The 144,179-nt window shown below is 37.5% G+C and overlaps 4 protein-coding genes across 4 annotated transcripts; 1 reads left to right on the top strand and 3 right to left on the bottom strand.

The window, feature by feature from the left end:
• Nucleotides 1-25,665: 25,665 nt before the first annotated feature.
• LOC139146115 (tripartite motif-containing protein 3-like) lies at nucleotides 25,666-38,703 on the bottom strand. The gene is made up of 2 exons (XM_070717550.1): nucleotides 38,369-38,703; nucleotides 25,666-26,474 (listed from the first exon to the last, which is right to left on the bottom strand). The coding sequence occupies exons 1-2, from the start codon at nucleotides 38,679-38,681 to the stop codon at nucleotides 25,666-25,668; spliced, it is 1,122 nt and encodes a 373-aa protein (XP_070573651.1). The 5' UTR covers nucleotides 38,682-38,703.
• A 15,531-nt stretch (nucleotides 38,704-54,234) lies between these two features.
• Nucleotides 54,235-54,855, top strand: LOC139146103 (uncharacterized protein KIAA1958-like). The gene has a single exon (XM_070717542.1). The coding sequence runs from the start codon at nucleotides 54,235-54,237 to the stop codon at nucleotides 54,853-54,855; it is 621 nt and encodes a 206-aa protein (XP_070573643.1).
• A 25,994-nt stretch (nucleotides 54,856-80,849) lies between these two features.
• On the bottom strand, nucleotides 80,850-88,238 carry LOC139141983 (mediator of DNA damage checkpoint protein 1-like). The gene is made up of 3 exons (XM_070711770.1): nucleotides 84,727-88,238; nucleotides 83,680-83,844; nucleotides 80,850-82,994 (listed from the first exon to the last, which is right to left on the bottom strand). The coding sequence occupies exon 1, from the start codon at nucleotides 88,058-88,060 to the stop codon at nucleotides 85,094-85,096; it is 2,967 nt and encodes a 988-aa protein (XP_070567871.1). The 5' UTR covers nucleotides 88,061-88,238; the 3' UTR covers nucleotides 80,850-82,994; nucleotides 83,680-83,844; nucleotides 84,727-85,093.
• Nucleotides 88,239-88,279: 41 nt separating this feature from the next.
• LOC139141993 (chromatin remodeling regulator CECR2-like) lies at nucleotides 88,280-127,966 on the bottom strand. Its single transcript, XM_070711778.1, has 11 exons — nucleotides 127,681-127,966; nucleotides 127,115-127,221; nucleotides 103,151-103,334; nucleotides 102,288-102,430; nucleotides 98,074-98,223; nucleotides 94,369-95,770; nucleotides 92,890-92,982; nucleotides 91,627-91,765; nucleotides 91,009-91,188; nucleotides 89,851-90,008; nucleotides 88,280-88,545 (listed from the first exon to the last, which is right to left on the bottom strand). The coding sequence occupies exons 1-11, from the start codon at nucleotides 127,807-127,809 to the stop codon at nucleotides 88,417-88,419; spliced, it is 2,814 nt and encodes a 937-aa protein (XP_070567879.1). The 5' UTR covers nucleotides 127,810-127,966; the 3' UTR covers nucleotides 88,280-88,416.
• Nucleotides 127,967-144,179: the final 16,213 nt, after the last annotated feature.

The raw sequence follows: 144,179 nt of genomic DNA, 5'->3' as shown, positions 1-144,179 counted from the left end.
TGGAAGCCTGATGCATCCATGATGCAATCACATGCATCTACAGATTGAATTCCTCCTCGCTAGCCAATAGCCAACAAGATAGAGTAAGGAAGCCATTTTATTTAACCAATTAGATTAAAATAGCTTCCTTCTACACAGGTGCATTATACCACTCTAGCCCTTATTCAAATGCAGATTTGCAGTCGACCAGAGCCCTTGTCCTAGTTGTCTGGATAGGTCATTCTCCCAAACTAGATGCCAGGTGCATAATGACCTCTGTGAACCTTTCGACGTACAATGGGTCACTCCATTCCATTGTGGGTATTCAAATCAAAAGTAGACGATTTATTGACAGTAATTTTCAAATTTTAGAGAAGATTGGCCTGTTTTTCGTGATATAAGTCGTTAATCGCACCTCGTAGGTGAGCTGTTACAGTTGTAATCACCACACTTATGGTCAGGAACTTGTAAACATCACGAGGCCTTCGGCCTCGTGATGTTTACAAGTTCCTGACCATAAGTGTGGTGATTACAACTGTAACAGCACACCTACTCGTGCAATTAACTATACATACATTGGTTGATATTGTCCATCATTGTCTGGCTTCTAGTAGACTTTGTCAACTTGGCACTAAACTGCTTCTCTAAAATGTTTTGTTTTGGTCTACCAGTTACTCATGATGATTGTATTTAGAGTAGTTTAAATGGTGAGAAAAATTGCATTTGGCAATTTTGTGGACAAATTTTCATATTTTAAGTCAAACCGCTTCTCTTATATTGCATGTTTGACAGCTTTCAAATTCAACATGTATCTTTGCAGGAATGGCCCTATTATAATATTTATTTAGTTTTATGCAAGTTATTACCATTACTTTGTAGACATAGATTTTTGACTTTTTTCTCAAATTATCTCTTCTCTCTGCACAGATGAAATGTGCTTTTGAAATTGTCTTGATATATCATCTCTTACTTTTGATCAAATAATGATTAAAATTTCATTTTCAAATTTTGGAGCTGATTTTTAGTATGTATCTGAGAAATAACTTTTCTGTCACGGTCTTATAGCTTTCAAATTTGATATTTAGCTTCTAAGGATTGTTGTTCTTAAGTATCTTAAATTATCTTTAGATTGCATATGTAAAGTTTGGAGAAATTCTGTCTTGGCTTTTTTGTGTAATTTTCTTCATATATTTTTCTCGCACTGTCCTTTTGCAATTTTAATATTTGGTGGATATTTGCTAGGGATAACCTTATTTATTGTCTTCGAATTGCAATCATAAAATTCATTGTCTCAGGTTTTATGTACAGTTACGTCTCTGTTTACACTGCTTCAACAAGTCTAACTTAAAATTGGCAATGTACAGAAAGTGATCAGTGTAATCCAAGACATCCCATAGTACTCCAGGTCTGATGGTAGATACATTTACAACAGATGTCAACTCATGCTGACTGTAACTAGTATAATTAATTGTAATCATGGCCTAAATGTCATATCAATTGTGATTGCCATTCTTATTCTGTATTTTTAGCTACAAAATTGCATCATGATAAAAGTTGTCAAGTCAGACTTCACTGAAGTCATATAGTAAGGTTTTATGAATCAAAAACGTAACTTTGTGTGGTAATTTTCATGAAACATAATCTGAACTCTGTCAGTTCACAATATTACTGATTGAAAAATAAAGTTTTATTTAAAAGATTCCATTGATCCAGGCATTGGACAAAACTTATTTAGGTCAGTGATATCATCTGCAGGTATTTAAAGACAATGCACTCATCAAAAGTGTATATTAAATACAAGTAAATACATGAATTATAATTATCATGCGGAAATAAAATGAAAAAAAATATATGCGACAATAGTGCATATTAAACATAGTTCTGTATAAAACAGAACTGTACACAAATAACTGACGCTAACATTCCATTCAGAACTGTACACATATGTCACTGTTATACTAAGCTGTCAAAACTGTGATTTGCTGCACTGAAAGCCAAACCACGGAACTGTTGCTTTACAAAAATACTAAAGCAACATTGCTGTGCATTTATTCCCACGTCCATTCCTATGTTGTTTTCATGTTTTTTGCAAGTTCTTCCTAGTTGAAGAAGAAAAAAAAATTGAGGAAAAGAAAACATTTCACCGCATCATTTTTGCAATTTGTCTAGGATGAGAAACAAACTTTTTATTTTGCTTGGCCTCACTGAAAATGTTGATTTACCATCCATTACAGCGTAGATATATGGTACATTTAAACTATCAAAGCTGCTATTGGAAAAATACTCTCAATGATACAGGCTCCATTGTTCATTACAACGAATGGATGTTGATACAAAGTATATCTCTGTCTCATACTGGTCAGCATTTTTTATAGAACGTTGAGTTCCACAAGGAGTTTGGCTATGAATATCTGTTTTTGGACGTAATCAATCTAACTGGTCAAAATTTAGAACATGCAAAATTTAAACACCCTAGCTTAACCAACATTTGAAAGCCACAAAAAATTATTTCTGAAAAGAAATTTGCCAATTTTTCAGCAGTAACTGGTAAAGTTTGCCAGCCAAACAAAAGTGATAGTTTAAACTTAACTGTATTCATAAAATTAGTTCAAAAATTTTTCATGCAAATGTTATTGGTACATAGGAGTTCTAAAGCAGTGCAGTGTAGATCTTGGCAAGACATTGACAAATTTACCAGTTATTCACTATTCTGAAAACTAAAATTAACTATAATTGTCAGCGTCTCAAAATTGAGTATTAAACACCTTAAATTATGCACCTGCACATGCAATTTCAATGCAATTAGGTAATTAGGTGACAGGTTTAGGAGAAGGAAATATTTGACTCAAAAGGCTGAACGAGAAAAATCGCTAAACTAGAATGTTCAAGGTTTTGCTGTAAACTTGATGAATCTACAGATATAATTCTGTAAAAGAAATCTCAATTTTATCTAAACTTCAACAATCCCTTTTATATGTAACAGTCAATATTTTTCCACTAGCTAGCTCACAAAAAAACTTCAATAGCCAATGTGTGAGAACTTCAACACTACTTGAGGTCAGAATACTTCAGTATCCAAAGTAACAAAATGACAAGTGCAGATGTAGTGAACTTTGGTCAATTAGTTGTCCAGAAGAGTTACAGTTGTGTCAAATTAACATAGCATGTTGGCATTGTTGCATAGATTGTTTTTACATACCGGATGCCTGGAAATCTTACATTGATGGAACTCATTGCCTTCACAATTTCTGACTTTATTTTGAAGCAGTGATCCAGCCACACAAATCTGGTGTACTAGCTAGTACCATGGTTTGTTACTTGACAATAGGTCAAAGGTCATTGAAATTACTGTACATCTCAAAATGAAGGTTCCTGAATTTATGAAAGTTTACTCAAAAATCACATTAATATCAATCATATTAGAAATCTAGATATTTTAATCAATGTTACACTAGAGTTAATATTAATGTTGTTCATAACCATCAAGTAGAAATACAAGTACTAGTAACTTCTGAGAGCAAGCAGAATTCTTTACTGTAGACATGTGTATAGGTGGTACGTAAGATAAGATAGATTTATTGAAACACTTACGTTTTGTTGAATACTTGTTCAAGGATTGTGACACACCAAAATGAGCCCTTAAGTGATTCAAAGTTGTACACGGTCTGCAAGACTAGCTTCACATTTAGGAGAACTTACAGTGCAATTAATTTAGGTCTTTTTCCGGGGTCAAAAGAATGTCACATGATTGACCTCTGTACCACATCCAAGTCACATGGTGCAAGCAGCCATTATCACAGTTCACTTGAGGACAATGAATATTCACAATGTAGGTTGTGACTGGAATTGTTAATGAGGTTTACCAACAGATGTAAAGTTGTAACGTTAATACATACTCAACTATATCACTCTTAAAGTAATTCACAGAGAATTAATTTGGAGCTTATAATGTTTTTTGAGTGTCAAAAAAGGGGCTTTAAAAGTGAAACACTGAAGAGATCTAACATTTCTTTGATAAAGTTTAAACATTGCTACAATCTCTTTTTAATTGTGACCTGTGCAACAGACTGATTGCAATTCAATGAAGTTTTCTAATCAGCTCAAAGGGTGGATAAAGACATAATAAATTTTTAGAAAAAAAATTGCTTCTTGAAATTTCTCCTAATGTGTTTGATTTTTGCAATTTGTATCATACGCTGGAACACAAAGAAGTATGTGAAGCGGAGAGGTCTACAGCACTTATAACCTCTTCAGAATTTTGCCACAGACTAATAATGAAATCAAACAGATGATATTTATCTTGTTTGTATCAAAACGTACATAGCCATAACATATTTTCATGTTGGTACTGTCTTTGTGTGCTTTGTATTGTGAGATTGATTTAGTTAAACATTGAAACAAGAATAATTAGAAGGTATTTTTAAAACCACTAGAAAATATAATGAAAGAACAGATATCACATTTTTACTGCATCACAGAATGTCATCTGTGTAGCATAAGAAGCAAACTGAGGCAGAAGTGGATGTTATAGGGATGATCCAAAATCCCCTAATAGTTACAAATCAAACATGATAGAATTTTCAAATAACAAAGGAAAGTGATGTCTACAAAGGCAAATTGGGATGGTCGGTTTGCTCAGGAAGTTCAATGTTTAAGGTGGAATGTGCTCAGGAGATATTTGAACTCTTAGACTTTTATGATACTTTTTTATCCTGTCCTTTTGGGCATTGTGAAGCTCAGGATTAAAGAGAATGTTTGATGGATTATCGGTAATTAATTGCCTCAATAGGGTGAACACAGGGTCGGCGGCCAATTTGAAATTCAAATGTCAGTAAAAATTTGTTGTTAATTCAATTTTGCACTGACAGTTGATTTTTTATTTGCAATTTCAGAAAGGAAAAATTTAAAAGCAGAAGTTTAAGTCTTTCAATTGAGATACCTTAAGACACACACTGATGTAAGAAAATAGTGTAGAATGTTATTCATTCATTTTTAGAAAAGTTGAACTGTACTGATATTTTGTTAATTTTCAAATGAAAGGCTTGAACTGCTTGCTAGACTTACCAGCAGTTGATTAAACAGACTTTGAAAGGGATAGAGGATTTGCATTGTTGAAATTCCAAATATTTCACTTATTTTAAACTTTCAGAACAAGAGCAGTGAACACTTTTAGAAATATTTACAAAGTTATTAGAATCTGGATTTAATTTACTGATAAATAATCCAGTACATGAGAGCACAATAACATTGTAGAAATTACTTATGGACAAGGAAATGCATACAATCAATGATTGCTTTTAATTTCAAGAATTTTCTCAATACAATACTTTGTTTATAATTTGTAATTCCAGGAATTAGAGCTGGCCATTCTACTAATGATATGAGAGCAGCCATCGTAGATTGCGGTCACAACCAATCATGCATCAACAAATTGTAAACCAACAAAATCACCGTGTCTTTATAACATCAAGAATGATCAGTATGAATAATATAAAATTATTGATAATTATTCTGGTAAGTCACTCACCAAACTTTGAGTATAACCTCACTGTAGATCATTTCAGCTTTCTATCATTACTAAAGACTATTTCACTTTCTCAAATGTCAGAGTCAAGAGATCCCTGGAGTAATGCCTTCATAAATATTTTGATGATCATGTTATTTGTGATGTAAAGCCTAAATGATGTTTACCAGAATGAAAGACAATGCTTTTACAGACTCTGGTAAAAAAATGATCAGTGTCAAAAGGTCGGGACACATTAAAAATCTATACATAAATTTTTCAATATTTGTTCAATTATTGTCTTGAAAACAAGAACTTTTTTTTCTTCTGCCACTTAAAGTGTACCAAAATGTTGTAAAACTTGACATCACATTGTATCGTGTACAAGATGAAACTTTTGTTTTGACAAATGAATTTCTAATCATACAATGAATTGAATGTTCAGCATCAACACATGGGGCATAGCACACATACAAGCTGTGTTGACAATTTCAACACAGTATTTCAATGTGATTTCAAATTGGGAGTAGAACGATGAAACTGTGGTTTAGAGATGTAATGAACATACCTTTTGTCTTTATTAATTGATGGGGAATCAGTACAATTAACAGTCTGACTAAAATCAAGAAATTGATCCATTGGTAATTACCATCATCTCTGTATTAATAATGTATATGATAGTTTATGTGAAATTTATGAAAAAACATGGCTGAGAAACATTTATAATGATACAAGAAGTTGAATTTGAAAGTTACTTGCTAGATATAAGATCTTTTACCTATAGGAGGTGGCTAACAAAACTAAGAATTTCAGATCACAACCTACAAATAGAACTGGGTAGAGGGTCAATTCCAAAAGTTCCTGCAAATGAAAGATTCTGCAAGTTTTGTAAGTCTTTAGTTGAGGATGAATTTCACTTTGGTATAGAATGTTCAAAATACAGAACTTATCGAGATAACGGTAGTCTATTTTCATCCACTAGTTTGTATAATCCAGGCTTTCTTGATTTGAATGACAGAGAAAAGTTCATGTATATCTTTACTCACAAAGATAAACTACTACCACTTGCCAAATTTATTTCTTGTACTTTAGTTCCTCCCCCAGCAGCAGCTTCATCCAGTGTTTGCTGAGTTTTGTAATTTTTGCCTTACCGCACTCCTTGAGTGTGTTGTTGAGCAATAAAGTAAAGTAAAGTGTATTCATCTTAATGTTCAGAAACAGAGTCCTTTGTTTTCATCTATTCTCTTTTTCCAGACATTTTGAAAACATTCCATAAAGACTTGATGAACACCAAGGTCCAGCTGTGTTGCTATGGTTTCCACCTGATGATCCCAGAACAGACCCAAAACTACATGGTTGAGCCTGGTCACCCTGTCACACAGTCAGGTCACTGGTCAATCTTACAACATTGTAACTAGAGCTATCACAGATGTCAGAGTCAGTGATGTACACCATTCATGCACTGTAAAACTGCATGTGGGACGGCTGTACGGACAGCGCGTTAGCAAGTTGGCAATGTTTTTGGAGCAATTACAGTGATTTATACACAGATTTGAGCGGAGATATGTAGTAATAAAGAAATCAGTCAGACGGTTTGGAGTTGAAATCTTTATTTGAAATACCACAGTCAAAATAACTAAAATAACTTGTAGTAATAAAGAAAGCAGTCAGACGGTTTGGAGTTGAACTCTTTATTTGAAATATCACAGTCAAAATTAATAAAATCAAATAAAGTAAACCAAGGCACAAAAATCCCTTCCCTCCCCACCCCAGGGGACTGATTTCTTTCCCCTGTACCGTAGTCTGTCCATCAGTTCAACATTTTTAGATTCAGTCAAGGATTTATTCAAGTGCTTATCTTTGAAGATAACTACTTTTTTCTATAATCATATATCATTATATTTTTCCTTTATTTTTAACATAAAAATTTAATATTAGAGTATTTCTATAAAATTTCTTATTGTTGTCATTGAATAACTACAACTCATTTACACATTAAAATTTTTGCTATATTTGTAGCATTATTTGTGCAATCAAGTATATTGTTATTGAATTATCATGTGAACATATTATTGTTTGCATACATAGTCTTTAGAACACTACTGAGTCATGTTTGTGCTTGAACAGTCATATCTCCTGGAACCAAATACTCAACAAATACTCATCAATGTAGATGCAAACTTAAATCTGATAACATCTTGATTATGTAATAGACATTCTTGATCATAAAATTTTCACTGTCAAATATTAGTTCTGCAGAGAATCAGAAAAACTAGTTTTGTGGCTGAAGGTGTATGCTAATAAACTATCATTAGTGAACTCATTGAGTCAAATCTTACAGACTGATCACCCTTACAGAGCGGTCACCCTTACAGAGCTGTCACTCTTTAGAGTGGGTTACCTTGCACACAGCAGTAGTATTTACATGTGAAAGGCCTACAGAACAGCCTCTGTTATGTGGTCATTTGTCACCTGGAATTGCTCCAATTTGGATCAAAACTAGTGTATAAATATTCAGCATATCTGACTTTGAATAACATCCACCAAAAATGATTAGAATGGAAAGCAAGAAATATGAACTGATTTTATGGGTGCAAAATGACTCTTTCCAAATTACATCCATATATTATTAGATTTATGGTTTTGAACTTTGTTTCTGCTGTTATCTGTTCTTAAATGTATCAGTCAACACACCACCTACAGTCATGCCACACACCTTCTATAGAAAGTGGTCACCTTTCCTTGATCCCTTGCGTGACCACTATACACAGGTTTGACTGTATGTGATTTTGTGTGAATAACATTGCTTCAACTTTAGCCAATTTGGAAATATATTTGAAATTATAGCACATAAGTAATTCTGTATTGCAACTTATATGGAATAATGTCATGTATATTTTTACAGTGTTTTTGTTTTAATGTTGGACCATGTGGAAATGTTCAGAATTTATTATGTCAATACTGCCTGTATATGTAATGCCTCTATGAACAGTTTGTAAAATCTAGACTCCAAGTCATGGGTTACAATGTCACTAGTCAAAAGGAAATAAATAAAAAATTTTGCTCACAGCCTCTTTAGCTTTTCAAAAGCAAATCCTGAGGAACAATGATTTTCTCAGGTCTAACCGGGATGTCAAAGTTTCTTTATTTGTCGGTTTGGTTTCTCTTTCCTCTAATTAATATTATAAATGAAGCATTAATTTCTGAAAAAGGGTCAACCTCAGTACCAAAAAGCAACATTAAAAGTAACAAATATTTTTGTACTTTGTTAAAAGGAATTTATGGTAATTTTGATATGACAATGTACAATTCACTTTGTGAAAAATACTTCTCCAAAAAGTAGTTGGAATAAAAGTATATTAGTCTTTACAAACACTGTACTTGTGAATATGCAATGTTATTGTTGTTGACAAATGAATTCCAGTCTGGAATAAAATTCAGTTACCCTCACTGGTATTTGGCATTGCAGTACCCTGTTGAATACTGGGCATTTTGATATGATTTTGGGAGTAGAACAAAAAACTCTGCTTTACAGACATTTACAAAATACCGGAAAAAAAAATCACAATTATAGCTATTGGAGCTTGAAAGGTTCCAGTTCCAGAGAAAATGCTTGAGTCTTGTCAGTCTTTTGTATGTATTGTTTGGGATTTTATTTTATCTGATTGTGTACAAAATAAATATCAGGCCCCAGAGTTTATAATTTGTCAGGTAAGCCACCATTCTAGACTCTACAATTTCCGTTGCATGATTCATATGACTGCTCTTATAGAGTTTTGTTTGGCAAAGTACTCGCTCAAAATTTTGTTGACACTTTTGTGAAGGTCAAACAAACAAACCAACAAAGGCTGTTAACAGTTCATTTTCTGACATTGTTTTGGGGCTCGGGTTTCTCCATCAAAAGTTGACGATTGGAACATTTTTTCATTGCTTGATTCAGGTCTCATCCAGAAATGTTTGGAAAAAAAACCAGCCTGAATATATTGTTCCTTTTCTAAGTTGTCACTGACATTGTCTTAGTGTAACATCAACATCAATGATATTTGCACTCCTACCACTGTCCAGACCATCTTCAATCATAGCAAAGCAAGACATTGACAATTTGCCAAATTTATCACTTTATTGGAAAATAAACGTTAAACATGTTACATGAGTCACCATCAATTCTGGTCAAAGAGGATGTTTTTTCTATTTCTCTGTACAACCCTGATGATATATAAATGTCCACTGCTGTACATGTACTTGCGTATTGATTCAAATGTAATGCTGGACATAAGAATTAAATTTACAGAACATAACAATTTTTATACTTTATAAAAGCTGATACAATTTTATACCAGATCATGAGTGTTCAATCAATATGTGCCTGAATGAGAAAATGTGGACGCTTAAAAATAGAATGCTGATGATCAGAATTTTCAAAGCATATTGATAATTAATGACAAAGTTCTGGATGATAGCGTTGTTAAATCATTATTAGAATTTCCCATTTATGTGTTTTCATATTCTGTACCACTCCATTTTTCATTTGTGCTAAAAAATATCGTATCTTAGTGTCATGGCTTAAAACTGAATCAGAAACTCGAGCTATACATACGATTTAATGTATCAACGAAAGCATTTTAAATTCAACATTGAGGGCGCTATACACCAAAGCCCGGACGCTCCTCCAGTGTAAATATACCATCACATTTATATTTCGCTGCCTTGACAGGGATTCGTAATTTAATAAGTGAAACCATTGTCGCTGTTTCTGCCACAAAACAGTGAGGAAAATCTTTATTGGACTTTTGTACAACTATTCACAAGTTAGATAAAAAACCTGTTCGAACTAAATAAATGTTAGGGCACCGGAATATCTGCAAGCTGTCGGTCAACAAGAAATACGGAAGAAAAGTTGCACGATAGATTTCTATGCTAATTTAATTAATCATCTTTTTATCATCAGTACAAAGCAAACTTAAAGAAAATTTACTATCATTAACTCCCCAGCTACGGGGCGTTTTGCTGCAATCACAGTGGAGGGACCGTGCGAGCTGTAGCATGCTGTGTTAGCACTCTCAAGACGTAGATGTGGGTCCATTGCTGTGAAGTTTTCAGACGGGATTCCTGCCTTAACGGGCTGATTTTGACTTTTACGGCTTTTATCGCAAAACCAGGCCGTAAAAGGCAGGAATCCCGTCTGAAAACACCACAGCTATGGACCCACAGGTATCTCCGAGATGTGCCTAAACGCGGAAAGTTACTCAGGCATACAATGAAGATACCGACGTGCTTACAAAGACGTGAGCTTTGGATAAAAATGAAATACGAATGATCTTGGTTTATTTGTCTCGAATGAAAATCGTATACCTTCGATACTGACCTCCGTTATCAAATGTTAGGCCTATTTTCATGAACTTTCACCTGGAAAATTAAATTATGAGCACTCTGAACAACCCTACCCGGCGACACTGAACATTTTGTCACGGTTTCAGAAATACCAAGTGCATTTACCAAATTTTACTTTCCTTCTTTTAACACACTACTATTAAACCTGTCATTGTCATGCCACAGAAACTAATTTTCCTGTTTTTTCTATTGAAATTCAAATAATTAAACTCGAAGTTCAAGATGTAATTCAAGCATGTTATTGACCTTTTCTCAACATACAGGCGCCCAGCAGGTCAATATTGAGTATAAAGCCTCCAGAAGCAGGTAGACTCTGAGGTAGTTTGCGCCTCAATGAAAAACTTGACCTTATGCTCGATTTCCTCCAGCAATATTTTAACCATACTCTGTCCACATCAAAAGTCAAAATTTTTGTACAACAGATATATAAGTTACCCATAATTTACTGATATTTTCAATTCAAACTGCTGCTCCAGAGGCAGGTAAATTTTAATGTTGTGTGCGCCTCAATCAAAGACTTGTACTTTTGATCTACTTTTCCTCAAGCAAATATTTCACCCACACTCTTTCAAAATAAGAATAAAATTGGAGTTTAATTCGTAAATGTTCATTGGTACTAGAGAAAACAAAGTATAGGCTACCTCCATTGTTTAAACATTATGGTACTCTCTAACTGACAACCACGTATAGGGTACCTCCATTGTTTATGTTGGCTTCAGAAAATGTTGTCCCTTCAAGGAAACAGAGTCGTGTACTCGGCCGTGTGGGGGCGTTCGGGCATCTCAACCGAAAAAAAACAAGGTCCGTCGGAGGGCTCAAAGCCCGGCGGTGGCAGTCCCCGGGTTGGTGGGTACCCATGCTTGTTACCCAAGTTTGAAAAGTACCCCCTTTCCTAGAATATTTCTGAGAAAAACACCCCCTATTTGTGGCAAATCTGGGAGAAATTAGCTGTAACAAACATACCCTTATTTTCGGAATCTAAGAGGTTTAGTATGTTGACTTCCAGGGTTGACCCTGGAGGTTGACTTTGTATACATGTACATACATCACAAATGTTTGTCCTCACCTGATTTTAGTCACATTGTGAGTGAGACTAGACCAGATTTAGTGTCCTAGGGAGATTATGAAAGGACTACCCCTAATCTCGGAGGTTACTCTGAAAAAGTACCCCTTTTTCTCGATTTCACGGACCTAGAATCTCCGAGATGACTGAAGAAAAACACCCCCTTTTCCGTGAATTTGGTAACGCGCATGGGTACCCACCAACCCGGGACTGCCACCACCGGGGCGCAAAGTTGCCGAAATCGACCGAATTTCCTTCTTTTTTCTCTTGAAATTCAAATGAATAAACTCGGTTTGAAGTTCAAGCTTTATTTCAAGCATGTAATTCACCTGTTCTCTACATATAACCACCAAGCAGATCAATTATCGGGTAAAGAACCTCCAGGGGCGATAAACTTTAAGGTAGTATGCGTCTCAAAGAAAGACTCAAACTTGAGCTCAAGCTTTCCTCTAGAAATATTTCAACCATACACTGTCAAAATCAAAATAAAAATCGGGGGTCACTGTTCAAATTTTTGTACTGCCGAAATTACAATTCTACAAGATTTACAGATATTTTCAATTCAAACTGTAGCTACGGAGACAGGTAAACTTTAAGGTAGTATACTCCTTAAAATTCGGCTCAGGCTTTCCTCAAGCAATATTTCAACCATACTCTGTCAAAATACAAAATAAAAAAATTGGTGTAACCGTGCAAATGTTTTTACCAGAGAAAACCACATGTAGGGTACCTCCATTATTTAAACACTTAAGTACTCTATACCTGACAACTATATATATCACGGTTTCTCCTTTGTTTAAACACTCCGGTACGCTATACCTGAAAACCAAGTACAGAGTACCTCCGTTGTTTTGGCTAGCTACAGATTGGTTAGCTTCAGAAAATTCTGTCCATTCAAGGAAGCATAGTCGACCATCGGCCGTGTGGGGCATTTATGGACATCAACACCAAAAAAAGTCCGCCTGAGCAGTCAAAGTTGCCAAATTTTCTATTTTTTTCTCTTGAAATTCAAATAAATAAACTCGCTTTGAAGATCAAGCTGTAATTCAAGCATGTAACTTACCATTTCTCAACATACAGCCGCCAAACCGGTCAATTATTGGGCAATGGGCCTCCAGAAGCAGGTAAGCTGTAAGGTTGTATGCACCTCAATGAAATACTTAAAGCTTTCCTCAAGCAATATTTCAACAATAGTCTGTCAAAAACAAAGAGAAAAATTAGGGGTCACCGTGCAAATTTTTGTACAACACACATTTCGAATTACCCAAGATTTACCGATATTTTAATCGAAACAACAGCTCCAGAGCAGGTAAACTTTACCTGAAAACCAAGTATAGGATACCGCCATTGTTTCGTTAGCTTCAGAAAATGCTGTCCTTTAAAGGAGGTAGATTCGAGTACTCGGCCGTGTTGGGGGCGATTTTTTACAATCAACACCAAAAACAGTCCTCCGGAGCAGTCAAAGTTGCAAAAATTGGCAGAACTTTCCAGGTTTTTTCTCTTAAATTGGAATAAGTAAACTCTCTTTCAAGACCAATCTGTAATTAAAGCATGTAATTGATCATTTCTCAAGATAGCGCCGCCTGGTAAATCAATTATCGGGTACGAAACCTCCCGAGGCAGGTAAACTTAAAGTACGTTGTATGCGCCTCATTGAAAGACTTAAGCTTTAGCTCAAGCTTTCCTCAAGCAATAATTTCAACCATACTCTGTCCAAATCAAACATCAAAATTTGAGGCCACCGGTCAAACGTTTTTACTACAGAAAATATAAATTACCAAAGATTTACCGATATTTTCATATCAAATTGTAGCTTCAGAGGCAGGGAAACTTATATAAGGTAATATGCGCCTTCATGAAAGACATAAACCTTTAGCTCAAGCTTTCCTTAAGGAATATTTCAGCCATACTCTGTCGAAATAAAAATACAAATTGGCGGTCACCGTCCACACTTTGTACTAGAGAAATTAAAAATTACCCAAGATTTACCGGTATTTTCAATTCAAACTGTAAATCCAGAGGCAGGTAGACTTTAAGGTAGTATTCGCCTCAATGAAAGACTTCAACTTTTGATCTCGCTTTCCTCAAGCAATATTTCATCCACACTCTTTCAAAACTAACAATAAAATTAGGGGTTACCGTACAAAAATTTGTACTAGAGAAAACAACCTATAGGGTACCTCCATTGTTTAAATACTACAGTATTCTATACCTGAAAATGCTGTCCCTTTAAGGAAGGTGTCGAGTACTCGGCCATGTGGGGGCATTTTTGGACAACCAGACCTCAAAAAAAGGTCCGCCGGAGCGGTCAAAGTTGCCAACACCTGACGAATTTTCACGTTTTTAATTTTGAAATTCAAATAAATAAACTCGCTTGGAAGTTCAAGATAAATTTGTCAACCTTCATGAGGTAACCGATGATAATCTAGCAGGGTACGCGAGAATTTGAAAGATAAAATACTATTGCTGTATTTTATGTAAATTTTACAAATACATGTATCGGTATTGAACTTTTTTAAGTGGAGGGGGGGAGGGGGTCAGTCAAATTTCTGAGTTAGAGAGGGTGGTTACTCAAATTCATCATGGTTAGTAAGGGGTTACTCAAAATTCCTAAGACTGTCCCTGGCTGCAGTACTGTAGCTCGAGTTTTGCCCTGGTATGTAGGGTTAACGGCAAAACTGTTATTTTAAAACAAAAACAAAATTTATTGGAAATTGCAGATAGATAGAGGTAAAATAATCAAAAAGTGTGGAGATCTGTTTTGGGAAGGCCCACATGATGTACTCACACACTGAACACCAACCCTGTTCATTTCAAAAGTTAGCAATACATATCATAGTATGCCGTGATAGATTGAAGGAAAATACAAGGAAAGGGTTGCCAGCATTGTTAAGACCAGTCATCCCCTGATGCATTTTCTAAAGCCATGTGCTATACATCTAGCAGGGACATTGACTTAACTAAATTTATCTCTGAATTCATCTCTGAAGGTTGTGTAACTTTGAAGTACAGTCAGTGATGTGCATATGCAAAGATATACTTATTTTCACAAAACTCAATGTTAAAGGCAAGCAACTGTAACGTTTGCTGATTTTTTCACTATTTTTTATTTAATATCACTACAGTTGGACAAAACAAATTTTTCAGGGTAATCGCTATAATAAATATTTCTCCCGGAATGGGTGGAAAAAATTGTTGCCAAACCCATTTCCTTCGGTCTTCCCCAGAAATCAATTCAATCACTTGGCAAACCTTTAAAGGGGCCTTGTGATTTCAAAACAAGGTTTCCTTTTTTATAAGTGTTTCCCTTTCTCGTATGTAAATACGTAGTTTTCTGCTTTGGTCCCTGTGACAATTTTTTATTGAAAAATTCTCCCCGTCCCAGATGATGACTCCATACATTTGGTGTCAGTGCTGACAAATAGCGTACCTGAACTGCTTATAAACCTGTAAGTTATCAACAAGCAATCTCTCGTTAACTGACTGTTTATTTTATTCATTCTGTCTGTCAGGTAAAGTTCTGTTCCAAAAAGACAACTGTAAATCTGATGTGAAGGATTCCAACGTTTCAGAACGATTGGAAAATTGGCTGATCCAAGAGAAGACTAGACGAGAGGAATTGCAGCTTAGAAAACACCAACTGAAGGAACACGTTGTAGACCTTGAAATTTTACAACTTTACCAAAATGATGGCATACTTAGTCGCTATATACTATCCGCAATGGCAGATATCTTTGAAACTGAAATACTTGACAAATCTGGTCGTTTGGAATTGGTTTGTTTCATCAATAGAACCGTTGCTATTGACTGTTACTTAAAGCTGTTGGATTCGGTGCATGTCAACGTAGACAGCGACGCTGAGAAGTGGTCACTCTATCGTGAAGTGTGTCGCAGTATTCGAATTCCTTGCTGTGACTCGGAAGATTTTGCCAGAAAAATTTACAAATCTGGAATCGTCATGAAAATTGTGAATATCTTGAGTGAGAAAAAATTGAAGATAAGATATGAAGAAGACCAGGTAAAACGACATTTTTGAAAACATTTTGAAATAGCCTAATTATTGCTAAGTTGCGACAACATCATTTGGAATAATTAATCAACAATTTTTGCTAAAACTGTGTGGCATAGTATAAAATCCATTAATTAGCAGGTTTTATGCTTCTAAGGAAAATTAATTGGAGAACATTTCGTGTTGCAAACAAGATAAACCTTCATTACGCAGCAATAAAACTTTATAATTTTCGAAATTTTAATCGGTAATCAGGAAATGGTGAAAACACAAATATTGGCACGCAGAGAAAAGTACTTCATTTGATAGTCTTCTGACTATATAAACTCATACAAAACATAATATTAATCTTAATTTTTTGATATTGGGCTACATGATCTGACTTTGATTCTAAATTACACAATAATCGAACGAATTTCATACCCACTCTCCCCTCACTGTCGTACATGTCGTACAATCTTCCTGCCATTAGTTCCTATGTTGAGTCATACTCCTGATGAATAAGTCGAAATGATGATAAATCTGTACATGTATTCTGATCAAAATAAAGCTTATCAGTTACAGTATTCCCGTGCCATGTCCTATGTTTTGTCGTAGTCCATCCTGAAACATTTACTCTTTAAAAATTTAGAAATGCAAACAACGCACATCATTAATGAAGTTTGAATATTTCCAGTTTTGTACAACATTTACTGTTGATGATCCAGTGGAGTTGCAGAATGCGAACTGTATGAATACCACGAGATTGTCGGAAATTTTATTTTATTGCAAATAACATCATTGAAACATTTTAGGATGATTGCATTGCGAAAAAAAACTTTGTTTATTCTATCAATAGTTCCATTCAGGAATAAAAGACACGATGTGTTCTGCAGACTCGGTACGCCCAAGAGATCACGTGATACAGGTACAAACAAACCCACGTGTACAAACGCGTAAAGAACTGCACATATTTCGGTGTGTTTTGTGGACGTTGCTTTTGTTTGTACCGTGGTCGAATTCTGAGTTTACCATTTCGATGACGATGGGGTTTAGATGTCGATCATAACTTTTTCTGTGCCACAGGGAGTTTACAAACACTAAAATACTTGTTTACAATAATAATTGTGTACGTGGTGCAGACGTCGACAGTGGTGAACTCATCACCAAAGATTTCAAATCAAGTGAATCAATAATGCTCACATCTTTACACAGGGAAATTAATATTGATTCTTTTCACAGGTACGGTTGGATCTTGTAAGCATTGGTCTGTTGATAAGTGCTGTGTGTTGTAGCAATGTTCTGACGCCGACATCGAGTACGGACATTGATAAGATGAAACATGTCGCCCGTCATTATGAATCATCAACTATTGATAGCGTGAAAACAGCAGCAGATTTGTTAAACAAAGTTGTCGGCTGTGTGCCAGTTCTCGTCAAGGAAGAAGTTATTTCCGATGAAACAAAAGACACAGAGCAGAACGATGTCAATGCTAATGAAGTTCCGCGTCTTCAAATCAAACACACATTGAAACATCCAACTATTGATGCTAAAAGTAGTGATGAAGAGCGCCATCACACGACGGACGTCCATGGAACACCCACAGGATCAAACCGAACGTCATCATTCCTGAGAAATTCACAGTCTCTAAAACAACATTGAACTCATAAAGATTTAGTCCTTGGATACTGTGACTTCATATGTAATTGTTTCCATCTTTTTAAGTCTGTCACCTCAAAGTCTAAGTAAAGAGGTCCAACTTATCCAGAAGAAACCGCAGAATTTTACAAAATCATGTTTGAACGTAGTGCGATAGTTTGACCATGGGTTGTTCACTATTGACATTATATTTCTCTCATTAATATGCAAAAATAAACATTTTTCCGCATTTTTAGATTATGCTTTTACATGTAAAACTTACTCATGCAAGAATGAGGAAAATACACCTTAGTAGGCGACTGCAAGTGTAACGAAGTTTACTTGAAGACATATTCACGACTCAGAGTACTCAGAGTGCTACAACAGCCATGCATGCAACGTTGATAAAATTTGTCCGCATTTCAAGTAGCAGTGTCCGATGTCGCACTCATGCAGGTATATTTAGGAATAAACCTGTAACCGTGAACAGCGCTAAGGTAAACCAGTAACGCTATTATCGGTGCGCCATCAGAGAACAACTTAATACCCATTTCACTGCCTTTGAAAGTTTTCTTCCTGATGCAAGAACATTTACAAAATACACATTCTGTAACATGGCTAACGTAAAGAAAATTGCCGCAAAGAATTGATGAGATTAATAAGGCAAAATGAATATGTATCATTTACACTAAGGCGTGGATTTGATGTCGCGTTCGGCAAGATTTAGAAAAATAATAGTGACGCCCTTCTTATAGTGAAGTCTGAACTCTGAATACACTCTATGGGCCGAACCAGAAAAGGGTTCTTGAAGTTGAGGTTTTGAAGGATGATGTTGGCCATGTTGATGTGTGCTGAGAATGATACCTTACAACATACTTGTATAGAAATTGCAATATTGGGATTTTTGAACACAAAAAGTCTAAATTTTCATATTTTAATTGAAATGAAGAAACCAAAGTTGCAATTATTGAATTTTTTACCAAGTAAAATCATATTCTATCTAAAAGATAACAGTTGTATTTCATTGCATTACTATAATGCATGTTCACTTTCTTTTATGAACAGAAAAGTAGAAAACAAGTACCGTACCGGTTTTGAGGCACAACGCGCATTTTTATCTTTTATAGCCCCTGCCACTATTTCTGTATAAATTTTCAATGGTAATAAAGGGGGTGAGATCAAATCTTACTATTTCGTAATTTATAGTAGTATAGGGTACAGTACCAGTTATCCTGAGAAATTTCAGAGATTTGGTCAAACTTACAAGATATATAGTTGGTCACACTCAAGAGAGTTGGTCATGCTCACGAGCGTGACAAACTCTATTGAACGTGACCAACTCTCTTAAACACTCAACAGAAGAACTAGTAATGTACAACCCACCCTAGCTAATTGGGTTTAAAAAGGTAAAATGGGGTTATGAGTATGCGTTGTGCGCCAGAACCGGTACTGTACGCTATCGTTACTCTTTCTCATCTCATATTTACTAACATGCAATAACAAAGGTTTTTTTAAACGTTAATCACACCTTTACATGACCAAAATCGCATTTTATTCTACTTTTTCACTACGACTTAAGGAAACACCTCAAAAAGTGCATTACAGACGATTTCTTCGAAACGAACTATTAGGTATTACATTTGACACTGTGACAGAATAGTTTTCACTCGATCCCGAGTAAACCATACCGCCATGAATTCTCTTTGACTATGTCTTAAAGTTTTCTGTTGTATATTCAAGAAATAAAGTTTTGATTATTTCTAAAGAGAAATGACTACACTCATAAATCTATCTAATAGTTTTCAGTTTCCATATCAAGGAAAATTTAAAAACAACAAATAAACAAAAATACATTTCTAATGCATTCCAACTTTGACATTCTCCTTCTTCTGTACATTTGAAAGACAGAGATGTCACGTTTCTTCTCTCTTATTACTGTCTTACATACATCTTATTACTGTCTTACATACATCTTATTATCATTATGATTACACATAGGATTTTGTATCATAGACAATTACTTCGGCGTAGTTGTCAATGTCTTGAGAGCTTTCATTCTCTCCCTCTCTTACTTCGCTGTCATCATGATTAGATTTACAGGAAATTCTGATCTGTATAAAGCAATTGCGTTTCTCTACTTCTCGAGTAATCTTTATGAGGACCCAATCCCTTGCATTTACGGCTTACGAATTGAAGACAGAATCATATGCATCAAGAAAAGTCATCCACTGGGTTGATAACTATGCACCCGCGCGTGTCTACTATGATCCATCTATTTCCATATGGGAATTGATAATGTACATCCACTTTGGCCCACAAACACCGCCTTTAGATTTTCAGTTTCATAGTTTGCACACTATGTATGTAATTTCATATTGCGTCTCTCTATTTGGACGGAGGGCACCATCATTTTGCAGGCCAAGACGATATCAATTATATCTTGCTACATCACTACACCCACTTTGTCCATACAAATCACAGAAAAGGGATTCTATTTGTGTCATCAGTATATCGGGCAATGTCCATGGCACTCCTAAGTCATGGAATGTACCAGAGGAAGGTATCACTTCCCAGCAGCATTTTTATCATCTTCTTCTTGCCTTTGCCTCTGAAAGCACTGACGCTATCACAGCCAGAGGTCACGTGGTGGCCAAGCAAATTAAGCCAGGGCAGTTCTGTCTCCAAGCTATTTTGTTTACATGTAGCATTCGACCATTTTTGCTGGTTTGATGTAGGAACAGCTGGCCCTGTAATTGATGAACAAACTCACAGCTAACATCAAGACATATATATGAGGACTGTGAACGACAAATCTGTCCGTATGCCTTCCAAACACAGGATACATGTTAAGCACAAAATATCTTCTGTTACATCCATGACACTATCTGCAGACTGCAACCTGTAGCAGAATTCACTCTCGATGATATAAATACATGATGATGCCAAGCAGGCACTCTGAGTAATATTCTTTCCATGATTCAAATAGAAAGAGTATTAGAGAGATTCCGCATTCTTACCAGAGGCAGAATATTTTAATTGCCCCAGCATATTTAGACTAGGTCTTGTGATCCGGATTTCTGTAAAGGTACCTGCAGTTACCTTCTTTTGCCTTCTTTTTCTCTGCATCTCTTATAGACATGTCTCTGCACTGATTGATTGCTCTTAGCTTGTAAAATATGCTTAATGCGAATTCTGCGAAGGCGGCTTGGACTTTATTATGCGTCCGTATCAACGCAATGGCTTCTACAATAATGGCAGTCTTTCCGTGGTATGGTATGGTGTGGTATGGTATGGTATATATATATATATATATATATATATATATATATATTATATATATATATATATATATATATATATATATATATACACACACACACAACACACTTTATTTCCCTGATATGAAAAATAATACACTTCATACCATGAAAAGCAGAACAGTAATATATATAATATATATATATATATATATATATATATATATATATATATATATATTATATATAATTATAATATATATATATATATATATATATATATATATATATACAACACACACACACACACTTTATTTCCCTGATATGAAAAATAATACACTTCATACCAGAAATATTGGTTTTACGCTAGTCCAGCCTGGTACATTTACGAAATTAACATTACACATGCGCTGCTATACAAAAAGTTCGGCAAGCAATCTTCGTATGTATATGAGAGAAAGTTTGATACCAGAGTAAGGCATTCCTGTAAAGCATGTTTTACATTCTGAGGTATCACAAATGTATCGCGCACCTCGCGCTATTCAACCGAATTCGTTAACAACTTTGCAGCGATTTATGTAAAAAATGCTTGAAACATCATTTCCTTAGGTCTTGAAATCCGTAACAATTAAACAGTAACAAAGCAGCAGGTCCCGATAAAATTACAGGAAGGGTTTTGAAAAATTGTGCCAGACAACTCGGTCCCATTTTTTTCCTACATTTTCCAGATGTTATTAAATCTTCATGTTGTCCCCCGTACATGAAAGACATCATCAGTTCCAAAGAAGCCCAACCCAAAGCAGCTGAATGACTATCGTCCCATTGCCTCAACATCAATTCTGAGCAGTGTATGGAAGGTATTGTGCGGAAGCATTTGCTTTGTAATGTGACTGATAATTGATCCGTTTCAGTTTGCGTACAAGCTCATAGAGGGGTTAAAGACGCATCTATCACTCTTTTTAATTTACTTTCTCAACATTTAGAATTCGCAAATGCGTATATTCGTATTCTCTTTATAGACTTTTCATAGCGCTTTCAACACCATCGAACCATATGTTCTCCTTAGACGTCTTATCAATATGAATGTCGATGCCAACATAATTCTCTGGATCAGTGATTTTCTTAGAGAAAGACCATAACGGGTATGTGTAAATGGCTACATGTCAGAGGAAATTGTACTGAATGTTGGTGCTCCACAAGGTTGCATGTTATCACCTACTCTATTTTCTATTTACACAGATCACATGAGGTGCAATACTGCAATATCTTGTTCAAATTTGCTGATGACATGGCTCTTGTTGGGCTACTTAAAAGGAAGATTGTCTTTCTGAATATTTCCATTAATGTTGAAATTTTAAAGAACTGGTGCATAGATAGCTATTTAGATATGAATATTAGTAAAACAAAAGAGCTTGTAATGGGTTGTTAAGTTTGCCCGGATTTTACTCCTGTCACAATCAACAATGAATCTGTTGAAGTCGTTTCATGTTTCAAATACTTTGGTTCATTTCTAGATGAAAAACTCACATTTGATGAAAATACTGACTATATAGCGAAAAAGTCCCAACAAAGATTATACCTTCTCAGGAAACTCCAATCGTTCAATGTGAGTCAAAATATCTTACAAATAGTGTACAGATCCCTCATTGAGAGTGTTTTAACCTATAATATCATTTTGTGGTATGCAAATTTGACTGTCAGAAACAGAAGTAAGCATTCTCGTATTGTGAGGATGCATGGCAGAAAAAATTATTGGCTGTCGTCAAAATTCCCTTGTAAACCTTTACCAGCTGGCAGTGAAAATACGGCTAGTTTTCAATCGGGTTCGAACCCACAACATACGGCATCAGTCGCCTAGCGGAGAGGCCACAGAGGAAAGCGAAAGGAAAGTGCAAAATATTGTCAATGATTCTGATCACCCTCTCCATGATTACTTCCAGAAACTCCCGTCAGGGAGACGTTTTCGGGTTCCTCGTGCAAAGAAAAATCTCTTCAAAAAGTCATTGCTTCCATCAGCTGTTTTCAATTTTAAACTCAAACTCGATGTAGTTGTTTTAAACCTCCTGTTGGTCCTTTGTTGTATCCGTCTGTGTTTCAATTTTTGTATCTATGTCGCTACCTTGTGTGTGTTTTTAAGCATTTCAATGTGTAATAGCGTTCCTTTTTACAGAATGCTCTTGCTAGTTGTACTATTTCAATTTGTATATGATGAGCCTGAAGGCAAATTTCTACACTTATTGTGGATAATGAAGTAATTGAATTGAACTGAATTGAACAAAATGCAATTTAGACATAATTTATCATGTCTTTCTGTGATTTCCACATCGAAATATGGTTGGCCTAAAAGTGCCACGGATTTTATATTCTGTACCACTTCATTTTTCGTTTGTGCTGAAAAATATGTCTCCATATCTTAGTGTCATGGCTTTAAACTGAATCAGAAACTCAAGCTCTGAAGTTTAAAATAGGATTTAATATACGAACGAAAGCAGTTGAAAGAATTCAACATTGAGGGCGTTATACACCAAAGCCCGGTCGCTCCTCCAGTAATGTCAACTGTTGTGTAAATGTACTGTCATTTCACTCTCTTCAAAGGCGAATTGATATATGAAACCCAGTGTCGCAATGTTTCTGCCACAAAACTAATGAGGAAATCTTAATTGGACTTTAATGGAATGCTTTAAAATTGGAAAAAAACTATTCGAACTAAATAAATATTAGGGCACCGGAAGATCTGCAAGCTGTCGGTCAACAAGAATAGCGAAGGAAAGTTAAACATTGCACGACTGATTTCTATGCTACTTTAATCGTCTTTTTGGTCATCAGTACAAACACATAATTAAAACGAAATGTTAAGAAAATTTAGTATCATCAATTCCCTAGCTGCGGGGTATTTGTCTCCAATCACAGTCACTGTGTCTCATAGAGCGAGCTCCATAGCGTTCTCTGTACTTGCGGTCGTCACTCTCGACATGAATCTAACGCGGAAAGTTACTCAGGTATACTAAGGAGGTAATAGACGCCGACATGAGTACAAAGACGTGAGCTTTGTATAAAAATTAGAATACGAATGATATTGGTTTATTTGTCTCGAATGAAAATTGCATACCTTCGATACGACCTCAGGTTCTCAAAATGTTATTTTCACTTTCACCTCTGAATGAACAGCCCTACCCGGCGACACTGAACATTTTGTCACCGTTTCAGAAATACCGTCTGCATTTACCAAATTTTACCTTCCTCCTCTTAAACACAAAAAGGGAAGTCGGGGAAACTATAAAGTGTAGACGGACCCTTTCGGTGTTTACATGCCATAGAAAACAAGTGTAAATTTGTACTTTGAGTTGACCTATTATGGGACCCTCCATGCCACCGAGTTTATTTGTCATGATGAAAACGGAAAACACTAAATGGATAAATAATGCTGAAAAAAGTCGTCTTGTGACGAAAACGAATGTCAATATAGCAATAAAACAACCGTCGAAAGCTGACATTAAATCATCCTTTCTGCGCATTGCCAATTGGTCACTTTTGAAGAGTTCACCGATTATTGTCCTGTACGTATACTCGTCTCAGCTGCATGTACGTCTTTTTTTTGAAAAAGATAAATGTATTTCCACATAGTCACAAATAAAACAAATCTACATAACTGTGAATGCATTAAAATTACAATGCGTCTTGTCTGAAAAAACAAACAAACAAATAATTAGCTGCTTAATTCAAAAGATCATCATATGAATGCATTCAGGATGCATTCTTCTCCTTCAAGTCTTACAAGGCTTGAAATCTTTGTGATAAAATCCTCAGTTTTGCTCATCATCTTATACATGTTTTAAGTGAAATACAATGTATTCATCCATGAGGAGAGATGACATTTCAATTGCATGACATAGGATTGAAGGGAAACTTTAATTCCATCAAGAGTAACCGAATTTCGAATATTCCAAACTGTATATTTTACAAAGGAAGTAATACAGTAAATAATGTCAGATGTTGCATCAATATCATTTTCGATTCCTGCAATTGCTAATCTTTTGCATGTACGTCAGGTTTGGTAGGTTTGTATGTGCGATAGCGCCCTCTATACAAACTCTGTCATCGTTCATCGTAATGGCGTCTTATCAACATCGTGCCTGCAGGGACGTTGGATATAATGACTTATGTCGGCGTGATTTAAGTTCATCGATAGGAAATCTTAAAACCATACATAACAGAGATAACAGAGGATATGCAGGTAACTTTTTAAAACATTATTTTGCACACACAACTGTTGATTCGCCATTCTCTACGAGTTGAGATGTGATGGGATCAGTTCTGTAAGCAGTAAGCTTGCATTGCAGAACACACCTTTTGACAAAATGACTCAAATATTTCGGTACGAATTCTCCAAACAACTCACTTTTGGTATATTTGTATCGAAGACATGAAGCGACAGCCATGTTAAATATTTCAGTTCAAAATTCTGTTTGGAAATGCAGAAAATAACCCCCATATTGATTTGTTGACATGACTCATGTGTTGTGATGTTGACAAATCACCGTCGATTGTCATACACTTCTTGTCAAAGTTCCTCGATTTTTTCACTGAAAATGTGTCTGAAATTATTAAATTTCATCATGTTCAAACTCTAGAGAAGTAGCGACAACAACTTTGAATATTTTGTCCCCAGAATATCGGTTCTAAATGCGAGAAATAACCGATTATTAGTTTGGAAGGTGATGTAAACAGTGCAGGCCGATCGTTTCGTCACGCTTGAGTGACGATTAAAATTAGCGCGTCAAAACTTTTGAACAATTTCAATATTTTGATGAAATTTAGACATTACACATCATCTTGGTGTTTCTGTCTACTTAGAAAATACATAGATTTCATCGCCGTGATATCTACCAACAGCAATTCTATCACCGTCGGCGGTCACTGCCATGTAGTAGGGGTTGATCACTTGAGGATGGAAAAGATGACCCATACAAGTTCTATCTCGACTCCAAATCGAAATCCTAGTATTGTTAAGATCACAAACATAAACATGATCAGCGCCATCAACGGCAATGCTGTATGGGAACCTCAGCTGACTATCGCCTCTACCGTGGTGACCGTATTGGTACAGGAAATTGAACTGAGCATCAAAACACTTGATGCAGTCATTCTCACTGTCAGACACCATGATGACATCCTTACTGTTGACAGCAACAAAGTAGGGGTAGATGAATTGTGTATGGCCACTACCCAGACCACCAATTTGTCCAATATATGGTCCATCCTGGCTGTACTTCAGGACACGGTGACCGTTGACATCTGTGACAATAACAAACCCCTTCACAAGAGCTATGCACCAGGGATCTGAGTCTGTAGGTAGGGTAATTATTCTGATAACTTTATTATTTTGATCACAAACAACTATTTGCACATTACTGACATCAAGGATGAAGTAGAGGTTGTCCTGAGAGACAGCTATGGACTGTGGCTTGAATGGCTTGGCAAACTGACCACTGAAACTGCCCAACTCCTTTTCACATGTGTAATCTTTGTTCAGTATGTGTACAATATTGTTGTCTCTGTCACACACCAAAAGTTTATCATTGTGGAATGCCAGACCTCTTACAACTTTGAACTTGTGTCCTTGATGACCCTTCAGAGTTCTTCTTGACCAACGTTCTGAAAGGTCAAAGGTCAAAACAGGATCATTAGAACATGAAATAGAAATACACTGACAACAGGCTGTACTGGAGCTCGTATATCTTGGAAGTTAAAACAGATATAGACACAAATGAAAGTAAAGTACAAAGTCAATTATTCAACCAAACTTTCTACTTTTTTTTTCATCATCCTATCTTACATTTTAGTACATTATTACCATGGCAACACAAGTGTTAATTTTATCTGAAGGTCATTTCCAAATGTTGTTCACATATCTGAGCTTCTTTATATGCTTTGTTGATCAAATTTGACTCAGACATATTAGTGCAATAAGGGAACTTTGTCCAATGTAGCTGATTGAGGGAAAGTCATGTTGCCATGGCAATATTTTGTAGATTTTAGTTCAAAAATTGTTATTTTGGTATATCTTCTGAGTTTCTTTTGTCAAAATGAAAATTCTTTACAAAACCTTTTTTGATTATAGTAAACATTGAATTGTCAGTACATTGTGAATTCAAGAATCAATATAATGGCAAAATACTGGTTTTTGCGTAAAAATGATGTTTCTGCAATTTTGCTGAATGAAACAAAGTTGGAACTTTCCACCTATGATAAATTCTGTCATTTTACAAAGTTCATAACATCAGCGTGTGCTTAAATGTTTCACTCATTTTGTGAATGATTGCTGTTGTGCAACTTATCATTTGATGAATTTATTGATATGTTGTCATAGCAACACTTGTGGACCAAATGTTAAAATTCATAACTCAGTTATAATGTACTCTCTTTATTGGTAATGTTTATTTAAAATTCTCTAACAATAATCTACAAAAATTACACAAAGCACATTGGTACTATAATTAAATAATAATGAGGACAATACTCTTTTTACACATGTTATTTATTTATTGAATGATAATTTTTATTTTTTTCAAAGTTTTCATACAGCCTCAACTCATCATTAGACAGTTTTAAAAATATTGCTGTTATCATTAATCTATGATATCAAAATTTAAATGATGAAGTTTATTGATATATCAAGGCTTACAGGTACTGTATAATCTTGCACTGTGTCAAATTGAAATGACCGACCAAGTTGGTCACTCTTTTGAAGGAGAATGAATGTAAATTTCCTTTGTTTCATCCATTCAAAAAGTTACCATACTTTGTATTGGCCATACAGATGAAACTGGTTTCTCTGTTTCCGTGTATTAGCTTTATCATAAATCTGTCAGACTGAAAGTCTGTAAGAACATTTTAATCTTTCTGGAAATTACTAACTCCTCCACAAAAGGTCATCATTAATTTTCCTGTTTATTCAAATTAACAATAAGAATAAATAGAAAATAAAAAGTTCATTCTCTGAAAATTGTCTCTGAATTTCTGAATTTCTGTACGACTGATTGCTAGAGTTTTGATTTCATTGTGCAAATCATGTTGAATTATGGGTAATTTGCATCATACCATTGAAAAATTACTTAAAGTAATTTCAGAGGATATTTTTTGCCGACAACTTGATGACTGTCGGTACAAATGTTTTTTTATTTCTCTATTGTAGGTCAGTTTACATACCGTACAATGGAGTCATCATGTATGTACAGTATTAGTGTGGGCCTTCTGGAACCTATTCAGCATTTTATGTAAGTTGATTTCAATTACTGGTAATATTTATTCTTACAACATGAACAATAATACCATTACATTGCTTCTGCTTTCTGCCTTTTCTACAGATTTATGCTGAATGTTAAACTATTTCCTTTCAAACTGGTATCTGTAGTGTCCATATGCTGACCTAATCAAAATACTGCTATGAGTTATGGGTAATTTGCATCATACCTTTGAAAAATTACTTAGAGTAATTTCAGAGGATATGTTTTGCTGACAACTTGATGACTTTTGGTACAAATGTTTTATTTCTCTGTTGTAGGTCACTTTACAAATAATGGAGTCACCATGCATGTACAGTATCAGAGTGGGCCTTCTGGAACCTATTCAGCATTTTATGTAAGTATATTTTAATTCATATTTTATTTTCTCAACATAAACAGTACTTGTAGCACCATTACATTAATAAGTTATTTGCCCATTCATCCTGTAAAATACTTGATATACGCATTCTTGTATAGTTACCGAATGTATATGAACGTATATTGTACACAACATTAGATATACACTATGTATACCACTATATATAAGTGGCGTTCCATATATGCTCATATACATTATTATATCATACCAGTATATTGACAGTTCAAATACAGCGATGTCATAGGTCAAGACGTGAACAGACCCGTGGTATATTCATGATATACCACGGCTGGCACACACGCGACCTTTCGGCTTGAGCAAAAATCCTGTTTGATGTTCCACGCCAGAATTTCAATATACTGTTATGATACAATATTAGCAATAAGTCATACCCAGCAATGGTATACCACAAGATGTTGATCTGTTCACGACATATATGCACTTGCTATTGCTCTTAAAGCATATATGTCATGAACTGATCAACATCTTGTGGTATACCATGGCTTGGTGTGTTTATTGCTTAAATATACAGGAATATATCAAGTATTTTACCTGGTGATTGTTAGTGTTACATGTAAAGTAGTTTGTGCCTTGAAACTGAAAGACTTCAACTTTTGCTCAAAACCTTCCTCAAGCAAACTTTCAAGCGTATCTTTCAAAATCAAGAATAAAATCCGGGGCCACTAAGCAAATTTGGTACTAGGGAAACAAATTGCCCAATATTCAACAAGAATTGAAATTCAAAATGACCACCATCCCAGTGTTATCTCTATGGAAAAATTGAATTATCCTGATTTTTCTCAAAAGACAGCTGGTGGAAACTATACTCACTCCAAAAGCTTCAAAATAAGCCCCCACAAGTGGTAGGCCACAATAGAATAGTGAAATTTTGATACATCAAATATTTTTCCCAAAGGCGCATTCTACATGATTAAACTATTTCCTTTCAAACTGGTATCTTTCAGTGTTAAAACCCCTATGTGCTGGCCTTATTACAGTAATGGTATGTGTCTACAAGTTGTGTTGATATCACTTCCTAGAATTAGGAAAGCTATTAGTGCAAGATGCGAGGTATAATGATATTCAAATATGCAGATTACACTAATGAGCATTGTTTCGGTATTGATATGCTAATGACCCTTAATCAATGTGGAATATTCATGTACCTCGAATCTTGCATTGTATATAAGAAAGTGATGATATTTTATGGTTATTCAGATATTTCATGGTTAGTGCCTACCGGTACATGCTAGCATTCATCATGGTTAGCACAGGTTTCATCTGTATTCAAACTCAGCACCACAACATTACTGTATATCATTCTATAGTCAATGCAAATGGTAACTTAATACCCAAAGTAAATTTTAAATGTCAGACAAAGTCAGGCAGTACTGGATCAAGCTGGTTTTCAATTTCATGTGAAACTTTGTCTCTAGTATGATTCACATGTCACGCCATGTCTGTTTTTAGCCAAATTGTCATTTGGAGAATATATTTCATGGAAAGATACAACTCTTTGCTTGATTACTTAAAGTGTATATCTCACTCAGTTTTTGGTATGTCTGAACTTAATTGATTTGTATAAACAATACCCATTATTTCAAAAATCAATAATGTTGTAGTGGCAACTATTTCTATAGTAGTGTATTTCACTGTTAAAGTTGTGAAAAATTCACGCTCTCAGGAAACATCCAAGTTCATATTTGCCGCGTATTGGTCACATGCCATGACGTCAGAAGTGGCTATAACCTCTCAGTCTGAGAGCAATCCTCTGAGAGCAATAGTCAAAGCATTGGGTACCAACTTTGAGAAAATCTTAGGTAGTTTGCTGTGATGAAAAGATGCACAGTATTGGGCTGCAACAACACAACCTGGATAGTTTTAGTCAACATTTGTGCTGTTAATTTCTTGTGGACCTAGAAATATTTCCATGGGAGCATAGTAGAGTTGTGTGTTGAGTGACAGTATGATAATACCAACAGCCGACCCCACGCCAAGCTAGCTCAACCGCTGGCCAACCCATCCAGGATATCATGTGAATGAGACTCAAGCCTTTCATAATTAGTTGCTCCCTAAACTGTACTGATTGATAAATTGATTTATTGACAGAAATTTAAAAAAAAAAGTTTTGTAGGTGAGATATACCCTTTAAGGTGACACAGACCTGGGATATATCCAGCCAAATTTTATGGCTAGCTGATCCATTGATATATCAAGGCTTACAGCTACTGTGAAATCTTGCATTGTGTATCAACTTATATGACAACCGAGTTGGTCATAGTCTTTAAGGAAATCAATTTAAATTTCCTTTGTTACATTCATTCAAAATAGTAACCATACATTGTATTGGCCATACAACTGAAACTGGTTTCTCAATTTTCAGGTATTACCTTTATCACAAAGCTGTCTACAAGAACACTTTAATCTTTCTGAAAACTGCCATCTGCTCCCCAAATAATCATCATTACTTTCAGATTTTATTCAAATTATACAATGAGACTAAATAGGAACCCAAAACTACGTCCTCCAAAATCACTGAAATTTGTCTCTGAATTTCTGTACACTAGATAAGTAGATTGCTAGAGTTTTCAAAGTTGTTGTACATATCATGTTGAATCATGGGTAAAATAAATTACTCTGCAACAGAACCTTTGAATTATTACCTACAGTAATTTTGGAGGATATTTTTGTTACACATGTTCTTTTTCATCTATTGTAGGTCAGTTCACATACAATGGAGTCAGCGTGTATGTACACAGTACAGTATTAGTGTGGATTTATTGGTAGCTGCTCAGAATTTATTAATGTAAGTAAATTTATATTAAATTTTGTAGTTTATTCTTTCAACACATGAACAATAGTACCATTACATTACTTGAAAAGTGGCTGCCTTTTACAGATTTATGCAGAATGTTAAACTATTTCCTTTCAAACAGGTGTCTGCCATTGTTAGAAACTTCTAGCCATTGTATTAATCATGTTGAATTATGGGTAATATCAATTACTTTGCACTGGAACCTTGGAAAAATTTCCTACAGTAATTTAGGAATATATGTTTTTTTTACAAATTTATACTTTTTGTTACAAATGTTCTTTTTAGTCCCCACGGACACCGTCCGGGGGGACTTATAGGTTTGGTCATGTCCCGTGCGTGTGTGCGTGCGTGCGTCCGTGCGTGCGTCCGTCCGTGCGTGCGTCCGTCCGTCCGTTCATGCAGATATCTCAGAGATGTCCTAAGCGATTTCATTCAAACTTGGTACAAGGATTACTTCATATGTCATACAGATGCACGTCGATTTGTTTTGTGATACGATCCAATATGGCTGCCAGGCGGCCATTTTATTACGATTTTTTCATGTACAGAGCCATAATTCAGGCATGTTTCAATCAGCGTGCGAAATTTAACGCTGGTCCGCTGGTCCGAGACCAACAGAATCCCCGACGGACCAGCAGTTTTTCCAGACCACTGGTCCTTGGGACCAGTGCAAAATTCACATTATAATTTTGAAAATCGAATTTGTTTGGCTATGTATCCAACTATGAGTCGGTCCGATCCCCGCTTGCATGAGTGTTTTTCCTAGTTTTTCCTAGAACAGAGAACGACAGCCGCGACAGCTAAAACTTTTAAAATAACGCACGCAATTGGCCAATTTCACGGGCAGGCTATTATTTTGACTTATCACAATTCTTGATACTAACAAAGTTTGTTAGAAAGGTCATAGGTCTTGCAAGTCTGCTGTCACACTCGCGCGACTTGACTACGCTGTTTCGGATCACCCTTCCAATATGTGGCGTGTTTTTGAAGGGTGTGAGCCCCCCCCCCCCCCCCCAAAAAAAAAAAAAAATACAAAACAAACGACAAAGAGAAGCAACAGGCACGAAGGAAATATGAGGCCAAAGAAAAAAATTGTGCTGTTCCGATAACCCGACCTACCCTATTTTTTGCCTGCTGACCCCACACTTTTTAGAGCTACGTAAACACACGTAAGTGAAAAAGAAAGAAAAAAAAACCCCGTAAAATCAAGTGTTCATAATACTTGGCATTTGATTTTTACTTGAACAAGCATATCTTTTATGTTTATTCCTTTTATATGTATAATAATTTTTTCTGGAAATGTTTTGGCCAGTGTTTGACCGCCCTGAACCCCTGAAAAATACATATTTGAAAATAAAAATATTGAATTGGAAAAAAATCCCTGCAGACCAACCTACCTTATTTTTGAAAACCATGTTATCGGAACAGCACAATTTATTTATTTATTTATTTTTTGCCTGATCGAGAAAGACGAAAACCGCGATCTTTTCAGCATGCATGGCAGAATGAGTTCCGCGACTGGTTGTTATTTGATAAGTCGAAGATGTATGTACTGCATGCCATGCCGACGAGCATACGGCGATCTCTCTGCCCGTAAGGTAGCCGCATATCTTGTAAGTCTGTTTTCTCAACTTATTCTAAGGGTCCGTTTGTGGTTGGCACTAACAACTTTAGACACTCAAATTTAGCCTCACACAGTCAGTCAGAGTTTCCTAAAATCGCCGTGGAACACGCTAAGAACCGTAATGCGCCAAAGCTGAGGCAACACTGTAAAAATGAACAGTGCGGTCTTCACAAAACTCTGCTATCTCAGTATCTGTCCCGTAATGCCCATGCCATATGTATGAATAACCGTCCATCAAAAGACTTTGTCTGGATGGCTTCACTCGACGTAAAAAGGAGTTGCTGACAGATGCTGTGACAGTCACTGCATCTGCATCTACTCAAGAACAGGAAACTCTGCAAGAGGAGGCAGATGCTGCAAATGCAGTTGCTACTGAGTGTGCAGATCGGGACACTGATGTAGAATCAGACGATGGATCTGACTTTGAGTTTGGAGACTCTAGCTGCTCTGAGGATGATATTGCCCATGATCTCTTTGAAATGGCTGATGGTGTAAATGAAACTGACTGGAGACTTGTTCCAATGTAGTAGAGATTTGAGATGAAAGCTGAAAGACTTTTCCCCATGTTTATTTGAAATGAAAAATGAGACTATTTCCCCTGTTAATTTGAAATGAGCACTGAAAGAATTTTTCTCATATTAATTTGGAATGAAAACTGAAAGACTTTTCCCCCATGTTTATTTGAAATGAAAACTGAGACTCTTTCCCATGTTAATTGGAAATGAGGACTGAAAGAATTTTTCTCATATTAATTTGGAATGAAAACTGAAAGACTTTTCCCCCATGTTATTTTGGAATGAACTATAAAAACTTTTCCCATAAGGATCTGGTTCTTGGTGATACCTACCTCTAGTCATGGCATATATTATTGAGCAAAAAAACTAAATTTTAAAAATACATATTTGTTCATTTATTTGTATCAATATTGTATAACAACACCAGAGTAGGAGAGGCTGATAATGTACCATGTTATCAGCTATTTTCAATTGAAAGTACATTTTTTGAAGAGGTTTTTGTTAGTTTTTTTGTTGGACCAAGAAGGACCAGCAGATTCTCTTGCTACTGGTCCTTCGGACCAGCATGCATTTCAAGTTAATTTCACACACTGGTTTCAATTGATTTTATTCAAAGTTGGTACAAGGACATTGACCAATGTCATAGATATGCACGTCAATTCTTTTTGTGATACGATCCAATATGGCCGCCGTGCGGCCATTTTGTTACGATTTTTTCATGTACATGTACAGAGCCATAACTCAGGCATATCTCAACCGATTATATTCAAACTTGGTACAAGGACATTGACCTATGTCATACATATGCACATGGATTTGTTTTGTGATACGATCCAATATGGCCGCCAGGCGGCCATTTTATTACGATTTTTTCATGTACAGAGCCATAACTCAGGCATGTTTCTACAGATTTTATTCAAAGTTGGTACAAGGACATTGACCAATGTCATAGCTATGCACATCAATTTTTTTTGTGATACGATCCAATATGGCCGCCGTGCGGCCATTTTGTTACGATTTTTTCATGTACAGAGCCATAACTCAGGCATATCTCAACCAATTTTATTCAAAGTTGGTACAAGGACATCAACCTATGTCATACACATGCACATTGACTTGTTTTGTGATACAGATCCAATATGGCCGCCGTGTGGCCATTTTATTACGTTTTTTCATGTCCAGAACCATAACTCAGACATGTATCAAGCAAATTTATTCAAAGTTGGTACAAGGAGATTGACCAATATCATACATATGCATGTAAATTTGTTTTGTGATACGATCCAATATGGCTGCTGTGCGGCCATTTTGTTATGATTTTTTTCATGTACAAAGCCATAACTCAGGCATATTTCAACCGAATTTAATCAAAGTTGGTACAAGGACATTGACCTCCCGTATGTCATACATATGCACATTGATTTGTTTTGTGATTCGATCCATTATGGCCACCATGTGGCCATTTTATTACGATTTTTTCATGTCCTGAACTACAACTCAGACATGTATCAAGCGAATTTATTCAAAAGTATTTTTATCACAGACCTAATGAAGAGGACTCTATCCTCTCTGAGGACCTGTAATCAAAGCACCCATTAACAAGTGGGGACTGTGTCATCAACGATGACTTGTTCACTATAGTAGTGTCAATTTACATACAATGTGGTCAGCATGTTTGTACAGCTTTAGTGTGGATTTACTGATAGCTACTCCCGGTAGCTACTCAGCATTTTATGCAAGTAAATTTATATTCGTAGTTTATTCTTGCAACAAATGAACAATAATACCATTACTTACATTAATTAAAAAGTTTCTACCTTTTCTACAGATTTATGCAAATGTTAGACTATATCTTTTCAAACTGGAATCTGTGGTGTCTATGTGCTGACCTAATCAAAATACTGCTATGAATTAGGGTAATTTAAATCACACCCTTGAAAAGTTACCTGGAGTGATTTCAGAGGATATTTATTCCTTACAACTTGATGTTTGTTGGTACACATGTTCATTTTTCTCTATTGTAGGTCAATTTACATCTACATTGAAATGGAGTCATCATGCATGTAGAGAATTAGTGTGGGCCTTCTTGAACCTCTAAGTTGATTTCAATTCATATTTCATTCTTTCAACATGAACAATACTAAAAATGTTTTTGTCTTTTGTTAGTGTTACACATATTGTAGTTTATGCCTCTTAAATGAAAGACTTAAATTATTCTTTATAGCAAACGAAAATGAACAACTTAAACTTATGCTTAAATTTTCCTCAAGCGAATTTTTAACCATAATCTTTCAAACCATGAACAAAATCCGGGGTAACTGTGTAAATTTTGGTAATAGGGAAACAAATTGCCAATATTCATCCAGAATTGAATTCAAAATGGCCGCCATCCCTATTTTATCTCTACGGGAAAACATTAAATTCCTGATTTTCTCAACACACAGCGGATGAAAACTTTACTCACTTCAAGAGCTTCAATAAGCCCCATCAAGTGGTAGGATAGGGCAAAACAGAATAGTAAAATTTGAGAGATCGAATAGATGCATTCTACCTGAACATCAAACTATTTCCCTTCAAACTGGTGTGTGTCTACGACGTTGTGTTAATATAGTCACTACCCAAAATATGGAAAAAGTGATGATACAGTGAATATTTGATGGTTGTGCTGGTATACCAACATTCATCATGGTTAGGCCAAAAAAGATAGATTGTGATGCTCCGATAACATGGTTTTCAAAAATAGGGTAGGTAGGTCGGCAGGGATTTTTTTTTCAAAATAAATTTTTATTTTTAAGAATCCATTTTTCAAGGGTTCAGGGTGATCAAAAATGGACCACAGCATTTCCAGAAGAAAATATCATGCATATAAAAAGGAATTAAACCATAAAAGACATCCTCATTCAAGCAAAGATCAAATGCCAGGTAATGAACGCATGATTTTAGTTTTTTAGCTCCCATAGCCAAATGCCAGTAATAGTAATTGAATTCTCAAACCAATATTCTGGATGTCAGAGAAATTCAGGCAGTACTTCAACCAGCTAGCTTCTTATGCTTTTCTCTCGTGAAACACTGTCTCTTGTATGATTCACATGTCCTGTCTTTTGGGGGGGGAGAGGCGGTGAGATGGACAGTAAAGTGCACATTTCTTAAAGGTCAACTATACCGGTACTTGTGGGTCATCTCACATAATACTTCCTATGTAAATCTGCAGAATTGAGCTCTTAGTATATAATTACAGTTCACAGGATACTAGTCCGGCATGTACAGCCTTGATTGGGCTCACAAGTCATGAATTTCTGGACTTCAAATTTTACTTTCTGTGTTTCCAATGTACTGCAAAGTAACTTAGTTTTCAGCCTGACAAAGATGAGATTTAATACCTAGCAAATTGTACTAATACTTAGCGTACATGTGATCAACTTATAGATCACATGTTCACACATGTGATCTAATGTCCCATGGATGTCTGTCTGTCTGTACCGGTATGTCTGTATGTCTGTATATATGTCTATGTTTCTGTTTGTCTGATGGCATGATAAAATTCAAGAACAGCAGATGCAATTTGAATGAAATCTTGTACAAAGATTTTGTTTGGGAATGACAAGAACTGATAAGTGTTTGGTGTGTGTAAGCTTTAATATTTTATGCTTATTTGTATTTATTAATGATTTGAAAAAAACACATGTATACATAGAGAATGCAGCTTAAAATTTGATGAGATTTCCTACAAATGTTAATCACACAAGAATATATCAGCAAAGATATTAAAGGTTAAGATGAAATTTAATTGCAAATTTGAAGATTTGATAAACTTTCAAAGTTTTCACCAAGTTGACAAAACTTGCCATGTACATAACAGATACCATATCACCTTCATGAAGGTCATTTCATCATCTGAGATCAGCTAACTACTAACTTGCATATTTACAGTAAGGCAAAATTTCTCAAAATTGCTGTTGATGAGATAACGATATTTTATCAGTGAAAGAAGTTTGCATTTTCATGTCAGCTAATTTATAATTTGCATTTTCAAAGAATGAATTCCAAATTTGTCACATTAAACTGAAAGCACTTGACCAAAGCTGATGAATTTGCCATGTCAACTGATTGGTAATTTGTATACTTTAACATATTTTTTTAAATAGGTGATTACTGGAGGGAATTATCCAAAGTTGACGAAAGTTCTAGGTAAATTGATGATAAATAGTAGTAAAAATATTTTGCATTTTTGCTTCTGGTGATTTATAATTTACAAATTGAATGGGCTTTTACAGTGTGACATATAAAGTTTGAAGGACATGGACCAATGGCATTACAATGAGAGTAGTACTTACCAAGAAATTTATTATAATTTATATTTAAGCTAATAACATATTTGTATACTTTTTAATATGCCTAATGATTTTTTGAGTTAATCTATTTGAACTCTGTGCAAACATGCCATACTCTAGGTTTTGCACTCATTAGGGCATGAGGTGTATTCTGTGGCCATCCCTGCTAGTGCCATCCTTGCTAGTGCATCTGGTGAGTTGGGGGGGGGGGGGAAGGGCAGTTGAATACAAGTTAGTGGATTACCTTTAGAGCAATTACCCTAAATGTCTAACACTTTTAATCTTGCCATGGGGTTCTGTTATTAACAACAATGGTTGGAACTGAAAACATGCTGTGTTTCATCGTCTGAAGTTTTGCAGTAAGATCTACTGGTAGTTCCCACTTATGTAATCAGGTTTGAGGTATGATGATGTTATCGGATTCTCATTGGTTAATTTTGCCCCCTCATCCTTAGAAACATAAATGTGCGAGGTACACCAGTTTGTCATTTTGATAAGATATAAGTCACACCACCTGTAGTAAATAGTACACTGCTAGTTAGCAATCATAGGAAGTTAATTCTGAAGCAAAGAGTGTTACAATTGAAATTGTTACTTACCAGATTTACTTCCAGTAGTTGCTGCACCACCAGACATCTTAGAGGACAATGGACCACTAGGCATCTCTTCACTACCTGTACTGACTGAACTCCTCTGTTCCTGTTTACTTCCAGTAGTTGCTGTACCACCAGACATCTTAGAGGACACTGGACCACTAGGCATCTCTTCACTACCAGTACTGACTGAACTCCTCTGTTCCTGTTTACTACTAGTAGTTGCTGTACCACCAGACATCTTAGAGGACACTGAACCACTAGGCATCTCTTCACCACCAGTAACTGAACTCCTCTGTTCCTGTTTACTTTCAGGCATTATTGTACTACCATCAGATTCTCTTTACGTCCAAAGATACGCTATGAGATCTTGCTGAAAATGCCACCAGAGTCTTTCTTCTCTGTGAACAGATAAGAAATACCTACGTCAACAGTAAGTTCTGTACTATTATTTTAAATACACACAACTAATATTTATGAATGGGCTGAGATTTAGCATATCTACAAGTTGGGGAATTCTTTTTGCAGCTACTATTGGAAAGAACTTCCCTCTGAGTGTAAGAAGTCTCATCTGAGACTGTTGGTTTGTTGGAATATTTTATCGTGTCTTTCTTATACTTGCAAAAATTACAGTCAAATACAATTGTGTATTTTTTGTAAAAAAATTGGTATCAATGACCTCCTTTGATTGATATCACTCATTCACATCAAATGTGGTACTTAACATGTAACATAAAAGGTTAATTCTCACAGCTGTACCCCTCAAGGTTACATTGATTATTTTCAGATACATTTTGTAAAATTAAGCAGAGTTATGAGAATAATTTTCTTGATCAACATTTCTGTCTGGAGGATTACTCAGAAAACCTATTGAAAGTAAAAAAGATTGCAGTCCCAACTACTGCAATGACGGATGAAAGATCTTTTTCTTCTTCAATGATCCTTCACCAACAATGGTCTATTCTTTGATGTTCAATAACGAAAGCTCATTTCAGTTCTACAAAAATGTGTTGGCATTTATCAGGATATCTTTATCTAATTTCCAATTTAAGAATTTCCATATTATAAAATGACAAAGAGTAGGCTAAATAAATATTTTGCATCGTGCACGTTCACTGGCTATCATTTTAATATTTCTTCATATCTACAGTCTAATTGATGGATATTACTTATCCATGGCAATAAAAATAGAAGAAAAAGAGTTACTTTTCTGATGTTCTCTTTCCATGGTAACGATTCTTTCTTCATGGACACTCTTTTCTACAGCATGTGCTTCAGGTAACATTCTTGTGTCTTTTCTGGTACCTTCTCCCAGCGTCTGTGTCCATGTTGGTGTGGCTGTCTCCATCTCACTTCCCTCCCTGCCAGTCATCTCAGGTTGTGTTGGTGTGGCTGTCTCCATCTCACTTCCCTCCCTGCCAGTCATCTCAGGTTGTGTTGGTGTGGCTGTCTCCATCTCACTTCCCTCCCTGCCAGTCATCTCAGGTTGTGTTGGTGTGGCTGTCTCCATCTCACTTCCCTCCCTGCCAGTCATCTCAGGTTGTGTTGATGTGGCTGTCTCCATCTCACTTCCCTCCCTGCCAGTCACCTCAGGTTGTGTTGGTGTGACTGTCTCCATCTCACTTCCCTCCCTGCCAGTCATCTCAGGTTGTGTTGGTGTGGCTGTCTCCATCTCACTTCCCTCCCTGACAGTCATCTCAGGTTGTGTTGGTGTGGCTGTCTCCATCTCACTTCCCTCCCTGACAGTCATCTCAGGTTGTGTTGGTGTGGCTGTCTCCATCTCACTTCCCTCCCTGCCAGTCATCTCAGGTTGTGTTGGTGTGGCTGTCTCCATCTCACTTCCCTCCCTGACAGTCATCTCAGGTTGTGTTGGTGTGGCTGTCTCCATCTCACTTCCCTCCCTGACAGTCATCTCAGGTTGTGTTGGTGTGGCTGTCTCCATCTCACTTCCCTCCCTGCCAGTCATCTCAGGTTGTGTTGGTGTGGCTGTCTCCATCTCACTTCCTTCCCTGACAGTCATCTCAGGTTGTGTTGGTGTGGCTGTCTCCATCTCACTTCCCTCCCTGCCAGTCATCTCAGGTTGTGTTAGTGTGGCTGTCTCCATCTCACTTCCCTCCCTGACAGTCATCTCAGGTTGTGTTAGTGTGGCTGTCTCCATCTCACTTCCCTCCCTGACAGTCATCTCAGGTTGTGTTGGTGTGGCTGTCTCCATCTCACTTCCCTCCCTGCCAGTCATCTCAGGTTGTGTTGGTGTGGCTGTCTCCATCTCACTTCCCTCCCTGACAGTCATCTCAGGTTGTGTTGGTGTGGACTGTCTTCATCTCACTTCCCTCCCTGCCAGTCATCTCAGGTTGTGTTGGTTTGGCTGTCTGCATCTCACTTCCCTCCCTGCCAGTCATCTCAGGTTGTGTTGGTGTGGCTGTCTCCATCTCACTTCCATCCCTGAAAGTCATGTCAGGTTGTGTTAGTGTGGCTGTCTCCATCTCACTTCCCTCCTTGCCAGTCATCTCAGGTTGTGTTGGTGTGGCTGTCTTCATCTCACTTCCCTCCCTGCCAGTCATCTCAGGTTGTGATGATGTGGCTGTCTCCATCTCACTTCCCTCCCTGACAGTCATCTCAGGTTGTGTGGTGTGGCTGTCTCCATCTCACTTCCCTCCCTGACAGTCATCTCAGGTTGTGTAAATGTGGCTGTCTCCATCTCACTTCCCTCCCTGACAGTCATCTCAGGTTGTGTTGATGTGGCTGTCTCCATCTCACTTCCCTCCCTGACAGTCATCTCAGGTTGTGTTGGTGTGGCTGTCTCCATCTCACTTCCCTCCCTGACAGTCATCTCAGGTTGTGTTAGTGTGGCTGTCTCCATCTCACTTCCCTCCCTGCCAGTCATCTCAGGTTGTGTTGGTGTGGCTGTCTCCATCTCACTTCCCTCCCTGACAGTCATCTCAGGTTGTGTTGGTGTGGCTGTCTCCATCTCACTTCCCTCCCTGCCAGTCATCTCAGGTTGTGTTGGTGTGGCTGTCTCCATCTCACTTCCATCCTTGCCAGTCATCTCAGGTTGTGTTGGTGTGGCTGTCTTCATCTCACTTCCCTCCCTGACAGTCATCCCAGGTTTGTATTGATGTGGCTGTCTCCATCTCACTTCCCTCCCTGCCAGTCATCTCAGGTTGTGTTGGTGTGGCTGTCTCCATCTCACTTCCATCCTTGCCAGTCATCTCAGGTTGTGTTGGTGTGGCTGTCTCCATCTCACTTCCATCGCTGACACTTGTACTTTGTTGCAGTGTTTTGTCTTCCTCATTGTCAGTTATTTTTGTTTTACTCTGATCATCATCCAGTGTAGTGCCAATAACATCTAGATTTGAAAACAGGTTTAAAGAACAGACGTAAATTCTAGAGTAATTTTTTGTCTGAATTTAAAGGGCCAGTCAGTGACTGCAAACTTTGGTAATGTTGAACATTAATAGCAAGCTGTTGAAACACTCCTACTATTTGGCTTTTCAACACAGTGTCTATTCATGTGATAAATAGTGGCTTTCACTGAATCAAACTATCAACAGGTACATTTGTGTCTGTTGATTAATCCTGGATAATTCTTGGTCTGAAAGCTTTGACTACTCCATGCTCTTTTACACATCTTAAATAACATTATCCTCGATTCAAAACATCATATCTAATTCTTAGTTTTATGGTCCTTATTGTCATGAAAAAGGCAGGCTCATAATGTCTTACCTTTTATTCCCTCCTCCTCTTCGGAATATTGGCTTCCTACTTTAATTTCACCTTTTCCCTGTTTTTTCAAATCAGACTGTATCTCTTCCAGAGCTGACAGTTTTGCCTCTAGATCACTGATGATCTTTTCCTTCTCTTCCAGTTCAGATGAAAATTTCTCTTTGATAGAATGTATTTGTCTCGTAAATGATTTCTCAGTACTGCCTAATTTCTGTGTTAATTGTTCAATGTGTTCTTCCAAAGTAGCCTTTTCCTGTCTAGCTTGTTTCAGCTGATGCTTTAGAACTGACTTTTGAAGATGTGTTTCTTTCTCACTTATCTTGCTGACAGCTCAACTATGTACTCCGTGATTTGAACCTGGCTAATTTTACGTGGAAGTAAACTTTTACAAAGTAAACTATAATTTTCATCTGATACTGGTACAGTTAGAACTTTAGTGCCATCGCTGTTGAGTTGTACCTCCATTTCTGTAATGAAGGAAAACAAAGTAGTTATTAAGACCATAATAATCCAGATTGTTATCTTCAAGACTGAAAAAGACAAACTAACTGATCTGACTGAAGGCCACCTTTGCATAGTGACTGCATTTTATGAAATATCAAAATAATATACACTGTTTACTCCCTTACACAGTATTAAAACAAATTGTAATGTGTATCTTTCAAAAAAGATACCATTGACATTGTTGCATAAACAACGGAACCTCTCTTCTGGTGTTCAATATTAAATAACATTCTGTACAAAGCCAGAATGTATGGCATTGCTGTAATCATGGTTAACGTCGGGAATGACACGGAGAACAAGACCGGGACCATGGGCCTGTATAGGTCACGCGCATCTTTGTCTTACCACTCACTTTGCATACGCTAGACGTTACCTAATCGCCACCTCCTTCCTCATCTATCTAAACAACTTGAGTCATCTCAGCCATTATTACCCACATATCAATCCAATCAACCCTGCACTTCGGACATTTTAACTTTTGCATTGCTCAAGTTCACCATTGCAAAACCCACCCTCCACTTAAAAAGAACAAAAACAAAATCAAACAGACTTATTTTCACTGCAGGACAGCAGATCACACGCAAAGAGAACTGTACTTATTTCTGTATTTCATCAGCTTATAACGTAATAAAGTTCCATGGGGTTACTGTCAAGGGCCTGTAGTGGGTGCCCGGTAACACGTTGCCCGACGTGCGGTGGGATCCATGAGGGACCCGTATCGGGCCACTGCAACGCCTCGACGCCCCGGCCGTGGCAGTACGTGCATCTTTGTAACAGGCTGCCCTCCCCGAGGCCACTCAAATCTGCGAGTGGCCTCGGGGAAAGGTAGTAACGACGCCTGGATGTACCATCGCCCCTGGTTTTCGGCCAAAACTTGTCTCACATGTTATTTCCTTGCGTTAATGCATTTTAGTAGTTTAGTGGTTCAGGATGGACCTACTTAACTTTGTAAATCACAAATATCCCAAGGACCTTGTAATGTATTACCTTCAATGAAAATGATTATTGGACCAGTTTAATGTCATTTTTCTGTTTCAATCACTGAGCTGTGATTTTAATATCAACAGTTTTATGGTCATATTTTATGGCTACATTTGATGTAATATAAATTGCCTTCTACACTCATGAAACAATTCAATTTATGAAATGATGTTTCCAGTGGATCGAATTCCATAAAGACAATTGTGACATAAAACATTACATTTCTGACTCACATTTCTTGTATTTTAGAATTTACAAAGTATACAGAGCTCTCCCAGTAATGCAGATTTAATATACACCTAATTCAGATCAGAAGCCAAAAACATGCAACTTTTGACCTGTCTTTACCTTTGGTGCCTGCTGTCAGTGAAAATAGTTAAAGTAATGTCTTCATACAGACCTGAACATAAGTCACTGAGTTACCTTTGAGTAAATTTTATATTTGCCAACAATGCTTGTAAGTATGATGCCTTACCTCCCTTTGGATTTAATCACCAGTATCAGTAATTGTTACCTTGAGTATCCATGTCCTGACTTGCTGCATCCGTCAAGAGATACCTTGTAACACCCAGTAGTGCTAAGACATCCTGTCTACAGGATAGGATATGTTGAACTGTGTCTGTATTTGTTGTCAATACTTGCAGCATATCACACTGCCTTCCTTTCAGTCTGATACACTTCTCAGCTTTGAACATTGTCTGTACACTAGTCTCAGTGGATGACTTAATTTCCAGTGTTGGGTCAACCTCAAGTAGCAGCAACTTTGATGGATCCTTTTCTGTATGAAAAATTATGAGTATGAAAATGATTAAAGTTGCTACTAATTTGAATGGAATGTTAAATCATATCAAAGTAACATAGATGAATTCCTTTGGGTTTTATTATTTTTGCAAAAATGTGAGCAGAAAATGTATTATTTTAGCTCTTGATGGAAACACAACTTTTTTGTCATGAATTAAACACTCTGCATATAAAAACCAGTCTGTCCGTATAAGTGAAATATGATATGAAGTTAGGAATAAATTCCAAGCTGGTCATATTATGTTTAATGTCATCCGTGATAATGATAAGAGATTTAGTTCATATTTTTTTTTAGTAAAATGTACATGGCATTAGTACTTAAGAAGCAGCTTTCATGTGTGGTTCTTGACTTAATATATTTCCCTTCTTTAATAGGCTTGATTATTGTACTGTGTCAAAGGTTAAACCTGTAAAGTTAGTACCCTACCTTCTTTGAGATCTTCCAGAGAAATCTCAGTGACATTGTCTTCAACAAAACCAGTTTCCTCAGCCTTCTAAAAGATAAATATTTCTACATTATGGTACAATTGCTAACCTTTCACAGATGCTTGTTATAGTGAGACTAATTCATTATTTCACATCATTTGATGGTCAAAACTGAGTTTCATCATTGACCCCTATGGACCACCAACATCCAGCATTGATTGTACCATACTGGGTAATAGGAACAGGAGGAAGTTAATTCAGTATCTTTTGTTAGTGTTAGTGAAGTTTTGTTACTAACTAGTGTTTGAGTGGTGAAGTCAAGTACCGGTATATTGTTTAATCCTTGGGATTAAGATGTTGTAAAGTACTGCAATTAAACTTGTTTTCACTCAATAATCAATAAAACTTACAAAAGAGGCTGAGGCAGTGCACAGATTCCTACCAATAACATTTTGAAATTCATCAAGGGTTTTTCAAAGCTGTCACATATTTCTGTAAGTTTCATTACACTGTGCTGTCAAGTTTAAATACAACAAAATAATTCACAACTTTATCCTAACTCTACCACTGCAATGGTCACATGATGATATCATGGTGCCATATGTATTGTGTGTTTGAATTGAATTTAGAATTACTGAATTCAATAGCTGGCATGCAGACTCACATTGGAACCCATCTGCACTTCTTCATCGCTGTCTTCTGCCAAGACATCATAGAGTTCCGTTAATTGAATTCCACCACCACCATCTCCTGAAGGAAAATGTACAACATAATATTTTAATACAACATAATAAAAATTATGTTCACTGTTGTTACTGCAGTTTGGAAACCAAACAAATTGTCTTGAAATGAATGATTGCATGATGTACAGCAAAAGATATTTGCGACTCACTAATTATGCATCAGCAACTTAGGTGGCATACCATTTCATTTTTTGATTAATGAAATATTTCCCCAATATTATTAAGTCATTCATTTATTAATTAAATTTGTCAAAGTAAAAAGAAAGGTAGTAAATTATTAATGATACACCCAATACTGTAACATTCATCATAATGACTTTCCCTTAAACCATACGCTGGTACGTGATTTCTTCATGTTCAGCAATAGGCTTGTGACTCAAAACTGATCAATAAATAAATGATACCAGACAAGGGCACCATAAAAATAAACTTCGCACATACAGAGAGTTGAAAAAAGATTCTCTCTCGAAAACTACGTTCATTTTATAAAAAACCCAGATCACAGATCAGCCCTGTGCAAGTTACGCATTAGTGCACACATACTACACATAGAAACAGGTGTAGATATAGAAACCTTGATGTCATAGACAGAGCATGCCCAATTTGCCAAAACAAACAAGTAGAAGATGAGATACATTTTCTTTTTCATTGCAAAGGCTACACAGACATTAGACATGATTTTTTCAGTAAACTAAACATTTGTAAAAACGCATTCAGAGGTACACAAAACCTTAAAAGCATCTTTCAAGGACAGATAAAGCATCACTATGTGAATTGGGAAATACATACATACATGTTTTAAACTCAGACAAGACAAAATGAAAAAGACAAAGTAAACTATTTATGAACCTTTAATATGTTGACCTCATGTATAGATATTTATATTTATATATATATTATATATACTCTTTCATTGTTGTTTTTGTACTTATGATCAAGATCCCAAACTGGGATACGATTTCAATAAGGGCTTACTTTACTTTACACAATTTTTTTCAGAATTTAAATATATTCTGTTATATCATCAAAACTTACGATTGATGAAGAAGAGTTCAAGTTTCTTGAACCTATCTGGGTTGTATGTTGCCTTCAACTTCAGTTTGATTCCAACTTCTGCAGCAATCTCTCTCATTTCATCTGTTATCAGTAGCGGTTCAAATGCTTTAGCCAGACTTCCACATCTACAAGTCTGCTTTAGTCTGTAGAGATTGTACATGGTGAGAAGCCTAAGGAAGATTGCCAAGGACTTTGCTGTCAAACATATTGGATCTACACCATCACCAAGTTCCTTCGTACAGACTTTCTTTACTTCATGACAGCTATCAGCTACTAATTCAGCTGCTTTACGTTTCATTTTTGGTTACAGTCTTTCCATGCAGCATTCTGTTTTGTCATCACTTCCTCTATCTGTTCTTGCCTTTCATGTCCTGGAGAGCTTTGAATTCTTCTTCTACTTCTCTCAGATGTTGGTCATAGACACTTTTGTCTAAACTTATTTTTATGTCAAGAGACTCTGTGGAAATGAATATGATGGAGAGAATATGGCGTAAATTTCAAGAAATGAACAAGAGACTAAAAGTTTCTTTGAAAAACTTATTTAGAAAGTAGTGGTTTACATTGACATGAATACTGGGCAAATTACATAAAGGATCACCTTTGTCATTATTAATACATTTTCAGACAAAGTATGCGTCACAGTATGTGACATCTAATTTGATGGTGTAATGTGATAATGGAAATGTTTTGTTGCAAATCTTTTGACCTTTATATCAAATTAATCCTAAATATTGTAATTTAGACTTTGCTACCATCTATTACACTTAGGGATATTCCAAAAGTTCAAGAATTCAATGAAAACAATCGACAAAATCACTCTTAATAATATTGCTTTGCCTGTACCTTTAAAATTTTTCCTTAATCGCAAGTTTCATTTTCAATCTAAATTCTTAAAATATTTTTGGAAAGCCTTGTAAACAATACAATTAAAATAAGGAATTGTGTTGTTAACACAAATCTAGTTTGTAAGTCCACGGAGCTAGGCTGCCTGGAACAAACCTGTCCCGAAATCACTTTGCCTTGCTGACGTAGACATCTTAGTACCGTTATCTAGCTACCCATCTTTCTTGCACACGACACTTGATGTTCACTTTGATTCCGTAACCTTTATGATTATTTAATTGCTTTTTAAAAAAAATCAGTCATTAAAAATTCCAACTAAATCAATTATACCTTTATCATCTCTCTCCACTCCTTGATCTTCACTGTCATCTCCACCTTGTTGCTGGACAGGTGTAGTTAAAAGGGTCGCAAACTTGGCATGACTTGTTGATATGACTTCACTGTTCTCAAAGTCTGTTTTTAACTGCTTTGCTCTCTTAAAGGCCACAGCAGTGTTTTTGAGATATTTAACTATTGTATCTGACAGATTCTGCTCAGGACTTCTTACAATACAGTTGTCAGCATGATCTTCAAAGTATTTCATGATGAAGTGAGCTAGATGAGAATTTTCATCGACAGCTGTTGGTAAACCAGATACCATTGCTTCTAATCCATAAAAGCTGTAATCAATGTAGCATGGTGCAGGCAGACAGAGGTGAGACTGTTGTAGAGATCTGAGCAGAGCTTTTGCTGAATGTCCTGGATGAAGAGTAGGCTTGATATGAGGACACTTCATTTTATCGGATAGAAACTTTTCAGCAGTGTTGTCTTCTTGTTGATATACACCCTGTATCTTCCATTCAGGAGTACTTGTGTAATTTTTTTTCCTTTGTTTGGCTGCAGTACCAATTGAAGCTGCCATGACATCACATCTTTCTATGGCTTCTTGTGTATCAATCTGACCACATGTCAGTATGTGGTGTTGTTTAATTTCCCCATTTTGAGGATCCTTCCCCAATTACAGCTGACAGGTCTTGGGAGAATTTCTTCATGTGGAATCTCTGACAAGTATTTACCATTGACCTCAGCCCTGTATGCATTCTGAAAGTACTGATGGATCTTGGTCCAATGGAAAATATCAGGTCTGCTTTACTTGCCATCGTCAGCATCTTTTCGTCAAAGTCCAACAATTCGCTTTCACAGTTTGCAAGCAGTTATGTTCTGGACAGACATGATTGATGAGAACTAACTTTGCACCAGGAAACAGTTTTGCTCTGATATCAGCTGCTGCAAGTCCTGTCTTTGGAGCATAACCAATTACATACTGGACGTTTTCCAATTCTTTAAGGTCTGGGTAGTATATTTGATGATATGCCAACCTCTTCAATGCAGGAAGTTCATCTTCTGGATCAGCTAGTTCCTTTATTTGTGCTGGAATCAAGGTAACACCACAGCTCTCAGCATCTTTCTTCTGGTCATCACTGATTTTGACATCAAGTACAGTACAGTAGGCTTTCAGATCTTCTCCTGCCTTGGCCTTCCTTTCACAGAAATCTTGGACAAGAGTTCTGTGAAATCCTGTCAGACCCAACTCATCTTTATTCCAGGAATCTCCAACAAACAAGGCGACAGGTTTGGAAGTAACTTGATGAAGTTTGCTTGAGGGAAGTGATTTTCATGTATGGCAGATGCAGCATTGTTTGTCTTTGCAGACAACCCAACCACATGTGTGATATCGTTAAACTTTGCAAGTCCTGGATAGTATTTATCATGATTTAAAAGCCAGGTGATTGTGGGTGATCTTCAGCAGGATTAGACCATTTTGGGTCTAGTAGCTGGAATCAAAGTAACTCTGTATCTCGCTGCATCTTCTCTCTGTTCTTCACTCAGTTCAACATCAAGGACAGTGCAGTAAATTGCTGACAACTCATAGGCTTCTTCTTCAGTATCTTTTCAAAGAAATCACTGATCAGCTGCCGTGTTGTTGAACCTAGTGAGTTGTTCCATGATGTTGATACAAGCAGTGCTGTCCATAGTTGCTTTTATTTGTCACAGGTTATGTTTCAATGTACTGTGTACAGCAACAATTTTTTTCACAGATTTAAGGCTGTCATTGAATATAGAAAAGAAAAACTTAACGTGATTGTCCAAAAGGAAACCTTTATCTAAAGAAAAAAACATTTTAAGTAATTATTTCAAAATTCTTTGAATTTTGAGAAATGACTATGTAAGTTGCTTTCAGTATCTTTGTTTTGCTAAGTTTAGACTAGTTCAAAGCTTGCTATTATAGAAATAACGGGCGACGCGCTGACCATTAACGTTTATTTGTGGGCAAGGGCAAGAGGAAAGCCAAAAATTAACGGGCGAGGCTTGCCGAGCCCGTTAATTTGGCTTTCCTCGAGCCCGCGCCCAAAAATAAACGTTAATGGTCAGAGTTGAGTCTGTTATTTCCATATATTATCAACGAACCCAAGAAAACCGTCAAAATTTCCGAAAATTTCAGGTGTGAACAACAACTGGGCCCCAGAAACTGAGCAATACGCGACACACTGTCACGCACGCTGTAAAAAATTGGCAAATCCGGAGATGTTTTCAGAAAAAAGTATCTCAACTTGACCTACAAGTGCTCCATTTTATTTTGTGATTGATTATGATTTACGTTTGAGCTGTAAAGTTACGATACTTTGAGTTGTTAATCTTATTATTCATATTCACGGGCATGTAAACAGACCATTACTGTGTATTTGTGGTCAGTCACGTGGTTCAGCTCGACCAATCAAAATGCGACAAGCAGGGCATGGTAATATAATGCAAAATACATCTACAAAGTAATATTTGTGTTGTTAAACCAACTGAAGGCAGTTATGGTTGAATTAGTCTGTTTAAAAATAGATGTATAGATGGCGATATTTCAACCGACATTTAAAAATATAGCTTGATGGGCTCCTGCCAAAGTAAATCATTTTAATACATTTTTCTATGTCTGTTGGATTAAAGTACTGTACTGAGGTGACTATCAGTGAAAGAGAACAGCAAAGAAACAAAGATCACCATCTCTACATGTGATTTTAATCAGATTGAGGTTGTACATGCCTCTGATATCAAATTTCAAAATGCAAACTTCAATTTTTTTCAGGCTTACAGGTTGTGTAAACATAATTAAAGGGAAGTGGTCGTTGGAACTGCGCACTGCGCAACGTTTTGTTTACAAACATTGTATTTCATGCACTATATATAGATGCATCATGTCAAAATAGCTGTGACATTTAAATTTTACAATGTACATTAAGACCAACATGTTTTAACTTTCATCAATTGCCAACTACTAAAGGATCAGGTTTCAGTTGTAGGGGTCCCTAGCCACCTTTGAGTGCCGTTCCAGTGACCACTGCCCTTTAAATTACTAATAAAATAACCTGACTATCTTGTTTTGTAGGAAATCAAATTAATCTTTGAATTTAGCATTTTAGTAGTAATAGTACCGGTATTTTAATATATTAAATATTTGTCAATAGTAGACATAATTTCGATGCACAACACAAAACTTTGCCTTGTGACAATTTTTATGAAACAACATTTTAGGATGTCCTTAACAGTAAAGCATTTCAAAAGTTGAATGACTCATTTCAAATGATCTAAAGTGATGGCAATGCCAAGTTTTAATTACATTAAGAGTATGTGGCTAATGTATTAAGATGGCAGTAATGCTACTGATGCGTCAAGATAAAAGCAATCCTAGTTTCTATATTGGCACACTCATAATGATACTTTGCCCTGATGTGATTTTCAGTGTGTACCTGAGAAATAAACTTTTCTGATGTCACAGGTCTTACAGCTTTCAAATTTGATATTTAGCTTCTTAGGGATGTTGTTATTAAGTGTTATTAAAATTATCATTGGATTTGCATATGTTAAGTTTGGAGAATGCCTTTCCTTTCTTGTGCAATTTTCTTCATTTTCATTTACCTCCAGCCACGTTCCTGTGTAAGCTGTGGGAAAAGACACCCCTCAGATTTGTGTAATAATTGCGTATCGCGCCCAGACCAAATTCCAGTGTTGACTAAGCACATTATTGGTATTATCTTCGTTTTTGCAAGGTTTGAAGTGAACTGATTATAAATAGATCGAGTGTGATCATGCGACAGATACGCAAAGCCGCGCCGTCACCCATCGCCCACTTTCATGGACACGGTCATTTCAATGCGAAATCGTCATAAAATTACATGTAAAGGCATATTATTTCTTTCAATCGAGCTTTTCACTGATGATTGCATCTTCCTGCCCAGTGCACTGACATTTATGATAAGGGGGATTAAGATACACCACCCGGTCTTCTTACACCTTAATTTACGCCTCATTCTTTGTTGATACGTTCATTACTGTACAGTCTTAATGTATTCAATACGCAACGGGATAGGTCATCGCTTTTCCGGAAAAGTGTACAAAATGGCGATAACTGTTACATTGCATGAATTTTTCTATCACCAATCTGTGCAAAATATTTCTATTACATATTTGTCATTCAATAAGGTATATGATAAAACGTTTACGGCCCTGATACGGTTTTTGTGAACCTCAGTCGTAGGGTGATCCGCCATTCGAACTTGGTCCACAAAAATCGTATCAGGGCCGCAAAGATTATTATCTTTGTGGCACTGTCCAATTGCAATAATATTTTGTGTATATTTTGCCAAGGGTGACCGTATCTATTGTGTTCAATGGTAACCATAAAATTCATTGTCTTAGGTTTTTATGTAAATATTTTGTCTATATCTAGTGTGAGTGCTTTCAAACTAGATGTGTAGCTTCTTAGAGATTCCCTATTGAGATTGTGCAAAATTTAGCATACGATTTGCAGATACAATTTGATTCATTTTTTAGCTCATATTTGGTTTTATATATAAATACCAAAAAGAGCTTATATGATGAGTCTAAGTGGCGTCTATGTCTGTATATTTGTGGGTGTGTGCGGGATGTATGTCCGTCACACACAAAGGCTCCCATTCCGCCAAGCTACCGTCTCAGTATTGGTGTACAGGTAGATGTAGGGGTCGAGATGTGAATTTGTTCAAATGAACACATCAGTGTCAAAAATGTGCAAATGAGGTAAGAAAAAGCGAAATTCTGAAACAGGCTTTAAACAGGCTTACTCCACTGACTTGAGTCATTTCCTGTCATTGTTTATGAACTGTTACATATTAACAGACCTGCTCAAACCATAGACAGTAGAGGGGAGGAAGACCATCTATGGTCAAACTAAGGGGGGCTAGCTGCCTTTCTGCTATGCATGTTGCTAAGTTGACCTCCAGTACCTAAAGACCTTTATTACTTTTGTCATTCTTGTTTTTCTGGTTTAAATATTTCTTGTTGTTTTTCTGGTTGTACTGTGCAGAAATCATTGTCATAACATCAACGTAGAATTTTCCTGCACTGAACAGATAGAAACAACATTTATTGTTGATCTTTGGTACCCATACTGGTATGTACCAATTCTGATCAAATTTGAGCGACACCGTATAATTGCGGTATTTTTTCTCAGTGTTATCTCTCAAATTGTTCATCAAACAGCAATTAAATATGATCAGACGTCAATAGTGATGACCTTTTTCAGATTTGTACAATCGATGGTGAAATGTGCATATGCAAATTTGGATCTAGTTTTCTCATTTTACTGTAGGTCAAGACATTGGTTCTTATGATAACATTTCTCGTACACCTTTGAAATTCATTGTGAAACTTCTTATAGGGATACATTTGTATAGTGTGGTATTTCAATCAGCACATATTTCTAAGTGTGCCAACAAAAAATATTGTTGCAGTAATTTTCCTGTAGCTTGAAAGTAATGATGAAATCTGAACAGAATATTTGCTTGACAACTCTTGCACAAACAGGGCAATAAAATTCACCATACTTGCTGTAAGTTGACCTTTTGGTAAACAATGCCATTTGGTGGAATTAAGTTCAACACATTAAGCTATATCCACACAATTACTTCATGTAAATTTAACTGTCTCACATACCTTGGTATATTGTTTGAATCTCACTCACTGAGTCTGTCTGATTTGCAGATACATTGAAATTTGAAGCTGAAATTGGAGTAATCCACAGGGAAGCAGTTAGAACCAGACTGACATCCACAGATACTGTATGTATGACCCTATGTGATTTGGAAGTAGACCAATATAGGTTGGTACAGAGACCAAAGTCCACTTTACAGACATTAGGATTGTTGAAAGCCATAAATACTATTTGTTGGATCCTTACATTTCAATGCATTGATTAATGTTTAACTTCTCTTGGCACAAGTTTTTGAGAGTTCAAACTGTAGATATATAGCAAACAGTTACGTCTCTGTTTACACTGCTTCAACAAGTCTAACTTAAAATTGGCAATGTACAGAAAGTGATCAGTGTAATATAATTCTTGTGCAAGTTGATGTCCAAGACATCCCATAATACTCCAGGTCTGATGGTAGATTATATATTATAGCCCCACATGGGACTATGTGCCCGAGGGTAGGTGACCATTTGCCCGACGTGAGGAGGGCAAATGGTCTCCTGCCTCGAGGGCACATAGTCCCATGTTGGGGCTATAATATTTTTATTACATGCCTCCCCCTCATAATTTTCCTACTGAAGTTTTGTTTTGATCTTTAAATGACATTCATTGTTTAATTTCCACGAAATATTAACATTCGTCGAAAAAAACGATAATGTTTCATCGTTTGACGGCGCATGAATATATTAGAATCACTGTTATGCGGTTTATCGATTTTTCTTGCATAATTTTGTAAACACGGAATTCCCTTGTCAATCATGGCGGATGACATTACGCAATGGCTGTTGTCATTGAAGGAGGAAGAGATCGACCAGTTACTAGGTGCACCGCCAGAAGAAAATTATCAAGATGAAGTAGATGACTTCATACAAAGCCACCAGAAAGAAAATACCGTGAAAACAACATCGCGCGACATACGAAAATGTACCGAATGGTTAGCGACGAACACCGGCGAAGTTCGACCAATCGAAGTAATACCGCCAGCAGAACTGAGTAGTATTCTCAGCAAATTTTTCATCGATGTTCGAAAAATCGACGGCAAAGAGTATGAGCCATCCACTCTTACTAATATCAAGTGTAGTCTCGAGCGGTATCTTCGCGACAAGGGATATGAAGTAAGCTTAAATGATCGGCAGTTCCACAAAATGAACCAGGCACTACGTGCGAAGCAAGTCGATCTGAAGAGACAGGGAAAGGGACGAAAAGAAAAGAAATCTGATGCAGTTACTGTTGAAGAAGAAGAGAAGATGTGGAAAGAGCGTATTCTTGGCATTTTTGATGCCCAGTCGGCGAATTTTACGATGTTTTACCTGTTTGGTAAACATTTCGGTCTTCGCGGACGGGATGAACATCGACAATTGAATTTGGCGATATTGTGACCGGCAGAGACACCGACGGCCTCGAGTATCTGGAGTTCCACGAACGCAGACTAAGACTCGTGATGGTACCGGACTTGACACCCGAGCATTCTCACCGAGAATGTATGCCACTGCTGCTGATGATTCCAGAAATCCGCTTGATTTGTATCGCGAGTACATAAAACATCGTCCGCGATCAGCGTGTGACCCAGACTCGCCATTTTACCTACAGCCGCTACAGCCTAAATTCATCGATCACTTGAAGTCCGACGCTGTTTGGTATTACGATCGCCCGCTCGGTAAAAATCAACTCGGCCAACTCATGAAGAAAGCGGCCTTGAAAGCTAATATCCAGGGTAAGATTACCAACCATTCTCTACGGAAAACCTGCGTTCGGCGACTGTCTTCAGCCGGAGTGCCCCCGCACAAAATCATCAAAATAACCGGCCATAAGAACGCGGGCAGCCTGCAACATTACAACGAACTTGAACTGAGTGAGCAAAGACGAATGTCACATACTCAGCGAAACCAACTCAGAAAATACGAATGTCACTACAAGTAATTCGCTTTGTCAGCCGCAAATTTCGGCCATCCCGTCTGTTTCTGGAAATACGGACAATTTCAACAACTGTTTGCAGGCGCGGTCATGACAAACTGCATTTTCAATATCACGTCAACACCGGCAGTGTGCGATTGCAAGTCTAAACGTCGCCGAATTCGTGTCATCGAATCAGATTCCAGCGATGAAGACAATTAAATCAAAATATTGGACAATGTATCTTCGTTTTTGACATTTATAGTTGCCTATTTTTCTCGTGTTAACTTCACCGATTGATTGAATTGTCGACGTATCTGAGCTAAACGGACATGGAAGTTGTTCTCGTTTCTATGCGTTCGCTTGAGCCTGGTTCCTGTAGTTCGAGCAACGAAAACTGCACATGAAAGTTGAGTGTTATTCGCATTTTCACCATTTATTTCATTTTTCAGTATAAGCGGTGTTTAAATATTTGAAACGCGTATTTATTAAAGAATTGATTTAATCTTTCATGAAAAATTGTGTGTTTTGATCATTTCAATCCCTGGCTTGTCGTATGTGCTAAAATAGTTCCGGTTCACTTTCAGTCAGGTGATGACTATGTCTGCTACGTCACAAACCAGTTACCATTGAATCCTATGGGGCTCGTGACATTCCATGTACGAGGCATGTAATAAACATTTACGACAGATGTCAACTCATGCTGACTGTAACTAAGTATAATTTATTGTAATCATGCCCTAAATGTCATATCAATTGTGATTGCCATTCTTATTCTGCATTTTTAGCTTCAAAATTGCATCATGATAAAAGTTGTCAAGTCAGACTTCACTGAAGTCATATAGTAAGGTTTTATGAATCAAAAACGTAACTTTGTATGGTAATTTTCATGAAACATAATCTGAACTCTGTTAGTTCACAATATTACTGATTGAAAAATAAAGTTTTATTTTAAAGATTCCATTGATCCAGGCATTGGACAAAACTTATTTAGGTCAGTTATATCATCTCTAGGTATTTAAAGACACTGCACTCATCAATAGTGTATATTAAATACAAGTAAATAACATGAATTATAATTATCATGCGGAATAAAATGAAAAAAAATATATGCGACAATAGTGCATAACATAGTGCTATATAAAACAGAACTGTAAGCAAAACAAGTCATTGACAATGACATAGTCCCCACTTGTAATAGGAGTATTAGTCTTGATGGGGCAGGGAAATGTGGTCATTAAGAAGTATCACCGGAGTGTATATGTTCAGATCTATGGACACATACGTCTATGTCATTATTCCAAATTTGAGGCATGTCTAAGTTATGGTTCTAAATCGGAAAAAAGATCAGACCTCTAGCTGTATTGGCCAGCCAAGAAATACATATGTGCATAATAAATGAGGTACAAGATGTGACATCTTAAGGTCTATTATCCTATCAAAATTGAAGCGTAAAGAACTTGTGGTTACTGAGTTATGCATATATATGCATAATCAAGGTCAAAGGTCATCAAGGTCACATGACATTTTGAAAGAAAAAAACATTGTATTGCTAATTAATCCATATATGCCAAATTCAGACCTCTAGCTCTATTGGCTTGCCCAAAATTATATATGGGCATAATTAACGAGGTAAAGCATGTGTTGTCATAAGGTCTCCCATCCTACTAAATATAAAGGACATAGCACTTGTGGTTACTTATTTATTGACATAATCGTGTATTTTAGGTAAAAGGTTATCGAGGTCACATGACATTTTGTCAAAAAATTTCTATCCTATAGTCTATCCCTATATACCAAAAATCATACATTTAGTTCTATTGGCTCGCTCAAAATTAGATATGCACATAATTAATAAGGTACAATATGTAGCGTTATAAGGTGTCCCATCATACCAAATATGAAGGGTGTAGCACTTGTGGTTCCTAAGTTATGGACAAATATGTATATTGAGGTCAAAGGTCACCGAGGTCGCATGACATTTTGTCAAAAAAATTGTCTTGATAAGTTATCCCTATTAAACAAAATCAGACATCTAACTCTATTGGCTCGCTCAAAATTAGATATACGCATGATCAATGAGGTACAATATGTGGCGTCATAAGGTGTCCCATCATACCATATATGAAGGGTGTAGCACTTGTGGCTACTGAGTTACGGACAAATATGTATATTTAGGTCAAAGGTCATTAAGGTCACGTGACATTTTGTCAAAAAAATTGTATTGATAAGTTATCCCTACATACCACAAATCAGACCTCTGGCTCTATTGGCTCGCTCAAAATTAGATATGCACATAATTAATGAGGTACAGTATGTGGCGTCATAAGGTGTCCCATCATACCAAATATGAAGGGTTTAGCACTTGTGGTTACTGAGATATGGACAAATATGTATATTTGAGGTCAAAGGTCACCAAGGTCACATGACATTTTGTCAAAGTGTCTGAGATATCTGCGTGAACGGATGGACTCATGGATGGACTCACGGACTGACATGACCCAATCTATAAGCCCCCTGGACTTTATCTGTGGGGACTAAAAACTGTCACTGCATCCTTTTTGCAATATGAATACGATGAGAAACTAATTTTTTATTTTTCTTGGCCTTATACATGGGAGTCTATGGACTGCCTTATACATGGGAGTCTATGGACTGCCTTATACATGGGAGTCTATGGACTGCCTTATACATGGGAGTCTATGGACTGCCTTATACATGGAGTATAATAATAATAATATTTGGTTCTTATATAGCGCACATATCCACAAGTAGATGTGATCAAGGCGCTTCACAATTATTATTACCCCTGGTCACTGGACCTAATATTATACCACTCAACTCCCTGGGGAGCAGACAACAGCTCACATGTGCAGCCAATAAGCGCAGCAGAGCTAAACGCACACATAACAACCTCTGTCCTACCAGGTACCCATCACTCCTGGGTGGGGAGAAGCAATGAGGAATGAAGTGCCTTGCCCTGGGACACAACACCACAGCCATGCCGGGGCTCGAACTCACCATCCTTTGATCGTGAGTCCACTGCTCTAGCCACTGGCCCATGATGCCTCCACAGTGGGAGTCTATGGACTGCCTTATACATGGGAGTCTATGGACTGCCTTATACATGGGAGTCTATGGACTGCCTTATACATGGGAGTCTATGGACTGCCTTATACATGGGAGTCTATGGAGAGTGCCTTATACCGGTACATGGGAGTCTATGGATGTGAAAACTAAAAAGTCCTCTAACACGGCCAAATTTGATCGCATTGTGAAACAAATCGACGTGCATCTGTATGAGGTAGGGTACTATCCTTGTACCAAGTTTGAACGAAATCGCTCCAGGCGTCTCTGAGATATCTGCGTGAACGGACGGACGGACGCACGCACGCACAGACAGATGGACGCACAGACGGACGGACGGACGCACGCACATGACCAAACCTATAAGTCCCCCCGGACGGTGTCCGTGGGGACTAATAACTGACGCTAACTTTCCATTCAGAACTGTACACATATGTCACTGTTATACGTATTAGGCTGTCAAAAACTGTGATTTGCTGCACTGAAAGCCAAACCACAGAACTGTTGCTATACAAAAATACTAAAGCAACAATTGATCTCCGCGTCCATTCCTATGTTGTTTTCATGTTTTTTGCAAGTTCTTCTTAGTTGAAGAAGAAAAAAAAATTGAGGAAAAGAAAACGCTTCATCCGCATCATTTTTGCAATTTGTCTAGGATGAGAAACAACTTTTTACTTTGCTTGGCCTCACTGAAAATGTTGATTTACCATCCATTACAGCTTAGATATATGGTACATGTATGTTAAACTATAAAAGCAGCTATTGGAAAATTACTCTCAATGATGACAGGCTCCATTGTTCATAACAACGAATGGATGTTGATACAAGGTATATCTCTGTCTCATACTGGTCAGCATTTTTTATAGAACGTTGAGTTCCACAAGGAGTTTGGCTGTGAATATCTGTTTTTGGACAAAATCAATCTAACTGGTCAAAACACAAATTTAAACACCCTAGCTTAACCAACATTTGAAAGCCACAAAAAATTATTTCTGAAAAGAAAATTTGCCAATTTTTCAGCAGTAACTGGTAAAGTTTGCCAGCCAAACAAAAGTGATAGTTTAAACTTAACTGTATTCATAACATTAGTTCAAAATATTTTTCATGCAAATGTTATTGGTACATAAGGAGTTCTAAAGCAGTGCAGTGTAGATCTTGGCAAGACATTGACAAATTTACCAGGTATTCACTATTCTGAAAACTAAAATTAACTATAATTGTCAAAGTCTCAAAATTGAGTATTAAACACCTAAATTATGCACCTGCACATGCGATTTCAATGCAATCAGGTGACAGGTTTATGAGAAGGAAATATTTGACTCAAAAGCTGAACGAGAAAAAATCGCTTTAACTAGAATGTTCAAGGTTTTGCTGTAAACTTGATGAATCTACAGATATAATTCTGTAAAAGAAATCTCAATTTTATCTAAACTTCAACAATCCCTTTTATATGTAACAGTCAATCATTTTTCCACTAGCTAGCTCACAAAAAAACTTCAATAGCCAATGTGTGAGAACTTCAACACTAAAAGAGGTCAGAATACTTCAGTATCCAAAGTAACAAAATGACAAGTGCATGCAGATGTAGTGAACTTTGGTCAATCAGTTGTCCATAAGAGAGTTGTGTCAAATTAACATAGCATGCTGGCATTGTTGCATAGATTGTTTTTACATACCGGATGCCTTGAAATCTTACATTGATGGAACTCATTGCCTTCACAATTTCTGACTTTATTTTGAAGCAGTGATTGAGCCACACAAATCTGGTGTACTAGCGAGTACCATGGTTTGTTACTTGACAATAGGTCAAAGGTCATTGAAATTACTGTACATCTCAAAACAAAGGTTCCTGAATTTATGAAAATTTACTTCAAAAATCACATTAATATCAATCATATTAGAACTCAAGATATTTTAATCAATGTTACACTAGAGTTAATATTTAATGTTGTTCATAACCATCAAGTAGAAATACAAGTACTAGTAACTTCTGAAAGCAAGCAGAATTCTTTACTGTAGACATATGTAGGTGGTACATAAGATAAGATTTGTTGAAACACTTACCTTTTGATTGTGACACACCAAAATGAGCCCTCAAGTGATTCAAAGTTGTACACAGGTCAGCAAGACTAGCTTCACATTTAGGAGAACTTACAGTGCAATTTTTTTTGTCTTTTTCCGGCGGTAAAAGTATGTCACATGATTGACCTTTGTACCCCATTCAAGTCACATGGTGCAAGCAGCCATTATCACAGTTCACTTGAGGACAATGAATATTCACAATGTAGGTTGTGACTAGCATTGTTAATGAGGTTCACCAACAGATGTAAAGTTGTAAGGTTTAATACATACACAACTATATCACTCTTAAAGTAATTCACAGAGAATTAATTTGGAACTTATAATGTTTTTTGAGTGTCAAAAAGGGGCTTTAAAGTGAAACTCTGAAGAGATCTAACATTTCTTTGACAAAGTTTAAACATTGCGACAATCTCTTTTAATTGTGACCTGTGCAACAGACTGATTGCAATTCAATGAAGTTTTCTAATCAGCTCAAAGGGTGGATAAAGACATAATAAAATTTTTAGAAAAAATTTGCTTCTTGAAATTTCTTCTAATGTGTTTGATTTTTGCAATTTGTATCGTACACTGGAACACTCTGAAGTATGTGAAGCGGAGAGGTCTACAGCACTTATAACCTCTTCAGAATTTTGCCACAGACTAATAATGAAATCAAACAGAGGATATTTATCTTGTTTGTATCAAAACGTACATAGCCATAACATATTTTCATGTTGTATTGTCTTTGTGTGCTTTTTATTGTGAGATTGATTCAGTTAAACATTGAAACAATGAGTATAGTCAGAATTTAGATGGTGTCAATCTATGAGACACTTTGACAGAATTAAGAAGTAATATTATTTTTTCATAGACATGTACACCATGTGGCACAGTGCCATATTTTTATGTAATATTTATACAGGCCTGGCCTAGTAATGAATAATTTTAGTCTTCAAACAGACGACAAAAATTAAGACCTAACATTTCCACCATAATGTTCATTCATATCAAGGCCTTTGAGTTTGATCAAGTGTTAGAAACTTGTGTCCTTCGATGTGTTTAAGTGAACACAGATAGAAGACAAAGTGTGCTTTCTTTTTGCTTCATATGATCAGTTTATTTCCATTGGACATAAATGTTGCATATTTAACAAAAGATATGACACCTTAGGAGCATTCTATGTGCCTGAGGCACATTATATCTGATCAGATGTGTTTCTACACAATATATGAATCACAATATATGAGGCACATTATACTTACACAATATATGAATTTCAGGCACTTGTGATCAGATGTGTTTCTACTTTGAAATAAATTACAAACATGTACCCTGTTACATGGTTTTTTTCCACATTTCAAGTGTAAACCATTTCAGGGGCACTGCATCACCAAGAAATGAAATACTTCACAACATTGATCCAATAACTAAGACAGCGGCACTGCGAGTTGGAAATTACAAAGTCATCATTGGTGATGTCTACAAGGGCAAATGGGATGATTGGTTTAAACCTGAACAGTCAAAGATGGTAAGATGAACAATTTGAATGGAAAACACAAAACACAAATAAAAGAAGTACAAGAGCTGATTCAGGTTTATAGGTTTAACTGACCTTTAGCAAGTATTTTTAGCTCCCATAGCCATATGTGTATATGGCAATGGAAGCTATTCTTATAGGCTAGGGAAATGTCTGTATGTATGTATGTCTGTATGTCTGTATGTATGTCCGTCAACATCAAAAACTCCAAAACGCTGTACATTTCATCTTGATATTTGGTGTGTACATGGATGATGGGCTGTAGATGAGATTTTGTTCAAATGAAGTTGTCATTGCCAAAAATATGCAAATTAAGTGAAAAAATGTAAAAACAGTCAAAATTGAAAAAACTCAATAACCACTGAGCAGATTACATGAAAATTAGCATGTAAGTACTTTGGGCTGACATGAAATGATTGTGCACATCTTGGGTCAGTATCTTGGACTTGCTATTTTTCATGAATTTTTTTGTAATTTTCTCCCATTTTTGGTCAAAAAATCTCCTGCTCTGAAACCACAAGTCCGATTGATTTGAAACTTGGTATGGAAGTGCATAGGAGTGACCTTTCCCAAATTTGGGCAAATCGTGGTGAAATTTGCATATTTTTAGTGTACACGTCCATAGACTCCCATGTATAAGGCAGATCTCCATAGACTCCCATGTATAAGGCCACGAAAAATAAAAATTTAGTTTCTCATCGTATTCATATTGCAAAAAGGATGCAGTGACACAATTTTTAGTCCCCACGGATGAAGTCCAGTGAGCTTATAGATTGGGTCATGTCCGTCTGTTCGTCCATCCGTGAGTCCATCCGTTCACGCATATATCTCGGATATTTTGACAAAATGTCATGTGACCTTGATGACCTTTGATCTCAAATATACATATTTGTCCATAACTCAGTAACCACAAGTGCTACCACCCTTCATATATGGTATGATGGGACAGCTTATGACGCCACATATTGTACCTCATTAATTATGCACATATCTAATTTTGAGCGAGCCAATAGAGCTAGAGGTCTGATTTTTGGTATATAGGGATAACTTAGCAAAACAATTTTTTTGACAAAATGTCACGTGACCTCGGTGACCTTTGACCTCAAATATACATATTTGTCCATAACTCAGTAACCACAAGTGCTACAGCCTTCATGTATGGTATGATGGGACACCTTATGACGCCACATATTGTACCTCATTAATTATGTGCATATCTAATTTTGAGCGAGCCAATAGAGCTAGAGGTCTGATTTTTGGTATATAGGGATAACTTAGCAATACAATTTTTTTGACAAAATGTGGAGTGACATCGTGACCTTTGACCTCAAATATACATATTTGTCCATAACTCTGTAACCACAAGTGCTACAGCCTTCATGTATGGTATGATGGGACACCTTATGACGCCACATATTGTACCTCATTAATTATGCGCATATCTAATTTTGAGCGAGCCAATAGAGCTAGAGGTCTGATATTTGGTATATAGGGATAACTTAGCAATACAATTTTTTTGACAAAATGTCACGTGACCTCGGTGACCTTTGACCTCAAATATACATATTTGTCCATAACTCAGTAACCACAAGTGCTACAGCCTTCATGTATGGTATGATGGGACACCTTATGACGCCACATATTGTACCTCATTAATTATGTGCATATCTAATTTTGAGCTAGCAAATAGCGCTACAGGTCTGATTTTTGGTATATAGGGATAATTAGCAAAACAATTTTTTTGACAAAATGTCACGTGACCTCGGTGACCTTTGACCTCAAATATACATATTTTTCCATAACTCGGTAACCACAAGTGCTACACCCTTCATGTTTGGTATGATGGGACACCTTATGACGCCACATACTGTACCTCAATAATTATGCGCATATCTCATTCTGAGCGAGCCAATAGAGCTGGATGTCTGATTTTTGGTATATAGGGATAACTATAGGAGAGAAATTTTTTGACCAAATGTCATGTGACCTCGATGACCTTTTACCTAAAATATATGTTTATGTCAATAAATAAGTAACCACAAGTGCTATGTCCTTTGTATTTAGTAGGATGGGAGACCTTATGACAACACACGCTTTACCTCATTAATTATGTACACATCTAATTCTGGGCAAGCGAATAGAGCTAGAGATCTGATTTTTTGGCATATAGGGATTAATTAGCAATATAATTTTTTTTTCAAAATGTCATGTGACCTCGATGACCTTTGACCTTGATTATACATATATATGCATATTTCAGTAACCACAAGTTCTATACCCTCCAATTTTGATAGGATATTAGACCTTAAGATGTCACATCTTGTACCTCATTTATAATGCGCATATGTATTTCTTGGCTGGCCAATACTGCTAGAAGGTCTGATCTTTTTTCCCGATTTAGAACCATAACTTAGACATGCCTCATGTGTTTCAAATTGGGAACAACGACATAGACCTACGTGCCCATAGATCTCAACATATACACTCCAGTGATACTTCTTAATGACCACATTTTCCTGCCCCATCAAGACTAATACTCCTATTACAAGTGGGGACTATGTCATTGTAAATGACTTGTTGAGTTAATGGTTGTATCACAGTATTCGATATATCTAATTCTGTATTTTTTCCATTTTATATTCTGAATAATTACATTAAACATATTTCACTGTCTCCAGTACATTTCATTTAAGTATTTTCACTTCATGCACTTTATCCCTTTCACACATGTTCAAATATCTGACCAGAGAACAAACACTAAATAGTCCAGGATGGGAGCTACAGTGTCTTGACGCTATTTTTGTATAGGGTATGCTTAGGAAGTTCAATGTTTAAGGTGGAATGTGTTCAGGAGATATTTGAACTCTACAGACTTTTATGATACTTTTTTATCCTGTCCATTGTGGGCATTGTGAAGCTCAAGGATTAAAGAGAGTGTTTGATGGATTATCGATAATTTATTTGCCTCAATAGGGTGAACACAGGGTCGGTGGCCGATTTGAACTTCAAATATCAGTAAAAGATTTGTTGTTAATTCAATTTTGCACTGACACTTGATTTTTTATTAGCTCCCATATATGCATATGTATATATGCAAATGGGAGGTATTCTTATAAGGTGGCAAAATGTCGTCTGTATGTATGTATGTATGTATGTATGTATGTATGTATGTATGTCCGTCCACGTCAAAAACTCCTAAACCGCAGCACCTACTGTCTTAGTATTTGGTGTACAGGTGCACCTAGGGATGGAGATGTGAATTTGTTCAAATGAACATGTCAGTGCCAAAAATATGCAAATGAGGGGAAAAAAGGAAAAATCCTGCAAATGGCTAAAACTTAGTAAGCATTGGTCAGATTTGGTTGAAACTTAGTATGCAAATTTCTTTAGGTATTCTTAACTATGTGTGCAAAAACCGGGGTGAAATTTGCATGTTTGTATTGTTAGGGTATTTTTTTCTGTTTTTAGTCAAAAAATCTTGTTCTCTGAAATCGCTCATCTGATTGCTCTGAAAGTTAATATTCATGTTCCTCAGGATGACCTCAGTCATGCTTGTACAAATTGTATTGATATTGTCATATTTGTAATTTTGGAGCAATTTTACTAATTTTTGATAAAAAAAAACTACTGATTTGATAGCTTTGATATTTGGTATACACGTATCTTAGATTAATCTCATATAATGCATCAAAGTTATGTTGAAACTGGCAACTTTTTTATTTTTGCCGGCAATATTTGCCTTTTTTGGTAAAAAATTTGTTCTCCTAAAACTACTGATCTGGTAGCTTTGATATCTAGTGTACAGGTTCCTAGGGTTTATGTTGATAAGATATATTGAAATTAGATGAAATCTGCAATTTTGTATTTAGGGGTTATTTTTCTCATTTTCTCAAAATTTACCAGTCTGATTGCTTTGATATTTAGTAAACAGGTTCTTAGTGTTTTTGTTAATATGATATACTGAAATTAAGTTGAAATCCGGAATTTTGAATTTTTGGGGCAACTTTGTGAAACTGTCAATTTTACTGGGATATCTTTCATTTTGTATTTTTAAGATTTTTTTTGGTAATTTATACCTACTAGTATATAATGTGGTGATTTAGTAAGCATTTGATATGGTAAACTGTATTTGGTGTTAAAATACGGTAAAAAGATAATTAGAAAACATAGCTGAGGTGATTTTAGCAAGTTTTGTTTCCAACAAATATATTCAAATTTTTTTCAATGTTTAAGAGTGAGTGGAGGGGGGGGGGGGGTTGGTTCATGGCAGATTTTCAAAAAGTTCCAAACAAAGTCAATAAAAATATCAGCCAGAGAAGGAAGGTTTGACAAAAAGAAAAGGTGGGAGAGTGGGGAAAAAGAATGTACAATGGTTTGGATAAAAAGTTAATGTACCTCATCAATCTTCCAGACACCCCCCACCCCTTATCAAATGGTCCATCCCCAATTTATTTTGCGTGCAATTTACCATGCTGTGTATTTTAGTTTAAGATGTCAAGTTAGGTAAGGATTTGAAAGGAATAGTCAAGTTCACCACAGTTAAATTTCTTAACTTTATCTCTTGTGTCATCATCCTTGTGTAATTGGTTAAGTTTGTAAGTTATTCCAGAGATGGGATAGAAAACAATGTTTACTTTTCCCTGTAGGGTTTCTGAGTTAATGATTGTATGTTGAAATCTCTCCATGTATCTGGTGTATGGGCAAAATGTAAACATTGGTTGCATGTTATGTATTTCAGTCTCTGTCAAATATTGTAAATGAAAAATCAAGAACAGTTTGCTGTGTGCTTGTAAAAGATAACATATTTGTCAATACATAAACTGCCTTGCAGATTGATTGTCTTAAAAATTATCACAGAAGTAGAAAAGGAAAAGAAACTAATCAAATTGCTGTAACATATTCACCCTCAGTGCCTGTAGGCCTATACTTAACTATTTTATCATTACATTCAGCTGTTTGTTATATCTTTATCACTCTCCATGGGCCAAGGCACACTTGGGGTCAATGTCATCACTCTGTGCCAGTCTGTGTATGTCAGTCTGTCTGTATGTATGTCCATGTTTCATACAATTGTTGGCTTGTTTTGATAACTATATGGGAGCGAACAGTGATTATTTATGGACAGGAAATGCATACAATCAATGATTGCTTCTAATTTCAAGAATTTTCTCAATAAAATATTTGTTTATGATTTGTAATTCTACGAATTAGAGCTGGCTGTTCTTACTAATGATATGAGAGCAGCCATCGTTGAGTGCGGTCACAAACCCACCAATGCATCGACAAATTTTAAACCAACAAAATCATCGTGTCTTTATAACATCAAGAATGATCCGTATGAATAATGTAAAATTATATTCTGTAAGTCACTACACCAACTTTGAGTATAACCTCACTATAGATCATTTCAACTTTCTATCATTACTAAAGACTAATTTCAACTTTCTCAAATGTCAGAGTCAAGAGATCCCTTGAGTAATGCCTTCATAAATATTTTGATGATCATGTTATTTGTGATGTGAAGCCTACCGTAAATGATGTTTACCAGAATGAAAGACAATGCTTTTACAGAGGTAAAAAATGATCAGTGTCAAAAGGTCGGGACATTTTAAAAATCTATACATTTTTCAATATTTTGTTTAATTATTTTCTTGAAAACAAGAACTTTTCTTTCTTCTGCCACTTAAAGTGTACCAAAATGTTGTAAACTTGACATCACATTGTATCATGTACAAGATGAAACTTTCTTTTTGACAAATGAATTTCAAGTCACACAGAGAATTTAGTGTTCAGCATCAACATGGGAAATAGCACACATACAAGCTGTGTTGACAATTTAAAACACAGGTATTTCAATATGATTTCAATTGGGAGTAGAACGATGAAACTGTGGTTTAGAGATGTAATGAACATACCTTTTGTCTTTATTAATTGATGGGGAATCAGTACAATTAACACTCTGACTAACAATCAAGAAATTGATCCATGGGTAATTACCACGATCATCTCTGTATTCATCTTGAATGTTCAGAAACAAAGTCCCTTTCTTTCATTTAATCTCTCCTTTTCCAGACATTTTGAAAACATTCCATAAAGACTTGATGAACACCAAGGTCCAGCTGTGTTGCTATGGTTTCCACCTGATGATCCCAGAACAGACCCAAAACTACATGGTTGAGCCTGGTCACCCTGTCACAGAGTCAGGACACTGGTCAATCTTACAACATTGTAACTAGAGCTATCACAGATGTCAGAGTCAGTGATGTACACCATTCATGCACTTATAAACTGCGTGTGGGACGGCTGTACAGACAGCGGGTTAGCAAGTTGGCAATGTTTTTGGAGCAATTACAGTGATTTATACACAGATTTGAGAGGAGATATGGACTTGTAGTAATAAAGAAAGCAGTCAGACGGTTTGGAGTCGAAATCTTTATTTGAAATACCACAGTCAAAATTAATAAAATAACTTGTAGTAATAAAGAAAGCAGTCAGACGGTTTTGAGTTGAACTCTTTATTTGAAATATCACAGTCAAAATTAATAAAATCAAATAAAGTAAACCGTTGCACAAAAAACCCTTCCCTCCCCACCCCAGGGGACTGATTTCTTTCCCCTGTACCATAGTCTGTCCATCAGTTCAACATTTTTAGATTCAGTCAAGGATTTATTCAAGAGCTTATCTTTGAAGAAAACTACTTTTTTCTATAATCATATATCATTATATTTTTCCTTTATTTTTAACATAAAAAGTTAATATTAGAGTATTTCTATCTAATTTCTTATTGTTGTCTTTGAATAACTACAACTCATTTACACATTAAAATTTTTGCTATATTTGTAGCATTATTTGTGCAATCAAGTATATTGTTATTGAATTATCGTGTGAACATATTATTGTTTGCATACATAGTCTTTATTACAATACTGAGTCATGTTTGTGCTTGAACAGTCATATCTCCTGGAACCAAATACTCAACAAATACTCATCAATGTAGATGCAAACTTAAATCTGATAACATCTTGATTATGTAATAGACATTCTTGATCATAAAATTTTCACTGTCAAATATTAATTATGCAGAGAATCAAAAAACTAGTTTTGTGGCTGAAGGTGCATGCTAATAAACTATCAATTAGTGAACTCATAGAGTCAAATCTTACAGACTGATCACCCTTACAGAGCGGTCACCCTTACAGAGCTGTCACTCTTTAGAGTGGGTTACCTTGCACACAGCAGTAGTATTTACATGTGAAAGGCCCTCTAGAGAACAGCCACCTCTGTTATGTGGTCATTGGTTTCATGGAATTGCTCCAATTTGGATCAAAACCAGTGTATAAATGGTCAGCATATCTAACTTTGAATGACATTCACCAAAAATGATAAGAATCGAAAGCAAGAAATGGGTCTATATGAACTGATTTTATGGCTGCAAAATGACTCTTTCCAAAATTACATCCATATATTATTAGATTTATGGTTTTGAACTTTGTTACTGCTGTTATCTGTTCTTAAATTTATCAGTCAACACACCACCTACAGTCATGCCACACACCTTCTATAGAAAGTGGTCACCTTTCCTTGATCCCTTGCGTGACCACTATACACAGGTTTGACTGTACGTGATTTTGTGTGAATAACAGCGCCTCAACTTTAGCCAATTTGGAAATATATTTGAAATTATAGCACATAAGTAATTTTGTATTGCAACTTATATGGAATAATGTCATGTATATTTTACAGTGTTTTTGTTTCCGCATTGGAGCCTGTGGAAATGTTCAGAATTTATTCTGTCAACACTGCCTGTATATGTAATTCCTCTATTATTGTGAACAGTTTGTAAAATCTAGAATCCAAGTCATGGGTTACAATGTCACTAGTCAAAAGGAAATAAATAAAAAAAATTTGCTCACAGCCTCTTTAGCTTTTCAAAAGCAAATCCTGAGGAAGAATTATTTTCTCAGGTCTAACCAGCATGTACAAAAGTACTTCAATTATTAGTCAGTTTGGTTTCTCTTTCCTCTAATTAATATTATAAATGAAGCATTAATTCCTGAAAAAGGGTCAACCTTCGTATCAAAAAGCAACATTAAAGTAACAAATACTTTTGTACTTAGTTAAAAGGAATTATGGTAATTTTGATATGACAATGTACAATTCACTTTATGAAAAAATACTTCTCCAAAAAGTAAGTTGGAATAAAAATATATAAGTCCTACAAACACTGTATTGTATACAATGTTATTGTTGACAAATGAATTCCAGTCTGAATAAAATTCAGTTGCCGTCACTGGTATTGGGCATTGCAGTACCCTGTTGAACTGGGCATTTTGATATGATTTTTGGAGTAGAACAAAAAACTCTGCTTTACAGACATGACAAAAATATTGAAAAAATCAAAATTACAGCTAATGGAGCTTTAAAGGTTCCAGTTCCAGAGAAAATGCTTGAGTCTTGTCAGTCTTTTGTATGTATTGTTTGGGATTTTATTTCATCTGATTGTGTACAAAATAAATATCAGGCCCCAGAGTTTATAATTTGTCAGGTAAGCCACCATTCTAGACTCTACAATTTCCGTTGCATGATTCATTAGTGTTGCCATAACTGGTTGCATTCTCAATATTATATGACTGCTCTTATAGATTTTTGTTTGGCAAAGTTGCAAAGCACTCGCTCAAAATTTTGTTGACACTTTTGTGAAAGGTCAAACAAACAAAACAACAAAGGCTGTTAACAGTTCATTTACTGACATTGTTTTGGGGCTCGGGTTTCTCCATCAAAAGTTGACGATTGGAACATTTTTTCATTGCTTGATTCAGGTCTCATCCAGAAATGTTTGGAAAAAAACAGCCTGAATATATTGTTGCTTTTCTAAGTTGTCACTGATATTGTCTTGTGTAACATCAACATCAATGACATTTACACTCTCCACTGTTCAGATCATCTTCAATCATAACAAACCAAGACATGACAATTTGCCAAATTTATCACTTTTTTTGAAAATAAATGAACATATTGATACATAAGTCACCATCAATTCTGATCAAAGAGTATGTTTTTTCTATTTTTCAGTATACAACCCCGACTGCTGTACATGTACTGAAGTATTCATGGGAATGTAATGCTTGACATAAGGATTACATTTACCAAACAGAACAATTTTAACACTCTATAAAAGCTGATACAGTTCTATACCACATCATGAGTGTTCAATCAATGTGTGCCTGAATGAGAAAATGAGGACGCTTAAAAATAGAATGCCGATGATCAGAATTTTCAAAGCATATTGATAATTAATAACAAAGTTCTGGATGAAAGCATTGTTAAATCATTATTAGAATTTCCCATTTATGTGTTTTCAAATACTGTACCACTTCATTTTTCATTTGTGCTAAAAAATATTGTATCTTAGTGTCAACTGAATCAGAAACTCAAGCTATATATACGATTTAATGTATCAACGAAAGCATTTTAAAGAAGTCAACATTGAGGGCGCTATACACCAAAGCCCGGACGCTCCTCCAGTGTAAATGTACCGTCACATTTATATTTCGCTCCCTTGACAGCGATTCGTGATTTGATAAGTGAAACCATTGTCGCTGTTTCTGCCACAAAACCAATGAGGAAAATCTTTATTGGACTTTTGTACAACTATTCACAAGTTAGATAAAAAACTTGTTCAAACTAAAGAAATATTAGGGTACCGGAATATCTGCAAGCTGTCGGTCAACAAGAAATACGGAAGAAAAGTTGCACGATAGATTTCTATGCTAATTTAATTAATCATCTTTTTATGATCAGTACAAAGCAAACTTAAAGAAAATTTACTATCATTACATGTAACTCCCCAGCAACGGGGCGTTTCCCTGCAATCACAGTGGAAGGACCGTGTTTCAGAGAGCGAGCTGTAGCATGCTTTGTTCGCACTCTCAAGAATCTGATGTAGATGTGGGTCCATAGCTGTGGTGTTTTCAGATGGGATTCCTGCCTTTTACGGGCTGAGTTTGACTTTTACGGCTCTTATCGCAAAATCAGCCCGTAAAAGGCAGGAATCCTGTCTGAAAACACCAAAGCTATGGACCCACATGTATCTCCGAGATGTGCCTATTAGGATGCGGAAATTTACTCAGGCATACAATGGAGGCAATAAGATGCCGACGTATGGCGTGTAATCCATGCCAAAATTAACACCTTACATTTTGAGCCAACCTACATGCAACTCTCACGAAGGTACATGCAACTCTCACGAAACTGCATGCGATTCACAAAGCTACACGCAACTCTCGCGAACGTGCATGCAACTCACGAGGCTACATGCAACTCACGAAGCTACATGCAACTCACGAACTTGCATTTTGAGCCAACCTACATGCAACTCTCACGAAGCTGCATGCGACTCACCAAGCTACATGCAACTCTCACGAAGCTGCATGCGACTCACCAAGCTACATGCAACTCTCACGAACGTGCATGCAACTCACCAAGCTACATGCAACTCTAACGAACGTGCATGCAACTCACGAACTTGCATGCAACTCACGAAGCTACATGCAACTCGCGAACCTGCATGCAACTCGCTCGAACCTCATGCAACTCTCTTGAAATGCATTCGCTTTGCGCTGCGACTTATTTGAATCGGACTCCCTAGATTACCTTTGAAGCTCAACTCATTTTGCTTGAAGCTCGTTTTTGAGCTGAACGCATTCGTGTCGGGGGAAAGTCCGTGTGAAGGGGGGACTTGGTTGGGGTAAACCAATTTTAAATAGGGTCTGCTGCATGCTGCCTTCGATTTAAATAAAGGCACTTCTGGGTTGAGAAAACCATACGTGAATTGGAGTACACTATGTCGGTTAACGTGTGTGAATGAGGTTCTATCGTATTTTATTTGACTCTCATTTTACTTCAAGTAGACTGTGCCACAATGTGGTTTACAATAAACCAACCCATCATTAAAGTGACTAACTTTGCTCCGACAACGCGGAAGCTTATGAGACGTCACAACGCGTCATACCAACGTCATATGACGTATTCAGATGTGTTCTGCCAGTGAGCCAGGGGATCTGAAAAAAATGACCCGACATATAGTATATGCAGTGCAACAAGCAACTTGAGTTGCCCGTCGCATTGCCTCGTTTGTACGATGTCATCGTGTCACTCGATTACCATGGACGAAAACAACAATTGTCTGCGCAGCGTAAAAATCTCCGTGCTGTGTGAATTTATCTCTGCGCTCATGGAAATTCTCCGCGCTGTGTAAAATCTCGGTGCTCTTAAAAAATCTCCGCTGGGTAAAATAAATCGTGGCGGTGTGTAAAAATATCGGCGCTGTTGAAAACTCTCCGTGCTGTGTAAAGATCTCCGCGCTGTGTAAAATAATTCGCGGCAGGTGTAAAAATCTCGGCGCTGTTGAAAACTCTCCGCACTGTGTAAAAATCTCCGCGCTGTTTGAAAATCTTGGTGCCTTTTAAAATTTCTCTCTACTGTTTAAATTTCTCCGCAGGCTGTTTCAAATCTCCCTGCTGGGAGACAATTCTCCGCACCGTTTCAAATTTCTCTCTACTGTTTGTTCTCTGCGCTATTCACTTCCGTGACTATTCAATAAGGAAAATGAGGGCAACTTCACACAGCGTATGCGTACAGCTGGCGATGTTTTACGGGTCGAGTATTAGCCTGCTAAATACGTAGTCCTTACAATCGCCTTGTCAGACGTAGACAAAACAAATTGAAATCATAAAAGTCGACAGGAAGTGGCCCAAGGATATATCCTTTACAATCGAATTAATGTAAGAGAACAATTTACAAAAACACTGAACATTTGCAATGTGCAGATTGCCTTAAAGGATGGTTACCTATGTACACTATGATGAGTGATTCCTGGAGATTCCAACATCACCGACAGCTTCAGATTTTATAATTACTTTCTGGGAGGTCGTTCACATTATTTGTCCAGCGGAGGCTTTTCATAATTTGTTTACCACCTGATTTTTTAAAGTTTCATACTTCAACTCGGACAATTTGCGTATATTGCGTACTGTACCCTGCCTAAATCATCAAGTCATACAATATTTTCACAGTACATTGACCGTATCGACATCGATAAAATACGAGTCGGGATAAAATAGAGTAATATATTTACAAGTTTTTCCTTCGCGACCGGTCGTAGAGTCGTGGCGATAAATGCCAAGAGAAATAGAATATTTTTTCAAAGTTTTTCTTTGAAGAAAAGGTCGTTGGGTCGTGGCGATGCATGTCAGGAGAAAGTTTAGTAGTTTTTCAAAGTTTTTCCTTCACGACCGGTTGTGGGGTTGTGCACATGCACATGGAGAGAGTGTACGTTGGTATACATCGCCCCATCGTGTCAAAGAATGATGGTATCCTTGTAGCGTTTCTAATGGCATCTACATTGCGTTTGAAACAGCCACAACACAACATTAATATTAGTTGAATTCCATTTGTCAACAACAACATCACGACTAATAAACATAAACAACAATACAGACAACAATAACAACAACAACTAGATTTCTTGGTTTTATGGTTTTAACATTAAACTAAGAACAGGCCGAGGTCATAGCCTGCCTGCCAGGATCGCTAGTATCGTCTGATTAGCATGGCGACCAGCGCGGCCTCTCATTTTGTAGGGAAATCAGATCGTAATTTTGACACCTACCATAACGCAAGCATTTAAAGATTTAGAAAGTACCCATTTCGATAAAGCTTATATGGAACAACCTCTCAGTTCATTCTGAGTTCTGCGCAGACAATTGTTGTTTTCGTCCATGGTAATCGAGTGACACGATGACATCGTACAAACGAGGCAATGCGACGGGCAACTCAAGTTGCTTGTTGCACTGCATATACTATGTGTCGGGTCATTTTTTTCAGATCCCCTGGCTCACTGGCAGAACACATCTGAATACGTCATATGACGTTGGTATGACGCGTTGTGACGTCTCATAAGCTTCCGCGTTGTCGGAGCAAAGTTAGTCACTTTAATGATGGGTTGGTTTATTGTTAACCACATTGTGGCACAGTCTACTTGAAGTAAAATGAGAGTCAAATAAAATACGATAGAACCTCATTCACACACGTTAACCGACATAGTGTACTCCAATTCACGTATGGTTTTCTCAACCCAGAAGTGCCTTTATTTAAATCGAAGGCAGCATGCAGCAGACCCTATTTAAAATTGGTTTACCCCAACCAAGTCCCCCCTTCACACGGACTTTCCCCCGACACGAATGCGTTCAGCTCAAAAACGAGCTTCAAGCAAATGAGTTGAGCTTCAAAGGTAATCTAGGGAGTCCGATTCAAATAAGTCGCAGCGCAAAGCGAATGCATTTCAAGAGAGTTGCATGGGTTCGAGCGAGTTGCATGCAGGTTCGCGAGTTGCATGTAGCTTCGTGAGTTGCATGCAAGTTCGTGAGTTGCATGCACGTTCGTTAGAGTTGCATGTAGCTTGGTGAGTTGCATGCACGTTCGTGAGAGTTGCATGTAGCTTGGTGAGTCGCATGCAGCTTCGTGAGAGTTGCATGTAGCTTGGTGAGTCGCATGCAGCTTCGTGAGAGTTGCATGTAGGTTGGCTCAAAATGCAAGTTCGTGAGTTGCATGTAGCTTCGTGAGTTGCATGTAGCCTCGTGAGTTGCATGCACGTTCGCGAGAGTTGCGTGTAGCTTTGTGAATCGCATGCAGTTTCGTGAGAGTTGCATGTACCTTCGTGAGAGTTGCATGTAGGTTGGCTCAAAATGTAAGGTGTTAATTTTGGCATGGATTACACGCCATAGCCGACGTGCTTACAAAGACGTGAGCTTTGGATAAAAATGAAAATACGAATGATCTTGGTTTATTTGTCTCGAATGAAAATTGTATATCTTCGATATTGACCTCCGTTATCAAATGTTCTTTCACCTGGAAAATTAAATTATGAGCACTCTTAACCATAGGCACACGACGAATTTTAAAATCACTTGTCTGAATTTTTAATGTTGAAACATGCATTTTATTAACAAATGTGCAAACGGAAATCGTGCGGCCAGATTTTGAGGCATACAGTGAACAGTGCCCATCACTACACTACAGTGCAGTGCATGGCTGTGGCCGTTTAGCTCTGCTGTTACTTATACACTCGGCGAATTTTAAAACCACTTGTCTGTAATTGAATGGTGAAACATGCATTTTATTAATAACTGTGCAAACAGAAATCATGCGGACAGCGTTTGAGACATACTGTGAGCAGCGCCCAGAACACGGCTGTGGCCGCTCGGCTGTCTTGTACACATTACTCTCAAGGTACGAAACTATTGGGAAAATAATTTAAATAAAATCCGTAAAATAAAACGTTGTTGGCTACCCTGGGCATTCAAACTTCTCTGTGTTGTCGCATACGTGGTACTAAATCGATCGACTGGGTTCTTGAATCACAAAAACTGCACCGGGCCATGTAATTGCTGGTAAGTCGCTAAATTTTACCTCCGGACAACTCCCGTGACACCGCCATTTTGAAAGCTATTCCTCAGTACGAATGACAATGACGTATTGGTTTAAAAGGAAAGTATGCGCATGCGTCAACTTTAAGCTGCACACTTTGAAAATGGCGCTGGCAGGGGAGTTGTCCGTAAAAAAACATTGCGCTAATTGTCCGCCGTAGATAGGGCCAATGTTGACTTTACAAGTTAGGAAGCCGATCGATCGATTTTTGTATGTATTCCCTTGATTATGTTGAAGTTTGAATCTCGAGGATGGCCAATAACCGTTAATTTTGTCTAATTTAAAAATTATTTTCCAAATGCTTTCGTACCTTGAGAGTAATGTGTACAAGACAGCCGAGCGGCCACAGCCGTGTTCTGGGCGCTGCTCACTGTATGTCTCAAAAGCTGCCTGCATGATTCCGTTCGCACAGATTTTAATAAAATGCATGTGTCAACATTAAAATTGTAGACAAGTGATTTTAAAATTCGCCATTTGTATAAAGTTAGTAACATTAACAGTAGAGCTGAGCGGTCACAGCCGTGCACGGGGCACTGTTCACTGTATGTCTCAATAGCTGCCTGCACGATTTCCGTTTGCACAGATTTTAATAAATTCCATGTTTCAACATTAAAATTACAGACAAGTGATTTTAAAAGACGTCGTGCGCCTGTGCTCTTAACAACCCTACCCGGCGACACTGAACATTTTTGTCACGGTTTCAGAAATACCTTGTGCATTTACCAAATTTTACCTTCCTTCTTTTAACACACTACTATTAACCTGTCATCATCATGCCACAGAAACTTATTTTCCCGTTTTTCTCTTGAAATTCAAATAATTAAACTCGAAGTTCAAGATGAAATTCACCTTTTCTCAACATACAGCCGCCCAGCAGGTCAATTTTATTGAGTATAAAGCCTTTAGACGCAGGTAGACTTTAAGGTAGTTTGCGCCTCGATGAAAAACTTGACCTTCAGCTCGATTTCCTCCAGCAATATTTTAACCATACTCTGTCCACATCAAAGTCAAATCGGAAGTCAACGTGAAAATTTTTGTACTACAGATATTACAAGTTACCCATGATTTACTGATATTTTCAATTCAAACTGCTGCTCCAGAGGCAGGTAAATTTTAATGTTGTGTGCGCCTCAATCAAAGACTTGTACTTTTGATCTACTTTTCCTCAAGCAAATATTTCACCCACACTCTTTCAAAACCAAGAATAAAATTGGGGTTTAATTCGCAAATATTCATTGGTACTAGAGAAAACAAAGTATAGGCTACCTCCATTGTTTAAACATTATGGTACTCTCTAACTGACAACCACTTATATTGTAACTTCAATGTTTATGTTGGCTTCAGAAAATGTTGTCCCTTCAAGGAAACAGAGTCGTGTACTCGGCCGTGTGGGGCGTTTGGGCATCTCAACCGAAAAAAACAAGGTCCGCCGGAGGGCTCAAAGTTGCCAAAATCGACCGAATTTTCTTCTTTTTTCTCTTGAAATTCAAATGAATAAACTCGGTTTGAAGTTCAAGCTGTATTTCAAGCATGTAATTCACCTATTCTCAACAGCCACCCAGCAGGTCAATAATCGGGTAAAGAATGTCCAGGGGTGAGGTAAACTTAAAGGTAGTACGCGCCTCAATGAAAGACTTAAATTTCCTCAAGCAATATTTCAACAATAGTCTGCCAAAAACAAAGAGAAAAATTGGGGGTCACAGTACAAATGTTTGTACAAGACACGTTTGCAAATTACCCAAGATTTATCGATATTTTCAATTGAAACAGCAGCTCCAGAGGCAGGTAAACTTTAATGCACCTTAATGAAAGACAACAATTTTTCATCTAGCTTTCCTCACGCAACATTTCACCCCCACTTTTTCAAAACCAAGAATAAAATTAGGGGTTACCGAGCAAATATTTGTACTAGAGAAAACCACGTATAGGGTACCTCCATTGTTTGGTTAGCTTCAGAAAATGCTGTACTTTGAAAGGTGCAGATTCGAGTACTCGGCCGTGTGGGGGGTGTTTTTTTGACAATCAACATCCAAGAAAAAGGTCTTCCGGAGCAGTCAAAGTTGCGAAAATTGGCAGAATTTTCCAGTTTTTTTTTCCTTGAAATTCAAATAAGTAAACTCCCTTTCAAAACCAATCTGTAATTAAAGCACGTATTGTCATTTCTCAAGATACCGCCGCCTAGCAGATCAATTATTGGGTAAAAAGCCTCCCGAGGCAGGAAAAACTCAAAGGTAGTATTTTAAGGTACCTAGTATTGAAAGACTTAAACTTTAGCTCAAGCTTTCCTCCAGCAATAATTTCAACCATACTCCGTCCAAATCAAAAATCAAAATTCGAGGACACCGTTCAAACTTTTTTACTACAAAAAATACGAATTACCAAAGATTTACCGATATTTTCATATCAAAATGTAGCTTTGATGTCGAATGGTACAGAAGAAAATCTGAAAGACCACGCATTTGTCATTTTAGGGACTGGTCAGTTTCTTCAGCGTGGGGGCTGGTGAATTATTTTTTGCCAACATCAAAAATAGACTGATCCTCCCCCATTCCAACTTTCGAAAGTAGGGTGACGCTCCCCCAACGACAAAGGTTAAAAAAGGCGAAATATAAAATATAAATGAAATTGACATGCCAGTTGTAAGATAGGAATTTCAAAGTTTCAATTTAAAACTTTGAATACAGTGTTTTGAATGAGCTGTCAATCTATTTTACACTATCTAATGTCCAGGAGAGTTGTACATAAATGGATGTTTTACCATATTATGAAACTTTGTAAACATTTTACCAATTTGCTGACAGCACAGAATATCACAAGTCCATAGGAATCGTACAAAATTGATGTATTCAACCATGTCATGTTTCTTACACATGCAGTGACCTTTGACCTCAAATTTGACCAAATCAAACTGAATTTCAACTGCTATTATGATCATAGCCTTGTCAAAACCAGTGACATTCATGTCATCCCAACAGATTATTACTTACAATGAATCCTATCATTCAGCATTGTGGTCAAGGATGTTTCCTCCATCAACAATTCACAGGCATTACCAAAACTTTGCAACAATTATGGCAATAATGTAACCCCACCAAGCCCATAATGGACTAAGGTAAACTTAGCACTACACAATGTACTCAGACTTGCCTCACACATTGTGTGCAAAGTTTGCCTTAGTCCATTATGGGCTGAGAGGGGGACATTGTTGCTTACGTAATCTATTATTTCTTTACACAATTTCAAATCAAACATAACATATTACTTTCAGTTTTTCACTCACTCTCCTTCTCAAACCATGGTGAATTTGTCTAATATCAGGCAGTAAACACAGCAACCATGGTGAATTTGTCTAATAGTAATATCAGGCGGTAAACACAGCAACCATGGTGAATTTGTCTAATAGTAATATCAGGCGGTAAACACAGCAACCATGGTGAATTTGTCTAATAGTAATATCAGGCAGTAAACACAGCAACCATGGTGAATTTGTCTAGTAGTAATATCAGGCGGTAAACACAGCAACCATGGTGAATTTGTCTAATAGTAATATCAGGCGGTAAACACAGCAACCATGGTGAATTTGTCTAATAGTAATATCAGGCAGTAAACACAGCAACCATGGTGAATTTGTCTAATAGTAATATCAGGCAGTAAACACAGCAACCATGGTGAATTTGTCTAATAGTAATATCAGGCAGTAAACACAGCAGCGATGGTGAATTTGTCTAATAGTAATATCAGGCAGTAAACACAGCAACCATGGTGAATTTGTCTAATAGTAATATCAGGCAGTAAACACAGCAACCATGGTGAATTTGTCTAATAGTAATATCAGGCAGTAAACACAGCAACCATGGTGAATTTGTCTAATAGTAATATCAGGCAGTAAACACAGCAACCATGGTGAATTTGTCTAATAGTAATATCAGGCAGTAAACACAGCAGCGATGGTGAATTTGTCTAATAGTAATATCAGGCAGTAAACACAGCAACCATGGTGAATTTGTCTAATAGTAATATCAGGCAGTAAACACAGCAACCATGGTGAATTTGTCTAATAGTAATATCAGGCAGTAAACACAGCAGCGATGGTGAATTTGTCTAATAGTAATATCAGGCGGTAAACACAGCAGCGATGGTGAATTTGTCTAATATCAGCAGTAAACACAGCAACCATGGTGAATTTGTCTAATATCAGGCAGTAAACACAGCAATCACGGTGAATTTGTCTAATATCAGGCAGTAAACACAGTGAGTTGGTAAACACACACACTCACTGACTCAGCAATAAAACACATACACATCACATTTATCCCTTTATGAGTTTATTGGAATCTTGTAGAAGAATATCAAACATGGCAGTTCAGGACTAAAATTTATACAATACATCATCTGAAAAAAAATCAAAACTTCTTGAAATACCAAATAGGAAAAAATGGAATTCTTATGAAAATTTATAAAAGTTTGAAAGATCTATGTCAATTTGAATACCCGAATTTGATCAATTAAGTAATTACAAAACTGCATACACCACATCTTACACTTCAAAATTTGACAAGGTTTGGTGATTCCCTGAATTGTAGTAGAAGTGGTTTTTTAATCTTTAAAGGGAAAAAAGGAAATACACACAAACATAAACAAAACAAAACTATTCAAACATAATGTATTTAACAAGACCTGAACACAAAGATGCTGGTTTCTGTAAAACACTGGTATGGGAAGAAAATTATAATTTCAGATCACCATATCATAATTGACAATATTTCAAATAAAAACAAATCGATAAGATTAGTGTTGGTGTAACATTTTTTTGATTTCTGACAGAAGCTGCAATAAGATGACTGATTTCCAGTGCTAAAATACAAGCTGGTTTCAACACATGAAAAAACTGAATAGAAATGTGCACACTGGGTAACAAAGTGTGGATGGGATAAACATTCAAGCAAAAAAGAAGAATTATTGAACAATTACATGTAAATGACATATACAATGCCTTATAACATTCCCAGGCCATGATTTTTTCCAACAATTTAGAATTTCTTTCTCTTCCAGAGTAATGTAATGAGCATTGGTTGACAGTGATCTGTTTTACTACGAACTAGATCTGTCATGTTAGTTTAGGATTCACATTTTAATAAAGCTGAGTTTCACCTCATGTATTTGGGTCAGATATTTCAAGCAAATTTCTGATCTTTGGCAGGAAATCTTTGCCCACAAAACGGTCTGCCAACAATCAAATAAATTAATCTCCATGGTGGGGGAGCTCTCTAACTATTCTAAAGTCTTTATCATTAAATAGCGGAATGAAATGATCAATATTTTCACCCATTGTGATTAGCTAGGTTGAACTCTAATGTGATAGTCTGCATCGTTACCAGCCAAAGGTTTTTTCATCTGAAAATTTCCCTGCCACCATGGGGAAGGTGCCCATGGGCTAGCTATTCTATAATATGATGAAAAGCCAGCAATAACAGAATTCTGTTTAATGGCAAATAGAAAGATTCATCCAAATAATATCAGACTAACAAGCAACCTATTAAACATTGTACAAGCTCTATGACAATATAACCTAACTAATATGGTAGTCTACAAAGTGGAAATTTATTCATGTTTATTGACAACATGAATACAGATAGTCGATCATCAACTGAAGGCAATTTTGGTGTTTGGCTGCATAGTGAGGGTATCACTACTCTGAATTGGTGAATGCATATGTATTTCAATTTTCAAAATGATGAAGACAAAAGCTCATTACAGAAAAATTAAAAAAGGGAAATTCTCAACAGAAACCATACTTCTGCATCTCACAGCATAAATTCTTGAAAGTTTTGGCAAGGAATAAAACAAGACTATTTACAATAAAGACCAAAACACAGCAGATCTTTGGAAATTTTTGATTTTCACAAATTGGACAGAGTGTTACAGAACCACTGCGTTGTTGAAAACACACTACGGGACATCACGACAAAGCCACCACTTATGTTTGTGATGGAGTAACCATGGTAACAGTGGTAGGATACATTGTTACCATGGTTACCTGGCACTTACACTTGGTGACATGATAATAAGCAAGGTAGACCAAGTTTCAGCAATGTACATCTAATAACTACCTAGCTATTTCTAGTACACTTACCAAAACACAGATATCAAAACAAAGAAATGTGACAAAAGTTTAAAGCCTCCTTTTGCAAAATAGTACTAATAAACAATATTAAATTTCTACGTATTAATAACAATGAAAACAAAAAATATATAAAGCAATGTTATGATGCAATTACATGAGCAAAAATTACAAAACCAACACCACACTTCAAAAAACTCCCTGAATCATTGGATGTTGTGAATATCAACTTCAGTAATTGTGTTGTTGTACTTGGGTAATGCACCACACATCAAATTGCACAGGTTCTTTGTGTTTTGAGGTAGATGAAGTCTGATTAACAGTCTTTGTTACTGTGAAGGAATAAACAAATAGAAAATCCATCAAAAGTTGGTTACGATGTCAACAGTTGTGAAGAATAGACTGTCATTGTAGGATTGTTCATCCAACATTTATTATGATAAGTCTCTGTACTACACAGGACATCATAGGGTCATTAGTTCTAGTAGTAGTACAGTATCTTGTACAGGGTCCATAAGTCTATGATGTGTGAAGATCAAATTAGTGGGTGATGTCTACGGGATCCATTTGTCAATGTGTACAGAATCCATCCATTGACATTTCAAACACTGGAAATACTCTTATACTATTAGTGGATTTTCTGTTCTTATATTTTGCAGATCTTAATTTTTGCTAGATATTTTGCAGATCTTAATTTTTGCTAGATATTTTGCAGATCTTAATTTTTGCTAGATATTTTGCAGATCTTAATTTTTGCTAGATATTTTGCAGATCTTAATTTTTGCTAGATATTTTGCAGATCTTCTTAATTTTTGCTAGATATTTTGCAGATCTTAATTTTGCTAGATATTTTGCTAGATATTTTGCAGATTTTAATTTTTGCTAGATATTTTGCAGATCTTAATTTTTGCTAGATATTTTACAGATCTTTTGATTCTTTGGGGGAAAAATCCCAGTAAAGTGACCTCACATGAACTCTGTATCTTTGTATCAAGATATGTAAATAAGATGACTTACTTGTGCATAGTGATGAGGTTGTAGCTGCTGCATTGACATAATGTCACCATTTCTAACTGCATGTGGTGGTGGGTTTGGATAGGCAGCCATATTAGGATCTAGCACTACACCAGGTGGTCCTACAGGCATGGGTTTATGGTTCATGTACATGTTGTTGGCAGCATACTAGAAATGAAACACATCACATGATATTGCAAGGCAATACACAAATTGCTTATTGGAGCCAAAATTGGTTTTGTGCCATAATACAAATCGAGTGAAGCAACTGTCAATGGAAAAGTGCTATTAAGTCTATTGGATAGCCATGCAAAATAACAGCTGTAGCAATTCTGTAGTGATTATCGGTAAACATGGTTGACATATTAGTATTTGTGGTGACTCTGTGAATTTGACTGTCTGAGGGTTACACAAATTGAAATACTCATCAACTTGTTAATCTTTATGACAATTAAACATAAACATGCAATTCTGAAGACGTGGAAGTAATTTCTTGTGTACTTCTACATGTTTTTTCAGGTCTCCATAGAGAAATTTCATCTGTTCTAAACTTAACTTTTTTTGTCAATTGTACCTTTATACTTCAATGGTGCTAAACATTATGACTTATGCACGCACTATGTATCAGAACAGAGCAAACCTTTACCAAACACAGGTCCCATCTGTGTCCAAAAGTGATCCTACAAAATTGTCTGCATTCTTGTTGTTCTATTTTTCTTTGAGTTTTGTTGACTTTTGTGGCTGAGAAAATTTAACAAGTGTTGCTTTTGGTGATTAAATGACAGATTAAATGGGTGATAGGTACAAATGTACACCAGTACCCTTGTTTGGATAGGGTACACTATTGTCAAAACACTGTTTGTTTAAGAGAACTATGTGACATACCATTACCTTCTAAATCTCAAACATGATTGCTCATTATAAACTGCAATTTAATCACCCTCACCTCCACTGACTTTTTAATATCATACACAGGGAGTGTCTGCTTGCATCAACAAGACTCAGTCCACATATCAATGAACATGGGACAAAGAATGTCATGAAGATTACCTGTTGTGGGTACATCTGATTTGCCATAACTTTAGGCATTTGTTGCTGGTACATAGCTTGATGTTGAAGTTCTTGAAGTCTTTGCTGTTCTTGCTGCTGTCTCATTTGATGATACATAGGGTGACCTGGGGGCAACCCTGGGTCATGTGATGGCATTCTGTGCATCGATTGGCCGAATCTTGGATCATGTGACAACAGAGGCACTGGTGGTTTGTTCATTTGTCTGTTAGCTGTAAGGAGATGTCTCAAGCTTGGCGAGTCATTGAAAGGCTGTTGTGGTAATAGAGACTGGTTGTACATTCCTGGGAAAGTGGTCTGTTGGTATGGAATTCTAGGTGGTGTCTGGCTTTTGGCTGGTTGTCTAAATCTAAGAATGTCTTGGGACTTTCTGGTTGATCCATGGTTGTACTAACTGGCAGTTTTGTGCATTTGGGTGATTATCTAAATTTAAGAACTCTTTAGGACTTTCAGAATTTTCATGCAAATCTGAAAATACACTTGCTACAGGTTTAACAGTTGACTTGCCCATTAAGGGAGGGCAAGAACTCGCTATATCTACTGTACTTTTACTTCCCTGAGTTGTAATTGGTCCATTAATATGCAAATTTGATATATTGCCCGTCTCATTTGCATGTTGTGGTCCGTTCAATGACAATGTGTCTGGTACTAAGTCAGGTACAGACGACTTCAACACTTTGGCAGAATTGCTACTAGTCTTGCGCTTGTCACTACTGTCATGACTTTTTCTACGACTTCCTTTCTTTGTATCAGGTTGACTTGCTTGTTTTGAGTCTCTGTCCTTGGAGAACTGTAGAAATTCATTGACGAAGGCATCATGTGTTTTATTAATGGAAGACGGTGACTTGAGAGGAGGGCTTACTAATTTACTTTGTTGTTCTTTGGAATGTACAGCAGCTGAAACAGATACCTGGCTGCTTACTTCACTGCGCTTTGTTGATCCTGAGTTTCCGGATTTATTGATTCCCAACAATTGCTCTTGGTTGGATTTGTCCAAAGGCTGACCAGCCTGTGCTGAGTCTCTGGTAGACTTTTCATTCACAAAGTTCTGATTGGACAAGGCGCCTGCTGCAGGTATCTGTGGCATTGCTGAGTGTTCTGATGTCATCGGCATGAATGGCTGACTATTGGAATGTGATGAAATATTTGGGTACTCTGAGATTGTGTTCAGTTTTTGTGTTGGCATACTGTGCAAATTTGGTTGAACTCCCTGGGTCTGTGGTGACATCATCCCTTGAGGCTGTACTGGCCCAGCTTGAGAATTTCGTGGCACACTTTTAGACTGTGGTGAAACACCTTGAGAATTTAGCAGCATGCTTTGAGATTGTGATGAAACAATGGGAGAACTCAGAGGCACACTTTGAGATTGTTGTGAAACACCTTGAGAATTAACCGGCATACTTTGAGGTATAGGTGGAACACCTTGGGAATGAGGGGGAATACTGTGAGACCCTGGTAGTATGGCTTGAGAATGTGGTGACATACTTTGAGAATGTGGCAGCATGCCCTGAGATTGTTGAGATGGCACACTTTGGGGATGTCGGAGAACACCTTGAGAGTACGGTGGTAAGCTTTGAGAATGTTGAGGCACTCCTTGAGAATGTGGTGGCAAACTTTGTCGAGGTGATAAAACTTGAGACTGAGACTTGACAGGTGAGCCATGGGGATCTGTTTGTATGCCTTGAGGAGGCAGTGTTGATCCTTCCAGTCTGTTACTCCACTGTGGAGTTCTCATCCTATGCTGATTCAAATCAATCATGTGTTGCTGTGAGTTGCTTGGTCTCTGTGGACTGCTTGCTACTCCAGGTGGCAGGCGGGGTTGTCTCTGTGGATTTCCTGACATTCCAGCTTGATATTGCTGATTCCATGGATCTCTACCTTTCATGAAAATTGGAATGCCATCGTACTGAGCTTGATGTCCATGTGATGGTGCTGCCCTTGGCTGAACTCTTTGGGATGACATGTCTTGTTCACCTGAGCCTTGGACATTTAGGTTTGGTGGAACATTTGAATGATGCATTTGACTGGCATGATATCCATGTTGTTGTTGATTTCTGGTTTCAACCATCTGATGTATACTTGTTGGCATATCTTGTTGTAAGTGTTGAGAAGGTCCAGCAACTCTTGGTTGATTCCCTGGCATCATCGGCCTTCCAATTTGGTCTGCAGGCATGGTGGGTCTTTTTGGCTGAGATTCTGGCAGAGCAGATTTTGATGTTTGGTCTTTTGGCATCTGGCTGTCAGGCATTAATGGTCTCTGCATCTGATCAGCTGGCATGGGTGGTCTTGGGATATGGTCACCTGGCATTGACAGCCTTGGCATCTGGCCACCTAGCATAGATGGTCTCTGCATCTGGTCACCTGGCACTGAAGGCCTTAGCAGCTGGTCACCACCTGGCATTGATGGCCTTGGCATCTGGTCACCTGGCATAGATGGTCTCTGCATCTGGTCGCCTGGCATCGAAGGCCTTGGCAGCTGGTCACCACCTGGCATTGATGGTCTCTGCATCTGGTCACCTGGCATAGATGGTCTCTGCATCTGGTCACCTGGCATTGATGGTCTTGGCATCTGGTCACCTGGCATGGACGGTCTCTGCATTTGGTCACCTTGCATAGAAGGCCTTGGCATCTGGTCACCTTGCATTGAAAGCCTTGGCATCTGGTCACCTGGCATAGATGGCCTCTGCGTTTGGTCACCTGGCATTGGTGGTTTTGGCAACTGGTCACTGGGAACCATAGGTCCTGACATCTGACCATCCATCATCAGAGATGGTGGCATTGGACCTCCAGCCATCATAGGTTGTTGCATATGGCCAGTTTGGATCATGTGTCCTGGCACTGGACCTCTTGGCATCATAGGTCTTGGTATTTGGCCTTCTGGCATCACCGGCCTTTGAACAGCATTTCCTGGCATACCTGACCTTGAAATTTGATCACTTGGCAAAGAAGGTCCAGGAACTGGTGTGCCTGGCATCATTGTTCTCTGTGCTTGATCACCAGACATTGGTAGCATAGGTACTTGCTGACCACCTGGCATCATGGGTCTAGGCACTTGATCTCCTGGCATCAAAGGTGTTGCCATTGGTCCTGGCATGGGATGTCTTACATCATGTTGAGGCATCCCTGTTGGCCTTGGCTGAATATTTCTGGCATGGTAATTATTCCAGTACTGTTGATGGATTTGTTCTCTGGTCATTGGGGGTCTGTTAAGCACCCCCATCACCTGGATAGTATGGAGGTGGAGGTGGTTGCCCAGGTGGATATCCTTGTGGTATGTACTGCCCAGGTGGTCCTGCTCTGTACATTTGCTGACCATTCACTGGTCGATATCCTGGATGGCCTGGTGGTATTGGTGGTTGTCCAATCATATGTGGTGGCAGTGGATGTCCAGCTGGTGTTTCACCATTACGTACACGTGTAATAGTGACTTGGTCTCCCATAAAAGGTACTGGGGGCTGTACACGTGCCATCTTTCCATCCACTTTACCCATGAAAGGACTTCCTTCACGACTGTTACTATCGCTATCTTCACCATGCACTTTGTTCAACATCTTGTTTGCAGTATGTTCTAAATCTTTCAAGCCTTGAAACGAAAACACTTTCTTTGGCTTCTTTACAGAAACAGGTTCAACATCAGCACCAACTTGATATTCTTCATCGCTGTCGTTTTCTTCATTGGAAACTCTTTGGCCATGTTTTTCTTAAAACACCTAGATAAGTTATCTGCCATCTGGGTATACTCACTGTCTTCTCCATGAAGTCTTCACAATTTTCAACTATTAAATTGAAATCATCAGCAAACTGAAAATGACAAGAAAAGTACTTCATGGTAAATATACTTGCATGATATTCAATTTTTATAATTACCCAATACATTAATGAAACAAAAACTGCAGACTAATGAGACCATATTTTTACTGTACCTGTTAGTGGGCATATTTTAAGTAAGCAGTTTGTTTGATGTTTATTTATAATTTAAAGAACTGTTTATTGACCTGAACTATGAAATGAGTCTTCTAATCAGTACATGCAGCTTAGTTGTAATGCATGATACCATTGCTTGTTACAGTCACAAACAATCAGTATATCTGATTTTGATCAGATATAGAGATGTGCTCCACTTCCCCTTGCTGTGTATTGCCCTGTTGTAAATAATTACAATGACAACACTGGTAGATTTCTTTCCCTTGTGCTACACATTCACAATGCTGGCAGGTATGCATGCATGCATGTAAAGCATTCATGTATGCCTGCCTCTCAGTCTGCCTGCCTGTCAGTGTCTGTCTGTCTGTCTGTGAGTGTGTGTGTGTGTGTGTGTGTGTGTGTACATGAATGTTCATTAGGGAAACTGAAAATACAAAAAAAATCTAACACTAAAATTAACTGCAACCATGCAAACAAGAAAACACAAAATCATATACAACCATCTTTATTTATATCATGTTCAAAGACAGCCAGGATGTGTATCCCTATCTTAACTTGGTTTTTGTACAAAAGACATTTCAACTTGCAAAATCTTTCATTTTGTGAGCAATTACCACAACATAAGGAAAAGTTGTTAATATATATGCACACCTTTATGTATGTGTACATGAATGTACATTATATATTTTCTGAATGTCTGTCTCTCTGTATTGCCCTGTTGCAGAGACACAGACAGTTGTAATATAAAATGCTTTGAAATGCAGTGTACAATTTTCAGATAAAACAAATAATAATTGTTTGCATTGCTTGAAGTATGTTTGCAGATACTCACTATACATTTCATATACACAAACCCATTCTAAAAAGGTCACATCTCACCCAAATTGGAATGGTTTCATCCACAAAATGAATGAACGGCTGGATTGAATGTAGGTATCAGAAAAGAAGATACAGTGACTCTACCTTGTCAAACTCAATCAAAATTGTTTACTGTATTCATAGGGATACAGGAGCAATTCAGAGTATTGATATGGGCACATCAAATTTGTGCTGCAAATCTATATGGCCTGCTTTAACTACAGAAAAGGTTTTGATGTATGCCATGGTGGACAGTCAACACATGTGGTTGCTATATTGCATAAGGTACACGGCTTGAGGAGAGATATTTTGACAGAGACAAACCTCTTCCTTTGTTGTGTATTTCTTCTCATTCAATTTCTTCTCCATGGTAGCAAGATCCATAGGATTATCAATAACGTCATAGTAACCAGGTGCATAGGATTCATCAACAGGTTCAGCAAACGGCCAGGCATCTTGATGGGCTCTGACAGCATCAATTACTGTACACATATGAAAATATCAATGCTATGGTTATCAACTGTGAAAATATCAATGCTATGGTTATAAACTCTGAAAATATCAATGCTATGGTTATAAACTGTGAAAATATCAATGCTATGGTTATAAACTGTGAAAATATCAATGCTATGGTTATAAACTGTGAAAATATCAATGCTATGGTTATAAACTGAAAATATCAATGCTATGATTATGAACTGTGAAAATATCAATGCTATGGTTATAAACTGTGAAAATATCAATGCTATGGTTATAAACTGTGAAAATATCAATGCTATGGTTATAAACTGTGAAAATATCAATGCTATGGTTATAAACTCTGAAAATATCAATGCTGCAGTTATAAACTGTGAAAATATCAATGCTATGGTTATAAACTGTGAAAATATCAATGCTATGGTTATAAACTGTGAAAATATCAATGCTATGGTTAGAAACTGTGAAAATATCAATGCTATATGGTTATTAACTGTGAAAATATCAATGCTGTGGTTATAAACTGTGAAAATATCAATGCTATGGTTATAAACTGTGAAAATATCAATGCTATGGTTATCAACTGTGAAAATATCAATGCTATGGTTATCAACTGTGAAAATATCAATGCTATGATTATAAACTGTGAAAATATCAATGCTATGGTTAGGTGCTTTAAATGAAATTCTTTGTTTTCTGTCTGTGTGCTGGTAGGTTTTCAGAGAAAATTAAGAAAACAAACACAATGTTTACGCTATTACAAATAAAAATATTACTTTTCCAAAAGAAACCAACTAAAAGTTGGCTGGCTGGTAGGTTTTTCAAAAATTCAAAGATGGCAAACAGAATTTTCTTTAAATTGCTTTATTAATTGTGAAAATATCAATGCTATGGTTATAAAGTGTGAAAATATCAATGCTATGGTTGCGAAAATATTCTAACACTTTCACTATCCTGTAACAATGTCTATCATTCAATAAACATTGTTCAATAAATCTCACTTACCTTTGAAGAGACCGATATAAATTTCATCCAGTTCGGTATAATCATCATCATCTTCCATGATTTGTTTCCTAGATACCCTTGGAGATTGAGTGTCAAAGTTTAGCAACTCTGGTGGTAGTTCTTTACCCTGAGATATTAAATACGCCTTCTCTTCACGTATGCGTGCTCGACGTGCCCTTTCTGTTGATTGGAAAGTGAAACACAAAGAACATTTTCAAATTGTGGTGGAATTATTGTCATGATAAAATACTGTCTTATGGACAAACAGCTAGGCCATGTTTTCTATGATGTCCTTTTATAAAGAATGTTCAAACTTCATTTCTTTCTTCAAAAGTTAACAATCAAGGCACCATATCACAAAGCAACAGACAACAGCCTTACACAGCATATTTTACTGTCAGAAAAACCACGACTTGCTGTTTATAGTAAAACCGCACAGGGTCTAGTCTGTAAACCATGACTTGTTGTTTATTGTAAAATTAAAAAGGGTCAAATCTACGACATTGAATAATGTTTACACTTTTTTCAAAGACAAATCCACAACAAGATCAACCAATCATTGTATTAATTGTAAAGATGAAACAAGCACATCTATTTCACATGAAAGATTTACAATACCTTCTCTAGCCATTTGTCTTTCTTCACGTTCACGATTTCTCTGTTCTTCCATCATCAGTTCTCTTTCTTCTCGTCTTTTTTCATCCTCATGCTGTCTCAGCTTAGCCTCTTCTACGGCAACAATTGCAGCAATTTTCTCCTGTACACATTCAAAATAGCAAATATTTGGTATTTTATAAATTGTTTCAGGTTTATAAGTGAACATGCCTTACACAAAGTGAACCCAAAAACGTCATTGAGCAAGTTCATGAACTCTAATGAAGCTACGAATGAATGTCAAACACTTGGAAGAACTTCTGGTAATATAAGCAAATAAGAAATTAAATAAGAAATCAAAGAGTGCAAAGAATATCAAACACAAGCAAACACAATATCAAGTTTCTCTGTAACTATCAAAAGACAGGAATTTTTCTCAAATAGATAAAGAGGCCTGGGCTGATTAGAAATTGGCAGATATCTGTAAAAAGACACAATCTGACCATTTCTGGACTCTGTGCATATAGCTTTTAAGGAGCAAGTTTGGAAAGTAATTGAAGTGTGAAGAGTTCAGAATTTTGGAAGCATAGTTACGTTTGAACAGTCAACTGATATGAGTATATTCATGTGTTGAGTGGAGACCCTTGTGAACTAACTATTGAATCTTAGGTAACAGTTATAGGCTTAGAGGTCTTAATTAAGAACACTGGAACAATTACCCACCAAAAAAATATTTAATATTTCTGTATGTGTGTCAAGTTTGTGCGGGGCATGTTCATCCTGGCATTTCGGGCTACAATTTGCTGTGAGAAATTTGGTAGCGATACAATGATTTGAAGTGATTTTAAAGGGACAAAGTCTGCCATTTTTCATGAATATTGTTTGGTGCAAGATACTACTTATATTGTTTGACATGTTGAAAGATACTGAATGAATGGGTGACCATGCATATATTTGACCACAGTTTTAGACACAATACATGTAACCATTGCAAAAATGAATTAATGATCATGACCATTAATTCATCATGACCATGGTTTCATACAATTTTGTCTAAAACCGGGGTCAAATATATGCATGGTCACCCATTTCAGTATCTTTCAACATGTCAAACAATATAAGTAGTATCTTGCACCAAACAATACTCATGAAAAATGGCCGACTTTGTCCCTTTGAGCAATGATTTGGGGAGGGGTTGATTTTATCAACCAGGCAGGGGTGACTCAGTCAAGCAATGATTTGGGGAGGGGTGACTCTGCCAAGCAAATGTAGAATGACAACAAATACCTCTTCCTCTTGTAGAATTCTCTTAGTCTCCAATCTGGATGATGTTCTTCTTGGAGCAAATTCTGCTGATAGCTTCTTACGCATTTCTTTCTCCTAAAAGACCAGAATTCAAAAGAAATCCTAAACATTTCAAATCTTTTCAATGAACATTTCATGATGAGACGAACAAAATCACAAACTCCAGGCTTGACTTTTCACACAGTTCACAATCTAAATTGAATATCATGTGACAGTCTGAAGGAAGCGATGAGAAATGTGACACTGTGGGAAACTATGCTCTTCACTAGTTTGATAGAATATCTGGAAGGATTGACCCTTTTCATAAGTCTAGCGCCCTCCTGTGGCCACTGTGAATTTGAAGTCAAAGCATCAGTGGCCACAGGAGGGCGCTAGACTTATGAAAAGGGTCTATTATATGTCACTTTTTAGTCTGTGGGGATGGGTTTGAGATGAAGACTAAGTCCATAACATGTCCTTGAAAGTTGTAAAATGCAGGGTTTGAAATTTTATTTTTTGATTGGTGGCCAAGGTTGACTTCCAAATTCAAATGTTGGTGGTCAATAGAAAAATGTTGGTGGTCCAAAAAACCAGTCAGTATCGGAGTGTAATTCTTGTGGAGGTCGAGGTCCATAGGGGTAAATAGTAGGCTGACATCTTGTTCCAATATTATATATTATAGCCCAAACATGGGACTCTGTGCCTGAGGGTAGGTGACCATTTGCCCGACGTAAGGAGGGCAAATGGTCTCCTGCCCCGAGGGTACATAGTCCCTTGTTTGGCTATAATGTTTTTATTACATGCCTCTCTTACTCAGTTTGCACAAAAAATATGTTTATTGGCAAATTATAGTCAAATGCTTTATTTTCATTTTAGACGAAAAAAACGGTTAAAAATAGAACGATTTTCATCATCGAATGGCACATTGATATATTTAAACTACTGTTATGCGGTTCATCAATATTTTTATGCGAAATTTTCCAAAAACCGGATTTTCTGTGAAAAACATGAAATTTCAAGACTTTTACATCCAAAAGTTTTCAAGTTGAAAATGGTTCCGGTTCACTTTCAGTCCAGTGATGACTATGCGGTCCGCGACGTCATCAGCGAGTTACCATTGAATCCTATGTAGCGTGCGACATTCGATATACGAGGCATGTAATAATCCACTATGCTGCTACTCATGTAATGTTGGTTTACAGGTCTGCAGAGTACAAAAGCATGACTGCCGAAAACTTGGTGGTCAAGATGGACAAACAAAAACCAAATGTGGTTGTCAAAATGAGAAAATTGCTGGTCTTTTGATGCGTAATGACTGGTTATGTTGAAGCCTGTGCAGTTTGCTTTCTAGTAACATTATGTGTAAACAAATTTGTTCTCATCACGCACTGATGTACAAGAAAGAGACATGAAGATGATATTTACCTTTGAATAGAGTGTGGTGACAGTTTCAATAATTCTTACAGTAGAGTGAAAACTTACCTTAGTTGCCATCATATTGGCAATTTCAGGAACAAAGTCTTCTATGAGTGTTTTATACAATGCTCTCTCACACATGGCTTTACTTTTTTTGAATGTTTCAGCGAGTTGTTCCCAGTCTTGTACAGTCTCACAAATCAATTGCCATTTGGGAGTGTCATCTTCACACTCTGTCGATTCACTCTCACTTTCACTTTCACTGACAACTTCTTTCTTTGGTTTGTTTACAGTCTTGGATTTCCCACCCCTCTTTTTCACACCTTCTTTCACCGCAATCACCTTGCCAGGTTTCTTTTTCTTTTCACTTTTACGTTTGTCCACAACTTTTCCTCCTGGTGAATTTTTAGTCTTTGACTTTTTCTTGGGTGTGTTCACTTCATCATCAGTATCATCCGTAGTGTCGATGAATTCCTGACTTTTATATTGCTTGTTTCTCTCACAGTCTTCCTTCCTAGGTCTACCTCTTTTCTTTGGTTTGTTTGTTTGTAACTCACTACTCTTCCCATGCCTTTCCACTTTCTCTGTCACAGTTCTTTCATTTCCGTTCATATTTTCTTTGTCTCCGTGCAATCCTTTCACAGGTGTATCTTTCCGTTGTTTTGCTGATCTTTTTTGATTTTGCAATGCTTTCTTCGTAACTTTTTTGTCTCCATTATCAGTTCCATCTTCATCATCAAAATCATCTCCAGGACCATCAACCATCTGTCCTTTCCCACATTCCTCAGATTTCATCTTTTCTTCTGAATGTTCAGTCTCACAGTCTTCTTCTTTCATTTCAGATTTTACTTTGTTTCCCTTGAGCTTATCTGGGCTATTGCAGTCCTCTGATTCATTCAACTCAGAGTTTTCAACTTTTGAGCTTCCATCCATACACAGGTTCATTTCCCGTTTCACTGGGAACTCACTGTCACTATCAGGTTCATTTTTAATGTTGTTAGCATTGCTATGAAGATGGGCTTTTGAACTTGCACTGTTTGATATGTTGTATGATTTGTTTGTTTGTTTAATTAGAGGTTCATCATCATTGTCAGAGTCAGAAGACACAATGGTTTTTTTGAATTTCTTTGGTGGTTTGATGAAATCATCATCTAGTTCATCACTGGATTCACACCGTTCAAAAGTCTCATTACTCACACATTTCTTTGGTTTAGATACTTTGCCTCCACTCCTAGAGTCTCTGTTTTTCTTCTTTAAGTTCCTTTCAACATCACCCTTCTCATCGACTTCCATCTCCGAATCCTCATCATGGCCGTTCTCACACAGTTTATCTTCATCATTCATTGCATCATCAGACCTTGTTACCTGGCAACTGTTTCCACATTCATCCTCTGTATCTTCTTCATCTGGCTCCTCTATGACTTTCTTCTTACGTCCCCTTGGTGACTTTGTCTGCTGTTTCTCTTGTCTGCATACAGAAAAGTTCAAAATATTCAGTCTTTCAATTCCAACTGTCCTTTTATACAAGTCAACACTCTCTAATGAAAGTAATAGATGTTGGCCAACTCATAGAGGTGACTGTATTATAGTGTGAACCTAAAAAGTGACAGACTTACAAAACTTTCTCTCACACTTTCATAAAGGAAACTTTCAACCACACTCTTACCAAAATCAAGACTAAAAATCAGGGGTCAGCATGCAAAGTTTGGAACTGGAGAAACAAATTACCTAACATTCCCCAATATTTAAAATCAAAAGTACTGCCATCCCTGTGTTAACTCTATGTGGATAAATAAAATTTCTGATTTAAAAGTACTATGACTGTCAAAAATGTTACGACCCCAAGAGCTTTAAAATGAACCTCACACATGGTAGAGCAGGGAAGTATTGGAAAAATTTGAGAGTCTGAATACTGTACGTGTCCCTGAGTTGCGTTCTGCCTTAAATCACTTGTTTTTTTCCCTGAGACATGAGTTTGTTGTTGGCAATAAGAAGATTACAAGGGTGTTGCTGTCTTTTGTCTTAAACTGAATCTGTTTTGTAAATTTGCTGACACAAATCTGATCAAGAACACATGGCACCTACACTACAATGTCTTATCATTGACAGGCTGTACACAGTAAACAGATAGGAATCAGTACCATTGCTTGGAAAGAATGCTTTGAATGAATAATACAAACATTTTTAAACTGTGTGAAATATCTCCCATATACAAAAAATCCAATTGGTAAAGTCTTCAAGGTAGAAAAGAGTTGAGTAAACAAGAACTGGGAAAACTGCTTCCTGTTTAAACATGGCAATTACTGAGGTACAAATATTGTCTACACTAATAGCATTCAATGTCTTTCAGCCTAGACAGCAGGGGAACAAAGATAGTTGACAATGGCTTGGCCAAGGTCCTTTCATTTCTCCAGTTTCTGTTATCCACTTTATCAAAGGTGACATTCTCAGTTTCTGTTGTCAATAGTGGTAATTCACAGTTCACTTGTACTTTTTCACATTCTACATTACTGAGTATCCCACACATTTTCACATTCTGCATTACTGAGTATCCCATATATTTTCACATTCTACATCACTGACTATCCCATACAGTTTCACATTCTACATTACTGACTATCCCATACAGTTTCACATTCTACAGTACTGACTATCCCATACAGTTTCACATTCTACATTACTGAGTATTTCATACTTTTTCACATTCAACATTACTGAATATCCTATACGTTTTCACATTCTACAGTACTGACTATCCCATACAGTTTCACAATCTACATTACTGAGTATTTCACACTTTTTCACATTCTACATTACCGAATATCCCATACGTTTTCACATTCTATATTTACTGACTATCCCATACATTTTCACATTCTACATTACTGAGTATCCTATACGTTTTCACATTCTACATTACTGACTATCCCATATATTTTTCACATTCTACATTACTGAATATCCCATATATTTTCACATTCTACATTACCGAATATCCATACGTTTTCACATTCTATATTTACTGACTATCCCATACATTTTCACATTCTACATTACTGAATATCCCACACATTTTCACATTCTACATTACTGAGTATCCCACACGTTTTCACATTCTACATTACTGAGTATCCCATACTTTTTCACATTCTACATTACTGAATATCCCATATATTTTCACATTCTACATTACCGAGTATCCCATACATTTTCACATTCTACATTACTGAATATCCCATACATTTTCACATTCTGCATTACTGAATATCCCATACTTTTTCACATTCTACATTACTGACTATCCCATACTTTTTCACATTCTACATTACTGAGTATCCCATACTTTTTCACATTCTACATTACTGAATATCCCATACGTTTTCACATTCTGCATTACTGAATATCCCATACATTTTCACATTCTACATTACTGAGTATCCCATACATTTTCACATTCTACATTAGTGAATATCCCATACAGTTTCACATTCTACATTACTGAATATCCCATACAGTTTCACATTCTACATTACTGAATATCCCATACATTTTCACATTCTACATTACTGACTATCCCACACGTTTTCACATTCTGCATTACTGAGTATCCCATACATTTTCACATTCTGCATTACTGAGTATCCCATACATTTTCACATTCTACATTACTGAGTATCCCATAATCTACACGGCCCATGCGAACAAACCACTGATATTGCAAACACTGCAAGATTGACAGCTCACACAAGTATTCTTCTTCTATCTATTTACCTTTGCTGTTGAATTTTTTTCTTCGGTCCCCTTTTCTTTTTTTCCTTTTCTTTTCTCTTCTGTTTTTGTTTTGCAGCTTTTTCTTTGGCTTTTTGTTTTTTCTTCTTGGCTTTCTCTAGTTCACGTTTCCTTTTCTTCTTCTCTTTTTCTCTGCATCAGAAATGTCACAAAACTCAAATGAAAAACCCTGGATAAATTACTCTCCCACGTTTTTAGAATTTGAAACCTGTCACTTTAAGGCACATTGTGCCTCGGGGACAGATATTTGGAGTCTCAAAGTTTTACAAAATTCTTTTGGTCTATTATCAGGGTTTGCTCTGGCTACTCAAGCTGATTAGCCTTTTTGGCTAATACAGTGTGAACACAAGTAGCCAGATTTTTCTTTTGAGAGGTGAGGTCAAGGGTCACACACATTCATCTCGAAGGGTCAAAGGTGATATCATTAAACACTCAAGAGTAATCATAACCAAATATTTCAGAAGTCTGCCACTTTCTCATCATCATATGTATCCTCAGTGCTGCTTTAATAGTTCAATAAAAAGAATGCTTCGTATCAAAACTCATGCATGACCATTGATCACCACTTGAACTTTGAAGTACAAAAAAATACAGAAAAGAGAAACATCCTCAAGATCTTCATGAACGTGGCATGGCATGCCATGATCACTAGTACTGATACTGATACACGTCCGTGCATGGCCAAAACAAGCAAAACTCAGTAACAATTTCCGAGCTAAGTAAACAGTGTTTTACAAAGCTGTTTCAAATCAAACTGGTTTGCACAATCCCTCGCTATAAAAGTGACATTTTGGTGACATTTCAGCTTGAATCATACCTTGAAATAAAATATAAACGTGAAACAAAGACATCATGTATGCTGCCGTTCACGTTCAAGAGCATGGTTTGAACCCGTGAACTGGCATGTGCATTGGCTGCCGGGATTGGCTGCACGTAAAAGCAAATCTACTTTCCAAGATCAAACGGTCCGTGTCTTGTGAAAACAACAGCAGAGTAGTGAAAATTGTAATGGTCACCGGTAAAAGCTCTTCACAGATGAAAGGATGATCGCTGAAAACAACTGAAATTGCATGTTTAGACTATGACAACCTCCCGGGAAAACAGGACAGCGTGAACGTGAACAATGGCGGACGTCACTGAAGTGGGACTATTCTATTTAGGTAACGGGGGACATTTCGGAGGGGCACAAGTACATGTATACGTGCCATTTTCCTCACGATACTATCACGGGAACTTCGATGTCCCATTAGTTTCTTTGATCTGAAAAGTAATTTTACCAACTTGTACGACCCATTATACTCTGAAAACAGTGGCGGGGCTTATACTTAGATGAGTACGGTAGTACTATGGTGAAAGACTTCCCAAGAAGTAAAACAAACACGCAATGCAACAGAACATCGTAGAACAAAGTGACTGAACGTGCAAATTTTGAGTCGCCAGTCTGGCGATTGTTCTGACCGTCTGAGTCGCCAATGAGGAATCAATTCGCCATTTTGCCGTCTGGCGAGCGGTAGCGCGAACACTGTATTATTTTTGAGGGCTTGTTTTGAACCTTGTGGATTAAATAAAATCTTAACTTGCTTCACTTTGTGAAAATCTAGAATTTCTTCCACATTTTGAATTTCAAATATCAGTAAATATTGGGTAATTTGTTTCTATAGTGCTAAAATTTCCATGGTGGTCACCAATCTTTATTCTTGATTTTGAAAGAGAATGGTTGAAAGTCTCTTTAAGAAAAAGTTAATGTCCTTCATTTTTGAGGCACAAACTACCTAATTTAACTTGTAACTGCAGACAGTATAGAAAGCTGGAACTCACAAATGAATATTTTCCTTGGAATAACCTGGATTTTATTTAAATGAATGTCAGGCCAAACATGTCTGGATACTAGTTTTATTCTTAAATAAAAATTCCATTCAAAAACAACAGAATTATGAAGGAACCCAACGTGTCCTACAAAACACCTACTCTGTCACTTTGACCATTTCCAGGCACCCCAGGCATGGTGTCCTTTGTGGGTATTTCAAAACGTACACTTTGGGTGGTTTCAAAGGATTGCCTATTGGAAGATTGCCCAGATTTGTCTCATGCACAAGACATTTTGGCCACTATGCAGTTGGGCTGAGCTCTAGCCAGTGCATTGGTCACTGTGCAGCCAGGCTGATCTCTAGGCCAATGTATTTGTACTGACCACTGAGCAGCCGGGCTGATTTCTAGCCAATCTATTGGTACTACCAGTTAATGTATAGCCAGGCTGAACTCTAGCCAATCCCTTGTACTGACCACTGTGCAAGTTGGCTGATTTCAAGCCAATCCACAGGTATTGGCTTTTTTCTAGCAAATCCATCAGTATTGGACACCGTATACAGTCCAAGTTTGCCTCTACGTTCCTATTTCTCTAGTGTTTGCTTATTAATTACATTTCTGAGAGTAAGATGCAAATCTATCACTTTAATGGCTCAGCCTCCCTTTAAAAGGGGCGAAGCTATGGCGGTGTTCATTGTGTAAGTGGACACCAAACAGGCAACATGCGGGCACACAGGGTTCTGCCCACGCCGGACGGCGCTGGACGGGCCCGTCCGGCACTCAGAATTTCCGACCAGCATTGACAAGTGACCGACCGGCACTTGCAGTTCAATGCTTTGAACAATCAACATGAATGTCTATGAGTGACACTTTTGAGGTCAAGCAGTTCATAAAATTGCATGAAGAGTTGATGAAAACAATAGTACTATTGAATGCCTTTCAATAAAATGCTATTTAAACAATACCACTGGTTGATTACCGTACGCTGATTTTGCATATGAAAAGCTGTTCAGCTGTTGAACGTACGTTCACAAGATCATCGCCCTAATGAACTAGACACGGTTTTCCTGTCACACAGTATCTCTGTACGATCGAAAGAAGGAGAAAAACTGAAGTTTTTTGCTTTGTATCAAGGTTTATAACACCACAAAAATGAAGTACGGAAGCGAAAATGAGCACAAAGAACAGGACTTCTAACTAAAACGTACTCTTCAATGTTCAGTTCAAACTCAATGAGTGGCATTGTGGAAAGACTGCATGCAATGAAAGTCACAAGCAAGTTTGGTATCAACGAATCCAGTCTTTGAATTATCAATGAACACTCACTTATTTTTCAGGTCAATAAGCCAAAAGTTACTTGTCCGTGGCAACAAGCCTCTCTGTTTGTGAATTTTCCCATTCTACAATAACTATCAAGAAGCAATTGAAGTGAATTTGACATCGAGAAATTCCACTTTCAAAACTATGGCCGATTAGCCAACCCCTAAGCTCTTGGTTTAAACTCTATAGAGTCTGCGCATGAGCAGTAACAAGACCACCTAGGTCATTTGAAAAAACACTGGATGCTGGTACAGTGCAATAGTAATCCAAACTTCATAGTGGTAAGGGATGATATAAGCACAGGAAAATGATGACAAAAAAGTGGTACATTATTTTTCAGAAGCTTCAAAAGATTCCTTTACAACTACTAAAGATTGTTTTCTTTCTGTTTTGTTCAGTTAAAACTGAAAAAATACTTTGAAGATACAGTGGAATTGGCTATTATTTGTATATCAAGCCCTAAGAATGTAAAAATACAAGCATATAAATGTTACAGTTTTTCATGAATATTAATGCTCATGAATATTAATGAGCCGTCCAGCACTCTTGGAACTCTGGGGAGAACCCTGCACACGCTCCAGAAAATGCTACTTTTTTTAGTTTTTCCCAGCCGCAAAAACGCAGTCAAACTGCCAAGCAATCAGTGCGAAGCTGCTGCCGATCGAATTCTGTGGTTATATTTCAAATTCCAATGCAACTGGAAGACGATTTTTTAGGAAATTCGAGCATTGGTGGTGGGGAATCAATGACCGTTGACGATTTGAACCGACCGTTAATCAAGCGCTTGTATAAACTCTGTTTGCGGAATTAGCAATAGGTGACAAAAGGTTGAGATCAGTTTGTGTAATTAATGTTATAGAAATCAAACATCGTACTGGCCAGGTTTTTGACTGGGAGAACTCCACTAATGCAAAAAAACTGGGATTGAAAATTGCGGCTTTAATCGTTTTGCACATCTGTTTGACTTGATACACGTCAGCAGCTATCTCAGTGTCATATTCATGAAGTAAGACTGATGACATCAGACTCTAAAACAACCAATCAAAAGGTCCATAGACAGAATATCTTACCTTTCTTTTTTCTTTCGTTTCTTCACTTCATCAGGGTCAGTATAATTCTCTTTGTAAAGTCTTGTACCATAAAAATACCAATAAGTTGCCTTCTTGCTATCATGTCCCAGTGGTTCTACTCGTAAACTGTCAGCTTCCAGACCCTGGCAAATGAACTCACTTTTTTCAGTTTATTTACATCAATGGAAGTATTTTTATTTCTTATATAACTTTGGACGTTCTTCTTTTTCCTTTTCGTATTGACACTTTTGCATTATTATTATGGCAGTATTATCTTTGTCCATTCAATATAAATGTCCTCTTTTTCTGAAAACCTACAAAAACCATGTCTTGTTGTGCAATGAAGGATTGAATTTCTATGCACAATCAACACTTTTTTTTCTCCTATCAATTCATCTTGTGTGTTTCATTATTTTATCCTACTCATCTATCATTGCAAACATCTCTTCACAAGAAACATACAGATTCAGTACACAATATATTAGGTGAACTGGGTAGGTGATCATTTTTTGCTATACCTCTCACATCTTTACATCATTTTCTTTGTACTCACTCTTACTACAAATTAGCTCACTGGATAGACAACTATCTCTAGCTTTACATCTGCTTTGAATTCAAAACTACCATTTGTTTTAAATTTAAATGGAGGGTCAAAACTGGAGTAGTTGAACAAAGCAAACTACACAATAACAATTGTTAGATGGCTGAATATGTCCAGAGTCCCAATAAACACGAACATCTTAACTGTTACACACTGTACTATCTACTTTTCTATCACCCTCACATATACACACACAAATCAAATGATAGTCCAAGAATCATGGCCTTCCTTGAAATATGAGATGTTATTAATATCAACTTACCTTGAGTACATCAGCCACATCATCTGCATCTAATCTGTAGTTACACAATGCATGAATTATTTCAACTTTACTTCTCAGTGGTAATCTGTGAAATTTCTGTTCTTCAAGAGGGTTCACCTTGCCTTCTTCACGATGCATACGATGAGTAATGATGTCTTGTAAATACAACTCATACTTTTCATATCTGAAAATAAATTGACTTGATTTTACTGATTCGACTTTGACATGGTATACTGCTGATGAAATGAAAGTAACATCAATTTCTGTCGCAAGTCATTGTTATAGGGAAACTATTGCACTTCTTACCAGTTTCCTGATATCTTGATGTACATATCACTTTTCACTCAGTTATCTTATATGCAATGAACTGCACTGTTTGGGGAAACATACGTTTTAAAAAAACTTGCCTTGAAGTGGGGAAGCAAATGGTTTACAACATACCTTTGAAAAGCAAGGCAAGTGTGAGGTCATTAATTTAGATACAGCTTCAACTAGGGATATTAGTGTAATGATTAGTAATTTGCAAAGTATTGTGGGTGAAAGCAATCTTTACCATTGTTTCCTCACTCAGAATCTACTCATATATATGTAGTATGAGGACAGTCACCCCCTGGACACCGCCTATCCACTAGTCACAAAATCTCCTGATACAGTATGAGGACAGCCACCTCCTGAACACTGCCTATCTACCAGTTACAGAATCTACTCATAGTATGAGGACAGTGACCCCCTGAACACTGCCTATCTACCAGTTACAGAATCTACACATATAGTATGAGGACAGTCACCCCCTGGACACTGCCTATCCACTAGTTGAGGCCAGGCTGAGGGATCACACAGTTAAAGTAAAATTTCAGATCACTGCTTTTTCAATTATCTCCACAACTTATCATATCTGCATGTACTTAATCATTGAATTAGTCATGTAGCTAATATATTCCATTATCTAAACACACTTTGTTTTAGGCACTGACCTTTTATGCCAGTAGAGGGGCCGGTTTCTTATTAGTTGTGCAATTTTACAAAAGTTGGCATGAGATATGCTGTGATCACAACATTGCTTTGGCTGAATTGACATGCTGATGTAATATAATTAGAGTTTTTGGAATGTTGCACAATAAGTCTTTCAGGGAATGCTGTATAATAAATCTTCCAGGACTACTGCTAACGCACTATATTGACTTGTGTTTTGTATTCCACATGAGGGATTACATCCCTGTACAACCATATTCAAGTATCTTACTGGTACATGTGTGCACCTATTGGTTCACACATGCAGGTTGGTTATCAATTTCATCATATAACAAATTGACATCATGAAAATTTAGGAAAACAAAGAACTAACACCATGTAAATAGAATATGTAATCAAGAACTAAAATGTTTACAGATCATTATATTTCAATTATGCCGTTCATACACAGGCCATTGAAACGTCTCTGAAACGGTTCTGGGCCAATACTGACACAGAAAGTTATGTGTGGACACTCCGAATGGTTCTGAAGCGTTTCAGATTTGAGACGGTTTAGTCGGCCCGACCAGAGCCGTTGTAGGGATTAACTCTATCCGCAAATCGCTGTGTGGACAGACTGAGCCGCTTCAGAAGCGTTTCAAACGCCCTCACGCGACAGGTATTTGTAACATAAAACAAACAACAACCAATATACAATATTCACTTTCGCCATGGCTGCCGAACACAGTACTACATCTCGCGGTATACTGGTCTGACGAAGAGATAAGCTTGCTACCAAAAACCCTATCAATTCGACCAGAAAAAATTCATTACGATTTGAAAAACGTCGAATTAATAGGAAATTAAAACTGCCGAAATAATTTAGTGGTCGAATTTAATTTGGAACGACGAGGATGAAATTTAAGCGAGACATTTTTGCCATGTTGAGACTGCTTCAAAGCATGGACTGTGAAATTTTGTGAGGTCGACAAATTTCGTAACAAAAAAAACCTCAAACGCACGTTGGTGTCACATCAAAATCAAAGTGGCCGCGATTACAAACGGAACAATCTGTGAGACTGCCACCGGCCGCTCGACGGACGACACGTAAGTTGACATCGTGTGCCAGCCCTTGGAAATATATTGTAACTCCTTGACAGGCAGATGAGATAGTCTTTATAGCGTTTGATGCATTGAAAGTTTGTAAAAATAATAAAAAATGACATCAACGATCATAAGAAACGTGGTGTTGAAGATAATAGTTTTTAAAAGAAGACTATGACGACCATATTTCTGTAAGTATTATCTATAGGTAAGCGGACGAGTAGGAGGCGGTTTACGGAATTTAACGGTACAGTTTGCCAGTAAAACTCAGAGGCCCGCAGGGCCGAGGAGTTTTATGGCAAACTGTACCGTTAAATTCCGTAAACCGCCGACTAAGAGTTCGCTGACCGTGTTATACCACGAATTTGCGAGTTTTAGAGCCTTGTTTACACCGAATGTTTTTATTTGTAATTTTAGTGCAGTGCAAGTTGAAACTTTGGCTGGAAAACATTGACGCGTTTTGACACCTTGTTGAACGAAAGTATAAAAAAATAAAGCATGATTGGATAAAACGAAGTTGACTTGTGTTGCTATTGTAGTGTGATGACGTGGTTGAGCACCTGGTTTGATTTGAATTGTATGAATTATGTTTGATTGATTGGTTGGTTGGTTGAATGAAGTGAAAAGGTGCTTGCAGATTGATGTTAGAGTCATGTTTTGCTCATTTGGGTCGAAAACTTTGAGCAGCATACACGCAATTGCCGAGTCGCTCTACGTATATCGATATGGCGGATGAAGTACAAATGGAAGATGTATCAGGTGCACTTCAACTACCAAAGCCAAAGATGGAAAAGAAAAGTCCCCCTGTCATGCCAGTGCTAACGGCCACAATCGGAAGACCATGCTACACGTCAGAGAAAGGCGCAACAGAAACTGCAAGTACAAAAAAAATATGTCTAGATCCACAATGACTGTGGTACTGCGTGTGTGTTTGCCTGTAGCTAGATTTAACTTTACCTAAGGCGACTGAAACCTCTACATTCAGTGTTGATAACTGACTTTGAAGTCTTAAATTTCAGCTTCGAATGATCGTGATAACAATAACCTTAACACAGAAGTGATATTTGCAATCAATACCGTTATTTCACGGTGACCTGTAATTCATTTTGAGATGTACAGTCGTGCAAAATTAATTCAGTCCGGTGATTCTTTTAAAGTGTCTTTCCTCTGTACTTAATGGTGAAATAAATTTCTTCTGGTATAATGTCTCGCATTTGTTTTTTTTTACTCTTCGCCACGTGACTTCCTTTTGTTTAAAAAGTGTCCATTTTACAAGTTCTTTTGTTTAAAAGTGTCCGATTTACCAGTAAACCGGACAGTTTTTAACAAAAGAACTGTCGGATTTACTAGTAAATCGGACACTTTTTAAACAAAAGATTAGAACTTGTAAATCGGACACTTTTTAAACAAAAGAAAGCCAGGTGGTAATTATAAAATATTCGGTTATGGAAATTAGAGAGCATGGTTAGAACAATGGGCACGAGGCGAAGAGTGGTATAACTAACTTTAGAAAACCAACATCTGAAGATTTACTTCCACCAACACTTTTGGATTTGTTCCACTCTTTATTATAAGATTAGTCGAATTTCTGGAAAGTAGGTGTACATTTTCGATGTCTGTGTATCGTCTACACCGAAGTCATATCCGAAAGAGTATAATCAGTTCGCGACCGCGTGAAACCTCTCTCTCCCTCTCTCTCTCTCCGGCATTTCAATGTTTTATATTGTCGACATTTATATATCAGTCTGAAGTTTCAGTTCACTGCTCATTGCAAGTAGTTGATGTCAATTTTTCCGTATCGGGCATGGTCTCTATCGTCACTCTAATTGTTAGTGTTTTCCTGTTATATTCCATATCAAACTCAAAACACAACGTGAACAACGCTGATAATATATTGCATATTTCGTATCGAAAACCGGTAAAGTTCGTAACTGGTGACATGTCACGCCCTGGAGAAAGTTCATCACCATCGATCGAATGTCCGTGGCGCTTTTGCTTCCAAATAGACATATTGAAATGCACAGGGAACTTCGCGGTATGGCAATTATATGAACTTTACCTTGAAGAAAGTCTGTGACTTTAAACTGGCCGTACAACCAAAAATAAACATGGCGGAGCAATGATACCGATTTCAGAGACTTCGATTTTTTTTTCATTGCGACCTCGACCGCTGGTGAGAGCGAGTCGTCTATTTTTTCCCACTGGCTATTTGGCTTTGAATTTTCAATGCCATCTTGCGCTAAGTTAAAGCTAAAAACAAGACAGGCGTTCTCTGTAAATCAATAAGCCTTTTGAATATGAAAAAATCGGACATCTGAACCTCAACACGCAGCTTGAAAGTTGTTCTCCGAATCAGGACAGGGACATCGGCCCGGGACATCGGTGAGGCCGGATTTCACGTAGTAGCTATGGAAACGACGGCTTGTCTATGGTTCGTTGTAAGAAACCATGCGATGTACGCTCCCTTGGGCCGTGGAATTTCGCCGTATCGCCTCTACAGACTACACCGTCTATTACCTAACCATGCTATTAAACAATCACACGATAGTTCAGTAACATATATCTTCATTAATCTACCGATCATCCACCGTCGAACACTTCGAAAACAATGGTCGCGGTCACGGATTCAAGGACGTTCACAAGAAGAAATTATCAATAAGTGGCGCGCAGAATTATTTTTACTGGTTTTGAGAACTTCTAAAATAACTTGTAATCTGTATATCTTCACACATCGAACCGATATTGTATACCTATCACCGTCGAGAACCGATATTGTATACCTATCACCGTCGAAGTTTATGTCTTTCACTGTAGAGTTCTTTTTATCCAAAACACATATTCAGAAGAGTCCCACAGAGCAGTCAAATGAAAGGATAATTGCTTCAAGCGAATGAAATTGCACGAAAGAATGAAAATCAACAGCACACCATGGACGTGATTTAAAACAATAGAGCTTGTGAATAGGACTATTTGAGTAAAAAGTGCCGTTTTTCTCGCAATTTTAGCAACTGTAACGACCTTTATTCTTTAATACCTTTCCGTAATTGAATTAAACTAGGTTAGGGCTTATACACACAGTGTACACTGATGTACAGAACTTTAAAAAGTATTCTGCTGGTAACGAACAGGGGTTTACACTCTAATGGGCGCAGTAAAACAATGGTCACGTCCATAGATTCAAGGACGTTCACGGGGAGACACGATGGCAAATAGTGCAGTGTCGTAAAATTGCTTAGACTAGTTTTCAGAACAGTACAATATCTGGTCATCGGTGTACCGCTACCTGTGAATCGAAACGACAAGTGTAGACCTATAGCTTCGAAATTTTATGGGAGAGACACCACGACTGAGACCGACAGTAGCATAACAAACTATTCCCAATTGTTCGTCGTGTTTAATACAGACATCTCTGTAGGTGATTCTGTTTCTCTTGAATCAAAAGTCCGACATTGACAAAATTGACATAAAATAAGTCCGAAAAGTTATGTTTTATTCAACTAACTGATTCATCTCCTTTGATATCCCCTATTAGCTACATGTAAACAGTCCGGAAAGACTGACATCGATGTCTCCTGGGCCCCCATTTCTTCACCGTTTTGCAAAACATCTCATCAGCCGGACGCATGGGCAATATCTTTGTACGTTGGTCAAAACTAATGACAGTATAGGTCAGGATGTAACATCGGTCAAAGTAATATTGAATATGGAAGACGAAAATGCTTTCATTGATTGACAAAAATGAGAGCCGGGGAACGAGTCAGTAAATATCGAACCATAAAGGGGAGATCGAGACTGCCATCCCCCATGATTAATCAACTGGGAACAAAATATATATTTCGATCAACAGACTTACACAACCAGAGACAGCATTTTATTCAGCTGTAAAATAAGTCACCACCTTTCCTATAATAACACCCCGTTTGCGTTTCGATCTACTCTGCTCTGTCCCCAATCGGTATGGCCGTCCGGGTTTCGCCTGCCGTACTGACTGATACATGGTTATTTCTTCACATATTTTTCATCGTTTGGCATAAAATACAGCATCTCTTCAGTGCAAGGCAAATCAACGTTTAGAAGGAAAGTCACAGGAGGTTAGGATATTATATACCGTAGGTGAAATTAGAATGGAATGTTGAAGATGAAAAGACTTTTATCAGTCGACAAAAATTGCCATAAACCGAGAATTGAGATTGTCTATATGATTTATTAATTGGGAACAAAAATATTCGATTGAGTCATTAAGTTTGTGTTTGATTCGTTTTAAAATGTGTTCCTACATTCTTATCTGATTGTTTGTGTTAATAAAAATGTTTGTTTCGCCTCGGATATTGTAGGGAAGTTTGGATTAGTGTGGACGGTAATGTTTTGTTTGTGTGAGGAAAGCTTATGGCGAGGCGAAACAAACATTTTTATTAACACAAACAATCGGATAAGAATGTAGGAACACAATTTAGAAACGAATAAAACACAAACTCGACACAAAAACATTTTGGATAGTTCGGTGGGGAGCCTCTTTCACATTCTTTACAGCCAGTACGACATCGTTCGTTTCAGCCATCTTGTTATGCAGTATGCTTGGCCATACACACCTTTTGAACTCGAGAAGGCGCATTAAGACGTCTTAAATATCAAAACAATGGCTTAATTTTGTGAGTATGGACACGAGCGGACCCAAACTATTAATCCCCTGTGTTTACAAATCACAAATAAAGTCGCTGAAACGTTTCAATTTTTGCCTGTATGAACGAAGTAAATGACTCACAATTTCTTGTACAAACAAACCAATTTCCACTATGTCATTATTGATTGATGCTAAATTTCTGATATCATCTACCGTTTAATTTATTCCACAGCAAAGATCTAATGTTAGATAATTGCTCATTTAGCTATCTCATTTCAGTCAAGTTCACCCTTCCAATATACTCACAGTTTGAAACAGTCCTTTTGTTTTCAACACTGAGAGTGGACCTGTGCAATTATCAATGGGTGTGACAGTGTATGAAATGTGTGTCATCTACTTCATACTACGGTACAACATCTGGCATGTTACTGTGTCACTACAATTAGATGTGTTTTCTATTTCATTGTGGGTTTCCAGTGAAATGTCACATGACTCATCAACTATTCATTTCCTGAGTCCATTCAAAGTGGGTGGATAGAAACATTGGCTGTGAGGAATTAATGTTATAATTTCAAACACATTATGACATTAAGAGCATATTTCACACCTATGGCAGGTAATCTATGGACACAAAAAACATTGTGTTTCTTAAGAAAGATCATCTGCAAAACATGTTGTTTTGAATGCTATTGTATTGTTAATGAGCTGACCCTTTTGGAGACACTGACAGAGTACAGTTATACCGCACTGTAAAGGCATGGTTCAGGCATCACATTGTATACAATGCAAGAACCGAGGTACATGAATATTCCACATTGATTAAGGGTAATTGGCATAGAATTTAAATACCGAAACAATGCTCATTAATGTAATCTGCATATTTGAATATCATTATACCTCGCATCTTGCACTAATAGTCACACTGTCTTGCCAGGAAATTCACTTATTAGATTACAATTTCAATGGAAAACAAAAGGCTATGACACCTTTGTAATCCTCTTACAGACTAGAACAAACTCGATCCCTGGGATCAAGTCCTCTACCCTTAAGTAAGAAGCATATTGCAATTCAGAAAATAATACAATCACAGGGTTATACTCTACAAATGTTGAGTTTGTGTGATCAGCATCACCATATTCATAATGCCATTTTGTGCTTTGAGAAGTTTATTAATGGCAAACTTTTTAATCCCTGGTTCTTGCATTAGTTGATACTTCACAGTATGTAAAGCGTTTGTCAACACTCTGTCAATCTTTTGTTTTCCACTGAAAATTTTATCAGCGAAATAAATTGTTCCCTTTAGAGATATCTGATGTCCTTATCTCAACCAAGTTCATATGTTACTACAAAGTCAAGTTGATTGAGTTAAGACTTGTGAGGCATAACATGTCTAGTAAGTTGTATTTTAACAAAGTTTTGAACACTTCTAAACTGAAAGATTCAGTTGTGTATGGATCTCCACAAACTTCAACCTAAACCAAAACTTATTGTGACTGTAGCCTGCAGGGACCAATACACGCAACTAGATCTTCCAGTCTGGAACATTTGAAGGCCAAGAGAAAACAAAGATACTGTAAATACGATTTTTACAGACTTGACCCAGTATGAATTACATGCAAAGTGTTGGGGGAAATACACGTAAGATTTGGCCTAATGTTACTATTTACTGACGTGGAAAAAGAGGAAGTGGCAGGCTAGACAGGACAAAGGATAAACTGTAGTTTGTACCTCCTGTACCATGGCATGATTTCTTCAAAGAAAATGATTCGAGGAAATAGTGTGATATTTATACGGTCTCTGAGCACAAATGCTTTGATGACCAAACAGAAACTGAACTAAAATGATGGATCCATCCAGTCAGGTAATTTTGGTTTGTACAGTAACAGGTCCAGAGAATAAATTCATACATTGTGTTCCAAGGGCAAACAGACTTTATTACCTTCTGTATTTGATAATTTGTTGATCAGGTCAGATATGTTATCTTCCAATATCATAATATTGTTTTTAATCATTTTCCCTTGGGCTGTGTTGAAAATAATGATCTCCATTAACACTAAAGATATCATTTGTGTCTTGGAATAGGCAAAGCATTATTGTAAGGGATGAATACTTGATTCAACAGATAGTTCAATCAACATTATCATCTCATCTATTCCATTAAAATAGTGAAATTAATGAAAAGTGTCAAGGTCTATTTCTCTAGAGCAGTTGATGCATTATTCATTGTGAGTGGTTGATGATATATCTATTCCAAGACATCATTAATTGAAGACATTATCAGTCCTAATAAAGGATTAACACAGGCGTGGCTTTCATTGTATTGGTTTGACTTCTTAATTAACAAAGATGGAACTTCAGAAGAATAAACTATGTGATCCCATCAGCTAGATATTATAAAGGAGTGTAATTTACATAAAAATGGGTGATTTGTTTAACCCTTTTCCTGCCAAGTCGGTGAAAATCCGCTTGAAATTCGGTGTAGCCAGAATCTAAGCACTGGTGACCGTTATTCTCCCAACCCGGTGGAAATCGGGCCCTTTTTGGGTACCCCCTTTCCTGCCAAGTCGACGGCACTACGTTTTGCTATCCCCTGTGTGTTTAGGGGTCATCCGAGGAGAGGTTTTCTGACAAGGAACGCCTTTTCCCCTCGAAATGGGTTCGCAGGGAGTCGATAGACAGGGAAAGGTGCAGAAACCTGTCCGCCAGTCCCCCACACCCGAGGGGGGCTGGTTTTTTTTTACCGCTTTTTAGCGGACTTGGCAGGATAGCATGGTGACGTTTTCTGGCGGAGTGGACGTACTTGGCTGCCTGGCACTATAGAGATTGCTGCCGAACTTGACCAACTCGGCAATGCTAATCTAGAAGGCTACTACTTGTAAATGACTTGGCAGATATGCCGATGGTGCGAGACGAAAGTCACTTATTCAGTTGTGCGTGACTGAAAATGAGAACGTATTTTTGACGGGACGGCTCCACTTGTTCCTCCGATGGAACGGATGTGAACGACTCGGAAATACCATTACAAACTGGTGTCCGACGTACTAAGCTGGGCTTCAGCTCTGCAAGTTCAAGCCAGGCAACGTCCTTCACCGCCTTGGCCGTGCCATTCAATGGACGTAGCTTTGGATTTTTTATTTATTCCATCGTCCGAAGTATTGGCTCTGGTTTGCAGGCAAACGTATCCTCTTGCCACGCATTGGTAACTACGTACGCTGTTTGCGTACAGAGAATTCATAAGGTCAATAAGGTCAATGTGTAGTCTGCTACGGGGATACCGCCTGCATTTAGCAGGGACTGCTTTTGTTATGCAAACCAGCTAGCAGTACAATATGGCTGCCAGGCATGTGGACACGTCGATGGCTAGAACAATGGAAGCATATTGCGTTGCACCCGTGCATCGCAAAAGTGAACTGAAGACTTGGGTGTAGTGATGGTTATCACTGGTTAGCTGCAGCCCAAGCCATGTCGGTACAAACCCGTACCTGACTGAGGACCACTCGATTAAGTCAGTAATGAACGGTAACACTCGTAAACCAACTCCCAACTGAGCTGGCTAAACTACGTGGAGCTGTGCTTCAATGGCTCAGCCATGTCGTTAATACAACGGCAAAAACGTAGTTTTTGTGCTACACTGCCAAGTCGTTGAAGGTACGTATTCAATTGACCCTACCCTGGGGAAACAGGACAGGTTTGCCGGTGCTGCTGCACCCCCAGCACGACCCTCAGGGTCTCTGACTAACAGACGAGTGAGGTGATGTTTGTGCCTAGCGGATGTGCGTAATACTGAAGGAGTTTATTTCCGAAAAAATAAACATGAAACGGCAATAAAATGACGCACTCCACGGGGCAAACAAAGCCGGTGACCTCAATTTTTTTCTGCAGCAACCCTTGAGCTCCTTCCCTGTCTACGGGCATGTAGAAATTATCGAAGTCTAACACGTATAAGTACAGCTAAAACAACCCTGAAAATGGGCGATTTCTGCCAAAATGCCTGGCAGGATAACATGCAGGAGAGCCAATCTTTTGCAGGCACATATTATGGGGCGGTTTTCTACTGACTTGGCAGGATAACGGACAAGGGCGCTCAGCAGGAAAAGGGTTAATGTGTTTCATGTTTTTGTTGGATCAATTACACTAGCAATGTTACTGAGGTTCCACCTTATTTAACTAGGTTTCCCTTAGTGCCTAAGCAACCAACTAAGAGACAAAAATGTTAACCAAGCTGTTTATGGTTTAGCTGATGGTGTTTATCAGTACTTTAAACACAGAAACGAAAGGAAAAGCCAATTTACATTACAATGCACATATTACATATTCTTTTATTGTAAATGTTTTTTGCATGGTTGTTAACATATGAATAGACGGCTGGAGAACTGCAGGGCACCTCTTAAAATCCCCCATGTAGAACCCCAGTGTATATATTTTCTAAATTTTGGCATGAAGGCCACCACCTGTTAATTAATCCTTTGCCTACAGGGCCTATCATTCACCATTCTGCCATTGTCAGTAAAAGTGATATTGAGCAAAAAATTTATTTTCCCCAACTCTGCTTGTCACTCATACAATGGAGTGTACAGTTCTATGCTGAAGTTTGCAACTTGGGTAATTTGTAAGATGAATCACACCAAGTGTGTTACAGGTTGGACTAGTAATGGCATCTTCACAGGTACAGGTATATAAACATGATTTGTAGGTGCACTGGCACAACGTTGGCCTGCACTGGCACAATGATGGCCTGCACTGACTTGGCACAATGATGGCCTGCACTGACTTGGCACAATGATGGCCTGCACTGACTTGGCACAATGATGGCCTGCACTGACTTGGCACCATGATGGCCTGCACTGACTTGGCACAATGATGGCCTGCACTGGCTTGGCACAATGATGGCCTGCACTGACTTGGCACCATGATGGCCTGCACTGACTTGGCACAAAACAATGATGGCCTGCACTGACTTGGCACCATGATGGCCTGCACTGACTTGGCAGAAATAAAGAAAATTCCTTGAATGAAATATCACCACTTGCTTTCACAAATTTCATGAAATAAATCAATAAAACTGTGAAAACTTTAACACAAGTTACCTATCTTGATTTGTCTTGGTAAACAAGAAACCGCCATTATTTAATCATTATATTAGAAAGGAAAATTTTCTAACTAAACTCAAAATGCAAACATGATCCATCAAGTAGTTTACATGGATTCAAAACTATCTCATGTTCATACTCAGACAGGAAATGGTGTGTAAATAAAATTTGGAGTGGTGATATTTCATTCAAGGAATTTTGTAAAGCTGGATACCTGAGTAACCAGCACAACACACCTGTGACCTTTCACACCATAACTGTTATTCAATGGCAGCCATTGTACAGCTACACAAATGCAAATTAGATGTCAGTTACACAAGATTAGCTGTCTCCTACTCTGGCAATACACTGTACATACATGTAGTCACCAAGCTGACAGGCTGACCTTGACACTGAGTCACCCTATTGATTGACTACCAAGTCAATAACATTATTTATCAACCCAGTGAAGTAAAGATCATAAAATTCTTTCACCACAATGCTACCCTCTTGCTAACTCTACATTGTAAGTCAATAATGGGGTTTCTGTTTTATCATGTAAAGCCTTTACAGTTAAAGATAGCTTGTACAATGTAGTTGCACTAGTGGACCATTCTCCACTATTCAACTTGAAACTTGAAGACATTTTGAAAAGTTTTGAAATTTTAGTGAAAATTTGACATTATGAGTCACTCATAAAACTGTTCTACATGTATCTGTATCTCTGCAAGATCACTATTTTTCCTGAATATTCTTTGTATTTCAAAGGAGGTGACAAACTGACCACCAGCCACAGGATGGACCACCATTTCAAGTCAAATACAACCAGGTACAACCAGGGTTTGAGTTTTGGCTCACTAACTGAGGCATCTTCAACTGAAGAGTTGTAAAATGGATCTTCTAATTCTACCAACTGCCATCCTTTTGGCAAAGCAGGAATTGATCTGAATCCCTTGGGTAAAACTGATTACAACAGTAACCAACATCACTGCACCTACCATGGGAAAGCTATTGTTTTTCATCCAGGTACAACATAGAAATCAATAAAAGATGTCCCATATCAAGTATTATCTGATAACCTTGTAAAAATTGTGACTTACAATGGTTTCACAGCATTTCACCAAGGTTTTCATATCCATACACAATACTGATATGGAAACAGATTCAGCATTCATTTCTCAAGAAAGTGAAGTTTTTAAATGATGAAAAACATTTTAAATATGTGCTTATCTTATGGCTCATGGATATGTGATTATAAATAATTTATGTTCACTACTTGTGAAATTAATGGTGAGTCCATTATCATACACTGCTGGAAAGTTTATTTATTAAGCCGCACTTTTCAATCCCAGGTTCTCGCATTAGTAGAGTTCTCCTCCCAGTCAATTACTTGGCCAGTACGACGTTTGATTTCTATAACATTGATTACACAAACTGATCTCAACCTTTTGTCACATTTTGCTAATCCTGCAAACAGAATTTATGCAAGCTTTTGATTGACAGTCAAATCGCCAACGGTCATTGATTCCCCACCACAAACGCTCGAATTTCCTAAAAAATTGTCTTCCAGTCGCTTTAGACTTTGAATATAACCACAGAGTTCGATTGGCAGCAACTTCGCGCTGACCGCTTGGCAGTCTGTCTGTATTTTTGCAGCCAGGGAAAACTAAAAAGTGATATTTTCTGGAGCTTGTGCCTGCGTGTTGCCTGTTTGGTGTCCACTTACACAATGAACGCGGCCATAGCTTGCGTCCTTTTAAAGGGAGGCTCCGCCTTTAATGTTCACAATGTTTGCTACAAATTACTTGAAGCCTGAAATTAACAGGATGAAAGACTGTGATATCAGTTACTGTCACCATTGCTTCAAATTGTACATGGATAACACCAATATTTGAATTGAAACAGTTTTCATGATATGATACGGTACTTGTGTCAGCAATGTTCAATGGGCAATTCAGATTTGGAACTGGGCAAAGTTTCAAATGCTCAAAGTAGATAATACAGTCAATATAATGCTGAATTGATAAAACTTTGCCTCAGACCAGGCAAGGGCTCTGACTACAACACCTGCTGAACTCAATACATGCACACAACAGACAAATTTTCAATTTTGGTTGAAAACTGACGATGCTGTGCAATTCTTAAATGTTAATTTAGTGACAAAGATTTAACCAGCATTAGTTATACACTATTATTTCCTGATTTTTTATCTGAGAAGGATCTATAACAGAAGTGTGACTTCATATTTAAAAAGTCGCATAATCATATATTTAGAAGGCACTGTGGACCAGTGGTTAGGGTATCTGACATCTACCAGTGAGTTTGAGAACCAGTAGGTCCAGAGAAACAAACTCAGAGGAGTTTGAGACTCCAGTACAGTGTTGTGCTCCTGAGTGAGGCACTTTAACTCCTCATTGCTCCACTGGGCAGTGGGTTATGGGTACCTCATCTTGCAAATAGGCCTTTGCCTGTTTGTTGATGGATTGAATTTAAATACATGTAAATACAATGTCAGAACTGAAATATACTGTATGTCTTCTCAACTACTGTGACCATTATATTGATGCTATGGAAGGCAGAATGTAGCGTGGTCTTCCTCACACTCATGGCTCCATCACCTCATTGGTTGGATACATAGTGTTTCCCTTGCCTGTTCTGATTGTTTCAAGACTTGTATAGCTCAGCCAGCAAAGCTTGCATAGCCAGTCAGCAACACATGGCTGGGAAGATGAATGTTGAGGACTTGTGTACAGGTCAGAGATAATACAATAGAAGCCGCATAGCAAAATATGGGAGAACCCAACATGTACATACTTCTATATGTGTCCATGTATTGCTAACAGTGACAACCAAGTGAACTGCACATAATACAGTCATACACAGGGAACCCCTCTCTTATCCATGATTTGTAATCCTTTGCAGCAGTACTACTTGCTTTTTCTAGAATTTTGTAGAATATACATTTTATAAATATTAATAAGCATTCAAAAGAATCTCCCTTGAAAGATGGCTAGTTTGTTTCACAAGATAAACTGCTCAAAACACAAACCAGTGTTTCACAAACACAGATTCACTGTTTGAAATCAAAGTGTGCAATGTATCTGGAACGAATCGTATTGATATTGTTTCCATTAATGGATTTCATTACCCAGAAGTCAAATGTATTACTGGGTACTGTTCATGAGTGTTTTAACTATTATGATATGAGAGAGGATCTGTCCACAGCCCATTAATGCACAATTGTGTATAGAAATTCACACAGCACATTTTATTTCCCTTCCATTTGTCATTGTTGCTATTCCAAGATTCACAGTATGTATGTCAGTAAAACAAATAATTGAAACAACCTAATTTGATATTTGGACACTGCTTTCATAAAATTCTCATTGAGTATACAATTTGAATTTCCATATTGCTTGCTATAAAGGTAGCCATATGGTTCTATAGGATGCTTGAATGCATGATACGAGGGCTTTTTTATTCCTCAGTAAAAGCGAACACAATCTCTGTATTGCGATGAATCAAAAACAAACATTTGCAGTAGTTGTGTGTGTAATGTAGGTATGATTTCTTTTCATGTGTCACAACGTTTTTGCAAAGACTTGAAAACTGAACACTAAAAGATCATTGCATGGATGTAGCAGTATGAAACAGTTGAAAAAATTTTCTTCCGTAATAGCACAGTGACATTACTGTAACCAAGAATTACATGTAGATCAGTTTGTGAGGTTGTACCATCAAGTACCAATGGGAGATGAGCTAGATCATATGCAACAAGGCATATATACCATTGATGACGTCATCTTTATTATTGATACATGAATTTTAGCACTTAAGAAAACATATCAATGCTGGGATCTAGGATATCATTAATCACATAGTCAATTGTCCACACTTCTTCTCAGGTGACTCCTACATGTATTAGAGCAAGGATGGTCTATTGTTATTTAAATAACCCTTTGGTTAATCTGTATGTATTATGTTACATTTTAGACAAAATAACAATTGATGCATCAATTATGAGACTGGTACAATTTCTAAGAAGTGTCAAAACAACAAACTGGAAAAATTCACAAAATGACCTTTGTATTCTGTTGATCTATATGAGTTTGAAGACTCTTACATGACTTTTGTTTGCAACAAATACAGTTACATGTATATTCAAAGCATTACATATACTTCTTGTGTATTTTGTTTTAAACCAGAGTTATACAAACCCATAGATGCTCAGTCTACAGAACATTAGCTAAACAGGTGTGGGACCTTGGTAATATTCCTAATAGAGTTTCAATGACACAGTGAGACCTTGGTTAAATTGACTGTAGATCCCTCTAAGCATTGCTGAATGTACAACATCTCATCACCCTAAACAAACACATTGCCTAAGCCGTGGATAATTAAAACACGCACACAGTAAACGCAACTTCTGTGTTTAGGGGGGAGGGGGTTTGGCTGTATTTCGATTACCGTGCGCAAAAATCGCACTACAAGTTTTCCTATCGCAACATCTCGCTACACGTTTTTTTGTATCGCAAAATATCGCTATATTGTTTGGCGTGTACCAAGCCAGTACGGCACCGGCGCTACACCAGCATTCTTCTGACATACTTGTGAATCAGTGCACGAGTAAAATAACGTAACAATCATTTTGGATACATAGTTTCATTTTATTCTATTGGTTGCGTCATTGTTGAGTTGGCGCTGAACAGAGATTGATTTTAGAGGGGGTATGGGGGGGACAGCCGGTAGAGTATGTGTGATTTCATAGCGACGTAATTACCGATTGTTGGATGTAGATACAGAATGAGGCTTGGTTGAATTTTCGCACTTCCAAACTTTTGTTTAAGGGAGGGCGGTTGAGGCCAAACGCACTTAGTTTCGTTTACCGTGCGCATGTTTTAATTATCCACGGCCCCTAAGCCATGCACAACTGATAATTGTCATCTTGCTGGTTATACACTGAATAGTACAGCAAAGTAGTACACTGGTTGAGTTAAGACATCAAAACACAATAGCACAATTCACATGTATTTCTTTCATACACTTCTGTGTAAAGCAGCTGTGGTCTTTGGTCTAAAGTGCAGTATGGACCTGTTTGGCTAGGTCAACTCTTCAACATTGAGTTCAGGGAGCAATGTTCAATCCCTGGTTCTCCCATTTAGTGGTGCTTGACATTGACTGTTTTGTTTATGTTATTTAAATTTATTTGTTCTGCTTTGAAATTTGTGTACAGTTAGACAATTCAATCAGAGATAAAGTTGGTAAAAAGCTTCCCTTTATCCCTTTACCTAAAAGTTCATATTTCACCATCAGGTCAAGTTGGTTAAACCTAGTGAAGCAAAACATGTCCCATATGGTGAATTTTAACCAAATCTGGAAGATTTGAAGGTCCCTGAAGACAGAGATACTGTAAACATGATTTTTACAGACTAAAGCTACTGTACATGTATAACATACCAAGCCAAATGGGTGAAAATACAAATGGTTTTGGCTCAATACCGCTTTTTACTGACTTTGGCAGATGGGAAAGTGATACATGTACTGTCTAATAGGTAAGGGTTCGCGGTAGAGGTCGCCACAGTCGCAAAATGCGACTAAAACTCGTTTGTGGCGAACAAAAACTCATCGGCAATCGCCACGATCTCAAAAGCGTGGCGACAGCTGATTTCTATAGTCGAAATTGATAAAACTAAACTGTCCAAATCTTAATGCTTTTCCACTGATATAAGACAACATAAAAAAATCTTTAGTTAAGCACTTACTGGAAATTGTAAAGGAAGACAAAATACAGAAAACAGTTACAATTACATTCTCGCGATCTCGATCTCCATGAACTGGCATTCCGATCACGTTGATACTAAGATAGACAACCATAGCCAAAAGCAGCAAAACTCAGTGACGATTCCGAGCTTTATTGACACAGTATTTCATATCGCAGTATCAAATCAAACTGATTACACAATCCCTAGATCAGCGACATTTAGTGAAATTTCCACATTAATCATAACTTGAAAAAAGTAAACGTGAAACAAAGACGTCGTGTATGCTGTCGATCAACAGCATAGTATGAACCGCGTTAACCGTAAACTAACTGGCATGGCATGTGCATTGACTGCACAAAAAAGCAAGTCGACATTGCAATATCAAACGGTCTACATCTTGTGAAAACAATGACAGAGCAGTGAAAGTTGTAATAGTCACCAGTAAAAACTCTTCTTTGATGAAAGGATAATAGCGTCAAACAAATGAAATTGCATATTTAGAGAAGGAAAACCAACGTCGCATGGTGGCCTTGAGTGACAATAGTGCTGTTCACGGTTACAGGTGTGTTACTAAATATAGCTGTACGCGCGCGACATCGGACACGCAGCTTGAAATGCGGACAAATTTTATCAATGTTGCATACATGGCTGTTTTGGCAGCTTGTACTCTGAGTTGTGAATATGTTTTTTAGTATTCACTGTTACACTAGCAGTCGCCCACTGAGATGTATTTTCGTCGTTCTTGCATGCGTAATTTTCAAAAGCGTAATCTAAAAATGCGGACAAATATTTATTTTTGCATATTAATGAGAGAGAACAGTGACGTAAACTGTGAACAGCCCTATAACAATGGCGGATGTGCGGAGTGGGACTATTCTATTTAGGTAACGGGGGTACGGAGGGACACAGATTCATGAAGGTACTGGCAAAACGTGCCATTTTCCTAACGATGCTGTCGCGGGAACTTCAATGTCTCATTGTTGTAACACCTTTTAATAGTTTTTCTGATCGGAAAAGTAATTTTACTAACTGTAATGATCTATTATACGCGCATCACCTTCTTTATCGGGGTTTAAGTAGGGTAGGCATGTAAAGTAAAGTGAAGTAAGCCTTTATTGAAATCCTATCCCAATTGGGGATCTTGATCATAAAGTACAATACAGGTTTTGCAAAATCAACAACAAAAGAGTATATATAGATGAGGATGTAACATGTTCATCAATATTTTACTCTTTTTCATTTTATTTTGGTCTGAGTTCGAACAATTTTCCCAAATCACATAATGATGATTTGATTGTTCTTGAAAAATGTTTATAAGGTCTTGTGTGTCTCTGAATGTGTTTTTACAAATGTTTAGTTTACTTAAAGATCATGTCTACTGTCTGTGTAGCCTTTGCAGTGAAAAAAGAAATGTATAGTCTCATGTATCTCATATATATATATATATATATATATATATATATATATATATATATATATATATATATATATATATATATATGTGTGTGTGTATGCATTTATGAATGTATTACATCAAAAACTTGAAGGACTGAAGCATATTTCTTGCAGCATTTAGTATGTGTGGCTAATGAAAGTTGCGTGTGGCTAATAAAATGAGGACCAAATTAGCCACACTGAGTAAGTGTGGCTACTAACTTGAAAATCCTACCGCTAACCCTGTAGGTAAAGGGTTCAAGACCTAAACAAAGAGGTCCATCTTGGTAAAGTGTGTCAGATAGACAAAGTGAATACATTGATGCTGGCAACAACTTACATACAGATACCTTTTGTATGTATGGTAGCAAATAATACTACTACCATACTGTCTGACCTATGCTATTGATTACCTTGAATTTAAATAAATTCACATCTGTTCAATCTATGACATCATAAATTATACTATTTCACTTTTCCTCTACTGGTAAAACTTACAGTTAACTATTAAGCATACATATATCCAATTACCCTGCTGGTCTGACTACTTGATCACATGCTATTGATTACACAGGTTCTGACCTGTACCTACAACTTGAAAAAAAAAAGATTTTGATTTAGATGTCATTGCAGAACTTATCCATCTTAGCGAAGAATAGTACACAAAACAATAAACTATTCTGTTGTGATGTGGGCTACGTACACATACAAATGGTTTGATCTTTCTACTGTTGCAGACAAAAGTAACGGACAGATTTGAAGCAACTGATCTGAAACAAATGAGTCATGACTCAAGGGTGAATGTACCAGAGAATTAGTCAGCCTTGGGTGAGACCTATCATTTTCTAAATGTTTCCGTCTCTGCAAATAAAATGATGAAGATAGTAAACAAAGTGTTCTATGTTAAACCATTATGTATCAAACTGATGCCCCACTTTTAATTAATGCAGGAAGCATTCAACAGTTTACTGCTAGTGTGTCTGTTGTACTCCACCACTGTATCAGACTCATAAGGATATTAGACAAGTCATGTGATGCAAGTTTTAATAATATTCCAGTCAGTGACAAGGAAAGCCAGAATTGAAAGCAATTGCTGGTCTGCAATGAAAATGAAAAGTGATGTGTCATTCAGAAAGCGGACCAGTATGATCACTGATTGGACGTCCACATAAACTGCCGTGTATGCGGTACATTCATCATTTTGTCACCTGACATACATCTACATCATCTTGCAATGAACTACTTTCACAGTATACATGTACACATGTTCTCAGCAATCAACAGGACAATGTTTTGTACTGGACTGTATTTGTACAGCACTGTTGCCATTTCTCATGAGTGATGTTACAAACAGCAAATATTAGACTTAGATGACTCAAAAAAGGCAGACATTATCTCTCCGAGATTCATTGTATCAGTTCAATGTGTGAGTTGCAATTCACTTGCCATAATGGAGTGATGGCACTGATCATTCATACCTTACAATACACATGCACATCAAGCAGTATTTGGTGCTACTATTACTAATTCATGTATTCAGAGTGAAGAAATGGTTTTCTACAAACATTGTTATTGTATCATCATCTGATCCTTACATGCAACTTGCATGTGTCCTAAGCGTTGATGTTTGCAAACTGGACAAGATTGACACTGTACTGTGACATAATATCATTTAATGATTTTCAAGATTTGTTGTTTTTGATGTTAGCAGCTTTCATAGGTCATTCATGATGCATTTCAAAGTATACATCACTTTACTATGGTGCAAGTTTAGATGCACACATTCATATTGGAAAATTAGATTACATGTACACGTAAACATAAATACATTGAAATAAAGTAAATTAAACATAAATACACTGGAATAAAGTACTGCAGAAGTAACAAATTAAACCAATTAAACTTTATGGTATCCCAAACACTGATGTTGCCATAGTAACCAACAGTATGAATATGGTTGTAAGCCCATTTCATAGGAGAGTGCTTTCACAGTGGTTGTTTCATAAAAACTAGGTCAATGAGAGAGTTCAATACATAAATATGTATGTAGGTCATGGTGAACGTTTCCCATGGGGTGCAAAACAGCACAGCAACTGATGAATTATTGATAGATCATTTAAGAATACTGAAACTGAGTATTGTATGTCATCATAAATGATGCATTTTACTTTTGAAGATAGTAAGAAATTTTCAAGAATAGACTTACCATATCTGATCAACCAAACATTTGAAACAAGATTGTTTATGCCAAGCATGAATGCCAGGTTTGTAGCACCAACAATGTGAGGTTACGATGAGCGTAACTACATAGACCATGTATAGAATGCAATGTGTTTACAAGTTGACAACACATCAACTTGGAATGTCCAATTCTACAATAATTTCTTAATTTTCAATATTGAAATCAATTTTTCAATCAAAAGTTAATTTTGTACTATTTTCACATTATGTTTTTTTTCAGTCTTATTCTTGCATCAACAGCTACATAGGGAGTAATATACCAAAGTGTTTATCAAAAGGAAATTACTGCCAAAGTTCATACAGCATGTGTACTGTATATTGTCACTACCAGTACATGTCTCATCACCACCATTATATTTGGTACAACTTCACTGTTTTCCACAGTAAAGTTGGAAAATGACAGGGTAAGAGGATTGACTGAGCACTATGCCCTCTATGCCATTTTGCATCAGGAGAGTCACTTTGATTTCAGAAAAAGTAAGTATCTGATGTATTGATAGCATAGCTGACTTCAGAAATTCTCAAGAAATCCTAAAATTGACTCAAAGAGTTTAAAGCTACTCTGCTGCCTCTGACAATGACAAAGGGAAAATGCTGAGTTACATTTTTGGAAACTATGTGTCATGCACAAACTGACAAGATGTAAAGGATATAAAACAGGAACTTCACAAATTTCTGTCTATACAGAACTACTGGGATGTTTGTGAGTAAATCCTTTGTGTCCATGATCAGTAGTTCCTTCCATTTCTAAAAATAATTAGCTTATACTTTGTTTCAGTTTTTCACCTTGACAAATGTAGCTTTCACTTAACCTATGAACTACATGTACAGGCATCAATATTTCATGATCAGATAAGTTGTACTGTTTGATGTATTGCTTTTATAAACATCCACTGCCTTTCATGGATATTTGGTTTGTTAATCATACATTTATTAATTCCTACTTTATGACTAATAATTCATGTCTAATTTATTGCTTAAATTTGTAACACCTGAACCAAATATGAGCACAGTGAAATGCAATAAGGGGTTTGCAGGCTCAACTTTATCCTTTGATACTTGAAATGCGTTTTTGGGAAAAGATAAATGCTGATTTCTTTTACGTTGTAACTTTACAAAACCACAGTGATTCACACTTACAATTTCAAAAACCAAGTCACTATGATGAACAAAATTCAAGAAGCCTTACACTTTGAGAACTGACTTACAACAACAGTGGCTGCCAACAACACAGATGAAAGCGGACAAAAGAACAAAACAGACTGAAAGAGCTAGTACAAGATCTACTTGCAATGTCACACACACACAAACACAGTAAGTGAAAAATCTTTCACACTATTCTACGTTTTCTGGTGTTACGGATTTCAGAAATAGCAGTTTACCAGGCGTCTTTAAAAATTTGATTGAAGTGACCTTGCTCAAAGTGGCTTGTCCTTTGATAGCGCTAACTTACTTATCATTCCTATTGTATGCCTGAGGTTTTGAAAAATTAGGCATTTAGTACTATTAGCATTCAAAATAGTGGGTAATCCCCTAAACTTTACTTGATTGATACCTGTTTATTGCTTCAGGCAATACAGAATTGGTGTGTGCGTGGTGTGTGTGTGCAGACGGTGGGGGAGGAGGTGTAAATACATGACTGATTAAAAAATTATTCACTTTTTTCTACAATGTTGCAGAGCACACTTGAAGCTATTTAATCTATTCCTTAGGGCCATTCATATACTACATAATGGAATATACTGTACAGTCACTTGCTATAATGATTGCAATGATACAAAAATTCAGGCTGTAACAAATTTGTCATTTAGTTTAATTGCAATTATGAGTGCAGTTTGCTCAGTGAAATGTTAAAATGGTCCATAACCCAAAATGAGCTCATAAAACCCTTCTCTGTGGTTTCCTTGAAATGGTCTTGAGTTCATGGAATTAAAATTTGAAAACTAATGGTAAGTATAAAGGGAATTAGTGTACACTATTTCAGCACAGTGCTGTGTGGGAAGTATTAGCCTATAATTTATTCCAAATTAGCAATTTTGATGAAAAGCATGGCATCCCACTCTATAATAGAACAATTTCACTGAAAACTTAACAATCACTTCAAAATTATTTTTCTCCTTTCACTTGCGATCTGGAAGATTTCTTCCTTCCTGAGTCGGTATGCTGTACAGCTAGCGTACACTGACGCTTTTCTTTTCTTGACGGGTAAAATTTAAAAGTTGAAGACCAGCGCTGGTGCGCTTTCTATGCAGCTTACAAAAACGAAGGCCACCCCTAACAATAGAAGTGCTTAAAACGCACAGTACACTTTGTGTTTAAGCTGACACTAGATTGACCCCTACTGTAATTATTTACAATAAATTTAATTCTTACAAGGAACTGTATCATAACCTTTGCACTTGATAGTCAAACAATGCCTGTTTGGTTGAGATGGACCACAGACACGCGTTCAAGCAATTGCAACTGTGGCTAACATGTCGATGATCATTGCATTGTTGTTTGTGTGTGTGTGTGAGCCGAAGCCATTCCCCAAACAACCTTGGAAAACAGCGCGGCCCTTATGTTCACGTAGCTACGATTCCATGCAATGTTTTGTCACCAGTGAGTGGGAGAAGTTGACAGTTAAGGAAGTGAGCATACGATTGAGTTTCATACAGACGGAATTCATCCTCCGCTAGAGGGATTTACCCAAGAATGGAGGAGTCATTTTTCAGTCATGATCGCTGTGTGTGTGTTAAACTACCAGAACACACACGTCCTAACACGAGTGTTTTCAACTTACGTGATGTCGCGTCGCTGGTAACAACCACGTAAAAGCCGCACTATTAGATCCACCAAAAAGGGACTAGTCTCTTCCTCGCTATCAGTGACAAATGCTTCTTCCAATTCCTGAGCAGCGAGAAGAAGAACTTGTTAAAATAAGCCACAAATAAACAGAAAACATCCACCCAAGGCGAACGTAAACAATAGACCTTGGAGAAACTAATGAAATTCAAGGGCGGAAAGATCGCCATTTAAAAGGACAAACTCGACTAAATTCGAAACTACCGCACAGCTACTTTCAATCGGCCTTAAATACCTCATCTAACTTAATGTTAGGACGACAAAAATACTGCCAAGTCGGTCACAGTGGAAAGGAAATCACAAAACATGGGCTTACATTTACTCTGAAATGACCACCAAAAACATCATTTATTCACTGTTTGCTATCAACTTTGGGCACTTTGCCTTCCGTCCCGTGTACAAAATTTTCACTTCCTGTGCGAGACAACACTTAACATGACCGTTAATTTGTTCAGAGCCACTTTAGTTTTGTCAAAGTTCATGAGTAATTGAGTCAAAACTAACCTCTATTTCGAAATCGGACAGGTTGAAAGCCGCCCGGAACAAGGAGCAAAAATGTGCGATCGCTGGCACTTCCCACCAACTGCGAATTTCTGTCATATCATTTGAACATTTCTTGCTGTCCTCGGCCATTGTTTCCCCTTCAGATCCATTTTGACTACAGAAGTAATATTAAGCTGCTAGAGTCCCTCACAGATCACTAAAATCCGTCTCGTTTGCCGTTCATTTTAGTTCTTTGAGTTGACCTTGCAACACAGCATTAGACAGATGGCACTTCTTTCCAAACGATAGCAAACTCGGAAACACCCGAATACAGCCGAAACTTCCCGAGGACGCCTTGGCCTCGTTCCAGAATAATAATATTGTACGTGGGTTCATTGACCAAGTGTACTATGACATCAGCGGAACAACACAGACAACAGCTATGCTTTACATACGGGTACAATTTCAAGATAATTTTGAACAACTTTATTCTCGGATGAGCCAATTCATTTGTAAGATTTTACTAAAAATTACCCATATTTCTCTGAATCACATGGCAAGGTAATATCCCAGGAAAGGCGCGGGTGGGGGCTAAAAATACTGTGGCGAGGTTATGAAGCTTGGAGTGTGATAATCCGGGATGTATTACTAACTGTTCAGATGACCAGACAGCGTTAAGGCATCCATCAAATCGAAAACCGTTGTCATTCTAAAACGATATGTGTTTGTCTTCGTTTCTATCTTGTATTAGCACAAGTTACCGTAATTTTACAGATTTCATGTTCAGACATTAGTTTTATATTAAAGGATTGCTACAAAAGTTGGAAGACGTACATAAAATCTCAAGATCCGTTTCGCAAAACAGTAAGCCCCTTATCTTAAATGACGGCTTTTCGAGGTTCTTTCAAGTAAAGACTATGTGAATGCGATCGCTGAAATTTGATAATATGTCGAATGTCTCAATCGTGTAAGAATTAGGAACTTGAGGATTTCTCGACCGAATTTATATGAAATGATGTCATTATTTGTATAACTTCTTTCGTAAAATATTTCAGTCCAATTTATCTGACTGCAAAGCTAGTTGTTATATTTTATCGGAAAATAGGAATTGAAACAAATGAAGGGCCTAGTGGTCATGACTTACGGGTTTACTGGACAACTAAAGATAAAATAAAATTTCTGCAATTTTAGTTCTCAAGATGTGTTTCAGGATGAAAAAACCAAGCCTAATCAGTTGAGAGTAAAATTATTCTTCTCTAAATGACAGGAGATATTCATTGCGATTCAGCTGGTGGAATCTTTATCGTATATCCCTTGAAACTTTAGGGTCTGGAATTATTTGATAGAATGAAGGAATGAATTTCAAAATAATCTCTAACATTTTCGTTAATATGCAACTTGTCCTCTCCATATTTCACTGCGAATGTGAGGTTTTTAGTTAGTTTATTTTCATTAAGATGTATCTTAGTCTGGGAAGTGTGAAGACTAGACTCCCTAACACTCACCAGGCAATGATTTCAAGAGGTTTTTTTTCCCTGCAACATGATCTATTCTTTTCTTACACAACGACTCTTAAGCTTTGAATGCACTTTCAAGGGGAACACATACTATTTTATGTTTTGCTAATGATCACGAATGAACAAATGAGTTGCAGACACTCAGCTAGCAGATCTACGGACACCGGCAGATCAATACCAAATGTAACTCACCAGTCGATATTTCCCATTTACCTTATGAGGTCCCAAGGAGGTACGCCAAAATAGGGGGAGGGGTTACTCCAAATATTTTCATTCTGGTGTACGCCGCCCAAGACGAAATCATCTACCATGTATATTCCATAAATTGACCCATTGTTAGGGATATATTCTTGACAAAATTGGCAATTATTCTAGTGCATACGAAACAGGGGGACATTTCCTCTGTTATCGACCCCTGTTCAGTGTTTTTGTCGGATGAAAAGTCGACCCATTTTTAGGGATTTTTTTCGTGAAAAAAGTGAGCCATTCGGGCAGCATCTACTCGTAAACTTTTCCATGTGAGTACCACCGGATCTGATACGTGAATTTATATAATACCAAGGTGTAGATTGAAAGAAGACAGCTGTGACGTCATAACATGCCACTGGGTGAAGCTCTGACTATGGTACACGGGGATTCTTTGAATTTTAGTTTTACTGTAAGGTTACTGATAAACAAATGAGCGACTAATTTGGGAAAATGTTACCATGAAAATCTTTAAAATACATTATGAATATTTGTTTCCTGAAAGACGTGCTGGCATACGCAGAGATAATTGTCCTCTGAGACGGAAAGGTACGTGTTTGTCAACAGTACACCCTGTTACTTTAATGTATTGGCCTATCAGACTATGGTACAAGTCAAATTTCATGAACACTCTTGATATCCAGAGTTTTTGGAATAAATCCGAATCATGATGACAAATATCGCGCATAATATTTATGGAAGCACAGTCTCATGTGGGTAATAGGTTCAATGGTGATAGTCGATATGTCTGCTCTGACGTAGTAAAGATGAGGGACCGTCCACCCTGCCGTGTAACTATACTACAAGCGCCATGGACTGTGAATGGAAAATATTTAGTTCACGTATGTTAATGTCTTCAACAAGTATTGGTGGCATTCACATTGTATGAAAGCTTATTATGACGTCATTTACTATGCTATTGACATGCAGTACTATCAGCTAAAAATACCCTTTAGCTGTAAACGAGTTGTTTATAAAGGAATTCCAACTTGATGAACAGCGGTTTGACTTAAGAATGAAAAAAAAATTATCTGAAGATGACCAGAGTATTTCTTTGAACATTTACTTCTTTCATATCGTCATCAGTGTGTTAATGTAAGTAGTAAAGAAAAGGTGGACAACTGTGATTAATAAGAATTTTACACCCCATTTTATTCATTTATCTACATGAAGCGAAGGAAAAATTAACCATCCATGTAACTAAAGTGTGACCCTGACCTATATATGAACTCACGCGCAGTGCATTGTCCTGAACTAAGCGGGGAAATTCCCTGCTGAGTCCACACACACATGTTTATACATGTACGGGAAATTCCGTGTGAGTCATCACCATCAAACTAGCCTATATAAAGGACCCCCGTTGTCAGTCCGGCCGGCCGGTCGCGGAGTCTAGCTGATGTTGAACACGAAGTTCCTATCGGTACGAACTAAATTTCATATCCATTCAATCCATAATGTCTTAGGTATCTTTCCAGAGGTGGGCTAAATCCTTCTTGTTTTTGAATTTCTAGCGCCTGATGAAATATGTCCTGAATAAGTTCTGACCCCGGGGCCTCTGTTGTTGCACCTTTTTCTTGTATTTGTGTAAGCAGCTGTTTATATTGAACATAATAATGTTTATATTTCTCTCGTCTCTTTGCTACACCCGTTTTCCCTTGTATTACATCAATAACAACACCTGGTATAGGAGTTAAGGCTAACAGTACCGGAACTGTCGGAATTGCCGCTATTACAGCAGAGCTTACAAGAATTCCCTTAGTAATATTAAGAGCCATATCAATTCGACCCATTAATTTATAACTTCGTCGATATGCAGCACTTGTTCTTTCTATGTAATCAGCCAATTGTTCAACGCTTTCAACAACTGAGATGTGCATTTTTACTGTATATGTAAGGGGGATAAAAAATAATTGTAGTAATATAGAAATACAATATGGCAGAAGGAGGAGAAGATATACCACTCCAGGATTTCGATGATGCAAATGTAAATGACGATGATGACGCTACTGCTGAAACATTCTTTATAGACGATGATAATGCCCTTGCAGAAGTCGATCCTTACCGGGATAGCTCAAGCGCGCGGAGCCCGCAGGTAGATCCTACGACTAGATATAAAGTAGAACTTAGAATACAAATGGCTAAAGAATTCTTAGATGAGAATAATATTACTGATGAAGCAGCACGAAACGAATTATTTTTGAATGCAAAGATTAGGGATGGAAAGCTGTATTATAAAGAACTCAGGCTATCAAAAGATATAGGACGTGGATTTAGAACGCTCAAGACAGTAAAAAGAGAAGGGAGGATAGAATTGAGAGATCCGATTGTAAGGAAGTATATAAATATAGTGAGTCCGAAAATGTGAGTCGTACATTGCATTCTGAAGATGTGATAACCGATAAAATACCGGCTGAGAAGATGACGCCAAAAGACATGGGTATATACAAAGATAAACTGACAGAGTTACGGCAAGATGCTTCTGGTAATGCAGATAAAATACAAGCTTTTGAAAATAAAATCGAACAATGGAACAATCTAAACCCTGAATATAAAGCTATTAATGATGAATTAAGGATTGCGAATATGCGTCTTGGCGAGCTTAACAACGAAAAAGTTAAAATAAGGCTAGAGAAAAGAGAAGTTGAAAAACAGTTAAAGGATCCTGAAACGAGCACCCAAGGAAAAGAAAAAGCCAAGAAACTACTAGCTGAACTCATAACAAGAGAAGCTAAAATTGTTGATCGAATTGAATACGAACATGGTAAGATCAGTGAGGCACGTGAAAGTCTGGCTACGACTAGGTCTCTTCGTGATGTAATTTCTGATCCAGAATTATCACTGAGGCTGAAGCTGACAGAATTATTTAAACGAAATGGTATTACAATCGCTGCAATACTGACTGCCCTTGGAATGACAATATCAACAATTGCCCTGGCTGTGACTAGAGGAGGAGGAGGAGGGGGAGCAGGAGCAGGAACTGGCGGGTCTGGTTCAGGTCCGCCCAAAGTATATACAAAAGCGAAAGAAATTGTAAAGCAATTTGGTGAATGGTTAAAAACCTTGGCCGCAAAAAGTGCTGCTGCAATACCAGGTTTAATCGGCTCCCTCGTCAGTTTTCTATTAAAAACAGCAGGATCGGTGGTCGGATTTGTTGGAGAACAGCTATGGATATTTTTAACAGGTTTAACATTAGTCATTATAAATAAAATTATGTACTAATATATGGCCCCCTATGGCATCGACATGTTTGGTGAAAAGAATATTGCAAAGTTTCTTTCTAAAAATAAAGACCTGTTTGGTTTCTCTGTCGAATTGGAATGGTGCAAACTCCGACGAGTAAATCGACATATACTTCGAGCAAATCCAGGTGTCCGACTCAAAGATGATAATCTTTATCATAACATATTAGCTTTCGTGAAGGAATGTCAAAAGACTACTTCTTTAAGCGACTAGAATTCATAGCTGTATTCCAGGATACTGAGGATGACCAAGAGGCTCATCATCTCCAAGAATATGGGTTCTTCGATTGATTCGCGACACAGGTAATCGATTTATCTTTCAGGCAGACGGAAATATTTACGTAAAGATGTGATTTTTCTTCTAAGTCATTATATACACGAAGTGAAATGTAAGATGTGATTTATTTTCTTTTTTTCTTCTACTATATACATTACACGAAAATGGGGTACGATAGAACATTATCACCGACTTTCACCAACCGAATACCGAATGGAACAAAGTCAGAAAGAACTCATCACGTGATTGCTCATAATCCAAGTGAGGCAGATCCAGGCCAGACACTTATCATACGATGCCGAAGTTAGAAAGCGGAGTACTCTTAGTTCCAGATACTTTCGACCTGGTTTTTGATCTCGAAGTAATGGGAGATGAATATAACCGAGTAGTACAAAATGTTGCAAAAAATTTGGTGGAGCGTATGAAACTCACATTTGAGGGTCAGACACTTTTCGATTTGAATAAATATAACCTTATTGAATGTTATCGCGATCTCTTCAAACATAAAAAGGAGAGAACGAACATGACACTGTATGGAATTCAGAACGAAAATCTAAGAAAATTAAGAAGCGGTTCGACCGATGCAGATCAAAACGTCGTGGGCGATAAGTTACTTTTCGACACATATAAAACAAAATATGCTATTCGTCTCACTCATCCCCTCGTGACAGGCCATGGAGTTGCATATCCAAAAGCGTTAGGGAGTCATATTGAATGGGAATTACGTTGGCACCCGCCCCCCAATTACTTGTCAGTAATCAGGTTGTTACAACCAATTATAAATTAAAAAACATTCAAATGGAATACGAGACAATTTCTGACCTCGATCTCGCGAGGTCAACTGCTGGTTATTACAACAGTGGGAAAAGTTTTCTCTACGAGCATATACATTATTTTAGAACAATCCCATTCAAAGAATCGGACACGGTTATCAATGAAAATATAAATGTACCACGACGTAGCATTAGAGGTATCGCAATACTCTTCACTAAAAATCAGAATCAGACAGAACTGAACAGTGAACTTTTCTTTAACCCATCCATTGAATCTGTGTCTGTATCAATCGAAGGCATTGCAAATAAAGTGTACGCTCAGAAGATGATACCAAGACAATTTTGGAAAGAAACACGACGGTATTTTGCTGAAGATAAAGATTGGTGTGAAATTGATATAGATGAGGTCGATTATTTGAAGAATAAATTCTGTCTGTTTATCGATCTGCGTAGCTTTAAAGATATTGAGTTTCATGGAAATGGTTTAAAAGTAATGAACACAAAGGACGGAATACAGCTTGAGATCCTGAAGAAAGATGGCTCAATTAAGGTTGGCGATGACGTTCACAATGATAATATATTTGCCCACATTTATGTTATCAGTGATGCCCTGGTCTCTATTGAAAATAGTAGATTAAAGTCTTTACAATATTAACCATGACCCGTCGTCCGTCCTATCGGCCATGTTTCTGCCAGCCATTCGCCTGTGTCTGGATTGTATAGCTGCACACGTTTGATATCATTTGGCGCCATCATGATTTACTACGCTTTTCACTACGGATTTCTCCAGCCTTTTTCCGTACAAACTGTACAAATTGTGCCGGCTCGGGCTCCTTCCCAGTTTCAAACAGATCCTTATAGTCTTCAAAGTTCAAATGTTTTCTAACACAAACATCTTTTATCCCTTTATTTTTTTTCGTCTCCGAAGTTGGAGTTCGAAAAGCATACACTTTCGAGCGTATGCCGACAAAATCAAGAATAGGTTCACCATTCAACTCATCTTTAAATTTACCTATCACTTTTTTATTAATCTTCGGAAAGTTGGGGGCTATTGCGGAGCTCATCCCACTAGTATCATATATAGACTTCTCACCATTCTTTTCAACATCTTCTCGGACTATATCATTGAAAGTGCTGACGCGTGAGCCGTCCGGATCCGGGGAGGGTATTGGTACACTGTAAACAAAACTGTCAGTATCCATGTAGGCTAATCGTATTCCAGGGAACTGCTTTCGAAAGTAATTGTAATGCGTCTCATACATTAGCAGCTTAGAAAGTTCCAGTACTGCGGCGCCGATGAAAACTGGTTTTACATATCTATGCTCATCCGTTTTCAGTTCCAGTAGGGCACTGTCGCAGGAATCGCCATCCTCTTCGGAAGTTATGAAAGTTATATGTTTCATCTTTGGATTATACTTCTGAATCTTTTTACGTCCACTATCCGTGCCGTTCCAGTCCGAAACAAATTTAAAGTCTCTGTACTTTCGAACATCTTCTATTGTCTTACCGAACATTGCATTATTCATCAGCTTATAGAAATTCTTTTCGAAATCTGTCTCCCCTTTGCCCTCATTTTAGTGTTAAAGTCAATATATTTCGCGAGACATGGAGCTTCATCGAAAGCAAGCACCCGATAAATCTTTTTCAATCTCATTCCCATCCGAAGATAGAATTCCAGCAACTTGTAGTGTAAGACATAGGACTCTCTATCCATCACACTTGTAATCAGTCGACCGCCCTGCCTCGGAAATTCATAGTGATGCGGCGCTAATGGCAAATCGCTGTGTTCTTCATGTAATTCGGCTGGGTATTCTAAGTCTACTTCTAGAAAACTTGGTGGAAAGGTGGCGCCAGGTCCCCACGCTCCGCCAGCTCGGGAACCCGCTCCGCCTCGACCCCCTTCTTCCCATTCCTCCCACTCTTCCATCGTCATCCAATGAAGTCCGCCCGTAGGCATTGCCTGACTCATTGCCCAGCCGTAGAGATTGTTTGCATCGAGATATTTTATTTCGGTCACCGGCTTCTCTGGATCGTAATTCCCGTAAGCAGGATGATTTGTCTGTAAATAATGAATATTACACTGGCTGATACCTCCTCGTATTCCCCTCTGAATGAATTTCATCTGCTCAGCATCTTGAATGAGTTTAAATTTATTACCCGTGTAAAGTAACATAGCATCCCATGTCAAGCCAGGCGCTGACATATAGTGGGCCGGATCTAACTTATATGCTTCTAAACATGTGTCACGGAAATTTTCGAATATATTCGCAAGAAGTAGAACGTCAGTCTCACAATAGAATTCCATATAATCACGAATCGTCTTACACCCAACTTCGTCCCATACTCTTAATGCATGTTCATAATCAGACTCAGAAATCCCCTCTTCCGTCAATTCGCTATAAAATTCCCCCCTCTCCGGGAGCTGGTTCTCTCCCAGTCTGTCAACCGAGTCTAAATATTCGTAGGGGAAAAACCTTTCGCCCTTTGAATGTCCGGGTACGAAAGTGGGGCCGCCGTCCACCCTCCTCCGGCACAGTTTTTGCCAACTTCGCCAATGACCCCATCATCAGCTGAGCACTGTCCATAAACTTTATAGAAAAGAAACGTCTCTTTATCTCCCTCTTCCCTCCGGCAAAACAATTGAGGCGTGAAAAATAAATGTTTTCGAGAGACCCATAATTCCTCCATTGCTCGTCTTAGCTATGATTTTAGGCTCTGGTCCGGGGTTTCCCCATCATCTCCTTCGGTAACGATTTCATGTAATTCTTTCAAAATAAAAGAACCATCGTATCCCTTGAGGTTGTGAAAGTAGATAGGAATGGTTCTCGACGGGCGACATCCCTCGCAATAGAAGGTCGCCTCCTCCTTCACTACTCGGTATCCTGCCGGCTCTCCACATGCAATACAGACTGGATCACATCCGTCGCGCCGGTAATTAGAAGGATCCCTCATCGGTATTATTTTCCAATAATACGATTTCGAATAATACTCGGCCCGTTCTTTCATATCCTTTAGAAAGTCTGTAACACAGGAGAGACCTGTGAATGTTCTTTTACCATAAACAGTGGGTCGGCCAGGGCCTCGTTCCGAAGGTCCCCGCCCCCACCCCCGTTCCACCATAACATACGAAAGACAAATTGGAATGTGTCGGCCGGTCCCCTTCTCAATAATTGCCTCAGTATCTGCATAGACGACGTAGGGAGAAGGAACCTTCTTCCGATGTCCTTCAAATTGACACACTTCCTTAGGAAATCTGGCTGGGCAGTGTCTGTTCCACAGTATACCTGATGTTTTTCTAATTCTTCTGTTGACTTAAAACCTCTTTTACAAACCATACAAATACACTTCCGTCTGCGCTCATTCTTTCGATTAGTACGAGAATTACGAAGGCGATTTTCCGCAGTAATTGGTACGAAGTGAGAACGGCCGCCGTCTTCGCCAACTATCAGTAAGATATTTGCTATTTGATTCCTATCACCTTCGGAACGGGCTTCACCTTCGGCTCCGCCAGGGGCACTATATAACACAGTTATGTCGGACGGGGGAGCGGGATCATTTTCGTAGATCTGAAATACTTGAAGTTTGATGCCTGGATTTTGCTGCTCGAAGCGCCTGAATACAGTCATATCGGCGGGCGTAGGAAAGGGAATACCTTCCCAACAGTAGTCAGCCATAAATGGGGCGTACGTATTCCATTTTCTCCTTACCTGACCACATTTCTTTTCACGAAACTCGGGGTCGGCCAACTTTAAACTTGCTACGATGGCGTATTGAAAACAGTTCTCGCTGCCCGAAGGTAGCACCAGATCGCTAACACAATGCTTATTTTTTAACCATCTGGGAAGTTGAATCCCAGCCCCGGGCCAGCCCCGAGTAAAACTTCTACTAGAATTACTTCAAAATTAAGTATCTCCTCGAGAACGAGACCAGAACCCTCAAATTTTCAATTGTATCAAGCATACGATCGTAGCGATCTATTAATTGTTGCCCCACATCCAATCCCGATCCTCTTACATCTTTTGTGTATGTATCATTTAATTTAACATACAATGAACGCGGTTGTGTATTACCAGTTTTCGGATCCGATAATTTGACTTCCATTTCGGTATAAACAGAGTACATCTTTCCCCCTTTGACCATACCTTCAATATCCACCAGCTCCCCGATATCCTTGACTCGCTTGACTTCAGGAAATTCTTTTGTAAAACTGCTCCTTGAATGCTGTATGTAATCGACGGGCCATAATAATCTTTATGATATATACTATCCTAAAAATTTTTTAAAATGAAAAATAATTATTCTATGATAGGTCATCAAAATCCACTATAATATTTTGTCAGCATTTATTTGTTTATATATCTCACCTAATCTTTCTAAGTCGACTAGTTCTTCCACATCTTGAATTTCTGGTTTATTAGGCGCAGCACAAAATATTAATCTCTCAACAGTGAAAGAAAGAGCACGCTTACTTAAGCGCGGTTTAAATGCTAAGAATTCTATCTTACTACCTTTCCTGATATTACGAGGTACAATAGCAGGATTTTCTCGGACTGGTAGTAACGGGCTCACTGTTTTAAAACCGCAGTCAATTTCTTGAACCATATCAATACATGTAGCGAAATCGTGAGCCCCTCTTTTAAACTGAAATTTAAAATACGTCACTGGCTGCGCCCCGCTCCTCGCTTACGATACACTTTAGATGGATTGTAAAATCCGGTAGTATTCTTGGAGTTAGCGGCCAGGCTTGCAGCATAACTTTTAGCAGTGCTTGCATCGAAACTTTCACCTAAGGTACGGAATATTATTAAATCAGTAAACTTTTGAAGACTCGGTTGCCAACGGACACACACCCCATCGCATGTAGCAGGATCGTTGGATCCATATTTAGGTCCGATGGGGAAAACCACTTCTAGCTCACTGTCTACATATATAATAGGATCTACCAATGATTCACCAAATATGAGTTTGCCGTCACTGATTTGAATATTCTCTTCTCCGGTTTCAAGTATTTTTATTGCAGTTGAAATAGAAAGGATTGTCATTGTCTTATCGTATATATCTTAATAAAATAATTTTAAAAAATTTTTTTCTATGATATAGTATCCTAAAATGTCATACATATTCATAAATGGACCAACTGGAAGTGGTAAGAGTTACGATGCAATAAATTTGGATCCGTGTCACGTACCAGAATTTGACACTAGTTTTTCCAGCAACATTGCCGACTTTATAATGGGCGCTCCCCCGTTTCGATTGCCGATTTTCAGAACCAGTTATAGAACATACGCTTAGTTACAATGTCAGGCTGGGAGGAGGGCCTCCCCTTCAGAACACTACATTATTTGTGACTCTTCCATAATTCAACATCTGACTTTTTCTCGAATCCGGGGCGTGGCAACGGAAGAAAAAAAGATTGTTTCTAGAGCATTTGACCATTTACCCAGTTTCATTATCATATTCAAAGATATGCCTTGGGATTATTGCAGGCGGAATGTGTTGACTCGAGCCAGGTCGTACGAAATAGGCGCCTTAGAAGAACTAGAAGAGATTCACAACAAGTTCAAACAGACTTTCTTAGAAATTTGCCACGACTACAGACTTCCATGTTTGGTAATTCGGAACGCTCTTACCCCCTCGTTCTCAAGAATATACTTAATCCAACAATTGATACCGAGACAGTCGGACCAGTAGAATATCCACGAGCTTTTGACTTTGGAATTGCATGGAGCGGCGGCAGCCAGGGTTTTTAATAGACGGTTTCAAGGAGGAGGAACTTGAAAAAGCGTACTTCCCACCTGGTCAAGAACAACTAGAACAACCTCGAGTCTCACTAAAGAACCTACACAAACTTCTTAACGCTTGTGAATCTGTGTGTGCTTATAATGCTTCGTTTGACCTACGAGCACTTGACATTATGAAACCCTACGGTTCTGAAAGGGACTTTTTGAAGTTACTTGTCTATGGCTCATGTCAGTTGTGTACATTATACTTCAACCAGAACTTATATATAAAGCTGAAAAAGGGGGACTCGAAAGAACGGACTGTGGTAACATGAGAAGTCGTTTTGAAGATCTTGCAAACTTAATATGTTCAGGAACCGAGTTACCACCTCATCCACATACGCCGAAAAAGATGCAGTAAGTGAACATTACTTACGACAGTACATGATAAATACTTGGCCAGGTGGGGGGTGGAAGTGGGGTGGTAAACTGACACTTTCGGCTTTCAAGAAAATTAAGACTTTTTCCATGGTACTTATTGAATAACTTTCGTAAATACTTACGTTAGTACTTACGTAGTACTTGACAAGTACCATGGACAGGAACTTACGTAGTACTTACGTAGTACCAGCACAGGAACTTACGAAGTTCTAATAACATTTTCCTCTGGCTCCCAACTATTGAAACTTTCTGGATAACCTTTCCATTTTATCAGATAATATTTCTTTCCTCTAATTTTTTTCGTCTTCAAAATTCGTTCTACTCTGTACAGCTCGTCAGCACACGTTCTGAAGGTGCGCTCTGAAGTTCATCGGAGTAGAAAGTGCCGAGTATTTCCTCTCCATTCAGATCTTTTATTTTGTAAACTGGCGGCGTTCCCAAGCCAGCTGCGTACACAACTTTTGAAACCACGAAAATCTCCTCTGTCCAATTTGGTAAATATCCTTTCTTGAAAGTGGTCTTGTATTTTGTAATTCGAACCCGTTCTCCCGGCTTGAATTCAGGGTTGGCTCCCCCGGCTGCCAACTCAGGACCGAATAGTGTATAAAATGCCTGCCAATCGTTCTCCTCTGTTACGTCCCTGGGTTTCATTTTGATACTTCCGTGTACGGTGTTATTGTAATTCTCAAGAAGTTCTGGTAGAATAGAAAGCCATTCTCGTGTCTGTCTGTATGTAAAGTATTTCCACATCATCGTCTTAAGCGTCCGATTAAAACGTTCAACGACGCTAGCTTTTTATCACTGTAGGTGTGAAACCAGTGAATTCCCACCTCCTGGAGCCACCCTGCATTTTTCGGTTAGTAAATTCCCGCCCCTCATCTGTCTGAAGTTTGTCGGGCCTTCTCCCGGATTTCTTAATCACGTCTTGTAGCGCCTGCAACGTATCATCAGCTGTTTTTGACTGTATCGGTCTGGCCCATGCGTATTTACTGAGTACATCGATTACTGTTAGCATGTATCGAATGTTACGATTCTCTTTTGCGAATGGGGGAGGGAATTCCACGAGATCCGCTTGCCATTGAGAGTCTATCGATGTTACGAAAACGCGCCGGCCCGTAGCATGAGTACGAGGTACCGGTTTATGTAGATTATAAGTTAGCTGAGTTTTTAACCACTCCTGCACCTCTTTCTTGGTCACTTTCAGTCCGCTGGCCCGTGCTGCGTCATACAATTTTTGTACACCTCCAAAACCAGTTTTCGGGTTGTAATATAATTCTCTAAGAGTTCCTTCAGCGGAGTCTTCGGCTTCAGCTTCCATAATTGCTATATTATACGAATAATTTTATGTCGTACGGATGCTGAAAATTAAATACTAGTTTACTGAATTTTATCCTTTTCAATTGCTTGATTAGGCCACGGCTTCCCGTTCTGAAAACTCCATTCCATGTTCTTTTATAATAGTTGTGTTCTCTATCTTGTTCGATGTGTAAAATAGTACTAACATCTTTATGTTTGCCCTGAATGGTTTACTGATACTAGTATATTGCTGAGTCAGAACCCAGACAGATAGTCCGTAGTGTCTTGCGTTGAAACCAAGTTGGACTAAAACATCACTGCGCTTCTTCATATCTTTGGACCAGGCGCAGTCGTCGAGTACTATTAAAGTGTTCGTGCCGGCCCACTCGTCCCGTACGTAGGCTAGTGTATCATTCACAGCATCGCATCCGACCGGAAATATAAACACGTTGTCATCGGTGAAAATGAATCTTCTATTATACGTTTTATTAATCATGAATGTCGGGCAAATGAAAACTATATATTCGAATTTCCTTAAGTACGGACCGGTGAGGAGGTCCAACATAAATTCTGTTTTGCCAGAATCTGTCGGTCCATTTATAATCATGTTGAATGGCGGGGTAGCGTATATTGACATTTCCTCTGGATCTATATATTGTACACAATAGTAATGAATATTGCTAAAGATAACAAACCAATTTTGCCGAATTCGTGAATAGGGTCTGCGCCGAGTGTTGCAGATGCTGCCCGTTCCGGGGAGGGGAGGGGAGGCCCCCGAGTCGTGTCATTGTGAGGTGACTCTCCGGGCTCGTCCTGCCACTTCACGGGATCCCCCCCCTCCTCCCCTCCTTCCATCTCGTGTACAGCACTTTCTCGAACTTCCGTGTTTATATCACCGTTCACCCCGAAGGACATAGATTCTGTTGCGTATTGCAATTCATTATTATAACCCGAGATTGCCGGGCCCGAAAGAATGACCATCTCAGACGGTAAGAGAAGTAAATTGGGTGAAACTGCCATATCAAGTTTTACACCAGTATTCATTATTGTGTCTTGATATCGCCTATAACTAATTACTTTGTCGGTATTGCGAATTTCATCTTCGAGGAGAACACCGAATTCTTTTCGGACTTGCTGTGCACTGCCAGTATCACCCACAATGGTACTGCGAATATTAGCTTGTGCGCCAAGTATGCAATATACGTAGGCTTCAAGGCTTTCATTGAGGCGGGCTAGGCCAGCCTTTGTTAGACCCGAGTCTCCCTTCAGAGGAATGAAACTATTGTATTGTCCCTCCGATCCATCATTTCGGAAGAAATAGTAGTGCGGTCGTTCTTTGTCGGGCAGTACATGTTTTTTCTTTCCAAAAATTGTATGTGTATAGAAAACGCCTCCGTCGGCGGAGAGGAAAAAGTCATGACCGTTGTATATCGCTTTTGGCTGTCTAACGGGCCCACGATTAGTGTAATATTCATATCCATAACCAAGACCTTTATTTTGACCTTTTCGATATCGAAAGTCGGACTTCGTTGGACTTATATTTCCAAATTCTGTACATAGAAGTTCATATTGGACGAGATTGTACGGATTGTCGCCCGCTTTGAAGGTGGGGGTATCGTCTGGAAGTGCAACGCCCATTTCGTGAAGGATACGACGTATTGTAAAATAAACATGAAAACGGCAGAATGATCGTATTTGCGGAGGAAATTTCTTATCGAAGAGATGGGCGAATGATATACCACAACCAGTAGTGCTACACCATACAGCGAAATTCAGTTGCTGGTCCCAGTATTTCATCTTTGGGCTGCCCAGCCAGACATTACTTTCTTTAGCTGATCGATGAGTGATTACGTTATCTTTGAACACATCCCGTGGATGAAAAGTAAATTTATCTGTCGGCGTTACATATATTTCTAAGTCCATGAGAATAGGTTTTATTCCCCCATTCGGTTTGGGAGGGGGGGTATCAGCATGCTGTACTGTCGGTACGCTCGTCTTATTCAATTGAAAAGCAACTGGGAATAGGTCTGTACTCATTATTTGTGTTTCTATATACAGATAGATTTTAATGGAGGAGAATTTTCCGGAATCCCTGTCGGAATCCCTGTCGGTACGGTTCTGTTAGGGGTACTAACATTCCAGACTATGTTAATACTTTATTTCGGATTCAGGTTTAAACGAATTTTTTATTTTTTAGTAAGAATAGATAACATACTGCAAACAATGGAGAATTTAATAAAGTCATCGGCAGCGGCAAATATGGCAGCGCATTCCGAAGGGGCTTCGGCGCCTTCGGTGCCTTCGAACAATAATCAATCCATAATAGAGACAAAACGTGAAAAAATACTCTGTGTCATCGCAAGTGGTCAAAGTAAGTTATTTTTTGGTAAGGAGTTTCAGTTAGAGAAGTGGAAACTTGGAAAGATGAATTCATAACACGAGCCTTTAAAGTCTATGAAGCGAAATACAGTTCTCTTATAAGTGATACCATCACTCAAAGTTTCATAGATCTAGGAGCCCGTGCAATAAGTCAGGTAGTTCCAATCGATGATCGAGATAACTATGCCACTGATCTTAAAAAGGATTTTATTCTAAACAGTGAAATAAAACGATTATCAGGACGGATAGCGTACACATGGGGGCCCCTGATTGCTCTAATTTCCACCGGTTTAATTACGGGTAAACATTTAAATTTTAAAAAAATCGGGTTTAATATAGTACCTGAAATAAAATGGATTCAACTTCGCCGACTCAGCAAACGGAAACGGGGCCCACCGGAAACGACTCCGTCGACTCCGTCAGGGACGATCCTACACCAACACCGGCACCTCCGACACAGCGCAACGTAGAGAAAGTGGTGTTACCGCCGAAGCATCCAGGGAGAGTTGCTGCAGGGAAGCGACTAGCGGAATGGAACAGGCAACACAGGGAGAAGAAAATAAAGTGCTGAAGAGGGAGGGGGAGGGGGTAGTGATGCGGTAGCAGACCTACCGCCTACAATGAAAGAACAG

The sequence above is a fragment of the Ptychodera flava genome, chromosome 1 (genome assembly GCF_041260155.1).
Source record: "Ptychodera flava strain L36383 chromosome 1, AS_Pfla_20210202, whole genome shotgun sequence".
Taxonomy (NCBI): domain Eukaryota; kingdom Metazoa; phylum Hemichordata; class Enteropneusta; family Ptychoderidae; genus Ptychodera; species Ptychodera flava.
The sequence above is the reverse complement of the archived record's forward strand: the minus strand, read 5'-3'. Positions and strand labels throughout refer to the sequence as shown.

Coding starts and splice junctions, on each gene's coding strand:
- LOC139146103 (XM_070717542.1), top strand. CDS start 54,235: ATGGCGGATGACATTACGCAATGGCTGTTGTCATTGAAGGAGGAAGAG.
- LOC139146115 (XM_070717550.1), bottom strand. CDS start 38,681: ATGCCTGAAAGTAAACAGGAACAGAGGAGTTCAGTTACTGGTGGTGAA. Junction 26,475..38,368: donor AACTACTGGAAGTAAATCTG/GTAAGTAACAAT, acceptor TTGACCTTTCAG/AACGTTGGTCAAGAAGAACT.
- LOC139141983 (XM_070711770.1), bottom strand. CDS start 88,060: ATGGTCAGCAAATGTACAGAGCAGGACCACCTGGGCAGTACATACCAC.
- LOC139141993 (XM_070711778.1), bottom strand. CDS start 127,809: ATGGCCGAGGACAGCAAGAAATGTTCAAATGATATGACAGAAATTCGC. Junction 90,009..91,008: donor TTATATCGGTCTCTTCAAAG/GTAAGTGAGATT, acceptor ATATGTGTACAG/TAATTGATGCTGTCAGAGCC. Junction 88,546..89,850: donor AATACACAACAAAGGAAGAG/GTTTGTCTCTGT, acceptor TGTCATTTTCAG/TTTGCTGATGATTTCAATTT.